Source organism: Lynx rufus, unplaced genomic scaffold (genome assembly GCF_022079265.1).
Source record: "Lynx rufus isolate CCGP_SWC_20201006 ecotype Redwood Valley unplaced genomic scaffold, mLynRuf1.p SCAF_8, whole genome shotgun sequence".
NCBI classification, from domain to species: Eukaryota; Metazoa; Chordata; class Mammalia; order Carnivora; family Felidae; genus Lynx; species Lynx rufus.
In genome coordinates, this window is record NW_025814896.1 from 66881160 (window position 1) to 67025338 (window position 144179).

At 42.4% G+C, this 144179-nt stretch overlaps 2 protein-coding genes across 2 annotated transcripts; both read right to left on the bottom strand.

Annotated features, from left to right (window-relative positions):
* Positions 1–1993: 1993 nt before the first annotated feature.
* Positions 1994–48123, bottom strand: STPG4 (sperm-tail PG-rich repeat containing 4). The gene is given in 8 exon segments (XM_047069728.1): positions 1994–2013; positions 2016–2115; positions 5522–5626; positions 30778–30832; positions 31046–31110; positions 44281–44538; positions 45913–45972; positions 47841–48123. Coding segments are annotated over 8 exon segments (726 nt in total). The 5' UTR covers positions 47904–48123.
* A 4656-nt stretch (positions 48124–52779) lies between these two features.
* On the bottom strand, positions 52780–67647 carry CALM2 (calmodulin 2). The gene is made up of 6 exons (XM_047068396.1): positions 67561–67647; positions 61896–61926; positions 54733–54876; positions 54529–54635; positions 54159–54294; positions 52780–53424 (listed from the first exon to the last, which is right to left on the bottom strand). The coding sequence occupies exons 1-6, from the start codon at positions 67561–67563 to the stop codon at positions 53396–53398; spliced, it is 450 nt and encodes a 149-aa protein (XP_046924352.1). The 5' UTR covers positions 67564–67647; the 3' UTR covers positions 52780–53395.
* Positions 67648–144179: the final 76532 nt, after the last annotated feature.

A 144179-nucleotide genomic window follows, 5' to 3' on the forward strand; every position in this document is an offset into this window, starting at 1 on the left:
TGATGCTGGAACCAAGAGGGGCTGCTTACATTCTTTTAGGGTGTTGGCTTAGGAAATGATGTGAGGAGAGCCTGAGGTAGCCACATTAGACCCTATACACGTGAAGAGGCAGTGAAGGTTGGCCTCTCGAGGGAGAAGAAGCAGGCCTGAGAGAGAAGCACTGGGGAGACACAGGGAAGCAGTTCCTGCCAGCCCCTGGTTCATGCTCTTGTCAGAGAGATACTCCTACGTACTTACAATCTCCCTTTCCTCTTGCTGGTAGGAGAGGTTCCTTTCACTTTCCACCTGTGAGTCCTAAGACAGATATGACCACCTCTTGCCTCTCTTGCTTTCTAGAACCAACAGCTTTCCCGAGCACCAATGGCAACCTGAGTCACTGCTTCCTTGAGAAAACCCCCTCTGTCATAACTGCCAGCCGTTACTTTCTGACCCCACAGGGGACTTTGACCCACTTGGAGAATAAAATTTGGAACTACCTGCCCTGAGGCTGTCTTCTGATCAAAGTGGGACAGGAGCCACTGCCCCTGAGACATGTCTGATTTTCCAAGTGGCCGTTTTCTGTTCTAAAAGAACGCATCACAGGGAGTTTCTTATACAAATGAGAAACTTGAATAAATTCAGTGAGATGATGACCTTCCCTTTCTTGCCTCCAACACCCCTTTTATAAGGGCTTCTAAGACTAAAGAAGAGAGGTGGGGGAGGGCAGGTTTCACCTTTTAAAATACAACAAAATATAAGCATTGATATTCGTTTTTATAAGTTCATGTTTTTAATTAAAAAAGAGATCCCTTCCATTTGTTAATGATTCTGGAATCTCTCCCACCTTTGAGAGATAACATGCTGTCATGCATGGGGTGTGTCTAGCTGGGGCTCCCTGAGCGGGTCTTCTGGGCATGCGTGACTGCATGTGGCCCTCGCCTTCTGACTGAGCCTCCCCCAACCCCCTCCCACCCTCACAGCACCCTCCACTCTAGTTGGACCAGGCTCCTGCTGTTCCCCTCCAGCAAATATATATTCCTGCCTTTCATCCAAACAAGGTCTTTGCCCCCAACCTTCTTCCCTCTCCTTTCTGTCTATCTCAGCCTCCAGGTCCCCTGCGTGGCAGCCAAGCTGTCCTACTGCATGTGGCCACCCTTCGCCGCTTGGGGCCATGCTGCCTTATCCCTGCTCTGCCTGCTTGTGGCCTTCACTGTACACCAGGTGCAGTGACTTCACAGCTTCCTGAGACCAGGGCCTGTCTTCCCCAAGGAACTGCCATCGTGCGAGGGCAGTCCCTGAGCTTCACACACAAGGCGACCAGAAAGAGCCACTTGGCACAGTTTGCAAAGCCTTCCTCGAGCCAGGGGCTACCCCAAACTCCCTTTCTGGCCTTGTCTCCTCTATAACCTTCCCCAAACTCAGTCACATACATGCCTTGTTTGTCTTTCCACTAGGCCCCCACTCCTCAACCCCAGCACACACCTGGTCCAGAGCAGATACTCAAATGTTTTCGTTGATTGAAATCACAAATACTCATTGGGCTGAATCAATATTGCTCTTTTCAGGGAGTTGAGAGAAAGAACCACCTGCTGGGATCCTGTCACGCTCAGCTTGCTCTTGGTTGAATGCCAACACTCGAGGAAGCCTCCATGAGCCTGTGAAGTATTACAGCTCTAATCCAGCTCAGACACAGCTGGAGAGCCCACAGCCATGCAGAGCACAGCCTGGGCATATCAGGACCTGTCCGAGCTGCCGCAGGAGCAGCCCAGGGGCAGTCTCTAGGAATATACCCTGTGACAATAAGCAGAGTGAGCACACAGTTTGTTATTCAAACCAGGACACTTTCGAGAGTGAACTGGAAACTGCGCTGGAACTATTCCAGATAAGTGGGCAGGATGGTCACCGGGGCAATCGATTATGTTCTGTAGTCAAACCCTCCTAAAGAACAGACAAAACAGAGTTTTCTGAACATAAGAATTTGCTAAACTCAAAGTAGCTGAGGGTCACAGAGGCTTTATTTTAAAAGCCAATTGTGTTGTTGAAGAAAAGGCTATGTTCTCGACCCATTTTGGCTATGGTCGGTGCCTGCTTGGGGGATTGTGCTGAAGATGTGTACGCTCCCGGGCCTGGGGTTTTCTGGAAACAGAACAAAAGACAAGGCTGATGAGAGAGTGACCCCAAAACTCTGGAGCCACCAGAGCCTGGCTGTGAGCTCAGATGTGGCTGGCAAATCCCCACTGGGGAAAACAAGGGCCACACGGGACTGCATGCAGGCCTGGGGCACCCTTGAAGTGGAGCGTCTCCTTGGCATCTGCTCCTATCAGCGGCCGCCCCTAGGGCTGCAGAGGTGCAGAGAGAAGGGTGGACAAGCAAGCACTGGCCTAGACCTGCAGGGCCGGCGGGCTCACATCCCACCTGCACCTCAAGGCACATTTTGTATCAGAGGGCACTCCACCCAGACTGCTCCTGTCCCTGGGAAAGCCACTGTCTTCCCCTCTAGTGACCTCAGTCTAGTGGTAAGGGGCTGGAGAAAATGGATTCTGAACCTGGGTGATTGACCTCAAAAGCCCAAACTCATGTTTCTGTACAAAGGTCTATGGACACCAGGGTCGGTGGACCCGAGTGTCCACAGTTTTGTCAAGGGATCTGTGAGTTCTAATTTTTAAAATCATATTTTCATTTGGATAAAATTCTTGAAAAGATTGTTTTGCCAATTATTTATTTTTTTTAAAATTTTTTTTCAACGTTTATTTATTTTTGGGACAGAGAGAGACAGAGCATGAACGGGGGAGGGGCAGAGAGAGAGGGAGACACAGAATTGGAAACAGGCTCCAGGCTCCGAGCCATCAGCCCAGAGCCTGACGCGGGGCTCGAACCCACGGACCGCGAGATCGTGACCTGGCTGAAGTCGGACGCTTAACCGACTGCGCCACCCAGGCGCCCCTGTTTTGCCAATTATTTAAATGAAGCTTCTCCTCCATGGTGATCAAATGCAAACGAATGTCATGTTCATAGACTAAAATAAAGACTTCGATTTCTTAGGTCAGCATTTCCCATGCGGTGCATGTACCTATTCTTGGAGCCCAAAGGAATTTTATCTTGGGTCTGTTGGAGAAGCACCAGTGTCTCTGTGTGTGACTAAGGGAAGGATTTAAAGGCTGGAATTCGAGTCCTAGTCCCACCACCAATGGTTCGGTGTGACCCTGGACCAGGTGCTTCCAGAGCCTCGCCCATCAGATGAGGTAATGAGGCTTGCTGGAGGCCCCCCAGGACAAGACAGCACCACACTAGGCAGGCAGCAAGAGCTCTACACATTAGCTGCCACCACTATTATTATTCTCTCTTACCATGTTCTTGTCATTTCCATCCTTCTTTGCAGTATGTTATCTCTTTAGGAGACAGGGAGGGTGGAAATAGGATTACTCTGAAAGTGGGACAGAGTGGTCAGCCCAGAGTGGATGAAGTCAGCTGCATGCAGAAGCCACTGTAATGACAGGATGTTTCCCCCGCCAAAAGCGGAGGAACAGCCTGAAAATCTAATCAAGTCCTGGCCAGACGTCAAAGGAAGCTGAAGCCTTTATTAGTGCTATTAATGAGGAAGTAACATGCATGTGGAGTCCTGGAGAGCCAGCCCACAGAACAGGAGGCTTGTGGGCCTCGGTCTCACAAGGCCATCCCTCAGGAGGCTACTGGTTGTGGTTCTCAGACCTTGAGAACATCCGGCTCCATCCCCCAGTCCTGATTTCACTGTCACCAAGCAAACTTCTGATTATCCTTGGCTTCTATGAAGAGTTTCCTATGTAGGGAGAAACCCCATAGACAAGTGGCCCCAGACATCAGCCCCCTTGCTGGACACTTGTAAATTAATACTACATCTTCCGGGGGCACCTGGGTGGCTCATTCGGTTAAGCGTCCAACTTGGGCTCAGGTCACGATCTCATGGTTCGTGAATTCGATCGAGCTCCACATCAGGCTCTGTGCTGACAGTGCAGAGCCTGCTTTGGACCCTCTGTCTCCCTCCCTCTCTGCCCCTCCCCAGCTCTCGGGAGCGCTCTCTTTCTTTCAATAATAAATATTTAAAAAAGGGATGCCTGGGTGGCTCAGTTGATTAAGTGTCTGACTTCCCCTCAGGTCATGATCTCACAGTTCTTGAGTTCAAGTCCCACATTGGGCTCTGTGCTGACAGCTCAGAGCCTGGAGCCTGCTACAGATTCTGAGTCTCCCTTTCTCTCCCCCCCTCCTCTCCCCTCTCTCTCAAAAGTAAAAATAAACATTAAAAAAATACTACCTTTTCTGGCTTCTCTATCAGCTTAACTGATAACTGATATGGTTAGCATAACTCCAATTTCCTGATGATGCTCAGCCCTACGAGCTCAGACAAAAATCTGGGTCTGGATCACGGTGATGCCACTAGAGTGTGAGGATCTACAGAAGGTATCCACCACCTCCTGCTGTTAGCCTGTTTTTAATATCACCAGCAGGGACTCCCCAGTATTCCTCCAGATAAAGACCACACTACCCCCCACCAGACTGGTAGCTCTGGAGCAAGATCCTGAAGACACTGGCCTGGGACACCAACCCTTCCTTGATTCCCCAAGCAGAATTTGAATTTCTGTCTCCACAACCATCTCAAATAAGGCTACATACAAGGAAGTTCTTGAACTTTCAAACTGGGATGCAGATTGGGAATAAGACCATGGGAATTAAAATTATCAGTACTTTAAAAAAAAATAGCTATCGTTCATAAGTGCATGTTATGCTTTTGCAATTTTCTTGGTCTTCTCTAGGCCTCTGAGGCTTGGATACTCCCCAAATGTACTTTCTTTGTGTCAGTGGACTTGAGCCTCTTCCCTGTCTCTCCTGAGTTCTTGGGGGCAGAATGATTGCTCATGCCTTAATGGCCCCCTTTGGTTCAATAATAACATTTCTGGGGGCCGCCTGGGTGGCTCAGTCGGTTGGGCGTCCGACTTCGGCCCAGGTCATGATCTCGCAGTTCGTGGGTTCGAGCCCTGCGTCAGGCTCTGCGCTGACAGCTCGGAGCCTGGGGCCTGCTTGGGATTCTGTGTCTCCCACTTTCTCTGCCCCTCCCCTGCTCACTCTCTCTCAAAAATAAATAAACATTAAAATAATAATAATAATATAATAATAGTAATAATAATGTTTCTGCTCTGAAGCCACACACACAGTCCCAGAAGCCACACACACAAAGAACAGCAGTTCTGGATGGCTGGGACCAGACACTGCCTACTGCTTGCCTCAGTTCATTAAACATGTTTTCCCACAGAGCATCCAGGTCAGATCATTGATGGCTAATTACTATGCTGGATGCTGTCGACTGGACCCATAATTCTGCCACAGTCTTTGGATCTGGACGCGCTCTGAGCCTGAAACAGGCTGAGGGCTTGCCAGATTTTTGAGCTCTGCCTTATCAAGAAATTAGATACATATATGTACACTAGAATTGTACATAACTATAACCTGGCCCCAATGACCCCCCACCCCAGCCACAAAACCTACAACCATAATCTTTTAGAGTACTTACAGAACGGGTGGACAGGAATCGAGGTACTCTAGACTGAAAACAAGAAGTCACAGAATTTGCTTGAGGTATTTTCAAGTCATAATGACCTGGTCCTGGGCCTTCGTGCTATAGAAGAAAAAAAAGAAAGAATGTTTTAGAATTACTAATATGTTATATTTTATCGCTTTACTTGCCTTCCACAAATAAACATATGAATCATTGCGATATGGTAGAAAAATCCCTAGATTGGGGCTTGGAGGATCTCATTAAGGTGTGTCCTGGCACAAGTCATTGTGAAAAGTGGGTGATACTGGCTTCACCTGCTTTACCTGCCTTGTGGATGACTGTGGAGACTAACGATTAAGTGACCTGTTCAAGTGTCCATGTGTCCTGCCTGGGCCCCCCCTCCCCACACTGGCACACCTCCCTCCATACCTGTCCTGACTGGTAATAAAGACTTCCTGCTTTCAGCTGCTAGGTTTATAAAACACTTATTCTTTCATACCAATATAATATGTATTATCTCAGTCCAAACAAGTATTCACAGTAGTTCACTGACAGAAGTACAATGCCATAGACATTAACATAAGGACTTCCTGCTTTCAGCTGCTAGGTTTATAAAACACTTATTCTTTCATACCAATATAATATGTATTATCTCAATCCAAACAAGTATTCACAGCAGTTCACTGACAGAAGTACAATGCCATAGACATTAACATAAGATGAACACAATTTGTGAAAGACAATCATCCTAATAGAAAAATTAGGAAAAGGCAATTCACAAAGAGGAAATACAATTGTTCAAGTGAGGAAATGGCAGGGGGTGGGGAGAGCTTTAATCTCATTACTAACTAAACAATGATGTGATTCCTGCTTGGGGGTCTAAAAAATTCACCAAGAAAGAAGAAAGGCAGAGGGGGATAGGAAAGAGGGAAGAAGAAAAGAAAGAAGAAAGACCCAAAACTTGCACGGACACTCCTATATGCTTCTGGTGCAAGTGTAAGCCTTTCTGATTAGCCTTTCTGGAGTGCAATTTGGCAAGACACAAAATGACTTGAAAACATTTATACCTATCCAGAGGGAGAGAAAGGAGACTGGTTACCATATTGTTGCAGGAATCCAAAGACAAACGAAGAGTCCTTAGCCCAGATATGGCAGGGAAAATGGAAAGAGCCCACACATCGCAGTGGATAAGGTGGACAAGATGTTAACCTCTTTTTTTTTTTTTTTCTGGCAATTCACTTTTTCTTTTTTCTCTCCCATTTTCAAATACCTGTACTATCTTACAGAAATGAGTCTTTCTGGCATGAAGTCTTGGATCTGTTCCTAAATAATGCAGGGACTAGAAGTGGGTGTGAGTATACATTGGCCAGGAGCTCTTAATTGTCATATGGGTGCCTGGGGGTTCGATGAAGTATTGTGTCTATGTAGTATATACTTCTAAAGTTTTTACAATATGAAGTTACAGACAATGTATATTTATAATTCAGACCCAGCAATTCCACTTTTAGGGATTCACCCTAAGAAAACAATTGAGAACGTATGCAAGTATTTGGCTACAAAGACATTCACTATAATGTTGTTTCTAAAAATAGAAAGTTGGAAATAAAACTAAATGACCAGCGATGTGTGCCTGGCTAAATACGTTGTGATTCTTCCATCCAGCTGTCTAGTGATGAATGTCAAGGACACAAAAGCTTCTCTCAAATATTGCTAAGTGCAAATGCAAGCTTAAAAAAAAAAATGTACATAAAAACACAGGGAATGGAATGTCCTGACTGGTAATAAGGACTTCCTGCTTTTCTCCAGGTGGCAGCATGTTACGTAAAAAGAATGTTATTTTTCTCATCTGCATTTTCTAATTTTCCCACAATAGACTTGAGTGCTCTTGAGGTATGAAAAAAAAATTATATCTAATGTATAGATAAATGAACATGAAAAATGGGCAAAGGAAACAAAGATAAGATTAACAATAACTCATGTCTTAGAGTAGAACAGAGAAATGTAGGGTGCCTGGGTGGCTCAGTTGGTTAGGTGTCCAACTCTTGGTTTTGGCTCAGGTCATGATCTCATGGTTTTTGAGTCTGAGCCCCACATCAGGCTCTGCACTGATGGTACAGAGCCTGCTTGGGATTCTCTCTCTCTCCCTCTTTCTCTGCCCCTTCAGCAAGTGCTCCCTCTCACTCTCAAAATGAATAAGTGAACTTAAAAAAAAAAAAAAAAAAAAGAACCGAGAAATGTGTCCTGTAAGATCTTTGTTGTAGGTAAGGCTGGGCCACCAATTAGCCCATCCTATTCAGCAGAACAAGTGCCCAAGTGCAGACCCTCAAAGATTTAGGAGCAAGGCTTTCCCTTGTTCACTCCCACGGGTGGCAGCTGCCATTCGCTTCTTTTTATCCATGAATGGAGTCTGTTATTAACAGTCAAGCACAAGTCTGATAACCAAGGGACGGATGTGCCTCTAAAATTTTACAACTCATGGCAGAGACATGAGAACAGCAATGTTTTGAAACTGGTGCCTACATGGGACAGAGATCACTACCAGGGTGAGGCTCTCAGTGTGTAGTGACCTCCACACTGCCACTGGAGAAATCTGAGCTGCCATAAAAACCAGAGCATAGAAAGCCAGGGACTCCAACAGGAACAGTCTGTGCCACCTCCGCTTGCTTTGGCCCTAATAAATACAGTACTTTGAAGCCAGAGTGGTAGCTGGGGCAAAAGATGCTAAGTGTGCTACCATTGACTCCATGCCTACAGCAGCCATCTGCAGGATGGCTAAGAAATGCTGCACATGCCCTCTTTCCCCCCAGCCTGATGAGGCTTCCATTTCTAAGCTCCAAATCATGTGCTCTTTGGGAATCCAAGTGCCAGGATTGACAAAGCACTGATGTGTGCCTGTGCCATCCAGCAGCCTCCTATATGGGCATGGTCATCTAAGCCAAAGGGCCTAAAAGTTGGGGAGAAAGAAATGACTGCATGCTATTTGCCCCACGTGTCAAATGGAATCTTTTAAGAGGGAACATTAGAGAAGTGGATACAGGCCCAAGTTCATATTCCAGAAGCCACAGGAATGGTGTTCTAAGTGAAAAGTAATGGTTGGGCCAAGACCCTGCAATGGGTGGGGAGCAGTTCCAGCACAGTCCCCACTTCTGAGGACAATGTGAGTCAGCAGAGCAGGAATGGAGGGAAGGGGACATGGTCCAGGATGGCTCAGAATGTGGGTTGAGAAAACGGATCCACTTCAACAGGATGGTATTTAAAACAAGAACACTTGAATGGCGCCCTACTCTTCCTTGAGGTTAGAGATGCTGCTCCCTCATTTACTGCAGATCGATGAGCATGACCCAGAGCTTTAATTCACATTATGTGGGATGCATGGGTGAAGGGCAGCACCCAGGTTCATGAAGCAGCACTAAGCAACTCTCACACAGATCAGATGAACTACCTCTTCAACTTTGTTTTTGCCAGGTCCATGGTTTGACAATTTTGGGTTTCCTGAAGCTACACCTTTCAAAGACCACTGACATTTGGTGTCAAAGGAGAACAGAACTGTCACCTTCCTAGAACCCCAGTACCTGCTGCCAAAATAAACTATAGGAAACCTTTCATAGTTACCCATTCTCCTGCTTTGAGGCATGATTACATTTCAACCCTCCTGACAAGATGATATCTTTCTCTTCCCTTTGAAAAAGTAATTGAGTTTCTACTCAAGGGCAACTTTAACCAATGGGAGCTATAGGGATACTATCTTCAACCTTAAAGGAGTTTATCCAGGGAGGGATTCCTTTTATCCCAAAAGGTAGTGAGGAGCTCAAATGGTGCTGAGTGAGGACTGAGCTAACTGCCTGGCTTCAAGACTCTACAACAGGCCATGTTGTATCCAGCCTGTGTTAGCTAAGTGTGATCTCAGTGGGCCAAGGGATGGTACCAAGGGCGGCTGCTTTCCATTTACTGTAAAGGGCTCAGAATGGATGGGCCCTACTGACTTTTCTGGAGTGCTCCTCGGACTGTCACACCATGAAGAGCTTCCTAATGGGCAGTAACTCTCAGTACCACTATAGGCTTTTGGTAGGCCCTGCCATGCCTCCTCTGAACATATTTTTCTGGGGCTGGGAGAGTGAGACTGGCTAATCTATGCCACACTGCTCTGGAATTAAAAGGTATTATCACTCTGGGACATGCCAGAGCAGCAAAATTCCAGGTATCTCTGAAAGACTGTGTGAAGGTAAATGAAATTATCCCAAATTAATATGTGTTGAATTGTGATCCTCTCAAAATTCACAAACCCTATAAATTTGTACCATGTTGAACTGGGTTGAACGGTATCCCCCCCTCAAAATTCATAGAACTATGAACCACTAGTACCTCAGAATGTGACCCTCTATGGAAATAGGGTCCTTGCAGATGTAATAATGAGGTCATCAGAATGGGCCCTAAACCTATATGAATGCTATCCTTTATTAAAAGGGGAATTTTGGGCACAGAGACATGGACACAGGTAAAACATACAACAATGAAGGTAGAGACCTACAAACCAAGGAAAGCCAAAGATTGCTGGAACACCACCAGAAGCTAGGAGAGAGGCTAGATTTTCCCTCACAGCACTCAGAAGGAGCCAACACTGCCACCACCTTGATCTTGGACTTCCTCTAGGACTGGGAGACAATACATTTCTGTTGTTTAAGTCACTCAGCTTGTAGTACTTTGTTATGGCAACCCTAGCAAATGAATATGTAAGTGTTCAGCTCATTTCTTCTTTCACAGTGCACCACACAGTGTGCTGGGAGTTGGGAATACAGTGGTATATGACTATCTCCCAATATCCATTCTAACCCTTAGTATTAGAACAATTTTTAACTGGTCACATTTCTACCCAGAATAAAGACTAAATTTCCCAGCTTCCCCTGAAGCTACATGTGACCATTAATTTCTAGTTAACAGGACAGAGGTAAGGAGATATGTACAAATTCCAGAGCATCCTTATGGAGAGGGAAGCTTGTCCAGCTTCCCTGCCTTCCTGCCTGCTAACAGGTCCCACTGAGAGTTCTTGGCTCTCTGGAACCATGGAAATGAAAGCCATGCTTAGCCAAGAAGCATGCAGAAATGTGATACTGCAGAACTGCCCTACCCCAGCCTTAAGCTGTCCACTGCAGGAAATTTACACAAGTCAGAAGTAGGTGCTTCTCTCATTTATAATATTGCTGTTGGGGGTCTCAATATTTCTGTTGGCAGCAGAACTCAGTCTTAATTGACAAAATGGACATGTGCCCTCAAAAACAAACACATAGACCAATGGAATAGAATAGAGACCCCAGAATTGGACCCACAAATGTGTGGCCAACTAATCTTTGACAAAGTAGGAAAGAGTATCCAGTGGAAAAAAGACAGTCTCTTTAACAAATGGTGCTGGGAGAACTGGACAGCATTCTTTCATGCAGAAGGATGAAACTGGACCACTTTCTTACACCATATACAAAAATAAACTCAAAATGGATGAAAGACCTGAATGTGAGACAGGGGGAGAGGGGAAAGTGGGTGATGGGCACGGAGGACGGCACTTGTAGGGATGAGCGCTGTGTGTTGTATGGAAACCAATTTGATAATCAATTATATTAAAAATAAAAGAAGATGGACATGTGCCCTACTCTCATGGGGCTTACATTCTAGCAGGGAATATATGCTGTACAAAAAAATATGACAAGTGTGTGGCATATGACACAAAGGGGCATACAGGATGCTATGGGAGAGCATGTAAGAAGGTAAACTGACCTGGCCTGAGGGGCCTGAAAAACCCTTAAGGAAGCACAAAGGAGCTAGGACCTAAAGAACAAGGAGGGGGTGAAGTCTGCAGGCAAAGAGGCTGGAAGAAGGATCTACACAGAAGCAATAATAGGAAAGGTTAGGGAAAGCCATCCAGTGAGGAAGATGCCATTCATTCTAATTCACTGCATCACAGAAATAAAATAAAATGTGCATACGCTCCTGTGGAAGAAAAATATATATAATATAATATAATATAATATAATATAATATAATATAATACATATCATGTATAATGTATCATACACACACACACACACACACACACACACAAAGTTAGGGACCTGAAATCCAACTTTCTCAAGACAGTTACCACTTTGGTGTTTTTCACACGTGTACAAACGCTAAGAATGGTTTTACAATTTAACTGCAGATGTTAGATGTTAAATGTCACCCTTGTATTTCCAATCTCTGCAAGTCGTCTGCAGCTGGTTTCCACGTTCCAGGGCACCTCTCCAGGTGGCTGTGCAGCAGGCTCCACTGCTGCCCACCGCGAGCTCCCCCAGACCCTCACCACTGCTCATCCCTGCACCATCTATAGCTCATGTACCCACTCTCATCCAATGCTCACAACAGCCTCGCAGGGGAAATGCCTTCCCCTCCGTGTAACAGATGAGAACGTGAGGCTGGGTAGGCCTAGAAACTAATGCTTCAGCAGCTTAGTTGTGGGAGCCAGAGCCCGTTTTCACTGCTGGGAGGTATCGGTGTTTAGTTCTAAACTATTTGTCTTTAAAATCACAAAGCTAGGGGGCACCTGGGTGGCTCAGTCAGTTGAGCATCTGACTTGTGATTTCTGCTCAGGTCATGATCCCAGGGTCATGGGATTGAGCCCCAGGTCAGGCTCTGTGCTGAGCATGGAGCCTGCTTGAGATTCTCTCTCTCTCTCTCTCTCTCTCTCTCTCTCTCTCCCCCTCTGTCCCTCTCCCCTGCTCATTCTAAGATAAAAAATAAAAATAAAATCACAAAGCTAAAGGGGACCTAGAAAGAGCACACAGTCTATTCCCACTGATCCTAGGCACAACTTTCAATGAATCATACTTGAAGAGAGAAAAGGTCAGAAATCAAATTTATGGCCCTAAATGTCTATCTATACACATGTGAAACACAAGTAATAAGCAACATAAACTGAAATTATTTGATGGGGTAGTAAAATTTGGTGACATGGGTATAATAGCTGGAATACATTGCTCAAAAAAGAAAACAGGAGTGCCTAGGTGCCTCAGCTGGTGAAGCATCTGACTCTTGATTTCTGCTCAGGTCATGAGCTCAGAGCTCTGTGTTGACAACATGGAGCCTGCTTGGGATCCTCCCTCTCCTTCTCTCTCTGCCCCACCCCTGCTCAAGAAGAAAGGAAGAAAAGGAAAGGGAGGAAAGGAAAGGAAAGGAAAGGAAAGGAAAGGAAGAAAGAAAAAGAAAGAAAGAAAGAAAGAAAGAAAGAAAGAAAGAAAGAAAGAAAGAAAGAAAGAAAGAAAACGAAAGAACAGGTGGCCCCGCAAGGAGAGTAGAATCCTGTGTGGAGACAGGCACAGAGAGAAGCTGGATTTGCCCCTCTGGGAACTCAGGAGGAGGCATGTGGCTGAGTGTATTCAACTCAGGAAATCCTAGAATTCTGTGTTGGTCTACAAGTTCACAGGAAAAGAAGGGAGACATGTTTGCTGTTGAGTACAGCAGAAGCCAAACTATCAGGGCCAAAAGTTATTCACATTTGCGAAATTCAGAACTGACCGCACCTCTGAAGTGTAGCTTGGTACTGTTTATTTCTGCAGAAAGAGAGGAACCGTGACAGTCTAGGTTTCCTGATGGGGGCCATGTGGGCAGGCAACGCAGAGTGATCACAAACCTGCCCACCACAAAAGTGCAACTTTTACAGGAAGGCACGTTCCAGGGACCACCAGGCAACTCAGCATTGCTGCAGGTGTTCACTGGCCCATCCTCCCTTTTCTAGATGACCCGGAGGGGGCCCCACCAACATTAGAAATCTAAGGCGGAGGGGAGGGGGTGCCTGGGTAGCTCAGTCAGTTAAGCATCCCCTAATTCGGCTCAGGTCATGATCCCCCAGTTCACCAGCTCGAGCCCTGCATCGGGCTCTGTGCTGACAGATCCAAGCCTGGAGCCTGCTTCGGATTCTGTGTCTCCCTCTCTCTCTCTCTCTGCTGCTCCTCCACTCATGCTTGCTCTCTCTCTCTTGCTCTCTCTCTCTCAAAAATAAACATTAAAAATTTTTTTTTTAATTTAAGAGAAAAAATCAAGGCATACTTACGCACAGGAACTTCGGGTCTAGCTGGCAACTCCTGGTCACAGCGATTGGTCCGGGGCAGACATGTGACTATCACCCAGCTAATCCAAAAAGCCTGCATTTTCACACTCAGGTGGTCAGGCAGGCAGGTGTGCACCTGAAAGTGCCCCTGGCCCCTCCTGCCCAGCCCGTAAACAGCATTCCCACAAGCCAGCGAAAGGTAAATCGGTGGCAAACGTCCCAGAGGCTGTGTGCGCCAATGAATTCCATCTCTCTTTTTATGTTTTAATTTCTGCTTACGCTCTTTCAGAATGGGTTTCTGTTACTTGCAAGTGAAAAAAAATCCTACTGATTATATACTTTTTCCTGTTCCCAGTCAAGATATTGTTATAAGAAAGAAGAGCAGGACATATCCCAAACAGGGATTTATGACTGCTGGAAAAGTTGCATAATTTTTTTAAAAAGAAAAACTGCCAGGCTATTGTTTAATAATAAAAAAAAAATCCTTGTACATCTATAGCTATATTTCAAAGGTTGTATTTCTCCAAAAATGTTACCTAGAAGTGAACTCATCTTTGAGGAGATTGAGCCTTTAATCATCTTTCAGATTCCATTCAAGCAGAAATCAATTTGTGTTTGGCTTGATTCAATCTGACTATGTTTACTAATTATTTTTCTGTTCCTTGTGGAGTTTTAAAGTATCAGCTTAGTTTTTAATTGAACTAATTTCGTAAATCAGAAACAGCTGGAATGATTCAGCATTCTGTTATAGCCCTAGTTTCAATGCACAGAGTATGCCACAGACCCACTATCCCCCTTTCAAACTGCTCTGAAATGTGACTACAGCAGACAAATCATATAACACTCATTCATATGTGCACACACTCTTTCCTGTTTACCTAATCCTTTCCTTATTCTTTATAGGCTTGTCAGGTTTTAAGAAATACAGAAACATCTTGAAATATTTGTGACATCAAATAAAAGTAACCCATTTTCGTTGACATTGTAAGATTTTATTTCCTACTGTCAGGAAAGGTGTGCATATCTCATTTTTCACTTTATATACAGCCGTGAGAATTAGTAACTTTAAAGAATCTGCTCAGCAAATTACTGGAAGCTCCAAATCGTATGAATGACTGAGTCCTAATTAAGTAGTCGTTAAGTGGCACTATTTTTATTTAAGCAACAAAATATTTTTGGGGCACCTGGGTGGCTCAGTCAATTGAGCGTCCGACTTGAGCTCAGATCGTGATCTCGCAGTTCGTGAGTTCAAGCCCCACATCAGGTTCTGTGCTGACAGCTCAGAGCCTGAAGCCTACTTCGGATTCTGTGTTCCATCTCTCTCTGCCTCTCCCTCTCTCTCCCTCTTTCTCAAAAAGAAACATTAAAAAAAATTTTAAGTAGCAAAATTATTTTTATATTGACCAATTTGATGGTTCTTTTCCTCAAACACTACTTCTTTTCTGACTTCTAAAAAATTACATTTTGAAAAATTATAAAAACAATGCAAAAGAAAGGAAGTAAACAACCACCCTAAATCATGGCACCTCAGCATAGCCAAAAAGCATTTTGGTGCATTTCCTTTTTTTTTTTTTTATACACATAATTTTTCTTCCATTATTTTAATCATAGTATACATACCGATTTATATATTGTATTTTCCCCCTACACATTAGATCATAAACACTTTTGATGCTATTTTATGATTTTAACAATAATTGTTTTAATGGCTATAAAATATTCCTTTGAGTAGGTATATAATATTCTTTTAAAATTATTTCCCTTCTGGGGCACCTGGGTGGCTCAGTTGGTTAGGCGTCTGACTTCACCTCAGGTCATGATCCATGAGTTGGAACTCCGTGTCAGACTCCGTGCTGACAGCTTAGAGCCTGGAGCCTGCTTCCAGTTCTGTGTCTCCCTCTCTCTGCTCCTCCCCTGCTTACACTCTCTCTCTCTCTCTCGCTCTCTCAAAAATAAATAAACATTAAAAAAATTATTTCCCTCCTGCTGGATGTTAAGTTGCTACTGTTATCTTGCTATTATAAGTAATCCCTTCATGGTATCTTTATACAGATGATATTTCTGTATATAAGACTATTACTTTAAGAGAACTTACTCAAGATGGAATCAACAGCCTACAAGATACATACTGCCAACCTGCCTTTCAAGGGGTTGTATTAGTCGATGCTACCACCAGCAATAAACAAGAGAAGCACTGGGTCTGTATGATCCACATGCCAAGTAGATACTAGGGAAAAAAGACTTAGAAAAATAATATCTTCCTTAGTCTTCTTTACCCCAATGGGCATATTAAATAAAGTCATCAGTGGCCCCTATATGTTCTAAGAAGTTGTGCAGAATCTCTGAAATCCAAATGTGGGAAGACAGCCCACATTTGGAAACACATTCAAGAGGGAACAAAACTCATGAAATTTTTTGGTGAACCAAGAGTTTTATTTGGGTCATTTATGAAAGCAATTAAATCAATTAAAGGGTAGGGTGAGGGGAGGAGAAACCACAAATGACAAGTTTTACTTTATCCAATTCGCTTGGATAAGAATGACAAAGATTTCTTGTAGTTTTCTCCTCTTCTTAAAAAAAACCACTATGAGGTGACTGTATCTTTAGGTCTTGGAATTTGTGAGGCTTGGTCATTATTATCAAGGTGCTCAAAGGCAGCAGAAGTTGCCAGTACAATTCTTTTTATGGTGCAAAAAGGCCCTTTTTCCTATGACAGACCATGTCTCCTGGCATTGATCCCAAAATGCTCACATAAATCTTCTTCTCATAGTCTTTACTATAGACAAAACAATTGTGCTGATCCATAAGCAATTATTATTTCAACAATAACAGAAATAGCCAATAAGTATACAACGTTACATTGGTGTTTGATCTAAAGATTAAAAACCGTTTTCCAACCCGACAAATCCCTTACCAACTGCTTCCCCTGAGAGCTACCTACACTTTGGGCACAAAATGTAAGTCACCAACCGAATCACTGACACAAACAAGAAGGCTGTGTTTTTTAACAAGTCAGAACAGCTCCTCCACACTGAGAGGCCTTCAGGGGCAAATGATCCTAGAGGATTTTCAAATCCAAGGTCAATGTACTTTCTACAACTAAAAAATCATGTAGTATTGGCTAGACATTCGCATGGTCATCTACTTGTCTTTTAATTGGCTGCTCCTGGAGATTTTAGGCATGAATGATGAACAAATTTCAGTGGGCTACTTTTCACAGATGATAGGAAGAAAGAGGAGGAGATGCACACCTGTATGTATCCATCTTTTATAACCTGCCTCATTCTCAAAAGGGTTTAGAGTGAACTCAGTGAATGTCTGTGGGTCATACTATATTGCACCAGGTCTACAGGTCAGATTTCTGGTGATAGTAGGTTTCAGATACACCAACAATGAGGCAACCTGTCCTAAGTCAACAGGGCTCAAATGACACCACAACCTTACTGTGCAACCATACACAAAACACATTTCAAAAAAATTAGAGTTGTAAGGTCTTTAAAAATTTTTTTAAGTTTATTTATTTATTTAGAGAGAGACAGAGATAGTGTGAGAAGGGAAGGGGCAGAGAGAGAGGGAGAGAGAGAATCCCAGGCAGGCTCCGAACTGCCCAAGCAGAGCCTGACCCAGTGCTTGATCTCACTAACCGTGAGATCATGACCTGAACCAAAATCAAGAATTGGACTCTTAACCGCCTGAGCCAACCAGGTGCCCTGAAGAGTTGTAAGCTTTTTTTTTTTTTTTTCAAGTCAAAATGACAAATACATGAAAGAAAACTAAAGTAAACATCATGTCCCTGGGGGGAATTAAAAAAATTTTTTTTAATGTTTATTTATTCTTGAGGGAGAGAGAGAGACACAGAGTGTGATTGGGGGAGGGCAGAGAGAGAGGGAGACACAGAATCTGAAGCAGGCACCAGGCTCTGAGCTGTCAGCACAGAGCCTGACACGGGGCTCAAACTCGCAAGCCGTGAGATCATGACCTGAGCCGAAGTCGGACGCTTAACTGACTGAGCCATCCAGGAGTTCCTCTGGAGGAAATTTTTTAAATGGTGGAAAAAATAAGAAAAGATGCATAGATTTCATTCATTCATTCATTCATTCATTCATTCAATACATTTTCTGAGCAATGTACTAGGCTCTGGGTATTGAAGAAGAAGACAGTCCCCCTTCCATGGAATCTACATACCAAAAGGTGATGACAAACTCTAATTTGACGATACTAACATTTTACATTTTGAACTTCTCTCTAGGGGCACCTCGTGGTTCAGTCGGTTGAACCTCCGTCTTCATCTCAGGCTGTGATCTCATGGTTTGTGAGTATGAGCAGAGCATTGGGCTCTCTGCTGTCAGTGTGGAGCCTGCTTCAAATCCTCTATCCCTTCTCTCTCTACACCTCCCCTGCTCACTCGCTCATGCTCTCTCTCTCTCCCTCAAAAATACATAAACATTTAAAATAATTAAATAAATAAACTCTCTATATAAAAACACAAAAGTAAAAGGCAAAATCCCTGAAAACCTTCAGCAAATACAAGTGCTAATATTTTTTCACTATGGAGTTTATACAAATCAACAAAAAAAGAATGTTAAAACGCTACCCACTAGATAACTGGGTAAAGACTATGACCAGAAAAGTATGTAGGAAGGACCACAAGTAACTGATTAATAATTAGAATGTGTAGTCTCACATGAATAGACACTTTTCCAAAGAAGACATCCAGATGGCCAACCGACACGTGAAAAAATGCTCAACATCACTCATCATCCGGGAAATACAAATCAAAACCACAATGAGATACCACCTCACATCTGTCAGAATGGCTAACATTAACAACTCAGGCAACAACAGATGTTGGCAAAGATGTGGAGAAAGAGGATCTCTTTTGCACTGCTGGTGGGAATGCAAACTGGTGCAGCCACTCTGGAAAACACTATGGAAGTTCCTCAAAAAATTAAAAATAGAACTACCGTATGACCCAACAATCGCACTACTAGGTATTTATCCAAGGGATACGAGTATGCTGTTTTGAAGGGGCACATGCACCCTAATGTTTATAGCAGCACTATCAACAATAGCCAAAGTATGAAAAGAGCCCAAATGTCCAACGATGGATGAATGGGTAAAGAAGATGTGGTATATATATACAATGGAGTATTACTCGGCAATCAAAAAGAATGAAATCTTGCTGTGTGCAACTACGTGGATGGAACTAGAGGATATTAAGCTAAGCGAAACTAGTCAGAGAAAGACAACTATCATATGACTTCACTCATATGAGGACTTTAAGAGACAAAACAGATGAACATAAGGGAATGGAAGCAAAAATAATATAAAAACAGGGAGGGGGACGAAAACATAAGAGACTCTTAAATATGGAGAACAGAGGGTTGCTGGAGGGATTATGGGAGGGAGGATGGGCTAAATGGGTAAGGCCATTAAGGAATCTACCTCTGAAATCATTGTTGCACTATATGCTAACTAATTTGGATGTAAATTAAAAAATAAATAAAAATTTTAAAAATTGTGTAGTCTCAGATCCTAAGATTAAATTAAAATAATGAGACACCATTCTTTTATTATCAAATTAACAAATATTTTTTAAAATAATGATAAACAAAATTTATACCAATTTTTTGAAATGGGCATCCCCTTGATTGCTGGTAAAGATATAAACGAATGTGATACTTTTAAAAAAGGCTCGGCAATCTCGATCAAGAAGCTGTATATAATCTCTACCCTAGTAAATACCATTTGTGATAATCCATAAAAAATGATGCTCAAATTTAGAAAAGACTTTGTGTATTCAGTCTTATGTTAGCATTAGTCTTTTGATCTGAGTATTCAGTACCAGAGTCTTTGTATAACAAAGTTGTGAATGTAAACAAAGTTGTCATAACACAGAAAAATTCTCCAATGAGCTGACCTCTTACAAAATTATATCCTATTCAAGGAGCTCCTGGGTGGCTCAGTTGGTTAGGCGTCTGACCTCTGCTCAGGTCATGATCTCAAGGCTCATGGATTAGAGCCCTGCTTCAAGCTCTATGCTGACAGCTCAGAACCTGGAGCCTCCTTCAGATTCTGTGTCTCCCTCTCTCTCTGCCCCTCCCCTGCTCATGCTCTGTCTTTCCCTCTCTCAAAAATAAATAAAAACATTTTTTAAGTTAAAAAAATTAAAAATTAAAAAATAAAAATTTAAAACAAATTAAAAATTATATCCTATTCAAATATCTCTCCCCACTTAACATTGGCATCCACCACTGCAGATAGGACAGTGTCTTTTTGAGTCAGTTTACCTGCACTATTCTTAAATGATATTTAACAATACATCACAAATAAAGTACAAATCCAATTCAAAGTGAAAATGCACATTTTACCCAAAAAATGCAAGATTTCATGAAGTCAAGGAAAGTGATGGAAAAGTACCCACATCACAGGAAAAGTCTTTGATGGACCAATGAGGACCCAGCAAAGTTAAGTTAGCTAACAAGAAGAAAGAGACGATGACAAAGATTGTGATGTACTGGCACTTCAATAAAGAATGATTTCAAATGTCAGAGGAGATGCCCCTGGGAAAACTGATGACACTTCAAACAATATTGTTTCTAAAATTTATCCTCTGTGATTTCATTAGAATGTCAAACATGAAGTGAAGGATGTCACTATACTATTATAAGACATTGTCATAAAAACTCAACACAGTCTCCTCTTTAACTTAGGAATGAGTATCTAGTTGCAATTATAGGATATTCTCCTAATTTTTAGTCCAATTTTTTAATTTTTTAACATTTATCTACTTGTTTTTGAGAGAGAGAGAGAGAGAGTGTGTGTGTGTGTGTGTGTGTGTGTGTGTGTGTGTGTGAGAGAGAGAGAGAGAGTGGGGCGGGGGGGGGGGTTGGGCAGAGAGGGAGACACAGAACTCAAGCAGGCTACAGACTCTGAGCTGCCAACACAGAGCCAGATGCAGGGCTCGAACTCACAAACTATGAGATCATGACCTGAGCTGAAGTCAGATACTTAACCAACTGAGCCACCCAGGCACCCCTAGTCCAATTTTTTTTTTAAAGGAAAGACCAAATCAAACTTTATTGACTACTTTGAGATTTTGATTCTACTTAAAGTGGGTTCACGTTAATAGGTCTTTTGGGTGGGTCAAGTTCTACTTGGATACTGAAGGCTCCTGTATATGGAATAATTGAAAACAAGATTGACCATCAAGAGGGGGATGGTTGAGTAAATTATGATGTGATAATTTGATTATTTACCTAGTAAAAATAAAGTTTAAAAGGATTTGTAATAATGAAACATATGCTAAGTAAAAAAAGGATATAAAATTATCATGCACCATGATCACACCTATGTTTCTATTTTTTTATTTTTTTCACAACTATGTTTTTAAAACTGCACAGGAAAAAGGAGAAAATTAACATTATTGGTTGCATATGAGCAATGACAAAAACTGTAAACAGAATTTTCTATATTTTCCAAATTATCTATAATTTATTTATTTTTACTCTAACTTTAAATTTTTATACATTTTTACTTAAATTTCAAGACATTTTATTAAATTTATAGAGAAGTGTGGCTTTAAAAATCAACTGGAACCAAAAGTCTTATAGTGAAAAACAGTCTGGTCTCACTCCTCTCCCAATTTCATTTCCTAAGACAACCGGTTTTGTGTTTTGTTTTTAAGAGTGTGTAACAGCACAGGATATGAATGTGAACATAGCATTTCACTGAAATAACACTATCCTCACTTCACACAACTAGCACTCTTAGAAACACCTTTTACACATATGTCTTAGGCATACGTGTCTCTGAGCAGGTTCTAAAGAGCCTAAGACAACGATTTTTAGCTCTTAACTGTTCTTACAGAATTGACCTTATCACTAAATAGTGTGTTCATACTGATATTTCTTAATTTGTACTTTAAAAATGATCTACTGATGGCCTCCTGGAATGAATGAAGATATGGCACTTGCCCCATCCACTATTCCTCTCTCCTCATCCACTCAAAGCAGCATTTTATTTGTTTTCAAAGTAGCATTTTAAATCACTAACCAATGTTTACTAAATAAATATTATTCCTTGCAGAGCCAAGTTACATATTATGATTCCTTTCCTTAGATTGTCTTTTGTTTTACCTGAGGTTAATTAGTATCTTGTTTTTTTCACTTGTGCATTTTGCTATACATATTTTCTTAATATTTCTCATCATATGGCTGTTCTTAAATCCTTTTCTCCTTAAAAACATTCTTTCTGGGGTTCTTTAGTTTCTTTCTCAATGTGGATTGGTTTCCCTCTCAGCCTGCTGCACAGTGGTCCACCTGGGACATCTTTTAAGTGCTCTCCCAGGCTGGACCCACTTTGTCCTAGATCCCACACCTCCCTCCTCCTGGATTCACTTCTTTTTCTGTATTTTATCACCAGTGGCATATTTAAAAAGAGTATTTGGGAGGCATTTTTTATGAGTTTTTGCATGCTGGAAAATGTCTTTATTTTATCTTCACAATTGATTGTGTGGCTGAACACAGAATTCTAAGTTGAAAATAATTTTCCCTTTTCTCTCTCCTGTGGATGCTAATTGAATTTTAAAAAAATCTTCCCTCAGGGTGCCTGGGTGGCTCAGTCAGTTAAGTCCAATTCTTGATTTCAACTTAGGTCATGATCTCATCGTTGGGGGATCAAGCCCTACGTCAGGCTCTGCACTGAGGGTGGAGCCTGCCTAGGATTCTCTCTCCCTCTTTCTCTGCCCCTCCGTCCTCTCAAAATAAATATATAAACACTTAAAAAGTGTATTAAAAATCTTCCTTCGATTCCCTGTGTTCTGTTTTCAACCAGGTTTCCATCCTTCTGTCTGTTTATATCCATCTCTCATTCGTGTTACAGGCTTTTCACATTTGGCTGGTGGAAGCTTGGGTATGTGGCTGGGATGTGTGGAGATCAGACAAATGAATGGGGAGCCAGTCTATTTCCTGGGGTTCCCTCAGTGTCAGGATGTGGTTCTCTTTCCTCTAGGCTCATTGAGTTTTTCCAGAGGATAAATTCTACTAAACTTTTGCTTGAGGGGCAAGGGTCCAAAGAGCAACATTTCACATTAGGAGAGGAAGGGAGCCTCCAGACTTAAATTACTCTTTGTATACAGTTTTGATTAATTCCCTGGTGTTCAACTAATTCCCTGTGTCACCTTACTTTCCCCCACCAAGTCCCAAGTCTCTCTGCAGTTCTACGAGACAAACAGGCTCCCGTCTCTTCTGCACCATCCCCTGCCTGCTTTTTAATCTGTAGCTTCCTCTACTTTCTATTATCTAAAAATTGTTGAAATCTCTTGTGTGCCAGTGTTTCCCTTTTTTTCTATTTATTCATGTGGATTTATGTATTCTTTTACTACCATTTTATTGGGATTTGAGAGTGAGAAGAGACTGTTATATGGCCAATTTGCCATACTGAGCAGGAAATCATATATTACTTTTAGAATAGAAAATATAAACTTTAAATTCAGGGGCACCTGGGTGGCTCAGTCGGTTAAGCGTCCAACATCAGCTCAAGTCATGATCTCACGACTTGCGAGTTCCAGCCCTGCATTGGGCTCTCTGCTGTCAGCACCAGCACTGAGCCTGCTTCAGATCCTCTGTCTCCCTCTCTCTCTGCCCCTCCCCCCCCTGCTCGCTTGCTCTCTTAAAAATAAACATTTAAAGAAGACACTTTAAACTCAAATAGCTATTATGACCATAATTACATAAAGTAAGATATGCAAATTGATATTCAAATTTTCTACATAAACAGGAACTCCCATCTATTTAGCATTCATTCTTGTAGATTTTCTCTGAAACTATGCTACTTCAGTTATGTCAAAATTGGATCCTCTCATAAGAATCAACAGACTTACTTATTTTATAAAGAAAATGTCTGTAAAACTTCTCAACATAGCAACTCTTTGTGATTTTTATTTTTCTTTATTTTGCAGATGCTTTTATGGAATTATCTTGAGGTTAATATCAAAAAGTGTAACATATTTTGTGTAGAGAACAAAGAGTAATGAGATAAATATCTAAAAACTGGAACCCCTCCTTCAGTTCCTTTCCTTTATCCCAGGTACTCTAATTTTGTTGTCTCATCTATATTCCTGGAGGATGAGGGGATGGGGAGGGAGAATCTAATTAGTCACTAATTCCTTAGTATGAATTGGATCAATATATTTCTCCTTCAAGAGCTTTTGCATTTAAAAGAGGGCATGTGAGAGACTCCTGGGTGGCTCAGTCAGTTGAGCGTCTGACTTCAGCTCGGGTCATGATCTCATGGTTCATGGGTTCGAGCCCCACATCAGGCTCTGTGCTGACAGCTCAGAGCCTGGAGCCAGCTTCAGATTCTGGGTCTCCCTCTCTCTCTCTCTGCCCCTCCTCAACTTGCTCTCTGTGTCTCTAAAATAAGTAAACATCAAAAAAATTTAAAAAAAAAAAGAATGGCACATGTCTCATGTCTCAGATCTTAGGCTTTCATATCAAAATTCTTACTATGGGGGCACCTGCCTGGCTCAGTCAGAAGAGCATGCAACTCTTGATCTCAGGGTTGTGAGTTTGACCCCCACCCTGGGTATAGAGATTACTGAAAAATAAAATCTTTTTTTTTTTTAAATCCCTACTATGGAGTTTCAGGCATGACTGCAGTGGGCAGTAATTTCCCTTCTTGACCCCTCAACTAATAAATGCCTCATGAAAAAGCCTTTGGATCCAAAGGCCGAGAAGACAACTAGCACTTTGGTTTCTTTGAGTTTGGCTTAGAATACAGGCTTTGAAGGGACAAGTATGGATGTCCCTTCCCTCATTCAAGCCTTTTCTTCACTCCTTATCTTTTTCTTCCACCTGGAATCAGCATTTGCTAAGAAGCTTACAAGTGAATGTATCAGAAAGTTCTGGAGATGGCTGGAAGGAAGAAGGTACATGTGCTTCTATCAACAGATAATATTAAACTTGTCACCAGTGTCTAATTTTGGATGTCATGTTTCAAGTCGTGTATGCTAAGCCATTTGGTCCCACACTAGTTCCTGTGTGCTTCTATGGGTACACTTTCTATAATTAATAAAATCACTGAGCAGACTTGCCTAGGTGTTTGGAAACAGAAGCTATGTTTTATTTTTACTTATTTATTTATTTTTATTTTTTTAATATATGAAATTTATTGTCAAATTAGTTTCCATACAACACCCAGTGCTCATCCCAAAAGATGCCCTCTTCAATGCCCATCACCTACCCTACCCTCCCTCCCACCCCCAATCAACCCTCCATTTGTTCTCAGTTTTTAAGAGTCTCTTATGCTTTGGCTCTCTCCCACTCTAACCTCTTTTATTTTTTTCTTACCCTCCCCCATGGGTTTCTGTCAAGTTTCTCAGGATCCACATAAGAGTGAAAACATATGGTATCTGTCTTTCTCTGTATGGCTTATTTCACTTAGCATCACACTCTCCAGTTCCATCCACGTTGCTACAAAGGGCCATATTTCATTCTTTCTCATTGCCACGTAGTACTCCATTGTGTATATAAACCACAATTTCTTTATCCATTCATCAGCTGATGGACATTTAGGCTTTTTCCACAATTTGGCTATTGTTGAGAGTGCCGCTATCAACATTGGGGTACAAGTGCCCCTATGCATCAGTACTCCTGTATCCCTTGGGTAAATCCCTAGCAGTGATACTGCTGGGTCACAGGGTAGGTCTATTTTTAATTTTTTTGAGGAACCTCCACACTGTTTCCCAGAGTGGCTGCACCAGTTTGCATTCCCACCAACAGTGCAAGAGGGTTCCCGTTTCTCCACATCCTCTCCAGCATCTACAGTCTCCTGATTTGTTCATTTTGGCAACTCTGACTGGCATGAGGTGATATCTGAGTGTGGTTTTGATTTGTATTTCCCTGATGAGGAGCGATGTTGAGCATCTTTTCATGTGCCTGTTGGCCATCTGGATGTCTTCTTTAGAGAAGTGTCCATTCATGTTCAGAAGCTCTGTTTTATATTCTTCTTATGTGTTTACCTACACCTACTACCATGCTTGAGGCAAGTAAATATTCAATAATATTAATAATTTGAATAATTTGGCCAAAAATCCTGTTGAAATTGAATGAAATCGTATGGTGTAGGTTGATTGGCTCTCGAAAGTTTGAGTTGATCACTACTGAGTCTGAGATGTCAATAAGAACTACGGTCATTCATAGGTGTGAAAAGGCAGTTTGAAGAATAAAACACTTTGGGTTATTGACTTTATTTTTTAATTTTGGGGGGGGTCGGTTATTGACTTTAGAGTGTCCTTGCCCTTTAAGAGGGAAGGGAGCACGCTGACAAGATGTCTCATCTGCATTGAATAGTCAACAATACCAACCTGGCATTGGGGCCTCACACACAGAGCCACCCAAAAGAGCTGTATAGAGTAGATGAAAGAATTTCTATTGAAGTCAGCTAGACTCAGTTGAGTCCGGCATTTTACAAAGAGACTTTGCTGAGAAAAGACTGGAAGTTCTAATATCCTAAAGGTGTCCCAGAGAAAAATATGGCCAATTAAGAAAAGCTAGTGTAGCAAGTCTCCCAGCTGGAGCCTAAGCTGCATCCATCCGTTGTTAAGAATCTTAGATGATCAGGGCCTAACAGGCAGGCTGGCAGATGGACCTCCCAGGACAGAGAAGCTCCCTGCATGTGAACTTATCCTACTGCAAAAAGGGTCCAACCTGGGCCCACAAACAAGCCTTAGTCATCAGTGAGGAATGGTGACGCCAGAGACAACACAATGTCTGCCACCTGGATTTGACCCCAGATGAGCTGTAAATGTCCAAAGGCACTAAGCAAGTCACTTGATCATGCTCACGCACTAGGCAGTAGAGCTTAGAGCCCAGGTTTTGAGGTCACTGTAAACAGGGTCTAAGTCACAGCTCCACTTCCTAAAAAACCGTGTGACCTCTGGAAACTAACTTCCATTTACTGACCTGTGAAACGGAGATGATAAATATTACCCCACCAAGTTGCTGCGAGGATTAAATGCACCTGCATCAGAAAACAGTCAATGAATGATGGTTATCACCATCAAAACCAACCCTAATAGAGTACAGTTGACCCTTGCACAGCATGGGGGTTAGGGACACTGGCCCCCAAGCAGTGGAAAATCCATGTATAACTTTGGACTCCCCCCAAACGTAACTGCTAATAGCTCACTGTTGACTGAAAGCCTTACCAATAACATATACAGTCAATTGGCATGTATTTTGTATGCTGTATGTATTATATATATTGTATTCTTACAATAAAGTAAGCTATAGAAACAAATGTTATGAAGAAGATCATAAGAAAGAGAAAATACACTTACAGTACTGTACTGTATTTACTTTAAAAAAATCCACATATAAGCGGACCCACACAGTTCGAATCTGTGTTGTTCAAGGGTCAGCTGTAGCTTATTTATAAAGTTTCTTCCAGTTCTAAGAGTCCTAAACAGTTCTGTGATCATAATGTTAATTTCTAGAACAATTAAACTGAAAGATGAAATCAATCAAATTGAGTTTTTCAGATAAAGGTTAAGTGGCATATTACAATGGCCTAAAGATTATTGCATTGGTTTAACATTTGAGAATGTTCTCCTGGTAGGCAGCATTTCTGTACCATACTCAACACAGCGCACCAACATCTCCCACTGTTGGGATCAAAGGAGTCTGCTTTCTGTAGTTTACAAATTTGTGGATCTAAACCAAACCCACATTCTGCTGTAGGAATGCATGTTTAGGACAGACATGAATCACAGCCCTGAGCTATTTCTTTGTGTTAGAACATTTTCCATGAAAGTATTCTTTTCACTTTGTTGAAGGACAGGATGTTCTAAATCAGTGAATCACATTTATTTATAAAATAGAATGGATGAGGTGACATCAATGAAAATGGCAGAATAAGGATCTCCAAAAATCTTCTCCTCCATAAAAGCGATGAGAACAAAGGCAAAGACTGTCAGAATCAACTGTCTTGTGCTATTTCATATACAGGGCTGCTTTTCCCTGCAGGACATATAGCCTGAACTAATATCAAACTATTTTTGATTTGAGCCTCTTTACTAATAGTAAACAAATTATTATTAGCTCACAGCATTCGTTTAAAGCATATATTTCAATCTGGGCGCCTGGATGGCTCAGTTGGTTGAGCATCCAACTTCAGCTCAGGTCATAATGTCACAGTTTGTGAGTTTGAGCCCTGCGTCGGGCTCTGTGCTGACAGCTGGGGGCCTAGAGCCTACTTCAGATTCTGTGTCTCCCTCTCTCTCTGCCCCTCCCCTGCTAGCGCACTCTCTGTCTGTCTCTCTCTCTCTCTCTCAAAAGTAAATAAACATTTAAAAAAAATTTTAACAATATATTTCAGGGGATATAGAGTATTACCTAGCGAAAAAAATCCATGTGTCTTGACTTCTTGCTGCCAAAGCCAGCCAGACACATTCAACTGTCTCTGTTCCACCTATCAAATAAAAAAGGCATAACTATCCACCCCCCATTCCACACACACACCCAAGAGAAAAGACAACAGCCAGCAGAGATAACATATCTGGGGTAGACATGAAGCAGTCTGGAGGAATGGTACCTGATATGGCTCAGTGGGGAGAGCTGAAGCCCACGCACCTGGAGAGGGCCTGCCAGAGGAGCAGACTGATTTGCTCCACAGAACCCAAAAGAAGGTCAGGAATTTCAGCCCTGAGGAGCCCCTGTGAGGTGGGAATGGGTGGTGGGGGCTGAACATAGGAGGGCCGGTAGACCTCTCCTCTCTAGGTCCCTCTGCCTCACGCCCTTCCTGCATCCCAGGGTGTGTGTGTGTGGGGGAGGGTTTCATTCCTGGGAAGACTGCACCAGAGAATTGGACTCAGGAGCCCCAGGCACTCTGAGGACAGGAGCCTTCACTAAAAACAGGAATTGAGTGAGCTCTTTACACACAAAACGGTGAGACCTCCCAGCCCCTTCCCCGTCTCAGCTCCCAGAACACCAGCAACTGGCCTATACCCAAGCAAGAGGCTGAGGAGTCATTTTGAAGCTACTGATATGTCCGGGAGAAAAGGCCTAGGGACACCCAAAGGAAAAACCACGCCCTCCTCCCATCAATCCACAGTGAAATCCACTGGACATAATCTCTACCTATGTTCGTGTCCTGTGCCTGCTGTGACAAATTTCTATAAATTTGGTGACTTAAAACAACCGAATTTTATTCTCTCATAGTTCCAGAGGCCAGAAGTCTGAAATCAGTGTCACTGGACTAAAATCAAAGTGTCATCAGGGATACCTCTGGAGGCTCTAGGAAAGGGTCTGTCCTCACCCCTTCCAGCTCCTGGTGATGGCCACCTTCCTAGGCTTGTGGCCGCATCACTCTAACCTCTGCCTCTGTGGCCACATTGCCTTCCCCCCTTCTCAATCTCCCCCTGCCTTTCTTATACAGACACCTGTGATTGCATATAAGGTCCACTGGAAATCCAGGATAATCTCCCCATCTCAAGATCCTTCACATAATCACACGGACAGTTTCTGCCACATGAGGTAACCTTCACAGGTTCTAAAAACTAGGACACAGACACAGCTTTGGCGCCATTATTCATCCAAGCACACCACCCACATACAGTTTTCAATTAACCTTTTAGCTTCTCACACTTCCTTTACCTATTTTACTTTTCTATTGATGTTTCTCCTATAGATTGTTTTTTCTTATTAAGTTTATTGATTTGGGGAGAGAAAAAGAGGGGGGAAGGGACAGAGAGAGAGAGAGAGAGAGAGAGAGAGAGACAGAGAATCCTAGGCAGCCTCCACACGGTCAGCATTGGTGGAGAGCCCAATGCGGGGCTCAAACTCATGAACCATGAGATCATGACCTGAGCCGAAGTTGGATGCTTAACCGACTGAGCCACCCAGGGGTCCCTCCTATAGAGTGTTAAGAGAAGTGTAGATAAGGCTGTCAGCCCTTTATCTGCCATGTATGTTGAAAATATTTTCCTAATTCCTGTTTACTTATTTACAGTTTGTTTTCTGATATACAAAAAAATTTAAATGTGGTGGAATCAAATCAAATACTTCTTTTCCTTTGCAGTTCATCCATTGCTATTACTCAGAAAATCTACCTTATCCTAAAATTAGATATATGCCAATACGTTTTCTTCTGGTTTTATGGTTTCAAAAGTATTTAATTCTTTAATCAATATGAATTCATTTTAATATGTGGTATGAGGAATCTAACTTAATTTTCTAAGTTATTTCATCAATTGTCTAGCATAAAATAGCTCTTCCTTTTTCCTACTAATTTGACACACCATCTTTATCAAATATAAAAATCTCACATAGTCTATGGTCTGTTTCTGAACTCTGTTATCTAAATTCCCCTTTTGGATGTTCACTGTATGTTTCTCTTCCCCTGAGTTTCTAGTTACAAATAGGTAATTCAAGTCCATCAAACCATCCCTAAATAATTTCATATTTCCTTAATCCTTCAAAATGTTTATATAATTATTTATTTTTTGGCATCCTACTAGTTAGTTATCTAAAGGAGTTCATTTTTATCATAACACATGTACATATATTTGGAAACTTGTAGAAACAGGTAGGCATTTTCACACTTTGGAAAGAAACCAGAGACAGATACTTTTCCTTCTTGCTGTTAATATAATGATCTATCAAATATCTCTGACTTTATCAATCAATTAAATCAATAAATGCCATGTGTCAGCTATTTTTCTACATGTTATGTAAACAGGACAAAAACAGACAAAAATCCTCACCTTTATGAAGCTTATATTCTAGTGAGGGAGACAGATAAAACAGGAGAAATTAATGTTTAAGTGTAATGTATCAGATAGTAATGAGCAATATGGAGAAAACAAAACAAAACAAAACAAAATAAGGAAGGGGCACAGAAAATTCTGAACAGGTGACCAAGGATGACTTCACTGAGAAGGTGATAGGAGTCAAGACTTACAGAAAGTAAAGAAGTCTTTACTTTTATTCTATAACTTGACACAAATGGACTACTTACACTGAAATCCCTAGTATATCTTCAGATATACTTTAAGTACATATTAAATCAATTACATTAATCATTCATTGCTTATCTACTACAGTGAACAGAAGGTTAATCTTGATATCTCAACATGAACCATTGCATGTTTTAAACATCAAATTCATCAGGAGTTATGTGTCTACAATATACTTACAGGAGTGAAGCAGCTTGTTGGAAATCTTTGAACTGCAGAACGAAATACGAAGCTCCTATATTAAAAAAAGAAAAGATGATATTCTAAATCTGTTTTTTAATGTGAGAACTTTATTAACTTATTCCCTATCTCTCACTAAATATTTAAAAATGCTAATCTGGATATGATGGGCATAAATGAGGTTTAAAAGCCATTAGTATTGGTTAAGTATGTAAATAAAAAGGCATGAGTGAAATTATTAAAAGCAACTTAATAAGTATATAATTACCTGGAAGCGTGCTTGGGAACTGGTGCAGGAAGTAGATCGTATTGCCCTGGTGAAAGCTTAACTGACTACACAGAATGGACAAGGACACCAAAAATAGATTAATACAGGTCTCAAGCTCACTTTATTTTATTACCTGTCATTCATAATCCTTTATTTTATGACCATACAGCATTATATAATTTATTCTCTGTCTTAATAATGGAAAAAATACATTTTCAAAGATGGAGCTTCAAAACATTCAACCAATGCTCACTTTTCATGGTAAATTTTTTTTTAATGTTTGTTTTTGGGAGAGAGAGAGAGAGAGTGAGTGAGCAGAACAGGGGAGGGGCAAAGAGAGAGGGAGACAGAGGATTCAAAGCAGGCTCCACAATGACAGCAGAGAGCCCAGTGCAGGACTCTAACTCATGAACCATGAGATCATGACCTGAGCTGAAGTCAGATGTTCAACCAACTGAACCACCCAGGGCCCCTTCTTCATAAATTTATATGACAGTATGCCTGAGATGATGCATAGAAAAATGCTGTAAAATTGATCATATTTTAAATGTACTAGATTCAACGAATCCATTTCAATTACCATTTAGTGAGCCTGCTCTGTAGGTAAAGAACTGTGCTGGGTGTAATGGGGAATACAATAGTCCCTGACCAGCAGGAGTGAGAAGGCACACACATAAACAATTCTAATATAAAATACTATAAATAAAATTATAAAAGATAGACTGAGGGTAGGAAGAGATTAAACCCAACTGAGTGACCCACAGTTAATATCACATACTCAATGGTGAAAAGCCAAAAGCTTTCCTCTAAGATCAGGATAGGAGAAGGCTGCCCACTCTCTCCATTCCTATTCAACATAGCATTGGAAGTGCCAGCCAGAGTAATTAGGCAAGAAAAAAAATAAAAAGCATCCAAATTGGAAAGAAAGAAGCAAAACTGTTCCCGTTCACAGATGACATGATCTTATACATAAAAAATCCTAAAGACTCCACCAAAAAACTGTTAGAATAAATAAAATCAGTAAATTTACAGGATACCAGAACAACTTACAAAAATCAGTTGAGTTTCCATGTACTAACAATGAACTACCATTTTTTTTAAATTTTTTAATGTTTATTTATTTTTTGAGAGAGACAGAGAGAGAGAGAGAGACAGAGAGCAAGCCAGGGACAGGCAGAAAGAGAGAGAGAGAGAGAGGGAGAGAGAGAGATATCCCAAGCAGGCTCCATGCTGTCAGCACAGAGCCCCCGATGCAGGGCTCAAATTCACCAACTGTGAGATCATGACCCCAGCCAAAACCAAAAGTTGGATGCTTAAATGATTGAGCCACCCAGGCACCCCTAACAATGAACTATCTGAAAAAGAAATTAAGAAAATAATCTTATTTACAATAGCATCAGAAACAGTAAACACTTAGGAATTAATTTAGCTAGGGAGGTGAATGATCTATAAACCGAAAACTGTAAGACACTGATAAAAGAAATTAAAGAAGGCACAAATAAATGCAAAGATATCCTGTGTTCATGGACTGGAAGAATTAATATTGTTAAAATACCTATACTACCCGAAGCAATCTACAGATCCAATGCAATCCCTATCAAAATTCCAACTGCATATTTCATACATATAGAAAAAACAATCCTAATATTGATATGGAATCATCTAAGACTGCCAACAGTCAAAGCAATCTTGATAAATAACAAAGCTGGAAGCATCACACCTCCTGATTTTAAACCATAGCTATAGTAATCAAAATAGTGTTGTACTAGAATAAAAACAGACATATAGACCAATAGAACAGAGTGGAGAGTCCAGAAATAAACCCACTAATATTGAACAAGAGCACCAAGAATACACAGTGGGTAGAGGATAGTCTCTTCAATAAATGGTAATGGGGAAACTGGATATCCACATGCAAAGAATGAAACTAGACCCCTATCTTACACTGCTCACAAAAATTAATTCAAAATGGACTGAATACTTAAATGTAAACCTGAAACCACAGACTTCTGGATGAAAATACAGGGAAAACCTCTTTGACATTGGTTTTAGCAATGATTGTTTTGGATTTTTTTTTATAAATTGTTAATATCCAAAATACATAAGGAACTCATACAACTCATGAGTTTTTGTAGCAAAACAAAAACAAATAATCTGATTAAAAATTAGCAAAAGACCTAAATTTTTCTAAAGAAGACATACAAGTGGCTAACATGTACATGAAATGGTGTTCAATGTCATTAATTGTCAGGGAAATGCAAATCAAACTAAAATGAGCTATCACCTCACACCTGTTAGGAAGGCTATTATCAAAAAGATAAGAGATAACAAGTGTTGGTCAGAATGTGGAGAAAAGGAAACCCTTGTGCACTATTGGTAAGAATGTAAAATTATACAGCCATTATAGGAAACAGTATGGAGGTTCCTCAAAAATTAAAAAATAGAACTACCATATGATCTAGTAATCCCATTTCTGGGTATATATCCAAAGGAAACAAAATCAAGATCTAGAAGAGATATCTGACTCCCATGTTCACTGCAGCATTATTGACAAATAGCCAAGCCAGGGAAACAACCCAAATATCCACTGATGGATGAATGGATAATGAATACATATGTGATATAAATTATGTGTGTGTGTGTGTGTGTGTGTGTGTATAAATGAGCATAATATCTGTCTATTTATCTATCTGCCTATTTACCTACCTACCATAGGAATATTATTCAACAATAAAAAAGGAAATCCTGCCATTTGCAACAACATGGATGAAACTGGAGCTCATTATGCTAAGTGAAGTAAGCCAGAGAAAGACAAATACTGTTTCATATCACTTATATGTGGGATATAAAAGGGTACTCATATAGGGGCACCTGGTGTGCTCAGTTGTTGGAGTGTGTGACTCTTGATCCCTGGGTTTTGAGTTTGAGCCACACATTAGGTGTAAAGATTGCTTTAAAAATAAAATCTTTAAAAAAAAAAAAAAAGAAAGAAAAGGGTACTCATAGAAACATAGGGTAGAATGGTGGTTGAGAGGGTCTGGGGGTGGGGAAATGGGGAGACGAATGTCAAAGGGTACAAACTTTCAGTTACTGGATGAATAAGTTCTGGGGATATAATGTACAGCACAGTGACTATAGTTAATACTGTATTGTATCCTTGACAACTGCTAAGAGACTAGATCTTATGGGTTCTCACCACACACACACACACAAAATACTATGTGAAGTGATGGATATGTTAATGAACTTGATGTGGTAATCATTTCATGAGGCATGCAAATATATGCAATTTTATTTGTCAGTTATACCTCAGTAAAGCCAGGGGAAAATAAATAAATAAATCCATCTGGGTGATCTAAAGATGGAGAAGACAGTGAGACTTGAGTGCGGTTTTAGGGAAGGCAGGACTTCCTCGAGGGGGCCAAGGAAGGGCATTTTAAGGAGGAATGTTGCAGAAGAGATTGTCTCTCTACCTACTGCCAAACTTACTGCAAACTACCTGGGTGACTCCATTGTCCCTGGATCTTCAGATAATAGCCCGGAAGTGTGTGACATAAAGGAGTGTCAGGAGCTGGTGCACACACAGAGTGGAATAGATAAGGAGAAGCCAGGGGAAGACTGACCAGACCTCCAGAACTGCCTATGTTGAAGGAGTTGGCAGGGAGGAGTTGTATTAAGAAATCCTGGGAAGAATCATTCCTTGAAATGAACAATCTCTTCCACCCCCTATTATTTTAAAATCAGATTTAAAAGTATAATACTGCCTTTGTTGAAAATGAGGCATCCATATCCTGGCATCACCTGCCACATGGAAGTTCAGCCATTCTATCTCACCCCACAGCTGTCTTTCACATCCTAATACAATTTTGATTGCAGAGGCAGCTTTTTGTGGATATAGTGATAATAACCGTAAATACAGATTTTATGATGAAATATATACATTGTCCTGATGCACCTGTGCCTTCTTCATTGCTCACTCGACATAATAAACACCAAGGAAACACGTGTTTGTTTGTTTATGACACCATGGAAGCACAGGAATGTATTTTAAGCAGGCAACTTTCTTGGGGGCCACAGCATTTTATTTCTTGATTTTGATGATGGTTGCATGTATATTTGCTTTCTATTTACTTTAAATTGTGCATATATGGTTTATGCTCATTGTTCTTGTGCTCTCTCTCCTTCATGCACATATACACACATACAGAGGAAGAGAAATGAGAAAGAGAACTGAAAAGTTAAGAAAAAAATCTTAAGCAGCTGTTTATTCTTCTATATTCAGCAATCACAAAAGATTTACATAATAAAGTACTCATGGAAAAACTCTTAGCATTAATCTAGAAAGGAATATTGGTTACCCATAGCTTCTATATTTATCCTATTTTATTTGGCATTGGCCATCCTTTGCTATTTGATATAGCTGAGAGAGGGCTGATTTTTTTCCATAAAATCTTAAATAGCTGCCTTACATAAGAGACTGTTTCTCTGTGTATTGCTGAACTTGTTGCAAACTATCTGTGTTGTTCCATTATCTTTGGGTCTAATAACTCAAAAAGAATGGATATGTGTGTATGTATGTATGTGTATGCATATGTGCACGCACACACGCACACACACAGACACACACACACACTTTCCTAATTCCAACATATGCTTCTGAATTCTTCATTTGTAAGATACGGCTCAGAGAATATAGACTATGTGCCCATAAAAAGACCTGAGTCTAGCTAATTGTTTCAATTCACATTGATTAGGCACTCAGAAATCTTACAATCTTGGGATCATAAAATAGGGCAGGATCTCAGTGTGGATACTTAATTCAGTTGGGTGGTACCAGCACCATCAATGTCAGAAACCTGGAATAAGTGAAAAAAAAATCCAACTCTACTTATTAGGTCCTTGGTGTGACAATATTTTGAAAACCCAGATCTATAAATAGGTGGGACAGAAAGAAACAGATTTTTCACTCCTTTAGAATCCCTACCAGAATAATCATAAGGTGAATGAAGTGAATGGGCTAGCAGGTGCAATATTTTTAAGCACTATTGGTGGAAATTTCACCAAATGTATCTCTGAGAAGTCAAGTCTCTTATGTCATATGAAAGTATCACTGATTCACTGCTCAGACTTGGGTCTGAGAAATAGACAACATAGGACTTTCTCAAAAAGAAGTCTGCCTCATGATAGCAATGATATTGTTCTTAATTATGCCAGTATCTTGTAGTTTTCATCAGCTCCAAAAGAACCCTAAGAACTACAAATGCGTCCCAGTCCCTGAGAGGGGTTCTCCATATCCATTTTTCAAAAATCATTTTCATTAGCTGTTTTCTTGACATATTTGCATATTTGGCAATTACTGCCTTGTCTTGCAGATACTCTCTGAGAACTTAACCTCAAAAAATATTTGCTAAATGAGCCAACTCTGAGGGCCACTTTTTAAATTTAAATGAACAATGAACTGTCTCATCTACATTTTGCTCTTCATTATCCCAACATTTACCTCTTGAGTTCCCTACAGTATTACTTGCCAGCCCCTCTTTGGGCGCAACGTTTCTCTCCGTTGATATTTTGCTCAATGCAAAACCATCCTATTGAAATTTCCATCAGACGTTTCTTTTACCATGGTACGCTTTTCATATTAACATGTTTTCAGAGATAGCATCAAAGCTATAAACACAGCTAAGAACTATCAATGTATCAACCAGATTTTTCTCAACCTCAGTCTCCCAATCAGCTGTTCAAGGATGTCTTTTGAACACATTAGAATGGATCCTTTGGCTAATTTTCTAAGTTAACAGGGGTGCCTTTCCAGCCTGGCCCCCTCCTTACGATATGGGGGTGGGGAAAGGCCGAATCACCAAGTTTGTTTCCTTTTACATGAGCGTCATCTTCTAAGGCTAAAGCTAACCTAGACAGAAGTTTCAAGCAATTTTAAATCTTGTTTGTGATTTTCACTGAAACGTTCCCAACCTAGAGGAAGTAAATAAGAGAAGATTTAAAATGGAAAATGTAATGTAACCCTCACTTCTCAAGAGGAAACCAGTTAATGATTGCTTAAGTACCTCTCAAGAAAAGGAAGGATGCATTTAACATTATATATATATGTATATTTGATTTTATTCATACAAATGGGATTATACTATAATATTTGTCTGTTCCTTGTGTGTTTTCATTTAATAATATATACCTTGGAGATACTTCCATATCAACACATATAGATTTACATCATTATCTTTAATGGTTGCACAATATACCACTGTATGGATGTACCATTATATAATTAGTCCTCTGATTAAATAAAATTATAAACAATGCTACAGTACTGTGTATAACATCTCATTGTACTTTTGTAAGACCATTTGTAAATTCCTGAGAGTGGAATCCCTTACTATGTGCATTTAAAACACTGCTAGAAACTGACAAATTACCCTCCAAAATACTTGCAATAATTTGTATTATACAGTGTATGAGAATATGCTTCTGTACCCTCTTTGCCAATAATGGGTATCATCAAACTTAAATTGTTGGTCATCTGACAGGCAAAGAATTGTGTCTAGCTGCTTTTGTTCCTTTGTAATTATTTCATTATTAGTTGAAGCCAAGCATCACTTTATGGTTTTGTGTGTGTGTGTGTGTGTGTGTGTGTGTGTGTGTTTAGTAACTGGTATGCCTGTGAATTGCTAGTTCACATCCTTTGTTCATTTTTAAAACAGACTATTTCAATTGGATTATAAGAGAATATGACTCATTTTTACCCTTTGATGCAAGAGTGTTGAAGCCACACAATTACTGACTCATTGGCTACACACTGGGTCAGAGTCACCATCTTCTCCCTGTCCTGTGCATTGTAGGGAAACTTGGGAACAGACTTTGCTGACTTCAGGATATTTGGAAGTTCCCATAGCATATTGATTTCAACCTTATACTTAAAAATTTTCTCATTCGAGTCATTTAATTCATGTTTCTAGTTGAAAACATAAACAGCAGATGTAAAATGGCACTGGACTTACAATATCCTGTAAGATGGAGCTGCAGAATAGCACAATTTTTCTTTTCATTTTTTTGAGAGAGAGAACATGAGCAGGGGAGGGGCAAAGGAGGAGAGAGAGAGAGAGAGAGAGAGAGAGAGAAAGAGAGAGACTCTTAAGCAGGCTCCACATCCAACTCCAAGCCAATGCAGGGCTCAATCTCATGACCCTGAGATCATGACCTGAGCCGAAATCAAGAGTCAGATGCTCCACCAGATGAGCCACCCAGGTGCCCCAGCACAATTTTTCTGTAAGAGAATTTTGGCAATGCATCTCCAAAGACTTAGATACATATATACCCTTTCCCCAACAATTCCACTCTATGACTAACAGCAGAAAATGGTTGAATATATTAGGATATGCCATATAGTAGACTACTATGCAGCTATTTAAAATGTTGTAGAGAGGGGCACCTGGGTGGCTCAGTTGGTTAAACATCCGACTCTTGATATTGCCTCAGGTCATGACCTCTCAGTTTGTGAGATGGAGCCTGCTTGGGATTCTCTCCCCTCTCTCTCTGCCCCTCCCCCCACTTGTGCATGCTCGCATGTGCACTCGTTCTCTCTGTCTCTCTCTCTCAAAATAAATAAATAAACATTTAAAAAATAAAATAAAATGATGTAGAGAATATATAATGGTGTGGAAAAGATTCAGTCTATTTCTAAGCGGAAAAAACAGATCTGGTTTCTATTTATAGCAAGCTAGGTTATTTGGATAATAAACTTTCCATTGCAGACGACTATGGAAATGAGGAATAAAATATTAAAAGCAAATAGAGTTTTTAAAACAATATGCAACTGCTAACAATACAATAAGGAATCATAAGAACCACAAGCCAAGACATAGCAAAAAGCCAGAGAGGCACTGTGGCCTAGTTTTGCCCAGAGAAAGTTTACTGGTCCAGACCAAACTCAGCAGAAGAACCGAGCTGTGTCTGAGGGACTGAGGGAACTTCAGAGTTCTACAAGGATCCAGAGGTCAAATCCTGGGCCCATCAATGATGGTGATCTAATGGGAGTCCTACCCACAGGACTTGGAGGCCCTAAAAGAGCACCTCATGAAAGTAAACTCTCCCACATCACCCAATGTTAAGGGTCTGTAGAAAGAGTTGCCATGGTGCTAAGCAGAATTGGAAGAGGGGAAAAAAATCCATAGTTGAGAAAGTGTAACCCTGGGGTGGTCCCTTTCACAGATTCCAGTCCAAATTCCCATCATTGGAACTATCCAAGAACATATAAGCAGTGCATTTCAAGTGGCACCATACTGGTAGCTCCCCAAAATATCAGCAGAACCAAAAGCTGAAGGAAAACACTTCCATCTTGGATCTTAGGATCCATGAAAACAAGTTTTGAGGAGCAATGAGCAAATACACATAGTCAAAGAAAATTGCACATCAAAGGAAACAAATAGAGTAAGTCCCAGTCAGAGTTCAGATATTTGGGTAATCATTCATTCATTCCACATTCAACAAATATTAACCATCAGACACTGTTCTAGAGGCAAAGATGTAACAGTGAACAAAACAGATAAATATTCATGTCCTCATGAAGCTTCGCTCTCATGGGAAAAAACAGACAATAAAAAAATAATAATAAATATAATAAATAATAAAATAATAATAAATACAAAGTGCAAGTAAATTATATAGTATATTGATTGCTATAGGTGCTAAAGAAAAAATAGTAAGGCCAGGGTAGAGAAGGTCAGGAGTGTCAGGTGGCCAATTAAAAAATTTTTTTTAAGTTTATTTATTTTTGACAGAGAGAGAGAGAGAGAGACAGAGACAGAGCATGAGTCAGGGAGGGGCAGAGAGAGAGGGAGACACAGAATCCGAAACAGGCTCCAGGCTCTGAGCTGTCAGCACAGAGCCTGATGTGGGGCTTGAACTCACAGACCGCGAGATCATGACCTGAGCCCAAGTTGGACGCTCAACTGACTGAGCCACCCAGGCATCCCATCAGGTGGCCAATTTAAATGGGGCTCATTGAGAAAGTGACACTTGAGGAAAGACCTGAAGAAGGAGATGAAGTGAGCCATGCAGATAACCTGGAATAAGAGCATTCCAGAAGAAGGAAGATCCAGTGCAAAGATACTTACTGGGGTAGAGGGCCCAGCTCAAGAAGCAGCCAGGAGGCCAGTGGGGCAGGAAGAAAGTGAGAGAGAATATAGTAAGATGAAGCCACTTCACAATAAACCTGTTGACCCTGAGGACAACCACTCAGAGATCACGCCCACTATCACAAAGGTTCTCAATCAGGAAGGAGGTGGATTAGTTTGCTGGTTGGTTGGCTGGTTTTATTACTTCCCCCTCACCCCCAGGGAACACTTGGAAATGTGTAGAGACAGTTTTGGTTGTTGCAACTGGGAGGGGGAGATCGATAATGGCATCTAACTAGCTAATGGAAACTAATTATCCAGGAATGCTGCTCAACATCCTACAAAGCTCAGAAGAGCCCCCACAACAAGGAATTATCCTGTCCAAAGAAACCCTGAATTAGACAACACAAGTGCAGAAATCAAAAAGGCAGTTCAATATATGAATCTGGAGTTTAAGAGAGAAGTCTGGGAAGAAGATATAAATTCGGAAATCTCAAAGCAATAGATGGTGTCCAAAGCCCCGGGACTGAATGAGATCACCAAGGGAGTGAGTGTAGATAGGGAAGATGTGTGAGTGCCAGAGACACTCCAACATGAAGAGGTGAGGGAAGAGGGGCTGAAGAGGTGAGAAGAGAGAACAAGGGTTGAGGAAGAGGAGTTGGGGCATGGAAAGAGGGGAGATGTGAGATAAAGCCACCCACAAGAGTGGCAGAGAACACACACTTAGGGAAGTCCATTCAGTGCCAGGTGAGGTGAAGAATTTAAAATGAGATGAGTCATTCGGCTACATGGATACAAGTACAAAGTTCCCAGAGACTTGGATTTAACCAGTGTTAAATCCCTGGCCTTGCCAGACAAATAAGATGAGCCACCATGGCAAGGGAACTGAGGGTGTACACAGGGAGAAACTCTAATGATTAACTTGGAACTGCAGCTTTGCAAAGACAGAAAACATCAGAAAGTCAGAGGCAGTGAAAAGGAGGATCCACGGATTACAGATCGGAAGGATGGAAAAACTGTTGGGGTTGGGGTGCTAGGGTGAGCGAGACAGAAGATTAGGAGAGGGTGATAAAAGTGGGTTGCACACAGTTGAGCTTGGGGAGAGTTGAAATGATGGATCTTGAAAAACTCTAAGGAGTCAGGAGCTGAGGCAGAGGAGAATTCAAGAAACCGAGAAGCCAGATTGTTGGAAGATCATGTACGGATGTCCTGAAATCATGACAGGAGACAGTGGTGGTGTGAAGGAGCTAAAATCATCCAGAAATGAGGGAAAGGAACCCAGGGGCTAGCAGAGGATGAGCAGTGACCAGGCAAAGGGTAGGTCATCACACTACAGATGGGGAGACACATGGCCCCACTTCTGTACATGTCCTACAATAATAATCTATTATTTCTCAAAAATAAACACAAAAAGAATTATTGTAAAAATTGAAGGGCCATCTCAAATACTCTTTGGAAAGAGCCAGACATAGATGAGTATACACACACATATGCATGCACATGTACACACACACACCCACGCACACATATATATGACAAGCATCTTTGATATAGACTCTCCAGTGAATTACATGCTTCAGAATAAAGGTGTTGAAAACTGTAAAAACGTTCTTACAAATAAAAAGCAGCACTAATGGGTATAAAGTGAATATACTATTAAAAATTGTGAAGCTGGAGAATGTTGTTCTGTCTTAATAAATAACAACAATGTATGTTCTATTTACCTCAAATTCAAATTATTATTATACTTAGTTCTGGTTTTTTAAAAGCCAGAGTTCTGGTTCATAAAATTATGAATTTTATTGGTGAGTAAACAATGTCACATCTCAACAGCTCTCCCCCTCAGAACATTATCGTATACCTTTCAAACAGAAAATTAGGAAACCATTGGATTCTTCCAGTTTCTATAGTACAATCCTTTGGGGGAGGTGGAGAGAGAGACAGAGGAAAAAGAAACAGCAAGAGTGTGTTTTCAGGTTTTATCCCTCCCTCTGGGTAAGCCAAATTCTTTTGGTCTTTTAAAGGTTTAAATGTTGCCTAATATCAACCTTCTATGTTTTCTCCTTTCAGTAGTGGGTCTTGATCTACCCTCAAAAACTCCTAAAAGCAAGAAGACAGGAAGTAGAAGGGAAGTGAATGGTGGTGGAGAATGAGGAAGAATGGTTTTCTAGTGGAGGTGGCCAGAATGGTTTCATATGTAGCACAGTTACTGATACCATGCCATAAAAGTCTAAGCATACTTTAGTGTTTGTATTCATCCACTGAAGCAAACAGGATAAGATTTACCCAATGAACACTTACCATTCTGTCCTGGTTCAAAGCTATAATTTGCAAAGCAACAAGAAGGGTTTACATATTGGCTATGATGTGTGCTCATCCTGCTGAAAATTTCTTGTCCATCTTCATAACCACAGCCCTTGTATTTAATTCAACCTCCAGTTACAATGCATTCCTTCTCAGGTTATCGCAATAATATTCCAAAAAAGTTGTAGAGACTGATACTATTACTGGCTTCTTTTTTAATTTTTTAAAAATGTTATTTATTTATTTTGAGAGAGAGAGAGTGGGGAGGGGCAGAGAGAGAGGGAGAGAGAGAATCCCAAGCAGGCTCCGGATTCTCAGCACAGAGGCCGACACAGGGCTCCATCTCACGAACCGTGGGATCATGACCTGAGCCCAAATCAAGAGTCGGACACTTAACCACCCGAGGCATCCAGGTGCCCCTCCCAGAAGCCCCAGGTGGCCTCTTTATAAATGGGAGGCCCAAAGTCCCAAGTCCCAAAGGCCGAGTCACAACTCTGCATTTGCCAGTCTGGAACAGGCTTTCAAGAATGCGGGGCGCCTGGGTGGCGCAGTCGGTTAAGCGTCCGACTTCAGCCAGGTCACGTTCTCGTGGTCCGTGAGTTCGAGCCCCGCGTCGGGCTCTGGGCTGATGGCTCAGAGCCTGGAGCCTGTTTCTGATTCTGTGTCTCCCTCTCTCTCTGCCCCTCCCCCGTTCATGCTCTGTCTCTCTCTGTCCCAAAAATAAATAAACGTTGAAAAAAAAAAAATTAAAAAAAAAAAAAAAAGAATGCTATGCCCCTCCCTTGAAACACCTACTCTGGATCCACCCATCCAAACCCTGCCCCTCATTCATGGCTGGAGACACACTGGAAAAAGCACCAAATTTGGGCTCAGAAACCCTCAGTTAAAATTAATGTGTCATCTACTTATCAGCTACATGCCTCTGAACAAATGACTTAGTCTCTATTCACCTCGGTTTTCACATATAAAATGGGGATAACATCTGTTCCACCTATTTCAGAATGTTGGGGAAGAACAACTGAGAGATTACATGTGGAAACTCACAATAAGCTATAAAGAGCCACATAAATGTCATGTATTATTCAAGGTCCAGCCTGGGTCCTACTTAATCCAGGGAGCCTTGCAGCTTTTGAACCCAGCCTACACTGAACTCCCCCTGGCATTTCTTGCCATGCTATTTATCTTAGCACTTGATATATTTGCTCTTGTATTGTTACTCAAATACTCCCCAGTCAGGAACATCTCCCCTGCACAGAACCTAGAACAGGGCTGTAAGCATAGGAGTACTCTGTCTACTACCAATGTTATGAATGAACTGGCGGGGCAGAGAGTAGACTCTGACCTTCTTGGTACCACAGTGCTCATTTCTACAAGAAAGTTTTGAAAAACGTTCGCTATGGGATCCAGGTCTATTCACACTCTAATTAAAGGGTACTACTCACTGGAAAACTTTTCTCGTTAAAAGAAGAGGGTACCCGGCATCAACTGCTTGAGAGAACAGAAGTATGGCCCAATCACAGATAAGATCTCAGAAGCCCCCCAAGTCCCCCAAGTCGGGGGAATCCTGCCAACAATACCCAGAGAGGGAATAACTTGTCCCCATGTATTCTCCTTGGGTGAAGGAGACATCACAGGGAAAAATCTTGCTGGACATACTTGCATATTAGGCAGCCCTCATTTGATTTCTGTAGAAAATAAAGCATCATAAAGGTTTGCAATTTCTCCTGGGGAAGATGCGCTCTAAGTACATAGAATATTTTCCTCAGGGGTTCTGAGTAGCTTTCCCACAAAAAAGTAGCACTTTACCTGATCTTTGTAAACCAGCATGCTGGGGCTTGGCCGTGGTTTGTCTTTAAATGAGTAAGTGGCTCCTTGCTTCTTTAACAAGTCCAAGAAGTCAGGAGGTACATACAGGGGAAGGTCATTTAGTACTGGATCATTTCTTTGCACAAGAGATGGTTTTTTTCTTCCTTCGTTTTTAAAATTGTAGGTTGCTATCACTGGATTTAATAGGGATTCTTCAATAAAAGTTTTCAAGTGGTAAGTGCCAGGGATAGGTGTATTCTGTGGAAAATTGACATCATTTTTTCAGATCAGTATGTGAATGGGTAACATCCCCTAAAGCATCATTCTTAGAAGGGTCACTCTTAGTATTTAAAAAAAAATTTTTTTTGTTAACATTTATTTATTTTTGAGAGAGAGAGAGAGAGAGCATGTGCAGGGGAGGGGCAGAGAGAGAGGGAGACAAAGAATCCAGAGCAGGCTCCAGGCTCTGATCTGTCAGCACAGAGCCCAACACAGGGCTTGAACTCACGAACCATGAGATCATGACCTGAGCCAAAATCAGACGCTTAACCAACTGAGCCACCAGGCACCCCAGAAGGGTCACTCTTAAGGAGCATTTCTCTGTTTTAAAGTTTAATAAAATTTTATCAAATACAGTAGACACCCTCAACAGAACAATATTTCCAGAGAATCATGATTGTTTCCTTGGTGAGACAATTGCTGAATTATATAGCAAATGGGTCATGGCCATAGTCAAAGTTTTAACTTTTTAAAAAGTAACCTCAGAGATACTAACACTTGAGATGCAGTTGGACTAGAAGTGTCAGATCTCTCGTGAAACCATTCAGGACAGTTTCTTGACAAAAAAAAAAGTTAGCCTATTTCTGTTTGATAGATAACGACAGGTTTCTTTCTAGCTCTCAAGTGAGAAGCTAAAAAATAAGAACATGAGGCTGAGGATGAATGGGAAGATCATGTGATCTGATGGGTCCCATAAGAGGTTTGGTACTTTCAAATCCCAACCACAGTGTGGCTGAATGGCCAGACCTGAAAGTTTAGTCACTTTTGTTTTGTAACCGACTTTGCACTTGGTTCCACCCTTAAAATCAATTTCAAGAAGGCTTTGACCTATGGGTCCCTCTGTTATTGAAGGGTATGGATAGAAAATATTTCTACAATACAGAAATGATGTCTCTTGAAAGGGGGAATTTCCTGGTTATTTTTCTTTGATATATTATCACCTTGCTTTCCTACATTGACCATGTTAAGTTCTCATAGGCTCTTTGCCATCTAGCTAAGATAAAAACTGAAACCAAAAAACAACAACAACAACAACAAACTGAAACCCACACCCTTTTTTAGAATGGAGGCTTTTTCTTGTGTAATCTCACCACCATCATAAACTACATTGACCTTATCTAGATATCCTGTAAAGCACCTAGATTCCCAGTTTACTTTTTACTGCATCCAAAATTTAAATTAAATTTAATTAAATTTGGTTTGTCAGTCATATGCTGATACTAAAATTATAAATATGAGATGAGGTCCACTGTTTTCTAACAATTGTTAGCGACCTAAAGGGTAAGGACTGGTTAAAATATCAATAGGAATAAGAATCACTTGAATAGAAAGAATGAAAATATACATACGTACTCGTAATGCTATTCTCCACCATCCTTCTCTTTGAAAAGATGATGTCTTCCGGGTTCGTTTCTATTAACAAACATAAAATGTGCTTAATCATTTGAGAGGTGATCCCTGGAAGTTAAATATATTTTATAAAACATTTGCTTGAAGAAATCAACACCTGTACCAAATTGGTCAGCCTGAATTAAAATGAAAGCTACATAATGATAAATTTTGCCTATAATATTTCCTCAAATTGCTATTTTATGATTTGAAGTGGTTTTAATCATCTAAATTCCCTTGGGAAAAATGAGAGTAATAAATAATCTCATCTTCCAGAGATGTCATAAGGCAAATCAGATGTTACTAAATGTGGTGTTCTTAGGAAGGAAAGAGTTATGTAGATCTAAAACTGTATTATTATAATATGCTTATGGTTCAGGTGATGGTGCTGGGAGTTCAAGGTAGAAGGGTATAGTCACCAAATTAATCTGATATTGGGATACAAATTCCTGGCTATGTGGCAAATGTTGAAAACTGCCGTTTCCTGGATTTACAAAGACTACCAAACATGTATCATATAAATATGATACAGCCAGTTCTCTCAGCTTGTCCAGCTAGCTGTGACACTTAAAGAGGCAGAATGATAGAGAAGCCAGACAGACTTGGGCTTGAACTCCAACTCTGCCACTTACTAGCTAGGAGGACTAGGCACGTTACTTAACCCTTAGCCTTAACTCCCTCTTAGGAGTATATAAATAAGGCATACCAAGGTTGGCACGAGAATAAGGCATTATACATTTAAAGACCTGTACCCACACGCAGTACTCAAAAATAGTAGCTTTTATTTTTAACATCTCACCTGCCAAGTTAAAAAACAAATTATTTTTGATATTCCTTAGTTTCCAAGGACGTTCTTGTCTTCCATAGTAAGTATTCTATACCCATTTATTATTATTCCACATTCGTTTCTGCCTCACCATCAACAGAACACAGTTGTTTATTTTTTTCCTTTTGTGCTATTTCCACAAGGTATAGTCATTAAAATACTGAATTGTACTTTCATTTATAATGCTTTTGTTATAACGACAAAATGTAAGTTATTTCAAGCAACGATGCATTAGAAATAATAAACAATCTAATCAGTAAACTGATATAAATATAATTCATTCTTTCTATTTAGCAACTTATATTCACTCTACTTATGAGTACCCCTGAGCTAGTTTCAACATACACTGCTGTCTGAATTTCTTCCTATATGTTCCCTTTATACGATTTCTGTTGAATCTTCTCTGTTGCACATTTAAAGTCACAGAAATCTAACTTTCTCAGGCAGGTCAAGACAGGTCTCCCACCTCTACCTAGAACCAGGAAAATAAGCAGGAAGAAGGGAGAAGTAAACATGGTACTTCTTAAGGAAGGTACTCAGCAGACACTGCTTTGTTTTGCCCCAGGCGTGATCTAAACTCCACCCATCTATCACTTCAAATTCATTTAGGGGTGAATCACTTTTACAAAACATAGGCTAACCATCCCTCCCCCAGACACTAAACGCAGGTAGTTTCAAGTATTTTATAAATACTAAAATAGGAGGCAGAGGCAAAAACGTGTGCATCAGACTAAGTAAGGAAAAACCAATCCTCTCTAGGCAGAGGGGGAAATTAAGAAAATTAAAGCAGCTGTCCAGCGCAGTTAGTAGTAGGGAAGGAAAGAAAATACAGAAAACAAAGGGCGAATGGAAGGATGAGAGAGAGCAAAGGAAGAGGAAATAGAGCGAAGTAGACCTCAGATAAAGATCAGGAAGACAGGACTACGGGTAGGTATGAGCGAAGGGAAAGATAGGAAGAACAGAGGGGTGCAAGGGCCCAGCATTAGAGAGACATGGGAGTCGGTGCAGAGGACTTCAGCAGGAGATACTAGTGGGTACTGGGGGGCCTGGGGGAGGATTTCTGTACCGAGGTGACCACCGAACTGCCAGGTCCCAGGCCTTCCCTTAGGGTATTGGAGGTGAAGGCCATAACTGGCTGGTGCACGGCAACCTCCTTGCTCCCTCCGCCGTGGTTGGCGTCCGGTTGCCCGGAGGCGCCTGGGGTCCGCGAGCTCCTGAGCCTGCGCAGGGGACCCACCAGCAAACCGCCAGCTTCGCGTCGCGTGGTGAGACGAGAGGCGGACACACCGAGGCCCGGCCCCAAGCCTCGCGCACAGGAAATCCGTTCGAGGCTGTCACGCACGTGTGCAGTAAGAAAGTCTACAGGGCTCTGAAGGCGCCACAGAGCCCTGGGGTGGGTAGCTGCGCCAAGAAAGGCTTACAAAAGACTGTTTGTGGGAGTTTGAGCATACCTTAATCCCCACCGGCCTTTTCCCAGATTACCCCCACCCCACACCCCCAGGCAGGGAGACGGTATGCTTGGTAGGCATACTCAGCTTTAGAGCGAAAATCAGCCTTAGCACCCACTTTTTAAGGTTGTTTCTAAACTCCTCTGGATTGAAATTCTGGGGGTGTCTCTCCTGCCTCTTGATTTGAGGAGCGAGCACTAGAGACAGTGGACTTCCCTAGCTGTGACACCAAGAACCACCCTTTCTTCTGACAGATTCTTTTCGCTTTCAACCTCTACCTGTAGCTTCTCAACCTATAAACATCCTCATCTTTACAAACTCTCCCCTCAACCTTAATAATTTCATTTTATAGAGAACCTCTGGTGTTCTAAGTACTTCACACATTACTCTAATTCAATCTTCATAACAACCCTGTTTAACAAATACTAACTCCATTTTATGGGTGAGGAAACCGAGGCTTCCTTGGGCAGGTTAGCATATATAGTTGACTGGGCATCGCATACAAGTGGCAGCGGCAGAGTTCATATCCGGGTCTTGCTCCAGCACCCCACTGACCACTGTACCAGAAAGTTTCTCCTTAACTTTCACAGATTTCAAGAGTAGGCTTTCACCTCCCATACTTTCCTAAAACCATCTTAATCTGACACGTGTACACATCTATTAAAACTGGATTTGCTGAACTAGCCAGTGATCCAATTACCAAATCCAATGGGGGATTTTTCAACTATCAAACTTGACCTCCACTTGCCATTGCTGTATTGATTACTCCACTACCTCCTTCTTGAATCCCTCTCCTCCCAGGACTATCAGGATTTGACCACTCTCCGCATCTGCTGTGATTTATCGTCTATAAAGGTGATTAAATAAATCGGAACCTGCCCACACCAGGTTGTTGTGGAGACTAATCTGAGCAAAATGTTCAGAACCATGTCTAGCATAATGCATTCAGTAAATACAGACTATCATTATCATTGCCTTTGGGACAAAAGCAAAATTCACAATCCAGCCTCATCTCCTTTCCCTCATTAAAATGTCACGCTCAGATACATACTTGGAAATCCCAAATATGCCATCTTCACGCTGTCTCCCCTTACGCTATTTATTCCTTTTTGACAACTTGACAAACCTCAAGAGTCAACTCCTCTGGGAAGTCCCCCTTAGCCTAATCCCTTATACCCCAAAGCATCATGTGCCTATCTTCACTGGCGAATTCATTCTGACAAATCGTTGCTCCCCTAATTTTTAAACATGTCCCAAACACAGGTTTTTGTCTGAATTCTGAGTCTTCTGAACACAGGAGGGATTAAAATACTTGAATATATATGGCTGACCAGTTTCCCTGCCTATTAAATAAAACCAGAGGATGGACTAGCACAGTGCTTTTCCAATAATAATGTGCATACAAAACGTTTGGGGATCTTCTGAAAATACAGATTCAGATTCTGAGGCAGGGCCTAAGATTCTATAGGTGACTTTTTGTGAGAGACTAGTAGACTCCATCTCTCAAAATACTGAGACTCTATGGGGCGCCTGGGTGGCTTAGTTAAGCGTCTGATCTCAATCTTGCAGTTCATGGGCTTGCGCCCCACATTGGGCTCTCTGCTGCCAGTGCAGAACCTGCTTGGGATCCTGACTCCCTCCTTCCCTGCCCCTCCCCCACTCACGCAAGCGCGTGCACGCACACACACACATACTCTCTCTCTTGAAAATAAACAGGCACACTCTCTCTCAAAAATAAACAAACATTACCAAAAATACTGGGATTCTAAACTCAACAGAGCCTTAAAAAAAAAAAAAAAAAAAAAAAACTAAAAGCAAGGGGGGGGTTGTTGGGGGGGAACAACCAGGCATCAAGTTTGAAATCAAGAACTGAAATTATAAGGCCAAAAGGCTAATAACCAGAGTTTTCACAAATGTTAAGAGATTAAATCAAGTCTATCACTGTTCCTCATTTCACTTTCTTATTTTGGCTGAGCCTGTAAAACTGGCTCAGCAGACTAGGGACTGGTACTCTAGAGACTAAAGGAATATGATGAAAGGTACAGAGAAGTCTAGAAACCCATACAAGGTGTGAAATAGAAAAGAACATCTAGATGAGAAAATAGTTTTGCGTATCTCAAAAATAGAAACAGCATAGGTCAATGACTTCCAGGACTTCACCAGTAAGACAGATTAAGTATGTAGGATAAACAAAATGTCCTCTTAAGAAAACATAGTCTTGTACAGTATCACTGAGAAAATTTTAAGATTTATTTTCAAGTTATCCTAACAGCAGTTTTAAAAGGGAGGATGCATTTGAGAATTCAAGAATACACTAAGTAGAGGTCAACAGTGCCTGTTAGGCATCAGATCTTTAATAAAAATTCTGTAAAATACATCCTGAAGTATGGATCACTTTTATTAACTGCAGTAGTGATGATTTATGTTAGAATTATCTGAGAGCATGGGGCGCCTGGGTGGCTCAGTTGGTTGGGCGTCCAACTTCGGCTCAGGTCATGATCTCACGGTTTATGAGTTAGAACCCCCACATCAGGCTCTGTGCGGACAGCTCAGAGCCTGGAGCCTGCTTCCGATTCTGTGTCTCTCCACTCTGTGCCTCTCCCCTGTTCATGCTCGGTCTCTATCAATCATGAATAAATGTTCAAAAAAAAAATTATCTGAGAGCAAACATGTTACAGATAGTACTAGGGTAAGAATTATCAATTACCATAATCCTGCGATACTAAAAGAGGCAATATGGTTAAGATTTGAACATAGGACTAAAGCTTTCAAAAATAGTCCTGAGTTCCATAAGATTGTTGTAGGAAGTGGAATGGAGATTTGCATCCAGCTCAGTACGTGCCAAACATGACCCACTAAATTATATAAAACTGCTCACTTCAATTTCCTATAAAAACAAAATGCCAATTTTGTGACTTTTGTGAAGATTAGAACATAAAAATCAGTATGATATACCAAAGTACCCCTAAATAGTGTCCCCTTCCACCCTGTTAACCTAGGTAAACTTCAAAATGTAGGGATTGGAAAAACTGTTGGAACTGCGAAAGATTAACTTTTACCAACTCCCTCATTTTAGAGTCATAACTGGTTTAAGAGCGTAGTAACATCAACTGAACACTTACTGCAAACGCCAAGAACTATGCTAAGTACTTTACCTTCGTTATTGTAAAAGTCAAGTTAAAAACCAGTTGGCTCAACTATACCCATTTTTCAGGCAAAATAACTGAGGCTTAGAAAACACTGACCTCTTCAAGTTTTACACACAGCAGTGATATGAACACTGTTGAGATAAAACTCCAAAGCCCATGTTTAATACACTGGAGACTACTGTGACTCAACACCCAGGCATGTTAATCTTTGCCCCAAATACTTTGCTGGCCTTCCTTTTCACTTAATTATTACATGTAATGAAGGTCTCTCTATTTAATTGATTGCCTGCCTAGCATGTAATAATGTAACACCCCATTAGGATTATCAATGCCTGTAACTTCGCTCTAAAACCTACTTAGTTTCCTTTTCCTTCAGTAACCATCCACTTTTCTATTTTCTGGTAGAATAAAGGTATTGAAATAGTCCAAGATGGGCAATAGCCTGCCAAATGAATTAACCCCCTGGGAAGATAAACCTTGTGGCTACAATAATCAGAAAACAATTATACTTAATGTTTTAATCTCAGCTCTGGTTTACTATGGAATTTTGCATTAAGTATTTAAAAGGTAGCTAAAACAAACAAACAAACAAACAAACCCTGATAACCACTTTTTGAGCTTAAGATTATAGAGAAAGCAATGGTTTAGAAGCAAGCAAAAACTAAAACCAGAAGTGCCAATCCACTCCTAAAGATAACTTTTTTGAGGGGCGCCTGGGTGGCGCAGTCGGTTAAGCGTCCGACTTCAGCCAGGACACGATCTCGCGGTCCGGGAGTTCAAGCCCCGCATCGGGCTCTGGGCTGATGGCTCAGAGCCTGGAGCCTGTTTCCGATTCTGTGTCTCCCTCTCTCTCTGCCCCTCCCCCGTTCATGCTCTGTCTCTCTCTGTCCCAAAAATAAATAAACGTTGAAAAAAAAATTTTTTTTAAATAAAAAATAAAAAAAAAGATAACTTTTTTGTAAAACATGTTGCAGATAGGCAGGACAACCCAAAGTTCTCTTTTGCCTTATGAAGAAGAAAAAGCACTATGAATAAAACATTAGCAAATAGAAGTAAAAGCATAATGACACCCTCCCCTTCTTTTGGATTGTTTTTTGTAACAAATATTTTAAAAAAATCATTGCATGGGTGAAGTTAATACGGACAAGTGGATATGCCAAAGTTGAAAAGTAAGGAAACACTAAACACCTACGTTATGCCAGTTTCCATGTTACATACACTTACAAAAAGTTTTTTAATCTTTCACTTAAACCTTTTGAAGGAAGTGTCATAATTGCAAAACTAAACACAATCTAGAGAGTAAAAACAAGCAAATAAAAACATCTAAATTATACTAAGTAAAAACCACCCCACTTGATTCTCAAAATTGACCTCAAGTTAATTAAATGACTCAGATTCAGAGCAACAGTTGGGTAAATTGTAATTTTTTTATTGGAAAACAAATATACAACTTGGAATGGATTTGAGGCAAATTGTGCCATAAGCAGATTTTCTTTAAGTGGCTAAACAAAGTTTAAAAAGCAAGTTAACAATAAAAGAAAATGTTTCTGGTACAGGACCAGCAGTACAAAAAAATAGTGTACGAGTACCTGGATAATACACCCGTTTTGCAATAGTGCAACTTTTTAAGTACATATTGTTGACTGTCCATAGTCCACGCAGAGTTACAACTCCACACTTCAACAACAACATGCTGACAATTCCTAAAGAAAACTACTTAAAAAAAAGGCATAACCCAGATGTTCCCTCGTTTGACCAACTCCATCTAAGTTTAGATGTGCAGAAGGGCTTAGATATATCCAGAGTAAGCCACATGCAACATGTTACTTGTTCATTTTTCTAAAATAAGGTTTCAGGACAATGACAGTAAGATAAGGGAAGAAAACATGGAGGAATAAGTCCTAATTACTATACATGCATATTTTTTGACAGCAGGGGGAAACCTTTTACAGATAAGTTACAAACAAAGAAAAGGCAAATAAACAATTTTGTACAAGAAATTTAACACATTCTGTACAATGTCTTCACTTTGCTGTCATCATTTGTACAAACTCTGAAAAAGAAGAAGCACACAAAAAGTGTCAATGGCAAAAGACTGACAAAACCAATCTTATTACTCAATATCTGAACAGTCTCCATTTCCCCTTTCTTTCCTCAAAAATACCGTATGGTACAGAGGAAAGCTAGTTTACTTAGACTGTCAAGGCTGGAACTCCATAAACTAAAATTACTAAGGATCATTAACCAATAAACCAAATTAATGCTTTTAATAAGCTATTGTAAATAGAAGCATTCTTGCTCTTAAGTTTGGTATAACATGGTAATTTTGAATGGAAGCATAAGTAAACAGTTTTATACTAAAGCGAATTAGAGGAAAAATAAATCCAATGAAGGAAAGTCACCTTAATTTCATTTTGAGGATCCTGAAATAATTTTAAAGATTTTCAAACTGTTCTACAATCATTATACAAAGATCTATTCAGCAGTCTGCAGTACAGTGCTTCTCAAACTTTAATGTGCATATGAAATTGCCCAGCAATCTTGTTAAAATGTAGAGATACTAGGTATATGGATAGGACCAATAGTAAACCGTTCTAAAAAAGTTCTCAGGTGACAATTTTTGCCTAATCTATAGAAAACACTCTGAAAAGCTAAAGGTTTATAAATATAAAAACCCATTTTATCATCTTTATGAGGGGGGGAGGTCCCTAATTTTGACCTATCAGATACCTAACAAACATCAGTAACTTAAAATCAAAGTGCAGAAGGAGGTAGTGAAAGACTTACCTTCATAGTTTACTTGACCATCACCATCAATATCTGCTTCCCTGATCATTTCATCAACCTCCTCATCTGTTAACTTCTCTCCCAGGTTTGTCATCACATGGCGAAGCTCTGCTGCACTAATATAGCCGTTGCCATCCTAGAAAAAATTTAGTAAAATAAGTAAAATTACAGACTCATAGGGAAAAAAATACACTTTAGAAATATATACCAACTAAAAACAATCTATAGTTGAACTATAAATTAAAGGTCACGGAGGACAAAGCAGGATAGCCTACACTGAAATCACCATTTCTTAGTTCCAAAGTCAAGTGATGCCTTCTTGCCAAGAGTCATCCTCAAAATTTAACAAATCCAATCCTTGAATACCTACCTTATCAAACACACGGAATGCTTCTCTAATTTCTTCTTCACTGTCTGTATCTTTCATTTTTCTTGCCATCATTGTCAGAAATTCCGGGAAGTCAATTGTGCCATTTCCTGAAATGGTTTGTTTAGTTGAAATATTACAATAGGATTTAAATAACCATCTTTGACTCCCCCTCCCCAAATAAACCCCCAATTAAAAAAAATTTACCATCAGCATCTACTTCATTAATCATGTCCTGTAACTCTGCTTCTGTGGGATTCTGCCCAAGAGATCTCATTACAGTTCCCAATTCCTTTGTTGTTATAGTTCCATCACCATCCTTGTCAAATAGTGAAAAAGCTTCTTTGAATTCTGTTTTAAAGAGAGACCAATCCAAATGTACAAATTAACAACAATAAAAAGTAACCTCCTAAATGAAATCAATTAATCAATTCTTAAAAGCAAAGATATATATGGAGGTAGCACCTGAAATCAGCTTTTGATTCCTAAAGAATTAGGTGGGAAGACCCTGTGATATTTCAAACATCTTTAGCTAATCATACCAATATGTTGTTCATATTGACCTATCAGCAATTTTTTTCACCTAAAATCTTACAGAGAGAGCTCCAATATCGAGAACATTTAAGAGTCAAAATTATTCTGGATTGAAAGAATCAAAGCTTCTCTATTTTCTACTGAAGCTCCAAATAGAAAAATAAGACTATGGTAGCTAGCATGTGTTTCCATAGAGCAACTATATGCATTCTGTCTGAAGTAATCCTCAAAAGTTAAAATTAAGCCTATTTAAGAACCTACTAATTTAAGAACAAAAAAAACTTTAAACTTCAGAACAATATGCAATAGGCTAGTTTCCTTTTCTGAGATCTAAGGAACTATCACCAAATAATCTATAATGATACTAACAATAGGATGATCAAGATATGAATGGTTAGTTTTAGCTAAGTATTGTATTACTAAAAACAAAGATAATTTAGACCTTTATTTAGAATATAAAATCCCAAGGGTGCCTGGTTGGCTCAGTCAATTAGATTGTCTCACGGATTCATGAGTTCGGGCCCATCAGGCTGTCTGCTATCAGGGCAGAGCCTGCTTCGGAAAACTGTCTCCCTCTCTCTCAAAAATAAACATTAAAAAAAAAAATTTATATATGTATATATAATATCCCAAACTTTTAATATAGTGAAATATATTATCTTAGATCTTTAAGATGTCTTGTGAAATTATGTTCCTTTTAACTCACCACTGGATTACATAGAAAGCTGTTGGAACAACAGTCCAGAATACCTGGCTTCATCATTTATTTTATAAACTAAAGCAGAGATTAAATTTGGTAATGCAAGATCATATAAATGAGCTAGTAACAAAACCAGTATTTTCCGGTAGGGTACTTTTTAAAAAGGTATCAGACCCCATCAGCACGCAAATCCAAAAGCAGTTTCAAATTTCACAGCGCTAAGTTCCCGCAAAATATGTATCCATTTGAAAATGTGTACCTAACATGTTTTAAGAAATAGTGTGCTTCCCTCTTATATAATCCCATGTCCTACTCCTCCCAGTTTCAATCCATCATAATCTCTTCACTGGTCTCAACTACTCTTCCACTGATATCACCATTAACATATATCATGTGTCTTAAGCTTAAAACTAAATTCAGGGGCACCTGGGTGGCTCAGTCGGTTGAGCGTCCGACTTTGGTTCAGGTCATGCATGATCTCGCAGTCCGTGGGTTCGAGCCCCGCATCGGGCTCTGTGCTGACTGCTCAGAGCCTGGAGCCTGTTTCAGATTCTGTGTCTCCCACTCTCTCTGACCCTCCCCCGTTCATGCTCTGTCTCTCTCTGTCTCAAAAATAAATAAACATTAAAAAATAAATAAATAAAACTAAATTCAAACCCTGTATTTTCTCTTAGGTGCCTGCCCTTATCTTCCCCCAATCTTGGGAAGCACCATCACTCACATTTCTTCTATGAATCCACTATTACAATTACTTCCAGCTCCACTCATCAGTTGAAAATGCCAAGTCTACCAGTAACGATCTAGTTGCCCAATCGAACAACTGTGCTTAAGTATGTGAGGCCATATAGCATAGAAACTAAAAAGCAGACTTTGGAACTCAACCACTTGGGTTAAATATCAGCTCTGCTACTTACTAGTAATGTAACCTTAGGCAAGTTAAGTTACTACCTCAGCTTCCTCCTTTTTGTTAAACAGGAATAAGTGAACCTACTTACTAAGTTTATGAATTTAATTGATAAGCATAAAGCACTCAGAGCTATGTCTGACAAGTGTCAAGAAAAAGATGATCTCATTTTCCTGCAGCATCCAAAACACTGAAAAAATTCTAAACTTCTCTTGGCTTTCACAACAGTACTTCAGTTTACTTCCTCCTTACACTGTCAAAGGCTCTTGCTCCCATTTATCTCTCTCACATGTAGATATGACCAATCTTCTTATCCCTTTTCTTCTCTCTGGCCATTTCATTGATGCCCACTTATAATGAAGACTTCTTTAGCCTACTGGTCTCTCTCCTTAACATAATACAGTAGTTCCCCCACCCACAGTTTCACTGTTGTTTCAGTTACCAACAGGAACTGCAGTCCAGAAACAGGTGATCTTTTTGGCATACTGTCAAGTCAATAGCAGCCTAACACACTACATCACAATGCCTACCTCATTCACTACACTTCATATCATCACACAATAATTTTATTATCTTACATCATCATAAGAAGGGTGAATACGCTATATGAGAGACCACACTCATGTTAACTTATATTACAGCACATTGTTATTATTGTTACTGTTGTTCATCTTTTATTGCACCTAATTTATAAATTAAACTGTATCATAGGTATGTGTGCATAGGAAAAACTAGAGTTTGGTACTGTCAGTGGTTTCAGGCATCCACTTGGTTCTTAGAATGTATCCCTCCCCACCCTATAGTACCTTTATTTTGGACTTCCTAAAAGACATGGCCCCTGGCTGACCCCAAGTAAGACTTACAAAAAAGAATTCTATATTCCCCAGCAACCCTAGGAATGCAAGCAGAAGACATTTTTAACTCTTTCCCTCTGAACACTGCTTCATTCCTTTTACATCTCTACAAGACATTATCTTGTTTCATGGCCCTGTCATCTTTTGCTTAGACCATACAACAGCCTTCTAACTGGATTCTTTATTTAAAATTACCCACAGAGGCACCTGGGTGGCTCAGTGGGTTAAGCATCAAACTTGGGCTCAGGTCATGGTCTCACAGATCAGGAGTTCTAGCCCCCCCATTAGGCTCTGCGCTGACAGCTCAGAGCCTGGAGCCTGCTTCAGATTATGTGTCTCCCTCTCTCTATGCCCCTCCCCCGCTGTGTTCACTCTCTCTCTCTCAAAAATAAATACTAAAAAAAAAATAAAATAAAATTACCCACACAACTATCTGGTGCTATTACTACTTTTTTAGATTACCACATTACCTTCTTCTGCTTAAAATCTCTTAACTGTTTAGCTTTAGACCAAGTTATCACTGACTAGTTGGGTAATTTACTACATTCAGTAACAAGACAATTCCATTCCATTTAATATTGTTTGTTTTCAGACAAACTCCCCTTGTTTCAGAAGCTTAGTGGCAAAGAATTGATTTTTACAAAATTAGCATACAATAGATTAACTAGATTGACTCAATGACAAAAAACAGATCAATAAATCCCACAAGTAGTAGAATTTGAAGACATTTCCATTTTACTCAGGTTGTCCCCCCTGCCCCAAGCAGGACATAGAAATACTGACTAGAAATGCATAAACTACTAGGGTCTGAACACATGGCATCTATCATCTAATAACTTAAGTCACAAGAAAATTATCTTTATGTATAGATGTACACCATTCTAAACAGAAATTCCCATGAATGACTTAAATCAAATGCCTGTTTACCAACTTCCAAGTATTTAGAAAATTCTGAACTTAATAATCTCACAAAGGGCATGTATCAGACTTTTGTTGGCACTACGTAAACTAAGATTATTATTTTTATCAAGTAAGTTTTACCCCTACACTGGAACTTCAAAAAAGAAAAATTCTTGTTAGGTTTTTCTTATTAGTCCCCTAAATGTCAAACACCAACAACTGACATCACGGCAGGGTCATTCAACAAAATTAACTTGTTAGTAAGGTCACACTGGACTCTTCTGGATTGCCTTTTAAGACTAGGTAATGTGAACAATTCCAGTAACTTCACCTAAACAAACGTGCTTTTTCTACATTAAGTTATTTGCTGTTAGAATTTCTAAACAAATCTGAAGTAGTAATGGTTATCATATGGAGATAAAAATAGCTTAAAAAGTACCTTAGTATATTCAATGTTGATTTATTTATTAAGCTTGTTAACATTTCATTTTTTGATAAGGACTCTAAAATGTTACTAGCTCCCAGTGATTACAATTTATCAGGATAAAGAAAATAATTTGCCTCCACCTCAAAGGTGGACATTAAAACAATCAAATTAGGAGGAAGGGATTTTCGAAGGAAGCAGAATAACTCTTAGGATACAGTAGATGGTGTTCTGGAACATGTTTAAAGTGTATCCATTCTTCAGTCCTTACTATGTGGGAGGCACAGGGGATATAAGAGGCAACAAAAAGGTCCGTGATCTCACAGGGTTTTATTTTAGTAGAATAAAAGCATTGGCTTCTCTAAAGGTTCACTAAACCTGGGGTCCAAGGAATGGTTTTAAAAGCCTAGGAAGGGGCACCTGGGTGGCTGAGCTGGTTAAGCGCCTGACTCTTGATTTCAGCTCAGGTCATGATCTCGTGGTTTAGGAGTTCAACCCCCACATCGGGCTCTGTGCTGTCATGATAGTGTGGAGCCTGACTGGGATTCTCTCCCTCCCTCCCTGCCCATCCCCTGCTTGTTTTCTCTCTCTCTCAAAATAAACAAACAAACAGAACAATAAAAATAAATAAAAGCCTAGGAAAATGCAGGGTAGGAACAGAATCTAAAATATAAAATAGATTTTCTCCCATCCCCACTGGAAATTTAATTATATGATGAAAGTCAATGAAAAGATCACATTTATCCTAAAGTGAATGCTCCAGTGAACTACTGCTAGAATTCTTTATGAAAATGCTATCAGTCTTTGAAGACTGATCCTCATCTATTTAATAGAAACAAAGTATTTTGTTTTGATAATTAGTTGTATGTGTGGTTGGGAGGGCAATAATGAGCCCACAGGTATGTGACAGATACCTTAAATGATACATTTTATTTATTTATTTTTTTTTTAATTTTTTTTTCAACGTTTATTTATTTTTGGGACAGAGAGAGACAGAGCATGAACGGGGGAGGGGCAGAGAGAGAGGGAGACACAGAATTGGAAACAGGCTCCAGGCTCTGAGCCATCAGCCCAGAGCCCGACGCGGGGCTCGAACTCACGGACCGCGAGATCGTGACCTGGCTGAAGTCGGACGCTTAACCGACTGCGCCACCCAGGCGCCCCAATGATACATTTTAAAGTGAACATGCTGTGTTATATACAGCAGGAATAACTATCTGACTAGGAATACCAAGAAATGAAAGGCAGACAGGGAGGTAAATGTATTAGAGAAGAATTTAAGACCGGAAATATTAATTAGCCCTTCAGATCCTAAAGGAGACATTATTAAAAACAACAACACTACTTTAGAGTAATTTACATTTCACGGACACATTTAAAATAATATAAATGAACAAAGAAACTATTTCCAAAGCTCTGCTTGACTGCTTCAGCACTCAGTACATGCAATTTATCAATCCCAGAAAGCAATTCTCAGATTTAAGTCAAATTCACAAAAATAAGTAAAAATAAAACTTACTTATATATTTGGTCCTTAATGCTAAGGAGCTTTCTACTCTACACAGTCCTATGAAATAGTATTTGTGATGAATGTTTGAGGAGACTAGTGATTTCTGGGTCCTCCAAATTTGTGTTTACATTGGTGGGGGCTTACTTTAAATGGGATATATAGTGGAGTTCCAACTGGGCTTCTCAGTTTTCTCTAGCATTAAAAAAAAAAAAAATGCTTTAGCGATTTGGAACACTTCAAACTTCTTGCCTACCAGGAAAACTGGTAGTTAAAACTGCTTGATACTTGTGTTAATAAAGTCTGAAGAAAGTAAAGGAAGAGTTTGAAAAGCAGTTTAACACTACAATGAATTAAAAAGAAAAAAAAATCTTTTGCTAGTTTCTCCAACATTTTGATGTTAACCAGCCATCACAAAGTGTTAGAATAAAATCAAAAGTACCAATATTTAATGTTACCACATAAAGACAACATGACAAGTTTCACGTAACAATTTCACTTATTGCCATAGCAAGATTTAAAAGCTCATTTCAATAGCTGTTACTGTTCTTTAAGAGAAAATTCAACTTATTACACATTTGTAAAACAGAATGATTAACTTTTGGATTTAAGTCTTTCTCTAGAGATAATGGTTATCTCCGATTGATCCCATGTGCAATTCTAAGGTTAAAATATTAGCTACTTTAAATTGGGGTAAATTCAATGTTCCCATCCTGATTCAATATTTCAAATTACCTATTAATTACTACTTGGCTCTTTTCTTCTTGTGAAGAGTAGTTTGGAGTTGGCAGTGTTAAAAACTACCCAGAATTCATGTCTGAAAGATAATCTTCAAGAAAAACAAAGACCACCACCACCAAGCTCCAAAGTATATACCCACATAGCCAAAAAACTTGCCTTAAAAAAATTTTTTTTAATGTTTATTTTTGAGCGAGAAAGCACTAGGTGGAGAAGGAGCGGAAAGAGATGGGGGACAGAGGACCCAAAGTGGGCTGACCCAAAGTGAGCCTGATGCAGGGCTCGAATTTACCAGCTGTGAGGTCATGACCAGAGTCCAAGTCTCAGACTCAGCCGATTAAGCCAACCAGGTGCCCCAAAAACCTGCCTTTATTTAAGGTTAGCCCCATACATCTTTCACAGGCAAACGTACCTTCTCATTTGACAAAGCAGATTCAATTACTATGTTACGTTACACTCATTTTTACTATCTACTGCATAGAGCAAAGCAAAGTGAGTGTGTGTGTGTGATAATTTTTTTTAACGTTTTACTTCATTTTTGAGAGAGAGGAGAAAGAATGCGAGCGGGGCAGGGGCAGACACAGAGAGGGACTGAAGATCCAAAGCGCACTCTGTGCTAAGAGTGGACAGCCCGATGAGGGGCTTGAACTCACGAACTGTGAGATCATGACCTGGGCCGAAATCATACATTTAACCGACTGAGCCACCCAGGCACCCCCAAAGTGAATTCTTTCATACAAGTAACTTATTTTGAGGTTGGCTATTCACTTTATAATGAAATCTAATGGGTACAATTTATTATTTCTTACCTGCAATCTGCTCTTCAGTCAGTTGGTCAGCCTACAAAGAGATCACAGAGATAGGTAAGTGACTTCAGAGTATACAGATTAGCAGTTAAATTAAGAAACAAGTTTTAAAACTTTCAAGTTTCACCTTGTACCATAAACTGCATTTAGTCTAACATTCCTTAGTATGAGCAAGAGAGAAAATGCATGTGAAAAATGAAAGTGTCTTGACCAAGTTTAATATTTAAACCAAGCTATTATTTCAGAATACATATTGAAGTCCAAATTTCACAAAAACTGAGGGGGAAAAAAAGCAATTTGGCATACTAGAATACTAGAGAGTTTAAATGGAGTTGTTATTCTTCTAAAGCAAGGATAGAATCCAACAAAAACATTATTTCTTTTCTCAAAATTAGGATACCTAAACTTAAGCTCACCTCCTCTGTTAGATGAAAACCACTATTAGAAGAAATGTCCACTGAACCAAAAATAATGTCCAAGGACTACATTCAAAGTTATCCCTATAAAAGGTTAAACACATCATTTGGACATGAAAAGGATTTTCCAAACCTTAAAAAAAAAAAAAAAAAAAAAAAAAACTAAGTGAAAATCCCATCTATTATAAAGATAAAACTCCAAGCTGTCCTAGTTGAGGCAACAGGAACGCTACCAGTTTTTACTTCTCCTCACCTGCCAGGCAACTGCAGGGAATCCAGGATTCTAACCACTCGAACTACATTATTTACTAAATGTTAAATCCAGCTATCCATTTTCTCTTGACTTTTAAAACCCCAAAGTGAACCTAAGGTTTGTGATTTTTTTTTTTTTAACACTGAGAGGAGTTACTTATTTTTGCTTAAAAAAAAAAAAATGCCCAGGCATTTGCTAAAGTCCATTATATACATGGTTTTTATTCAATCTTCATAATAACTCTGTATTGGTATCATTCTTTATCATACAGATAGGGAAAGAGGTTCAGGTTAAATTTCTGGGAGGAGTACAAAATTAGTACCTAGTAAAGTCAGAATTAAACAAAAGGTGTTAGACATACTCAATACCTCTAAGTTTTAAATGCAGAGTACCATAATTTATAAACATATCTAAAAAATACCAAGGCTTCTTGTGCTTCATGTGGCCTTCATCCTCGAACATTTCACCACTTACTAGTACATAAACCCATGAAACAACCCATGTGGTACTGAGAAGCCAGAACAAGAAACTACCTTCTAATATCCTTACCCATATGAAATCAAACATTCTGTGATTAATCCATTCTTTTACTGGTATGAAAGAATAAACACTGCCTGGTTTCACTCTTTTAAAGGAACACAGCTCTGGAAAAAAAATAACTTGATATAGAATAATAGCATCACATTTTTTCTAGTGGACAGCATGACAAAATGTGGGAAGGACCCAGAAAGCTTGCAAGTTTCTCTCCCTGCTCAACAGTTTTCATTTGACCTCAAAGCAAACTCAACTGGTTTCTATTTAAAAAAAGAAAAAAAGCCAAAGGTCTGGTATCTTAAAATTGAAGAGGCAATAATTAAGCTCAAATGCATAAGTTGAAAAAAACCCCAACTTTTATCCTTCCAAATCCCAATCTTCCACCAAGTATCTGATATAAAATCAGTCCTATGTTGTTTTCCCTATGGATTAAGACTTAAAACACAGTAAATCCACTGACTTGGTGTTTACTTTGTTAGAGACTATAAAGGATTTACTTCTAATCCGATCCCATTTTGCAGGATTTCTATCATTTATGAAGAAAGGGCAGAGTAGACAAAAAAGGATGGCGTTTTGAGTCATTGGACTAATATCCTAGAGCTTTGCCACTTAATAGCCATGTGACCTTGGACAGGTTACTCAACTGCTCATAGTCAATTTCATCTGTACAATACCTACCTTACAAGGTTATGGTGCACAGTAAGAAACTATGTGAAGGGCCAGCCCCAAGAATTCAATGATAATTATTTTATTTATGTTAACTTATCGAAAAACCTACAATGTTAAATATGAACCTGACTACAGTCAACTTCCACAGACAGACATGCATGGCATCATCATCTCGTTACAGACAGTAGCAGGGCCTTCATTAAAGATCTCACAGACTGTATCATATGCAGGTATTTTGAAGTCTATTTTCGTCCGGCTATACTTTGTCTTTTATACCAGTCATCTTAACTCCAGTCTATATTACCAGATTACTTCTTATGAAATACTTTGGAGGATCAAAATATACATAAGCACGTGTGCTTCTCTTGTCATGTAATATGGAGATACCTATTTAAAATTTATCCTTTCTACAAAGTTAAGTTCAAAATGTATTATTGCCACATGGAAGTTTTTTTCTTAATTTTACTTTTCCCATCCATTTACAATTAAAAGCACTATATTGTAACTCGGCATTCTGTTTGATAGTTTATTCCTTAAAGCTTATTTGTGAATTTTTCTAAGAATGTGTTTTCTTAGAGGTAGAAAGATGACAAGATGGCATGGGGCCATTACATTTTGTTACTCAGCCTTCAAAGTGCTCCTGGATTTTGCTTGCATTGTTTCATGAAACTTAAAGAAATTTTCGTATTTACTACTAAACCAGAGTTCAAGCTTTTAAAATAAACTTTATCAGCAACATTCAGATTAAGGCCTACTAAAAGCAAAAATACACGACTCCCTAGCACTCTAATTTGTAAGCCTTTTCCAACTACATGCAAATAAATCTGGTTCTTATTTCTGTCTATGGAGAATGCCATTTTCTTAGAAGAACGAGAAGAATTATACTTTTGGGAAAACTCAAGTTCATTAACATGTGTGTTTATCTCAGTAAAGTGAAGAACAATCCACTAGAGAGATGACTAGTTCTTACTCCTTTATTTCTACAGTTGATAGAATTTCTACTGTTCTGGTCACTACAGAGAAAGCTTCCAGGCATAGCACGCTCTCAGGTTCCACATCAGACCTACTGAAGTACAATCTGCATTTTGAAGAACCACAGGTGATTTGTAAACATTGAGAAACACTAATCTAGACTAATGTGTGACCTGAAAAGTGAATGTTTTATGTACCTACTAAACATTTCCTAAGTGGCATTCAAAAGTAGACATGGATACTCTTGGAACTTATCTAGTGAATGGCAGTTTAAAAATAATCCAAAACTCTTATTTGAATAAATAGACGAATCCATAGGCTTAAAACGGAACATAAACTTCTAGCTTTCATTCATTCCTCTTAATTCCAAGTTTTACTTAGATACAACAAAGGCTTACTAAGTTTTTTCTACATTTCAGAAGTCAGGGTATTTATTTTACCTGTATCAAAACAGTCTTTAAATTATTTTAGTAAACATATAATTCTGACAGAACAGTACTATGTAGCATCATATAAAGAAACCACTAGAACAAATTATTTCACAGAAATTAGGGTCTTTACTAAAGGTCTAATTTGATCATTATAACTAAATCTAGAAACTTCTATATATTTTAACAAGGCCATAGTGGATTTCCTCAGTTTAACAGAGATGCCCTTGCATATTGATGCAATAATGATTATTTAAACAAGCACAAAAACTTTCTACCTCTTCACATCTTTTACTTATCAGTTGGGCCCCAAGTCTTCTTAAAGCAATCCCCCGCCCTTTCAATGAGCATGTATCAACTACATATAAACCCAAGAACTATGGGAGCAATCTTACTCCGCTTCCACACAAATTTTTATTCTATAAGTTGATGAGTCCTAATTTTAAATCTCCAGGTTTTAAAATTATGAAGTTACCTTAAGACAACTTCCTAATTAATTAACAATGACGGTCAATAGAACGCACCAATAGTGTAAACAGGAACTACAAAAGCTTATCCCTGGCATAGGACCATGAAAGCGTACATACATAACAAACTGCATGCATTACCAAGAAAATCTATTCGAGCTCCCGATTCAATGATTAGACTGATTAGGAAAAAACTTTACCATTCATTTGAAAACATTTTTAAAAATTTACCCCACAATTTAGAATCTTGATTACATGCATATAATGTACACCTTGTTTCACCTAAAAGAGTAAATTCAACTAGTATATTCAAATCCGGAATAATTTAAAATAATCACAACAGAACCAGTGCATCAAACTTAAATAATCACTCGTTTATCCAAGGTGAACTCCTCGCCCCACACCCATACAGGCTGGAGGTTTCAGTTGGCAAGAATTCCCAACTCCTGCTTAAGATGTCACCTTGCCTTCTGGACACACCCATCGCTGTAACCACTTGGCAGACGTTAACACAAAATAGGTATTGCAAATTACCGCCCTCATTAGATTTTTTTTTTTTTAACAGGAAAAAACCAGGAGTTCCGGTCTCAAGTGACAGGAAAATACTTTTAAACTTCCCTGCTCCCCCCGCCCTCGGTATATTCTTGTTATCACTACCGTATTTGATACCCATTACTGAATAAACGAATTGAGCTGCACGTTAAGATGGTCTGGCAATTTCTGTAAGGAAATACGACTCATTTTCAAGGGGGTGGGAGCGGGGGCAATTCTGTGCATGTGGTTCTTTGACATTAGGAGTGCACGTGAGTACTCAAGAATAGGATATAGACACTGGCTCTTTCCAACTACTGCGGGAGGATAAAAGCGACTTTCAACAGAACCGCAGTCACCCCAAAGCTTGCTTTCCGTAGGTGAACAGGAAACGCCTTTCAGATCCAAGCTGGAGCTGATGACTTTCTCTAACAAGAAGACGCGCACTGTAAGGATGCGACAGACTTCAGGTATGCAGCTCATTTCAATGACAAAGCCACTTAGAAAAAAAATTTGCTTTCAATTGTCCAGCCAGGGGTGGTGGAAAAGGCCCAGAGCCCAAATGGAGCGGAAAGAGCAGGATTCAACGAGCTTCCTTCTCGCCACCAGAGGGGGATGGGAAACTGACGAGGCCGCCCTCCCCCACCCGTCCCCAACCGGCGGGCCCCGCAGCGCCGCGGGCCGATACCTCCGCAGCCCTGCAGGTGCCAGCGCAGCAGCTGGGGCGCAAGCCGAGTCAAGCGGGCGGCGGCCGCGGCCCCGCCGCCCCGCCCCCCGGCCGCTCCCCGCGCGGCTCCGGCTCAGCCCACACAGCGCGCCGCGCCCACTCGCGCGGCCCCCGGCACCCCCCCTCCACCGGCACGCGGGGGATGCGGGCTAACGGCGGCGCTGGCGCTCACCCCGGGCCTCGCGCTCCCTCCCGCCCCCTCGGCGCATGGCGGCCGCAAGCGGACAAAGGCGCTTCCTGGCGCCAGCACTAACCGTCCGTTGGGCTTTTGAATCCAACCCCAGGACTGACCTTTCGGGATGCCAGACCCGAGGCTTTTGCCCCCCACCCCCTGCCCTTCCACTCTCTCGCCTCCACCATGTGCTGGGCTACCCCTCAACCCGGATCTATGATCCTCACCCAGCCAAGCCCCTGAGGAGCCTCGCTGCCTCGTAGGCAATGCTCCCAGCCCCCAATTCGCCGGGGGACACCTCCCTAAGGAGGATAAGGATGGGGGAGCACCTGCGACGCAACCGCCGCGGTGCCCCCAGTCTCTTTCGCGCCATCTCTCTGGCAAAGACCACTCCTGATGGGTGTGGGGGAGCAGAGTTCCCTTTCTTTCACAAATTCGCTTCAATCTCGCCCCCCCCCCCACCTCAGGCCAAGCGTCGGCAGCTTAGCGACGCACTCACCATGCTGCAAGCGCTACCGGTCTCCGAGAAGCGACCACACAACCAGTCAGCTCGCTCGCCCTACTCGGACTAATTCTCCTCCTCCGCCCCCAGCGCCTCATAAACACCTCCCTCCGCCAGATCCCTCCGCCGCATGCCAGATAACGGAACATCGCAAACGAGTCCCGGCCAACCCCCTCCTCTCTAACTCTTTTCAAGACTGCTTTATCCATTGTTATTTACTCGACGAGGCAAGAGATAAAGGGAAGCGGGCGAACGAATGACGTGAGTGGGTTTCACTCCCCAGCCAGCCCGTTAAAAGGCCAGTGGAGTCGCGCTCGAAGGGCCCTACTTTGCGGCGCGGAGGAGCATCGTGGTGGCGATTTGTAGCCCGACGATCGTTGAGCCGGCCTCCGATTGGCTGGTTCGTACCTGCAATGCGTCACTCGAGCTCGCAGCCGCCGCCGGGACGCGGTGCGGCTTCTGCCGTTGCTGGTCTGGCCGCGCTGTCCTGGCAACTGCGCCAGGCGGCAGAGTCGCTTCCCTTGCGCTTGGCTGGAGAACCTTCCTCCTCCACCCATCCTTCTCTCCCACACTCACACACACACTTTCCCGCCCCTTGTGCAGGGGTAGGCGAAAACACCTTAGGCAGATAAAGAATGACGCTGAAAGACCCCAGGAAACCTGTACCCCGCGCTCAGCTTCTCGGCCTCGTGGAGGTCACACGTTTTCCATTTTACTCCACGAAACCAATAAAAATCTAGGTAAGGATAAATGCAGCTGCTTAGCTGCGAGACTAATCCGAAAGGGTCTTCCGTTTAGACTTGCCATGCGCCTTTCTTACCAGGGGGTCCTTTCCCAGAAAAGTCACTCAGAAACCACCTCTCCGAGATTCTGTCGGATTAGTCACCCCCAAAGCCCCTTGATAGTGTGGAATAAAGGGTCCTCGTTTGGAGTCAGACCTGGGTGCAAGTGTTGGTTGGTCCAGTTTGTTAGATGTGTGACCTTGGAGGAGTCATTTAATCTTTAGCCTCATTTGTAAAATGGAGGTAATAGTTATCTCAAAAGTTTATCGTAAGGATTAGAATAATATGAAAATTAGATTAATGTAAAATGTTAAAGTTTCTGGCACAGGATAAGCACCCAAGTGGTCACTGTAATATACCTTACCCTCATTACAAATTTGCCCATTTGTGTCTCCAACCTCTCAGATTTAAACGGACGTTTAAAAAAACTTGTCAGAGTTCACTCCTTGAAATGGGAACCCTTGTGTACTGTTGATGGGAACCTAAAATGGTACAGCCACTGTGGAAAAACAGTATGGCAGTCTCTTTAAAAATTGAAAGAGAATTCCCATATGATCCAACAATTCCACTTCTAGGTATGTACCCAGAAGAACTGAAAGTAAGATCTTGAAGAGCTATTGGTATGCCCATATTCAAGGCAGCGTTATTCGCTATAGCTAAAACTTGGAAGCAACACAAGAATGGATAAGCAAAATGTGGTATATACATACAATGGAATGTTATTCAGCCTTGAAAAGGAAGAAAATTCTACAACGTGCCACCACATGAATGAACCTTGAGGACATTATGTGGTAAGTGAGAAATAAGCTAGTCACAAAAAGAGAGATACTATATGATTCCATTTTTTTTAAATGTTTATTTATTTTTGAGAGAGAGAAAGAACAGGGAGGGGCAGAGAGGGAGGGAGACAGAATCCCAAGCAGGCTCCAGCTGTCAGCACAGAGCCCGATGTGGGGTCGAACTCTTGGACTGCAAGATCATGACCTGAGCCGAAGTTGGATGCTTAACCGACCTAGCCACCCCTGATTCCATTTATATGAGGAACTTAGAGTAGTCAAAATCACAGAGACAGATAGTAATCTACTAGGGGCTTACCACTAGATTATTAGATAGTGATTACCAGGGTCTGGGGCAGGGGGACTGGAGAGTTACTGTTTAATGGGTATGGAGTTTCATATCTACAAATGAAAAGAGTTATAAGGATGGATGGTGGAGATATTTGTACAACATTATGAATGTATGTAATATCACTGAACTGTACACTTAAAAATGGTTAAGGTGGTCAATTTTATGTGTATTTTATCACACACATTTTTTTTTAATTAGCTCCTTAGTCCCACCCCAAATAAGTAAGCATATTCATAACCTGGAACATTTAATAATCGGATAGTGAACACCTGTGTGAGTTCAATTTGACTGCATTGTAGTTGTTACCATAGAAGGGGTTTACAAGGCACAGAGGAGAAGACCTTAGCACACCACAGAGGTTCCAAAAGGGATTTCTAAAGAAGATAACTCCTAAATTGAGTCTGTTATGATAAATGGCCTAGGAAACAGGCAAAAGGCAGGGAGGAAAAGAGAAGTAAGTTCCAGATGAAAGAAAACAGAGCAAAGGGCAAGAGGCATGCAATTTGATTGCATGGCCTGGTGGAGGAGCTGCCAGTGATTAGGCATTACTAGAACCCGCCAGGCACAGGAGAGGGTTGCTGGGAAGTTAGGAAGGAACTAGGGTTTAATGCTCAGACTGCATTTCCTCAAGAAGGTTGTTGGTAGAGCTGCTGTCCAGAAGAATCATCTTAGGCCACATTAAACCCTTAAAATTTCCCAGTAAAAAGCACAGGCATGTGGACCCTTGAAACCTAAGCAAGCAGCATTTTTAGCAGGCCAAGGTGAAATCTTGCCTACTGAGAAGAAGTTTGCCCAGCAAGACCAAGATGTTCTGTAACTGCTATCTGCACATACTTGGAAAGCTTCAGTGGAATTTAACCTCCTTTAGCCTATTTAGACATTTCTTCATACCATCAAAAGTATTTACTAGGCCAGGGATGGATCCTCTTTCTTTCAGTCATGTAAACCAGACATAAAGTAAGTGCTCTTTCAATTAGTATTGGCAGCACTGTGACCTTCCTTTCAGATGAATGGCTATTTAATGAAAACTCAGGATCCTATGCTTCTACTGTCCTTGCCAATGTAGTGATGTGATGAGGCGGGGGTGGGGGAGGTAATTAACTTTATCCCACAAATGAAATACCATTGAGAATGTTAGTTAAAAGTGGGTACCTCTGCTTCAGAATCTAAGCTGGAGACACAGACCTAAGGCCATGGTTCCTGTACTGTTCATTCTGGTAGCTCTCACGTCTTTCAAGGTATTCCTCAGAAATTTGTCTCTGATTCTTCCTCAGATGGAAAAGCCATCAACAATATTTTCTCTCAGCTTAGTCACTAAAAATATTCTCTCTTCACACAGTACCCCGTCAGTATGCATGATTTTACATATGAAATTTTTAATGATAGGAAATTGAATGACAAAATGAATAATCACCTCTTCTAGAAAATGAATTTTTAAAAGGATTCATGTATAACGTATAACAAGCAAAAGCTTAAGTGTAATATATAGGTGCATGCTTAGAGTTGTAGGTATTGAATCAATAAGCTTTTAAACAAATATTTGGTAATGAAGCATGTGTGAAAGAGACTACAGGAAAGTTCTTGGTTTCTTAGGTTGAATTTCAGTAAGGCCTCTCTTGCAGAAACTTCCTTGCTGACCTCTCCAAGATGAGAAAGAAAATGAGAAAAAAGTCAAGACTTACATTTAAAGCCATTGTGGTTTATGTGTATTTGAGACTGTTCCAAGTCAATTTATTTATAGAGCATTTGTCTTCCACAAGATGACATACAGTGCAGCCTGACTTTGGCAATTGCCAACTGAGAAGCAAAGTTGATGACAACTGTCACGTCAAGGCCTAGGAGGCGGTTGGTTGTCTTTCTTTTTCCCCTCCCTGATTGGTGAGATCTCACAGCTTTCTACCTTTGTCCATCTTGGGAAAATGAGAATGTACTTCCTCTCCAGGCCCCAGTTCCTCAGTTTGCAGAACACAGATAACATAAGCCCCATCCTTTGTTATTTCCTTCCCATAGTTTCTCTCCTCCAGCCAACTGTGCTAACCAACAAGCGCAGAGGCCAATCTGAGCAGCATTCTTGATTGTAGGGCCTATGTGATTCTTGACAGGTGAAAGAATTAAGCCCTAATTGCCCTAAGGCATCAAGGTAAGCATCAGCTTCTCTCCTATGCATCTAGAATGGCACGTGTTGTTTGTCAATTTTGAGAGAATTGAGAAAATAGTACTCAAATCATTTCTTGTTCTGTGGATCGGATAAGGAGCTCTGGTTGAGAAAGTGAAGCTATCCTTTTCCAGGATTATGGGGCGAAACAGAGCTGGGACAGGAATCCAAACAGGTCATGAGAATGTCTTACCCACAGCATCCTCAGTTCGATAAACTGAGGTGAAGAGGGTATGGAAAAAACATCCTGCATGGGCTTATGCTCATATACATAGGAAAAATTGAGAGTCATTAGCTTTGATATTGACATACCGCCTTTTATTTATTTGCTCATTCAAAAAAATTGAGATGTCATTTTCGTGTGACCAGCTAGGGTTTGCCTAAAACTGAAGGTTTTCCCGGGACATAGAACTTTCAGCACTAAAGCCAGACAGTCTCATGCAAACCAGTGTGATTGGGCACCCTAGAAACTGTGACCACTCAATCAATAAAAACCAGTAGCCTATTACTTGCAGACTGTGCAATGATAAGAATGAGCATAGGAGACCATGAGAGCATGTAGGAGGACAACCTAATGGGCAAGGGGATGACATCCTAGAGAATGTGATAAATAGCAATTTGAGTAGAGATGGACAAAGAGGAGAAAGTGTTTGAGGCAGGAAGAAGACACATAGAGGAATAGAGATATCATTACCACCTCCATCATTGACATCATCATTAGTACATTCACTAATGTACATCAGCCACTGATGATTGGGTGCTTACCATGGGCCAGCCACTGTGCTGACCACATTACATACATTGTCCATATTGTTGACCATTTCATTCCTCATGAAATACTCTTCTCTCTTGGCTTCGGGAATGACCCCTTCATAATACGTCTATTTCTCTGGCAATTTGTCTCAAGCTCCTTGGCTGGCTCCTGCACCTGTTGCTTAAAGGGTAATGTGCCTCCAGATTTAAGCCATGGCTCTCTTCCTTATGACTTTGACACCTGCCCTGAGCAAACTTCCCACTCCCATAGCATTCGCTAGGTGCCAATGACCTCCAAATATGGCCAGAGGTAAAGTCTTCCCTAAACTCCTGATTGTATTTCAGGCTGGCCCTAACATTTGTGGACTCAGTCAAGAGTACAAACATGCTTATATAGCATATGTTAAATATGTTGAAGTTGTAAGTCAAGTTAACAAACGAATATGTTCTATTCTTCTACCTTGAGAGATAAACTTTCATAATCACCTGGACAGCCATGGCCAATTTTAGAATCTTGAACCTACCGACCAAATTGTGGAAGTATAAGGAAGCCATCCTCTAACCCACAGCCTACCCATTTCTTTTCTCACTGCCAGCTCCATCCACACTGTGAGAGGTCTTGCGTATTCACTTGTGTGGACACTGTGGTCCTGAGTAGGCTCCATATACAGCCCCACAAATAGTTGCTTCTTGTCCATCCTTCAAGGCCTAGAGACATGCACCCTAGAGATACAGTTTGCTCTTTGGAGAGTGGACCTGAGGAGGAAGCCTACATGGGAAGCAGGGTCAGTGCTATTTGATCAAGGAATCCCGTAATCCTAGGGACAGAGAATAGTCTTAAGGGGTGGGGGAATGTGGGTTCTAGGTAGGATGTCCTCTTGGCCCTTTATGTAGAGGTGTATTTGAAGGAGGGACACAACCAGGTTCTCTGAAGTGAGGCTAGGCCAGGGCCCTCTCTTGCACTCCTGAAAATGCCTACTGGCGACTCTTCTGGAGGCCCTCAGGCCCTAAAACCACATCCAAACTGAACCTCTCATATTTTCACCCCAACCTACTCTCCTCTATTCTAGCTTCATTGAAGAGCACCTCCCTGTCACCCAAGCCACACTGAACCACTTGCAGATATCTGCATACACTACACTGTTTTCCATTTTGTCTTTCCTCATGCTGCTCCCTCTGCCTAGAACATCCTTCCACACTTTCCCACTGCCTGCTACACATGTGCTCATCCTTGGCACAAGCATCATATCCCCTGTGCTGTCTTCCTAACCCACCAGCCGTCTCCCTTTGGCCCAAAGATAAATAATCACTCTCTCTCAAAATATCCTTATAACACCTTATGGTACTGTTACCTTATAGGTTGGTGATACCAGCTGAGTCCCTTGAGGGACCGTAATTGTGTTTGCACCCTTACCACCTTGCTTCATGCTGGGACACAGTTGATGCCAAGTAATTTTGTCGAATGAGTAAGTGGACGAATGGACAAAGATATTATCATTTTGCACTTGCCTTTTCCACATGGCTTTGAAAAATAACTCAGAAGATTATTACAAAGTGTGAGTTGTCTTATAAATAACAAAACAAAGGGCACCTAGGTGGCACAGTCAGTTAAGTGTCTGACTCCTGATTTTGGCTCAGGTCATGATCTCACCATTCATGAGATCAAACCCTGCATTGGGCTCTGTGCTCACAGCATGAAGCCTGCTTGGGATCGTGTCTCTCTCTCTCTCTCTCTCTCTCTCTGTCTCTGCGCCCCTCCCTTGCTTTTGCACACTCTGTCTCAGAATAAATAAACTTTAAATAAATAAACAAACAAACAAGTAACATAGAAAGTAGCCAGCAAGACAATCTCGTCTTCTAATCTATTATTTAAATAAATTTGAAAATTCTAAATACATATTTAATCAAATGTAATTTTCATTTTCCTTGAGATTTTTTATGTCATTGTATAATTGTTTATACAATTTTCAAATTGTATTTTTTCTCATCTTAGAAAATTTAAGGTTCAGACTGCATTAGCTTGATGAAGTAAGAATTAAAGCAATTAACCACCACATAATTAAGCTAAAAAAAAATGTGCTTTCAACAGTGCCTGGTTTCACAGAAAAAAGGTGATTTATGTCGTGGTTGGTATTCTATTGGCAGCATGGGGGCCTACATGGAAGTGTGAATTCTCTGCAACCTCGACTTTTAACCTCAAATCTATACGTCAAATTTTTAATTTCATTTTCTCCCTACTAGCTTGGTTTGTTATTATCCTTTGGTTTAAACAATCAGGATTCCCATTTTCATGGCTCTAAAGTTGATGCTATTGGGGTCCTCCTTCCCTTCACATTTTTTTTCTAGTCCCCATTTAACTATGTATCCCGTATTTCTAGGTTCTCCTCATGGAACTTGTAGTAAATCATCATCTGCTTTGAAAAAAGATTTTAAATTGTTCTAAACTTAACTACTTACTTGCCTTTTCTCTTTCGTACATTTTCCATATTTCAATTTTCTTTACTGTGTGGTATGAATTATACTATCTACTATATCTTCCACGAAACTCTCAGTAACAATTTCAGTTTGGAAGCCCATCTGCCATTTTGCCAGTTTGAGATTCACTGACCTCTCTTCTATAGAGAAACCAGGAACCAGGGGCCAGTCTGTAAAGAAGGCTCACAGTTTGACTTGGCTATGGGATCAGATGCATCCTAGTAGAGCTTGATTAGAAAGCTATGGGCTAGTGTCTGGACTTACTAAATTCTTCATGTTGTTTTTGTTTTTGATGCCATGAAATCATATTAACAAAAGAATGTATACTTGCTGGGGAATTATCACTTCTTGTGATTTTCCATGGTCTTTCCTGGAAGGAGGGAGCTTGGTTTCCCTGCTCCATGAGAAAAATGGGAGTCACTTAGAGAAAACATCTTCTTTATTTTACCGCCACATTCTTGCTTTCATTGGTTCCAAAGTGAAAAGAGTCACGGCCCCTGCCATTCATGTGGGGGCTGAGGGAGACATAGATGTGCCCCTATTACAATAACAGGATTGATTAGGAATGAAAGAGCTTCTCTTTTTCTTTTTCTAGATTAAGCATTTTTTTAACTGTCAAATATTTTCTCAGAAATTTAGTTCTCTATTTTGAAAATTTTCAAATGTATGGAAAAATTGAAAGAATGATACAATAAACCATTCATATACTATCCACTTTGATTCAGCAATGGCTAGCATTTGCTACATTTGCTTTCTCTTTCTCTGTCTGTCTCTCTCTGTACACATACACTGATTGACAAATTTTTTTTGGATGAAACATTTGAAAGAAAGATAGTCATCATACTTCACCTGTGAATTTCAGCATATTCTCCTGCGAATAAAGATATTCTCCTACAAAACAAAACCACAACACTGTTATCACAGTTTAAAAAAAAATTCTATAATGGGGCACCTGCATGACTCATTTGGTTGAGCTCAGGTCATGATCTCGTGGTCCAGTTTGTGAGTTCTAGCCCTTCATCACCCTGACAGCATGGAGCCTGCTTGGGATTCTCTCTCTCCCTCTCTGCCCCAACCCAGCTCGCATGCACATGTGTGCACTCTCTCTTTCTCCAAATAAGTAAACAAACTTAAAAAAAAAATCCCTTTAAAAATTCTATAATACTATTTTATACTATCTATATATGTACATATATATATATGTGTATACATATATATATATATATTATCCAATCTATACTTAAATTTTCCTAATTGTCTCCAAAATGATTTTATAGCTGTTTTCCTTTTTTCTAACTAGGATTTGACAAGGGTTGTACTTTACATCTCTTTAGGTTTCTAATTTCAATCCAGATAATTCCCCTTCCTCTGATTTTCACCTCGTTTATATTTTAAAGGATCCAGAACAGTTTTCTTTTACAATGTCCACATTCTACATTCGTCTGATTGCTTTCTCATAGTATTACTTAATGTGTTTCTCTATCCTATAAACTAGAATTTAGGACTAAAGCCTTGACAAGATTCTAGTTGAAGACTTTTGGCAAAACTACTTCACAGGCAGTATTGTGTGTTTTATACTGCCATCATCCTAAGAGCACATAAGAGCCAATGTTACATTCTTAGTGATGATAATTTGATCATGTAGTTAAGATGGCATCTACCGGGCCTCACCATCATAAGGGTGTGTTTTCCACATTTAATTGATAAGTAACCTGTGGGGTGATATTCTGCTAACATGTAAATATCCTTTCCCCAGCAGTTCTCCACCTAGTGATTTTATCATGCATCATCTGTTAACTTAGTTACATTGAGGGTTATAAATGGCTTTTCTAATTCTGTGATCCCTCCCATATGTATTAGCTTATATTCTTTTTGCAAAAAATATTCTTTCCTCCCTTATTCTTTCCTTTTCCGAGCATTACTGTTAATTGTTTTTTTTTAATTCAGTGTATTATAATCAATTACATTTATTTTAGGTTTTGGTGCTCAAGTTGTCCCAATTTTGGCCAATATTTAGAAGCCTCAGTCGCCTGACGGATAAGGCATTGGCCTCCCAAATTTGGCCAATATTTGCTGTTCAGGCCAGTTCCTATGTTTTTTTGACCTATCTCTATCAATTTTTGAGTAGTTTGTTGTTTTCGGACACAAAATATTCCAGGCTAACCTTCTACTTTCTCTGCTTGGATCTAGAATCAGCCATTTTATTCAAGGATCCTCAGAGATGTCCAATGTATTTAATTCCAAACATGTAAAAAGTCATCATTCTATATTTGTTGTACTCAGCCTATCCATAAACACTTCAGTGGCTTTCCTTTGATCCTCAGAAGTTTTTCTTCTCAGTGCAGACTTTATTCTGGACCCTTGCTCTCAGTGCTTGGTTCTTTGTGTTCTCTCTGTGTAGCTCTTAGCATCTCCTTCAGTCCTTTCCCAATGTGTCATATTTATGAGTGTAAATTGTGAATACTGGGTCAAACTGGAAAATGGATAATATCACAAAGCCCATGTGGAAGCTGCAGGTGAAAAGGCCTAGATAGGCAGGGCCAGGACAAGAGAAAAGGAAGACCCTCAGCCAGAAGGATGCAGCTGCAACCTCCTTTGGCAAAGAGACCATGTCTTCCCATAGTCCCCCCTCTCATCCTCATACCTGCTTACTTCCCCAAAGGCAGAGAGAACTTGGGGATACCAGGAACTTTGCTTTAATCTCATAGTTCAGTGTTTGGGGTAGGGTGATTCCAAGGTCAGATGAGAAAAAGGGAGGGTGGCTATTACTCTAGGTCCCCAAAGACCTTTCCAATATTATATGGACCCATAAGACTATTATTTTGGCCATTTGTTTAGGAAGCTCCCATGTTAATTTCTCTCTCATGTTCATGTTTAAGTTTCTTTATTTGAATATATTGTCTAGATTTACTATGTCTTTTTTTAAATGTTTATTTATTTATTTTGAGAGAGACAGAGAACAAGCAGGGAAGAGACAGAGAGAGAGAGGGAGACAGAGAATCCCAAGCAGGCCCCACACTGCCAGTGCAGAGCCTGATGCAGGGCTTGAAATCATGAACCATGAGATCATGACCTGAGCCAAAATCAAGAGTCAGACACTTAATTGACTGAGCCATTCAGGCACCCCTATATCATTTAATAATAAGTGAAATTGGAATAATTTTACTTGCCAGTGATTTCTAGTTATCTTTATCATATTAAAACTCTTAGTTGTGGACCAAAGGTCTTTTTCAGCAGTGTCCCTCTGTATCTGGTGATAGTATCTCCCAACAAGCCCTGCATTGTATTTCCCCCACCCCAGCAACTGTCTCTTGGGCTATACCTTCTCCTGTCTCCCAGTTGTACATCATATAGAGGACACATCACTGCACAGGGACTCAGAGGTAGGGATTTGTATAAAGTCACCACCAACTGCTCTGTGATCTTGGGGTAAGTTTCATAGCCTCTCTGGACCTCAGATTTTAAATCAGTCACATGATCTCTTGATCTTAAGGTCCCTTTTAGTAAGGGGGTAGGGAGAAATACCCTTAGAATGTTTTTCCTCAAGTTACAGATTGGTTTGAGTGGGAAGAGATTTCAGAGGTCATTTAATGTACTCCTTTAATGAGGAAATTTAGTCCCTAAAGATGAGGGGATTGCCCAAGGTCTTCTATGTATATGAAGAAAGATCCAGGTTTAGAACCCAGTTTCCCTGACTACCAAATTAGTCCCTTCTATACTATAAATATACTATATATATAAGTATATATATATATATAAATATATATAATAATATAATATATTATATTATATATAATTTATATAATATAATATAAATATACTATATATAAGTATATATATATGTGTATATATATATATAAGTATATATATACTATATATATAAGTATACTATACTATACTATACTGACTTCCACTCCCACCCTCTTTAAAATTCTGCTAACCCTCTAGTCCAGCCATAGTAACTCCAGTAACACCCATCTCCTACCCTTCTCTCTTCCTTGTATGTTTTTATCGCTTCTATTTTTTAATGTTTTATTTATTTTTGAGAGAGAGGGAGGCGGGTAGAAAGAGAGGAACAGAGGGCCCGAAGCAGGCTCTACACTGACAGTAGAGTGCCTGATGCAGGGCTCCAACTCATGAACCGTGAGATCGTGACCTGAGCCAAAGTCAAACATTCAACTGAGCCACCCAAGTGCCCCAGTTTTTATCACTTCTGATAATAATAATAGTAGCTAACATTTTTCAAATACTAAATTCTAGTTTCTCTTCCAGCCATTTTACATTTAGTATCACATTTAATCCTCATGGCAAACTTATAGAGTCACTTGTACAATCATCCAAGTTTACAGATGGAATAGATGGAATAGCTGAGGGTTAAAGGATTTGCATAATTTGCCCAGTTACACAGCTAATAGCTCTCAGAATTAGATTTCTAACTCATCTCTATCTGACATCCACACCTATCCACAGCACTTTTCTGTCTGTGAATACAGGAGACAGTTATTCATCCATCCATTGCTTACTAAGTACCTACTAGTGCCCAGCACTGTTCTAGGTACTATGTGAAATAAAAAGAAATAGAAGACTATTCTAACTGGAGATGCAAAATCTATAAACATGAAACAACTAGAATACAATTTAAGGCAACATGTATGATACAGGAATTCCAAGTAGTTCTTTTTTATGTCAATAGACTAAAAACTTTCCGAAGACAGGGTTTCCATCTGTGTTTTCTAGGATACATTGGACTACAGATAGATAATGGAAATAATCTGCTGTCAGAAAACAAAACAGTGATTGGAATTGAGAAAGCAGGTTTACTGAGAGCCAAACCAAAGTCATAAATTTATATCAAATTTGCAGGTCACATTAAGATTGTGTTAACTGTCAGCAGCAAGAAAAGTTGAGTACCTACTATATGCTAGGTGCAGTGATGGACACCTGAAAGAATCAAAGATAAGGGAGACAACTGGGACATTCAGACCAATCAAAGATAAGATTAGGCTGGATTGGAGGCCATATAGTGCCTTATTGCTGGTGTGATCAGAAGAGGCTGGACTTTAGGATTATTTAAAGCGTCTTGGGAAAATAGAATTATCTTCCAAAATGGGAAGTGGAAAATGGCAAACTTGGATGTTTGGGAGTTTAATAAGAGGAGAGGAAGTTTGGGGTTTAAGCAAGAACTTAGAAAGTAGACCAGCGGTCTTCCAGTCTCTCACCACCCTCCACATCAAGGGGCAGGCTGCCTCGAGATAGGAATTTGACTTTGTTTTATTATACTGCTTTTTCTAGACTGACTCACTCTTGAGGTTGCTACATATTTATGAGTGAATAGTTTATTTATATATCTTTGCTAGACTTCAGAATTACTGAGTCAACTTCAAATCTTAAAGACAATAAATTTAAAATCAGTTTGGTCTGTGACCCAATTTAGTTTGATCTGAGATACTCAAGTCTTTTTATTGGAGACTGCTTAAAAGTTGCTGAATTATGGTATGAACATATTACTGTTATTAACAGTGGAATCATTTCTTTCAAAAATGACATTGGATAATGACTTCCTCTCCACTAGAGCTCTGTATCCTTCTACCTGGAGTTTTATGATATAGTAAAATAACAACAACAACAAAACACAGGGTTTCCTGGAGAGAGATAGAATCTTCTTTCTTGGGGTGCCTGGGTGGCTCAGTCGGTTGACTATCCAGCCTTGATTTGGACTCAGGTCATGATCCCAGGGTTGTGGGATGGAGCCCTGCATCAATTCTCTCTCTCTCTCTAAGACTCTCTCTCTCCCTCTGACCCTCCCCCCTGCTCGTGCTCGCTCTCTCTCTCTCTCTCTCTCACAACCAAAAAAAAAAAAAAAAGAGAGAGAGAGAGAGAATCCTCTCTCTTTAGGCAATTAGTTTTTCTATCTCTTTAGACAGTAGGTTTAATATATGAAAATATGCAAACTGGCTTGAGACAGTGAAAACAAATGGCCTCCCAAGATCCTACCCAGCTTCAGCATCCTGAGATACTTCACGTGGATACTAATTCCCTTTACAGTGTTTTCATTTGTGCAGTGCATTATTCCAGTAGGCACTGGGCCATAAAAGTTACAATCCTTTTGTGAAAGGATTGAAATTGTTCAATTTCAGTTGTTGAAATTGTAAAAGTCTGTTCAGACTTTTACAATATGGCAGGCTCTGGAGGGCCATCTTCACAGAGGCTCCAGCTCTACTGACAGGCTGCCCTTCTACAAGGGTCTGCTATATCTAGTTTCCTAATCGCAAATGTAAAATTTTCCCCTTTGAGGGCAGTGTGTTGGTAGTTCTGTGGTATGCAATGATCTAATACCCAGAGAGTCTGTTACCATGCAACAAAAACTAAGGTCAATTATGATTCCTCATCAGTGACCCACAGCATCCCTCATGTCTCTCACAGCAGTCTATTTTGAAGAGCAGACACTTTAACATTTTTAAAGGAAACCAGAATTATCATTCAAATGATAAACTGCCACACAGACAGACATTCTCTTATGATTCATTGAAGTGCAGGTCTTAAGAGGTTATGCATTTGGTCTCAGTGTTTATTAAAGAAAGTGAAGACAAATAGATCAGAGAACAAATCAAACGTTGCACATCATAGATGCCAAGCTCAACAGAATGATGTTCCAATATTAATATATGGGCTACATAACCCCACTGGGCAAAAACATGTTTTATTCAGGAAAACAACAAATCGAGTAATCTCTCTATAGAAAGCCATTTACAACTCATTTGGAAATTGAATTCATAATCTTTAATAAAGCCTGTTTATACCAACCATGAAGGAGTTTCAAATAAATAAAACTGAAAGCAATGATAAATTAGCTTCCTAGCCTTTATATGTTTAGTACATTGTAATCATTCAAATCCACTGAAGTCAAATTTGTTTTTCCAGTTTCCTAAATTCAATCCAGTGAGCTCCTGGTTCTTACACGAAACCAATTCGTATTGTCAGTGACAGCAAGAAAATTAATATTATGTTGGTTCTTACTATCCAAAGGGACTTACTAAGTGTAAATAATAATACAGGCTCTTACCATCCAAAAGTCTATTATTTAAGGTAAACTCTAGCCACATACTCTGATAGCTTTATGAAGGCAATGAAATAAAAAGCTGACCCTGGGGATTATGTCATATCCAGCATGTTAAAATGGATCCCCTAGGGCCTTGGTCAGGAAGTAAAGAGCTCTGCTAGAATTTTATTGAAAAATCATGATGACAAAGCCCTTTCCATTTAAAAATCAGTTTATCAACATCATGGAATCAGTGGCCGGTCATGAATGGAGAGGTGGTCTCATTTTGTTCTCTGCTTGGCACTCAGCTTTAGGTAATGCATTCACATCACTAGTTACAAATCAGGTCAGGAGACTGCTCAGAAAATTCCCTAGGATGACAGGGTTCCTCCTCGGCAGAGGCCCAAACGGGGCTGAAGCTTTCCTGCTGCTGCCCGCTGCAGAACTACTTCTCACTGATCCACTGTCAGTCTCTGGGACAGGTTCTGTGTAATCCAGGCACTTCACTCATTCCACTCTGCGTTTGTTTTCAGTTGAGGGAAGGGAGGGATGATGATCCCTCATGGGAGAATGTGGGAAGAAAAGTAAACAGTGCACTAGAACTGCCTAGAGCATTCCCTCCTTCCCATTCATGGAGCAAATATTTACCGAGCCTGGATTCTGCGCATAGTGTTGTACGCAGCTGATAATGGCTTCACAGGCCTCAGAGTGAGGGCTATGAAGGCCTCCCATTTCACCTAGCCAGCCTGGATGGGGAATGAGGAGAAAGGATTTCAGAGACAGCAGACCTGGTTTGAATGCCCTGGCACCACTTTGCAGCTGTTGCCTCTGAGTCAATCACTACCTCTCTGAGCTTCGGTTTCCTCATCGTAGGATAAAGAATTAGAGCATGTACCCTGGAGTGTGATGTGAGAGTGAGACCCAGTGCACGTCAGGTGCCTGGCATTGCCTAAACGTTCTTTCCACCATCCTGCCCTCGTGCCCCCTCCCTTCTGAACTCCATATTGAACAGGACATTCTGCATCCAGCAGTGTGGTCCTTCCACTCTCCTTTCTGGGGCTTGTCTTATTTCATGTCAAAGTTGTGCAGTCTTTGAGAGCAGAAGCTGTATCTTGCCAAGCTCTGCATGTCCCCCAGGACCAGCCCCAGCTTCACTGTGGGCTCCTAAATAACAAGCAGACTGCCTGCTCAGAAACTGAGAAGAAGAGAGACTGCCTCCCCCACCCGCCTCTTTCTCTTCTCTGCTGCAGTCAGGCCTGTGGCCAGAAAAAGCCCAGGATCTCCCCCATCATTTCCTGCAGCCTCCACACTCCTGAGCAGCAATAGAGGGGAGAAGACCGGGAGCTGCTCCAGACCCAGGCTGATACACAGGGTCCCTCCCCAGCCTTCTGAGCTGAACCCAGCCCACATTCCTTTAGGGGAGCCTTATAGGTAATGAGGGAGGGGGAGAGGAACCACATATCCACAGAATTCATGGAGAGCTCCCAGCCACTCCTCAGTCTGTCCCCTCCCACAGCATTAAATTCACAGCACCCCTCCTCCTTGTGGGTGAGATCAGGGGAATGAGCTACCTTTACTGAGCATTACTATGGCCCAGGAACTATACCTAATTAACAAACGTTGGCTCAGTTCTTCCTCAGAACATGGCATATAGGATACATCTCATTGGTCTCATTTTACAAATGAAGAAACTGAGGCAAAGAGAGGTCAAGTGGGTCCCCAAATCACAGAAAGTGCCTGGGCCAGGATTTGAGGCCCAGGCTATCTGACTTCCAACTCAATCCCTTAGCTTCCAGCAGGCTGCTTTGCTGGCAGGTGGTGGGGAGGGAGCTGACTCATGGCTTTTGATTCATTCAGTCCTCTTTTCTGCATTAGCATTGCTGCAGCCTAATGAACAAATACTGCATTTTGCATTTCTTACTTTGCAAACGTCCACATGAGGCTGCTTGCCTGCAATCCTGAAGAGTCACAGCATTTCCGGGTGACATATTGACACACTGGCTTGTGGGTAAGTTAAAAAGATGTTAGAGTCCTTAGATATCATCTAAACTGTAGATTCTTAAACTGGAGTTCAAGGGAGACTTCTGGGAGCCTGTAATACCCTGAATTTACATACATTTTCCTAGACCAAGGGTCTAGAACTCTCACCAGGTTCTCAAAGAGATTCTAAGCCCCAAAAGGTTAAGAACTGTGCCCACTCTGGCCAAACCAAACTTCACATTCCCAGGCTTGCTCCTGCCATTGCTCCATTAGGCAGCACAATTTGTGATAGAGAAAACCCAGAACTAAACACCAGTAGCAGAATCTGAGCTCTGATTCTTCTGGCAAACATTTTAAAGACTCATGAATTATTAAAATGGCTAATTAAGTCAACCTTCACCAGAGAATATTTGCTTTTCCATCATAACAGAGCTCACTGTGAAACCTGACTTCACTCCGTCATTTGCTTAAACATAAGGTCAGCTCCCTTTGTTCTGTCTTTGCTGGTCTAGGAAGAACTTGAAGCGGCTTGCCATGTTAAATAGTAGCAGCCTCTCTGTGTACCTCAGTGTACACGGCTATCAGGCTTAAACCCATTTACTTCTTCTTACTTCCTCAGTTCTCTCCTCCATCATCCATGTCAAACATGCCTGTTCTCACCTCTTCCCCTCATACCAAGATGGTCCTCCCCCTAGAATGCTGTGAGTGGCCTTGAACTAAAAACATACGAGGATCATCATGTCAGGGTACATTGTAAGGTTGCACTAGCCTCTCTACATTTTGTAGCACATTTACCAAGGATCCTCCTCCCTCACCTCCAGATTTAAATACTACTTTCAGGACCCCTCTATAGTTCCATGACCTTTATGGAACCTTGTTATTTTATCTGTATCAATTTCATCTATTTCCAACAAGATGATAAGCCCCTTGAGGGTAGGAACTTACTTTTTTTCTTCTTGTAATGTATTTATCAACAGGTTTTATACCAAGTTAGATGCCAAATAAAAGTTATATTAAGAACTAGGCTTCTCCCTACCCCCACAGTCTTTGAAGTTGACCGCTTGCCAACAGGGTCCATTGCAAAATGAAAATGTAGGACCCTGACTGGGAGTGAGGAAGAAATTAATCTCCCCCTTCCCATGGCCCTCTGCACTAACCCATGGTCAGTAGGTGACTCCCTGAGAGATTATAACCTCCGTGCTGGCTGTACTCGGTACCTGGATCAGAGGATGCTCCTAATTTGCTGACCAAATGCACTTTGGCACTACCAGCCCAGAGCAGGAATTGCTACCACCTTGCCCTACCATGAGATGCCATGGAATGCACACCCAACCTGACCCTCCTCACACCTGTGCCCAGGCCATTGTCATGAACAGAGGACAACAGTGGCACACAGGCCTCCCCCCACTGATACAAACTGGTCACCATCCCTACCTGATGGTGGCAGCAATCACAAATCAGGGGTGGGGAAGGGGAGGCCAGGTGAGGCTCAGGTCCCTAGGGGACAGGGAACAAGAATCCATGCCAAGGAGTCAGAAAGGTATAGGAAGAAACTACTGCAGGAGAGTCAAGGCTCTAAGCCCCTGGGCACATGCTCCATTGTTCCTTTAGACTTCACTTAACACAAATTCAAAATTAAATTACTACCAGTTTTAAGATGGCAAATGCTGAGCATCAAACCCCAGGTATGGGGCCCTTGTGAGTGAGAGGCCCGGGGTAACACATGAACCCAGTCCTGTTGCTTCCTAAAATCTTTGACATAACTTGACTTGAAAAAAATACAGAGGAACAATGGGTAATTCACTTAGGGATTCATAGAGTTACCCTAATGGCTATGAATACCACCACTTACCTCATCTGTTCCGTATGTACACAAGGATTCATAAGTTGAAAATATATCTATCTGTAGGAGGATAAGTAAAATTGGCCAATAAAGCATTTATTATTTAGCAACCAGATACACAGCTTTAGTAGAAAATTCTGTTGTTTGGCGGGCACTTGAGTGGCTCAGTCAGTTAAGCATCCAACTCTTGATTTTAGCTCCGGTCATGATCTTATGGTTCCTGGGTTTGAGCCCCACATAGGGCTCTGCACTGACAGCACAGAGCCTGCTTGGGATTCCCTCTCTCTCCCCCTCTCTGTCTGCCCCTCCCCTGCTCGTGTTCTTTCTCTCTCTCTCAAAATAAGTAAACATGAAAAAAATAAATTTTAAAAGAAAATTCTGTTGTTTGGAGGTTGATTTAGCCATGACCTGTCTCCCCTTTCCCTATGGAAGTCATTCACCTCCTTACTTTCCACAAAATTCAAGAATCCTTAATTTTATCAGAACAGAGATGGTTAAAGCAAATTTTACTCAATTCCTATGAAGCCTCAACAAGAAGATTCATGCAACATCACACTTTGGTTTTAAACCCAGTGTTAACCACTGTAAGCTGTATACTATTGTTCTCTCCCTCACATCTTTAATTCATGACTGTAGCTGAATATTTATCCTAAAAAGATTTTTAAAAGGTTGATTGATCCAACTGGCATTGGCCTGGGTCAGATCACATGATGGATAATGCTATTTTTTTTTTTTAAACACAAGCAAGCAGTCTCTTTCCAGCTAAAGACTTGATAAAGTGAGGTGGCCTTTGAGAGCTGAATTTCTGAACTGGGCTAGGGCAGGGTCTGCTGGGTATTTGCACTGATGACATCTGGGGAAGGAAACTGGGTGCTTCTGTTGACTCTTGAATTTCTGTTTCTTCTTTTAAGCATCCTCAGACTTTGACTGGATGTGTGTGCCTCATCCAGCACCCAGCTGCTAGGGTAACATCTGTGAGCTGCTAATTAGTTGGGGAGTTTTGTAGCCCACAGGAGTGAACTGTGTTGCCTAATAATTGTAACATAACAAGAATCTCAGAATGGAAATGAATTGTGGGATACTGGACAGTTTTGCATATTGGTGTCTGAATCCTGGGAACAAGTTCTTCTGTGGTTGCTAGTTCCTACTCATCTGCAAGCATTTCCAGAAACAGAGAAGGCTTAATTTTTCTCTTGGTGTCTACTACATAGTTAATATTCAATAAATGCTTATTGAATTGATACTGCCCCAACCTCCCTTCCTTTTGTCCATTTTCACCTGCAAATTCTTCCCCTAGGAACTCATATTTCTATCACTAGCTACATCTTTGCTAGAGATTTTCCCTGTAAGAAAATCTTATTCACTGCTTCACTGATCTGGTGAAGCAGTGGCACTTAAACACACTTTCCAGGGCAATGTGAGTTCAATGGATTACTTCTTTTCTGGGCTTCCATACCACAGAAGCAACTTCTAATCCTAGGAGCCCCAGGAGAAATGGCAGGTGACCCATTTCCTCACTAGCTCAGGAGATCACTACTAGGATCCATTGACCTTTTGTTTGTGGATTGTTTTCTCTAAGCTGAGACAAGAATTACATTATAGGCCCAAATCCCCATTAAGCCAATTTTCATTTTCCCTCTGCTTTCATGGAAAGCAGTAATAAATCTTGCTTTGTAGGGCCTCTGCCTCCTTATTCAGTCCCTAAGCTAATAAGATCAAGACTGTTCCTGAAATTAGATTAAATAATTGGCTCTTTTCTTTCTAGAAGTTTTGGAGCTCTACTGGCCTTTCTTAAAGAGGCAGAAACGGTCTTGTTTTTTTCTCTCTCAGTGGCCTTTGAATATCCTGTCATTCAAAAAGCAAAAGTAAAAAGAAGGCATGGGATAGAGAAGGGAAGAAAACTGGGAGACAGATTTCACTAACTAGTTGTGTGCCTCAAATTCCTTCAGGCCTCAATTTCCTTTCTGTGATTTTCAGGACTCAGATGAAAAAGTTATCTTTAGAGGTCCCTTTTAGATACCTAAAAATCTAAGTATCTCAGAAAGTTGAAGTCTTCATGGATAGACTGTAATTTTCTAGGCCTAAGGAAATAGTTTTCTTTGTGATGAGAACAATTTTTTTTCTCTTCTTTCTTAAAAAAAAAAAAAGAACAGAACAAAATGATCATAAGTTAAGCTGATTTCTTTCTAAACCACAGGATTCATTTTCTGTAATTGTTGTCTTTTCCTTCAAAAGCCTCAGCAGTCCTCAGACTTGTAGTCAGCTCCATCACTTTTATATTAGGTCTTGAAATAAGGAGCCTTTTAAAGTAGACTTGGAATGAGCATTGACAGGATACGGGCATGGCTGAAGTGACTATCTGCACAAACCTCCCCCAGGAGGCTAAATCGGCTCACCTCCCATCCTCTCCTAAACCCTAGCCAGAATCTGGGTGAATAAAATGCCATTTGTCAATCAATCTATTGATAATTATTTCTCAAGTGACTGTTATGTGCATTAAACTATTGATGTCTCATATTTACAACACCAACAGTCATACAGTCCTTAGTTTTTAAAATCAGGGAAAGCTGTGTTACTGGGACATAAGCATATTTCCATAAAAGGAGATAACCTCAGAAGACTTCAGGGATTAAAACACGGACTCTGCACTGGTCAGAATAGTCTCAAATTCGGATCCCACCATCTACTAGCTGTGTCAGCTTTAACTTCCCTAAGTGTCTATGTTCTCATATGTACAAGAGAGATAATGAATAATACCTATTTATTTAGGACAAGGAATAATTTAAATCAATTATGGAAAGGTCTTAGCATAGTGTCTGGCATACAGTAAATGCTCAATAGATTCACTTATTATTAATAGTGATACTCCATTAATAATACATAAGTAAAGTGACCCTTGTTTGCCCTAATCTAGAGAAGCAACTGTAGCCTCGGGCATCACAAACCTTTCTGGACTTCTCTTGGGTTACTGAAGCAAGGTAAAGTGGAGAAAATGTCATTATATTTCAGTCATTGAAAGTAATGGTAAATTTCTTTGGAATACCTCAAATTCTATTTTAATGTAAAAATTGCTTTCTTCAGAGAGAAAGTAAAGAATTGAAACAACTAAGATAATTAAGAAGTTAAGAGAATTGAGAGAGAGAGTGATTTTTGGCCCTCTGTTGATGACACAGGTGAGTTTGAACTCTCACCCTTGATTAGAATTGATATTCTGGCTCTAGCCAGTTGGGGAAGTAGTGAACCACAAGAAAGAGAGAGAAATGAGGGCCATCACAGGCTCTGGCAGCATATGGACTAAAACAGATCAGGACTCAGTAATACTTGTTTGACTGAAAGCATCCATTCTTCTGTCATGCCCACACACTGGAATCAGATGGTGTTATAAACCCTGAGGGCCAAGGCAGATAAAAGACAGTGACTCATCCCGAGTGGGGATGATGCCCTAGTGAAACAGCAGTCATAGCTTTTATTTAGAATTCAGATCCACGTTGAGATGAAACTCATTTACTCCTCTGGGTCAGGGTGTGGCTCAGAAAGCCTGTGGAAATTTGTCTTCAGGTTTGAATCTGCTCTAGCTCCTTACAAAAGCTGATGTGGTGTTGGCCGTCACCATCAGAGAGTCCCTAACAGAGTTTGCTTATGTTACAGAATCAACAGATCCAACCTGGCCTCCAGTCAGGAAGTGAGAAGTGCACAATTTCTGGGGTGCCTGGGTGGCTCAGTCAGTTAAGCGTCAGACTCTTGGTTTCAGCTCAGGTCATCATCTCATGGTTTGTGAGATTGAGCCCCACATAGGACTCTGCGCTGACAGCACGGAGTCTACTTGAGATTCTCTTCTTTCCTTCTCTGCCCCTCTCCCACTCTCTTGCATGTGCTCTCTGAATGAATGAATGAATGAATGAATGAATAAACAAATAACTTTTTAAAAAGTGCACAATTGCTTTACCAAATCTGACTCCAAATTATGAAATATCTCAGTCTGAGGTGTAGCCCAAGCACCCATGACAACAAGTTCACTGAGCTGGCTGGCTAGATCCAGAAGATGGAGATAATGTAACTGGAAAGAGGGAAATTTTATCCATCCAGAAGTGAAGACAGACAGCAGGTAGACAGACCTAGCCAGCTACTCAGGGACAGTGAAAGACCATTTGAATTGGGGGGGGGGGGGGAAGAAAAAGGTATCATGCAAATTATAACTAATTTATTGGAGGAAAACACAGCAGAACAGGAAACATGCCTGTGGATAAGTGAAGCCTCTATTAATGGCTTCATTGCATTTATCAGAAAGGATTTCAGTTAACCTGATGAAGTTCAAGGCAATCACGGTAGGAGGAAGAGATGGATTTAGGATTAATCCCTTGTTGTTTCCTACAGCAATTTATAAAGGAAATGTTTCAGGTGAGAGCCTAGCTAGGAATTAATCCCCAAATGATTAGAATTGGATTTTTTACAAAAGAAGAATCCTAAAGGCAGTAGATCCCAAACTTGGCTATACAATTTGAATCATTTGGGGATCTTTCAAATGATTTTTTAATATTTTTTTAAATTTATTTTTGAGACAGAGAGAGAGAGAACGAGTGGGAGAGGGACAGACAGAGAATCCCAAGCAGGGTCTGTGTCCAGCAAGGAGCCCAACATGGGACTCTATCTCATGACTGTGAGATCATGACCCAAGCAAAATCCAAGAGCCAAGATGCTCAACTGACTAGCCACCCAGGCACCCCTCATTTAGGGGTCTTTTAAAATTCCAAAGCTTCAGGCCATGCTACAGGTGAATTGCATCACAATTTCTAAGGTGGGACATAGGCATTAATAATATTCAGTGTTCCTCATTGATTTCAAGATGCAGGTAAGTTTGGGAATCACTGTGTAATGGGCAGTATGCACGGTGGACACATATTAGGCAGTGGCGTATTACATTAAAGGAAAATAAATACAGTCATTAAGAAATGAGAAATGGCAAGAAATTAGCCTGCCTTAGAACAGGATGCAGCTCTCGTTTCCTTTATTTGTAATATTAAAAAGTGTTTATTAGTGTTCAAGAGAAATAGATGAAGATACAAAGCCACATTTTAAGAAGAAAATAAGCAGTTAGAGTTAAATTCAAGTAGTTACTGAATAAGGACTTTGAACTTGGTGTCTGGGAGTGGGATAAAAATCAAGTGAGTTCATTACATATTGGATACAGCAATTTATATATCTTTGCCTCATAAAATGTTCACATCCGTGACCTAATTTTAGCTTGCATCTCTGTGAAGTAGGCAGAGAAAGTATTATTTTTCTCTCCCACTTCCACAGATGGGAAAACAGATCAAGAGAGTCTCATGATTTACTCAGCATTACAGAGCAAAGCTAGTGGCAGGACTAGGATTTTGTTCTTCAAAACTCCCAGTTGAATGTCCTTTCCTCCACACCATGTTGCCTTCCTGCCCTTGAAAAACTAAGAGTGGGAAAAGTTACAGTGATAACTAAAACATCAAAACATGACACTTGGAGAGCTGAAAGAGTTCTGCCATTAGGAGAAAAAAATCTAGAACAGATGCCAAAAGACACATCAAGGTGGTAGCAAAGTGCTGGACACCCTGCCCTTGAAGATGCCTCATGAATATTTGATGATACTACTACACTGGATTTGCCTCCAAATTTATATTGGGTTGGGGGGCAGGGGTAAGTAAGGTCATTCAGGTCACAAGAAATGATTTTTGAGACACAGAAAATGAAAGTAGCCTTACAGCTATTTTGGGCTACAGTTTGAGAGCCCCTCTTAGGTCAAGTAGATTGTGAGGGAGCCAGTGAGTGGTTGTTGCCCTGGATGCTATTGCTTGCAAGAAATAGAAATTCACTGGCATTGGCTTACCCACAATAATAGTAAGGATAACTTGTAGGCCCTAAGGGCAGGAATCTCGTTGACTTCAGGAAAGACTAGAACTGGGAACTTGCAGACTGTCTGCAACTCAGAGGAGATATGTTCTCTCCATTTTTCATTTGTTTCTGAGTATTTGTGCCCATTTTTGTTTCTAAAGAGTTTCCTTTGCTGCTCTGTCCACATTTGGGATCAAAGACAGACACCCACAACTCCCAAGTTCACATTCCAGCCATATGAACCAAGTGTCTCTCCCCCTATTCCTCTCTTTCAAACACAAACTCCCATGGAAAGAGTCCTTTTGGCTCAAATTGGCTCAGGAATCCATCCCTGATCCAATCAACTATGACCAGGGGTCAGGGTCACATTAGGCATAAGCAGCTGTTGAAAACCACCCTCTACAGATGGCAATAAAGCATTTATAGATAGAAATCATTTAAGCTGAGCATATACCTCAAAATATATCTACCACTCACACCCACTAGGATGGCTACACTAAAAAAAAAACAAATGGAAAGTAACAAATGTTGGCAAGAATGTAGAGAAATTGGAACCCTCATGTAATGTAAATGGTAATATAAATATAAATGTGAAATGGTACGGTTGCTATGGAAAACAGTTTGGTAGTTCCTCAATAAATTAAGCATAGAATTACCATATGACCCAACAATTCTACTCCTGGGTATATACCCAACAGAATTGAAAACAGGTGTTCAAACAAAAACTGGTACATAAATCTTCATAGCAGCACTATCTGTCATAGCCAAGAGATGAAAACAATCCAGATGTACATCAGTTGATGAGTGGATAAACACAATGTGGTAAAGCCATACAATGGAATATTATTTAATCACAAAAAGGAATGAAGTGCTGATACGTGTTAGAACTCTATAAATGTGAAAGAACTTTAAAAACCTTATGCTAAGTGAAAGAAGCCAGACACAAAAGATGCCATATTTTATACTGATATGATATATTCAGACTAGGCAAATCCTTAGAAACAGAAAGCAGATTAGTGGTTTCCAGGAGCTAGGGGGACATAAGAATGAAGAATGACTGCTTGATAGGTACAGGAACTTTTTTGGGGCATGATAAAAATGTTCTGGAACTAGAAGGTGGTGATGGTTGCACAACATTTGAAGATACTAAATGTCACTAAATTGCATGCTTTAAATGTTTATGTTATATGTATTTTACCACAACTGCATCTATACATGATATATGTGTGTGTGTGTGTACACACACACAGATGTATATAATGTTGTATATATACATATATATGTATGTATGTATATATATATACATATATCAATTGCTAACTAATACGTGAACTTATTTACTCATTCAGCAAGCATAAATGAGTATTCATTATATGCCATGCTGTGCCAGGCATCAAGAATATGGGGGCTAAGGGGCGCCTGGGTGGCGCAGTCGGTTAAGCGTCCGACTTCAGCCAGGTCACGATCTCGCGGTCTGGGAGTTCGAGCCCCGCGTCGGGCTCTGGGCTGATGGCTCAGAGCCTGGAGCCTGTTTCCGATTCTGTGTCTCCCTCTCTCTCTGCCCCTCCCCCGTTCATGCTCTGTCTCTCTCTGTCCCAAAAATAAATAAACGTTGGAAAAAAAAAAAAGATTTAAAAAATAAAAAAAAATAAAAAAGAATATGGGGGCTAAGAAGGTCCAGTCCCCAGCCTCGAGGGACGGACAGATTTGTGGAGCAGACACAGATAGATCATTTCAATGTATTGTAATAAGTGCGAAGCCTAAGACATGCTCAGGGTGTTCTGGAAATTTAGATGAGGCATGATCGTGAAAGACTGACAGGGATGAGGCAACACCTAGCTGGTCCCTAAAAGACAAACAGGTGAGGAAGCAAGAAAGGAGGAAAAAAATGCAGTAAAAGTACAGAGATGAGAGAATGTGGTCAGTGGAGGAGGGGACAAATTGTGTGAGAGGGAGAGGAAGGGGGAGCCAAATGGCTAAGGCCTTTGGCTGCCGTCCAGAGGAACCTGAGTTTCATCCCAGAGACCATGGCCAGCGCCTGAAGGATCATCTGCAGGAGAGCACTAGGGAGAAGAAGCAGAGTCTAACAAGATTGGAATGGGATCAGGGGGAGCAGGGGAACAGAGTGTTAGCACAGAGGTGACAATCCAGAGAAGGGAGAGAAACAAGAAGAGTAGAGGGGTCAGTAGTGTCATAGCTTCAGCAAGGTCAAGTAAGATGAGCTGCAAAAATGGCCATGCACTTGACAATGAGAAGGTCACTCATGTCCTTTGCACATGTTTATGATCATGTTGGGCTATGGCCTGAATGAGCATACTTTTCTGTGGACTTTGGCTGGGAAGGAAAAGAATCTCAGCATGCTGGAGAAGGAACATGTTTGTGTGCTCAGGTGAAAGATAGGATGAGTTAGGGACAGAAGGCAGAGGAGAGATGGGGGAGCTGAAAACGCCAAAGTGGTACCTAGGCAGCAGGGCACTCGGGAGGGCTTCCCTTTGCCCAGATAAGGAGATTCCACAGCCTCCAAGACTAGGGGAGGCAAGGATGATGAAGGAGGGGATGATATTTTTCCTGGTGGGGCAGAGGTGTGGGTATGTGAACATGAGGAATTCCTACCTGATAGCCTCTATTTTCTCAGCAAAGCTCAAGGAGTGGGAGATGCTTAGAAAAGCCACTCTGAGGAAAGGGCCAGTTTGCTGATGGGGATGCTATGAAGGGTTTCCAGGCGGCTCAGCAGCCTGCTGAGGCTGCAGATGACTTTGTAGTAGTGCCAATCTGCGTGGGCTGTGATTTTCTCCAGCGGAGCTCAGGAGCCCAGATGTCAGAGAAGGAAGAGCTAGCCTGATCAGGCTGAGGTACGGCCAGACAGGAACAACAGCAGGACTGGGGCAGACAGGAGGGAGGATTTAGGCAAAGGAGGGTGATGAGATGGTTCATGAAGCTTGGGCTTAAGTGGGGAAGGAAACAAAGAAAGGTGATTTGATGCAGTGACAGAAAATGGCAAGGGAGAGAATAGGTTTTGAGGAGGTTGAAAACCCAGCATACTGGGAGGTAGGAATGGGCGGGCTGGGAGGTGGGAGACTCTGATCAGAGTGGGCTGGAGAACAATTCAAGGCAATATGTAATCAAGTGCTAAATAGGATGGTATGAAATGTAAGTGGGCATAAGTGCTGGGAGGAGGGGGGCACTCCAGGAATGGACAGCTCAGTGTGGATTAGGGAGAAATCCAATGTAATTTGCTGCCTGCACAGCACCCCCAGTGGGGAATTCCAGGTGACAGTGTAGCAACTGGTACTGTATCTTGAAGCTTAAAAAATACTGGGTGGATCAAACCTTCTAGAGGACAGATTCTTTGGACTTAATGAAGGCAGAAAGTGAACAGTACAAGAGAATGTTAAGATTCTCTTAATTCTGCCTATGAAATGCTGTTGCACTCTCTGTGTGCCCTGTAGTTTATGTTCTTCCTCATACTTTGCCTGCCTCATTCACTCCCCACTTCCAGCCTCTCTCTGACATTGCGTCTGCATTCCCCATCCTCAGCTGGTCTCAAAATTTTAAGAAGCGTAAAGCACATTGTACATTGTACAGAATAAGGCTATGAATTAATGTGGGATTTGGAGAGAGGGGGTAGTAGAAGAAATCATCTAAGTGGTCCTTTGTAAAGATGAGGTTTACAGCCTTTGCTGATGATGTCCATGAGGCTGTGCCCATGGACACTAGCCTGAAGAAGCAAGCTAGGACACAGCAGATCCCAGACCAGGTCAGCCCTCTTTCCACAACACAACTCAGAGGAAGTCACATGATCCTTCCCTGCCCACTTCCTGGTCAGTCAAATCCTGAACCTCCATTCCTTTCACCTCATGAACTCTATGCTGGAATTAGGTGTAAGCATCTGTGGTTTTTCCCCATTGAACATTCATTTTCCCTTATTTCTTTTGATCTCAGCACCCAATTTGTCTCTAGTGAAGTATCTACCCCCACCATCATTCTGGGTGACTCTGTCAACTGATGACCGTGTGGCCCAAGATAGGCCTACTCATTGCTGTGTCACTGAAATTTGAGTCCTGGGTTGAGACCCCTGGAGCTCCTTACCCATGAATGGGGCCTCACCTGAAGGGTAGTTTCTTATACTGAGATCTAGCCCCATGCTTTCAAAACCCTACAGCTGTTCCTTCTGGTCTGCACATCCTTCCAGAACAATACCCATTTGTAACTTTGTGTGTGTGGGATTTGGTGCTTGCTGCCCAAAAACCTAGAGGTCCAATATCCACCATTCAATGAAAACACAGTTCACTACAAGTCAGGACCTGGTAGCACCAGACATTCCATCTGCCAACAGATCTTACCACCACTACCTTCAACACATGTCCAAACTGGAACAACACTTCATACCTGTCCACCACCACCACTCTGGTCCAGCCAGCACTGTTTTCGGCCCAGACTCCTGTAACAGCCTCCTTGCTGGAAGGATTGCTCCTGTTCATACACCTGAAGTCTGTTCCCCACACAGCACCCAGGGGCAGTCTGTTACAAGGTAGGATGGACCGAGTCACTCCACTGCTCACATCCTCCCAGTGATTCCTACACCTCACTCAGAGTAAAGCCAAGCCCCGACAGTGACCTTTCAGGCCCACATGTTCTGGCCCCATTACCCTTCAACAACTCCCACAGACACCCCCGCCCCCAGCCACACAGGCATCCTCACAGTTGCTGCAACACCCAAGGCACATTCCCGCTTCAGGGCCTCTGTGCATGCTGTCTCCCTCACTAGAAAATAAGCTCTATGAGGACAGGAATTTCTGTTTTACTCATTGCTGCATCCCCAGCACCTGGTAGAGTGCATACCACAAAATAGGTCCTCACTAAGGATTTGGTGAATCAAGGAATGAATAAATGAGGGCAGGAGGGAGAAAGGGAAGGAAGGAGCCATTAAATATGAACTGGGAAGCTTGGTGCTTTTTCTCCTTGTCACCACCACCCCCATCCTGCAGATGTTCTGGCAACCTGTGGAACTTTGGGCAGATGGCTTTAACACTGAAATGGTCTGTCTTGTGGTTTTTTTTTTTTTTTTTTTTTTTTTTTTTTATTGCAGCCATGAAGACCAGACTCACTTCTTTTTAAAAGACTTTATATCTTAGAGCAGTTTCAGGTTCACAGCAAAACTGAGAGGAAGATGCAGAGATTTTCTGTATAAACCCTACTTCCAAACCTGCATGGCCTCTCCCATTATCAATGTCTCCCAACATTTATTGGGTACATTTATTATAGTTGATGAACCTACATTGATATATTATAATAACCCAAAGTCCGTAGTTTTCTTTAGGGTGCTTTCCTGGTGCTGTATGTTCCAGGGGTTTGGACAAATGTATAATGACATGTAGCCACCATTAGGGTAAAATACAGAGTAGTTTTACTGCCAGAAACATGCTCTGTGCTATACCCATTCATTCATTCCTCCTTCTCTCTAACCCCTGGAAATCACTGATCTTTTTACTTTTAACTATTTTGTCTTCATCGTTTTATCTCTTCCCAAATGTCATATAGTTGGAATCATGCAGTACATAGCTTTTTCAGATTGGCTTCTTTCACTCAATAATTTGTATTTAAGCTTCTTCTACATCTTGTCATGGTTTCATGCTGAATTTAAGTCCTGAATAATATTCCATTCTCTGGAGGTGCCACAATCTACTTACCCATTCTCCTACCAAAGGAAATCTTGGTTGCTTCCATGTTTTGGCAATTATGAACAAAATTACTTCATGAACAAAATTACTATAAACAAGCATGTCAGGTTTTTGTGAATGTAAATTTTCACCTCTTTTGGATAAATATCAAGGAGTGCAATTGTTGAAATATATGTTAAGAGTATGTTTGGGGCACCTGGGTGGCTCAGTTGGTTGAACGTTGGACTCTAGGTTTCTGCTCAGGTCATGATCCCAGGGTTGTGGGATCAAGCTCTGCTGAGCATGGAGCCTGCTTGGGATTCTCTCTCTCTGCCCCCTCCCCCACTTGTGCACTCTCTTCCTCTCTCAAATAAAAAGAAAGAGTATGTTTAATTTTGGGGGCTCCTTCCTTCCTTCCTTCCCTCTCTCTCTCCCTCTCTCTCTCCCTCTTCCTTTCTCTCTTTCCTTCCTTCCTTCCTTCCTTCCTTCCTTCCTTCCTTCCTTCCTTCCTTTCTCTTTAAAGTAGGCTCCAGGGGCGCCTGGGTGGCTCAGTCGGTTGGGCGGCCGACTTCGGCTCAGGTCATGATCTCGCGGTCCGTGAGTTCGAGCCCTGCGTCGGGCTCTGTGCTGCCAGCTCAGAGCCTGGAGCCTGTTTCAGATTCTGTGTCTCCCTCTCTCTGACCCTCCCCCGTTCATGCTCTGTCTCTCTCTGTCTCAAAAATAAATAAACGTTAAAAAAAAAAATTTAAAGTAGGCTCCATGCCCAATGTAGGGCTTGAACTCACGACCCTGAGATCAAGAGTTGCATGCTGTACCAACTGAGCCAGCTGGGTATCCCAAGAATATGTTTAGCTGTTTGTTTGGGTTTTTTTTTACTTTTTTTTTTTTTTTTGAGAGAGAGAGTGTGGGTGGGAGAGGGGCAGAGGGAAAGAGAGAGAGAGAGAGAGAGAGAATATCTCAAGCAGTCTCCATGCCCCCACCCCTCATGGAGCCCCACATGGGTCTCAATCCCACAGCCACGAGATCATGACCTGAGCCCAAATCAATAGTTGGATGCCCAACTGACTGAGCCACCCAGGCACCCCTGTTTACTTTTTTAAGAAATTGCCAAACTGTCTTCCAAAGTGGCTATGCATTTAATGGCTATACATTTTAGATTCCCACCAGCAATGAATGAGAATTTCTATTGTTCCATATCCTTGTCAGCATTTGATATTGTCAGTGTTCTGGATTTTGACCATTTAATAGATGTGTAAAGAATGACTATATTCATTTCTAGAAGTGAAACTAAGAGTCTATTGAGATATATAGAAAAAACAGTACTTTTAAAATCAAAGAGAAGCAGACAAATCAAAATAAAAATGCATAAACATATGATGTCTTCCTAAAGTGATAAAAGCCCAAAGGTTATGACCTTTGTGGGTCTGGTTTCTTAGGGGTGCAGGCTGGCAGGAAGAGGTTGTTGTTGTTGTTTTAATATAAGATCTTTGGAAATGCATTACACAAACTTCCCAGAACCCTTTCTCAAAAGTGTTTGACTTTTCCTCAATACTGCCTTACATTGGAGAATTCTACAAGCCTTCTATAATTGCCCTCAAAGATGTTTGCTTCCTGGAAGAAGCTGTTAGAAGTTATGAAAACAGACAACCACAATACTTTTATGAGAAGCCCAGCCTTTGGGGCCTGTGGCAAACACCTGAGGGACAGCCTACCCACTTGCAAACCCTTCCAAACGTCTTCAGGACTCCACTAGTGGATGATTCGGTTTCAGTGCCTCCCAACCCTGGAGTCCCCAAGGGTGGAAGGATGTGAGTCTGGACTGAAATGGCCAGAGACATCTCTCTGAGATTTGTTTTGCTCATTGCTCCAGCAGCCCCTACAGAAGCTCACTTGGATCCAGGGACTTCCAGCTCCCTCAGCCCAGGTGCTCCTCAAAATTTAATGACACAGAATTCTCCTGGGCTCTCTGTGACACCCCCTTCCATCCCCACTCAACCACACTTAAAAAAACAAATGTACAGAAAGTCCCCTATTGGCCCGTGAAAACTCACTTTGAATCTCCCCAACTGCATTGCAGGGGGGTGATTTAGGCAGGGCCAGGAAAGTTTATCTTATTTACCCACTTCTTCCCCCTTCACCCTTCCTCACATCCTTCCCCCTTCCTCTCAGGAAAGTCTCCATCATCAGTCATTTATGCTTTGAAATTCATTTCAATGCCAGTGTTCCCTTTTTTCCAGAGACGATTATGTTTTCAGTCACATTTCTCAGTGTAGGCATCAACAGTCTGAGGAGGAGGGGAGTAAGAGGAGCAATAGGTCCTTCCTTGTATCACTGAAATAATGCAGTAGCAGCAACTCTCATTTCCTGAGTATCTACTATGTAGTTTACACTGTACTGGGCACTTTGCAAACATTATACCATTTAAATAATGAGTTCAGATTAAATGGTTTAATACATGTAAAGTGTTTAACCCAGTAGCTGGCACATAATAAATAATCTTTTAAGAGTAGCTATTATTTTTAAAAAAAAATAATCCTTGTAACAATCCAATGAGATAGGTCTTATTCTATTTTATAGATGGATAAACAAAGGCAAATGACTTCTCAAACTCACTCAAATGATAGCTGCAAGGCTAAGATTTAAATCCAGGTATATCTAACTTAAAGATATGCTCTTCCCGTAACACCATTTAGATTTCAAACCACAAAAGCTTCTGCTTAACCTGCCTACCAGTAAGTCTGGCCAGAAACTTGGGTGCATGGGAAGTATGTCCTAAAAGTCTTCATTTTTAATAAGGCTTTATTTACCATGAGAAACGTTTCTGTTTTCTCACCCTCATCATTTTCCAGAGGAGCAGAGGTTATTTCTTCCACATGGTGCTCACAGCATCTTATGTCAGGGAAGTGACAGCCTGAGAAGACATGAAAGTCCCCAAAGTCCTGCAGTGTCAGAGTTGAGTGTCTACATAAGCCTTTTTGGTTTGCCTCTGTTCCCAAGCAGACCTGGGAAAGGAACACGTCTTGGTCTACTTTCTTCTAGGACAAATACCATGTCCAAGTGGCTAATGAGTCTGTGATGATGCTAATATATGCCTCCTCCTTCCATATATATCCCCAACCATTACATCCATGCACTCCGTCCACTTGACACAGCCCTCAAGGGAGGGCTGACAGTGTGCATTTCCGGGAAAGTGGGTGTGTGACTTCCTGCCAGGGGAGGTCCCTACCACTTTTGTTAGCCCTCGGTGTTTTTAGGGTCATCCCTGAATGAACTGAGTAGAGCAACCCTAAAATAACACTCTCTGCCCCCATGTCTGACCACCTCCCACACTGGCGCTGTTGGCTCACAAAGGCAAGGGCCTAAGTGTGCCTAGTGGCTGGAAAAACAACGCAGAGCCCAGTGCCCATGTAAGACAACCTGCACATTCATGGTGCCTGCCCTTTCAGTCTCTTGGAAGGATATGTGTGCTAGGAGCAGCCTCTCTCAGGTGCTCCCCTGAGCATGTGCTGAGTACAGGGATTCTTTATTACTTGTGGAAAATGTTTTTGCTACATTATGATGCTTTACCTTTGATTTGAATGTTCTGTGCAGTAACCCCTTTCAACTGAATTAAAAATAAAATGTTCCCAAAAGATACTCCCCTCAAACAGGTTACTTTGAGGCTCTAACATGAACCAGTCTGGGAGGCAAGCTGTGTAGTCCCTGCTGAGATCAACATTTTCTGGGTCCACTCTGTTAGGTACAGAGTGATGTCTCCCAGCAAGCTTTTGAGCCATTCTCCCACCATCCAGTTTGGTAGAAAAGTCCACACAATGTAAGGAAGTCATTCCAAGTCCTCTCCCAGGTTTTGTTAATCAGATATTATGACTGATTAGACAGGGATCACCCATTCTGGTCCTTCTGCCTCTAAGTCATATAAGGATACATGGATTCCATAATACTATCCTTAAAAGGATTTTCTTTCCTTGTGAAAGAACTGGTTTTCAAGGCTCTGCATTTCCCTTGTTCAGTTTTATCCATCAATATTTTTTCTGCCAAATTTCATTTCTGATCTAACTAGGGTTCAAAACTGGGTGGATACCAGTGATCAGTGAGGCCTTGAGAAGATCTGGTAGCTATGTCATTGCTGTGAAGGCTGCATTTCTGGTCTGCCATGTGAGAGTTTCCTTAGTAACTGGCTGGGAAATCGTATGTGCTAGAACAGGACCCATCTGCAGCTCTTGCCCTCCAGAACTCTGACAGTATCAGGACTGTGGACAGCAGCAGGTTGCAGGTCCTGGGCACAGAACCCAGATAAGGAGGGCAGGAGCAAGGCTGAGTGCACATTAGGAGATAGGCAAGGGATTAGGTCAGACCTGGAAAATGCCACTAGAAATCTGTCAACCAGCAAGGAGGGAAGGTCAGGATCCAGATCAGTGCAGAGTGACCAGTGGGGGAGTCTATCCAGGAAGACAGTATGTGAAAATCAGAAGGCAACCTGTCAAGAGTTAAGAGTTGAAAGCAAATCAGGAAAATAGTCAAAACACAACCAACTGACTTTTTACAAAAGTGTCAATGTAACTCAATGGGAAAAGGATAATTTTTCTCAACAACTGGTGCAGAAACAAATTTTTAACCATATGTAAAAATGAACCTTGACTATTCCATAACAAAATTTGACCTGAAATTGATCTGCAAAGGCTGAAACTATAAAACTTTTAACAGAAAATATAGGAGAAAATCTTAGTGATCTTGAGTTTGCCAAAAATCACTTAAAAGGATTCAAAACATATGAACTCTAACAGTGTGGATATACTTAATGCAACTGAACCTGAAAGTAGTCAAAATGGTAACTTTATGTTATGTATATTTTACCACAATAATGGGAAGGGGAGGGGGAGGGAGAAGTGAGGGAGAGGGAGAGGGAGATGGGAGAGGGAGAGGGAGATGGGAGGCAAAGGGAGAGAAACTTCCCTCCAGGCAATTGCCAGTGAAAAACACACCCACAAACTATAAAGAAAATTCAAAATTTAGAACTTCTGTACTTTAAAAGACACTGTTATAAAAATGAAAAGGTGAGACATGAAAAGTTGCAAAACGTTATCTGACAAAGGACATGTTCTAGATTATATAAAGAAGTCTTACAACTCAATAATAAGACAAACAACCCAATCTTTTTTTTTTTAATGGGCAAAAAATTTGAACAGACAATTCACCATAGTAGATAGATGGCAAATAAGGACATGAAAAGATGCCTAACATGATTAGTCATTAGGGAAATGCAAATTAAAACTACAATGAAGGGTGCCTAGGTGGCTTAGTCTGTTAAGCATACAACTCTTGAGTTCAAGCCCTGCATTGGGCTTTGCACTGGGTGTAAAGCCTATTTAAAACACACACACACACACACACACACACACACACACACACACAATGAAAACTACTATATGCCTATGAGAATGACTAAAATTAAAAAGACTAATTATACCAAATGTTGGCAAGAAAGAGTAGAAACTAGAATTCCTCATATACTGCTGGCAGGGATGTGAAATAGCACAACCATTTTGGAAATGGCTTGATCATTTGTTGTAATATTAAATATACACCTACTACGTGATCTAGTCATTCCACACCTAGGTATTTACACTAAGGAAATGGAAACCTATGTCCACAAAAAGACTTGTACTTGATAGGCACCTGGGAGGCTGAGTCTGAGCATCGACTACAGCTCAGGTCATGATCTCAGGGTTCGTGAGTTTGAGCCCTGTATCGAGCTCGCTGCTGTCAGCATGGAGCCTGTTGTGGGTCCTCTGTAGCCCTCTCTGTCTGCCCCTCCCTCCCCCACTCATGCTCTCTCTCTCTCAAAAATAAACATTTTTTTTAAAAAAAGGACTTGTACTTGAATGCTCATAGTAGTTTTATTTGTAATAGCCGAAAACTGGAAATAATTCAAATGTCCATCAAGAGGTAAATGGATAAACAAATTTTAGTGCATCTATACAATGAAATACTGCTCAGCAGTAAAAAGGAATGAACTATTGTTACATACAAAAACATGGACGAACCTCAAAATAATTATGCTGAATGAAGACAGGCCAAAAAAAGACTACATGCTCTCTGTTCCCATATATAAAATTCTGGAAAATGCAAATTAATCTATAGGGACAGAAAGCAGATCATTGGTTGCCTAGGAGCAGGTAGCAGTGGAGGAAATGAGGGATGCACAAGGAAGCTTTGAGGAGTGATAGACTTATTCATTATCTTGATTTCAGCAACAGTTTCATGGCTGTACACATATGTCAGAACTCATCAAATTGTATTCTTAAATATATATCAGTTATAATTCAACAAAGCCTTTTTTGGAAAAGGATAAGAAAAAAGGGAAAACCCACTCTGCCATCAATAGGCAATACCTGCTCATGGCAACAATGTGGGCTCTGGAGACTTCACCTGTTTGAACTCAGGCTCTGTATGACTTACTAGCTGGGTGACTTTGGCCAAATCATGTAATCACTCTAAGCCTTGCTTTCTTTATCTGTGCAATGAGGATAATAATAAACTACTTGGAACGGTAGCTAAGAATGGGAAATGTAGGCTATCGTGGTCATAATCATCATTTATAAAGGTGATGATTGAAATCCTAGGCAGAAATAAGGGAGATCAGCATCCAGGTGGGTGGATGAAGGGGTGTAGGTGAGAAGTCATGAATTCAAGTCTGACTGTAATACCCAGAAGACCCACTGCCCCAAGGAATGGTGTTTTGAGGCAAACTTGTGACCAGCCTGAGCCCAGACCCCAGGTTTGGCTTCAGGGGAGAGACAGGTGGATAAACCTGGATGAAAATATGTGGATGGAAAATACACAGGTTGACAGACTACATAAGGACTGTTCCAGAAATTCCCAAGTTTCTAATCAACACCTTGCTGGTGCCACCTTAGACTCATTGGAAGATAAACTCTTCCCTGTCCCTGTCTCCCTGAAGGTTGTTTCCTGACTTAGCACAGGAGCCACCTTTCAGCCTTCCAGCGCTTTCCAGTCAACCACCCCTCAAGGCTTAACCACAGCTCACACCAGATCTGCATGCCACCTGAGAGAATCAGCACAGCCCCTCTTTCTGGTCTGAGCAATCAGAGCACTCACTTCCACCCAGAAAAATGGTGTCAGGGTAATGGCAATGCTACCAAAGGCTGACTTCTCATGGCAAGGGCAGCAAAATCTGTAGAGAATAATGCAAAAGACAAAAAGAGAATAATGCAGAAATGCTGAACTGGTAGGGGCAGAGGATGGGGAGGGGAGATGGCTGGTCAGAAATTGAAGGAGACTTCTCTAGCAACCATTGCTGGGCCAGGTGAGCACAAACCCAAAAAAACAAAGATCTAATCAGCAGTCAGGGTTGTGGTGGATCCAGTTGGCCAGAAGCCTGGGTTCAGGCAATTTCATTCTCTGGGAGAGTTTCCTACAGGAACAGAAACAGGAAAGAAGTGAGAAAATGATCATTCAAATTAATAAATAGGTGAGGCAGGCCAGTGCCTCAGTCTCTGAGGGGGCTTGTGCCAGAGTCGAGGGTGCTGCATGGTGAAAAGGCATCTCAGCTAGAAAGAACCACAGCAAGGATAAGAGCTCTTAAGAATCCATGGTTCACAATCCAGCTCCACTGCTATGCCGCCTGTGCGTCATTTGCGCCCCACTCCCTGCCCACCAACACGTCCATCCCCTCTTTTCTATCTTGCTCTGTGCCCAGGTGACCTCTTTAGAGTGCGTCACCTGGGTTTTGGATGGGTTCAGCCAGTGGGAGACATGGAAAGGATGGGAAAGTGGGAAAGAAGAGAGATCAGGGTATTCCCTATTGCCTCTTGCTTGGAAGTCTGGTCCTGGCAGTGGCTGTGTCCTTCGGTGACTCTCGCTCTACCCCCAGGGGTTCAGTTCTCACCCATCTCTGGTCTCACTCTTTCCACTCCTTAATCTTTTAGGTTTGTGGGTAGTCAGAGCTTCCTGCTGTTGCTCATCTCTGGGTGCCTCACCAGCTTTTGTTTGTCCCTGAATCCTGTCCTCAGCTCTCTAAATGAAGCCCTTCATTTGAAGCAGATTCATCAGATCCTATTCCCTACCAGGACCTGCCTGATAAAGCCACTTGTTAGCTGCATAAAAAAAACAATGCAGTCAATCTCTGGGCTCCACTTCATCATGGGGGTGGGGGGGAGTGGGTACTAGAAATTGTGAGTATTAGACAATGTAATGCATACAGTTCCCACCCCACCCCCCCCCACACCCCACCATTATCCCAGGTGATGCTCCAGCCAAAGGCTGGCAGGACAAAGACTCATGGATTCTGTAGGTCTCCCTGTCCCTCCTCCCTGAGACTTTCTTTCCCTCAGATAAACCCTGCTTGTTCTGACTGAAGGAGAGAGGAAGAATATTCCTCTGGCTCCTCATCATGCAGTCCTGGGAAAGCAGGAAGGGCATTCTGCCAGCCCAGCACATCAACCTCCCCTCCCTCCAACCCCCACCCTACAAAGGTCAGCCTGCCCGGAATAAGGAAGTACCCGCAGCCAGGAAAGGTAAATCCAAATCCGAAAATACAGGAACTGAGTATTTCAACCAACATGGGCCTGCAGCGTCCTTACAGAGCACTGTTTATGAAGCAATAAACCATTTAAATGACTCTATTTTGGAACCCACAAAGTCTCCTTGAATGGCTTATAGGAAGATACAGCTAATAAGAGTCTAGGACGACTGGAGGACTGGAGCATGAGGCTGGGGCATCTTTGCCTCAAAGCTGCAGGTTTCCTTTGGAGGAGGTGGAAACCTCTGTGAGAAGTAATAACCCCTGGAAAGATTGCCATGAGGTGTGTGCCCCTGGGGAAGACCCTAGGGTTCAGGCAGGGCAGCCTGAATCATGGATATTAAAGACCAGTTTTGTAAGGAAGAGTTATATGGAAAAGATACATAATTTTTTGTAGTGGGCAGGAAAGGGAGGGCTATAGTGGTGGTCAAAAGCATGGCATGGAGTCCTGAGTTTAAATCCAGGCTCTGCCATTTATTTGGTGTCTGACCTTGGCAAATGTCCTTACCCTCTCTGGCTCAGTTTGGTCATCTGTAAGATGGGGATAACAGTAATAATATGCCTGTCTTATAGAGTTTGGGAGAGGATTAAATGAGATCATATATGTTATGTGCTTAGCATGGGGCCTGGCATGGTAAATGTTCAAGAAATTAGCCATTATCAAGAATGTTACCACCACACTCATCTCTTTCCACCTAGCCATTGTTTTTCCCAGCTCCAAAGAGAACAAGGGTCCCTGGGGAATTAACAGTGATAACTGACACCAACTTCTGGGAGGGTGATATAGTAACAAATTCCAGACCCAGATCAACTCTCACAGCCCAGCAGAGTTTAGAGGCTGTTGGAGGGAAAGGGCAGAAGCTAGGAGAGCTGCATGGCTGGCAACAAGTGAACTGCATGCAAATGGTCGACGGAAGCATGCCAGAGGCTAGTGGTCTCCTCAGGGCAATGTCTTAGGTACTCTGACACAGGACTGCCAAAGCTGGACATGATTACACACCCCTTTGCAGAGGCATAATACTTGGGGGAGGGTCTCAGTTTTGAAAACACCATCATTTATAGGAAATACAATCAGTTGATGTTAGAAAGATGAGTAGCAAGAGACAGGACGGTTCCAAGGGAAGATCCAAGGCCATAGTCTACCTTGATAAATTTTCCAAGGTCTGGGGCTGTCCCTCATCAGGCTCCCAAACTTGATGTGATCAATAGGCTGAGGGTGGATTTATCTTTTAGGAATAGACTGACGTCAACCAAAGTAATAAAACACTGATATATATATATTAGAATACTAATTCTCTCTGTCTCTGCCTCTTTCTTTCTTCCTAATATTTAACGAATGCCTACTATGTGTCAGGCAGCTATAAATAAAGCAGTCTCCAATCTCATAGAGCATGCATTCTAGTTGGGAGATACATAAACATCTTTCAAGAGAATCAAAAGACAAGCCACAGACTGGAGAAAATATTTACAAAAGATCTATCTGAAAAGGAATGTTAAGCTAGGATATGCAAAAAATTGTTAAAACCCAACATTAAGGAACAAGCAACACAAAAACTGGGCACAAGATCTAAACAGATACCTCACCACAGAAAATACAAATGGCAAAATAAGCATATGAGGAAATGCCCAACACCATGTGTCATGAAGGAATTTCAAATTAAAACAATGAGCTTATACTCCACACCTATTAGAATGGCCAAATTCCAGAACACAACAACACTAAATGTTGGCAAGGATGTGGAGCAAAAGGAATTCTCATTCATTGCTGGTGAGAATGCAAAATGGTATAGCTATTTTGGAAGACAGATTGGCAGGGTTTTTTTTTTATTTTTTTTTAATGTTTATTTATTTTTGAGACAGAGAGAGACAGAGCATGAATGAGGGAGGGTCAGAGAGAGAGGGAGACACAGAATCCGAAGCAGGCTTCAGGCTCTGAGCTGTCAGCATAGAGCCCGACGCGGGGCTCAAACTCACGGACCTCTTATTCATAACTGCCCAAACTTACGGGGCAACCAAGATGTCCTTCAGCAGGTGAATGGATAGAAATAAACTGTGGTCCATCCATATAATGGAATATTATTCAGTAGTAAAAAGTAATGAGCTATTAAGCCATGGAAAAACATGGAGGAAACTTCAATGTATATTATTCAGTACAAGAAGCCAATCTGAAAAGGCTCCATATTGTATGATTCTAACTACTTGACGTTCTGGGAAGGGCAAAACTATGAAGACAGTAAAAAGATCAGTGGTTTCCAGGTGTTAGTGGGGAGAGAGGGATGAACAGCAGAGCACAGAGGATTTTGAGGGCACTGAAACTCTGCATGATACCATAATGGTGGGTACATGTCATTAGAAATTTGTCCTGACCCATAAAATGTACAACAAAAAGTAATGGCTCACACATACTGTGGACCTTGATTGGTGGTAGTGCATGGGGGGGGGGGGTGGAGGTCTTATGAGGGAACTCTGTACAGCCAGCTCCATTTTTCTAGAAACCTAAAGCTGCTCTAAAAGTCTATTAATTTTAAAAATCTACATAAATAATTAAGAGCAGAGAATGATAGGCACCAGAAGAGATACTTAGGGTTAGGTGTGGGAACATGAGGAAGGGGGGGCACTTAGCCAAGTTAAAGCCATCTCCACAGAGCCAAGGTGAGGGGGTAGGGGAGGCATTCCAGGACAAGAGAACAGCAAGTGGGTGCAGTCCTGAGTAACGACCGCCCAGAAGACTGGGATCCCTGCCTCTGCAGGCCTGCACACCTTTTCCCTGCAGGTACACAGTACACAAGGGGATGACCTATGGTCAGAAGACTGCATGGCATGCAAGAAGCCAGAGCAAGGGAGGAAGTGATCCCGGGTAGCGAGCTGACAGAAGGCCTCGGTGGCCTCCTGCCAGTCCAGGCCTCACCCTGTCCAGGGCCGGGATGCTTTTGGATGGAGGCTGATCCCCAGAGGTAGTGCTGGAGAGTCTGCCCCATTGCCCCTGTCATCCATAAGTCCTTTCCGCAGGTTGGTTGATGCAATTCAGTTGGCTACTGTTAATCTTGCTTGGGCAAATTATTCAAATTGTTCAACCTCTCTGTATGTATTTACTCATCTACAAAACAGGGATAATAAAAACTACCTTTCAGAGCTCAATGGTGAAGATGAAGAATCTGTGAGGTAGTGAAGCTATGTGAAGCCCCTCTCCCAAAAATAGTAGCTGTTCAATAGATGGTTAATTTTAATTGCCGTTGTTTGTATTGTTTTGATTATTCCTCACCAGCCTGTGAGCCTCGTCAATTCTTTAAGGGACAGAGGTAGAGCAGAGGAGTGGCCTATAAAGTGGTCTAGGGCACACAAACAATCTGTGTAATCCCAGGCAAGTACTGTGAGAACCAGAGAGGAAATTCCAGGAGGAGAAAAAGCTTTTTAAATGACTTACTAAGGTGAACTGAGCACATGTGGAGCTGGCGGTGGTTTTACGAGTTCAAGAGAATGGGCAAGAGACAACTGAGATGAGTGAGGACAGGGAAGTCAAGGGGTCTGGACATATGGGAGGTCTCCTATATTGAACTCCACACCTCCCAAAACACTGAGTTGCCCACCTTCTGACCCAAAGCACTGGCTATACAAGGAAGGAAGTTGCCTCTAGGAAGGGACCTCTGTTCCTAGAGCAGCCATGACCTTGATGAGCAAGACGAAATGACTCCATCTGTCCCAGAAACAGAGAGTGCAGACCAGAGGAGGGGAAGAGCATTCTGTATTTTCTCCTTTATTCCCTTTCTTCCAGCCTTCCCATATTTGACAGCCTCCATTTTCTTACTAGTGGAGGGGAAAAAAGACAACTAAGATTTTTCTTGACTCTTGGCAACAGAGCTCAGACTTTTATTAGTGTGCAGTAAAAATGGCACTGACCTCAGTAACAAATAAATTAAATCCTGGTTGGCTTGGAGTTTAACATCTTGGCCTTTCTAAGTTCACTTACCAAGTGATTTACTTCCTTAGCTCCTTTAACCCAATATCCCCAGCAGCTGACCTTCCAGTGGTTATCATTTATCTTGCCTCAGGGATACAGATCAAAGACAAAGCTGAAAATGGGTCTTAGAAATATTCATGAAGATTAGGGGCGCCTGGGTGGCTCAGTCCACTCAGGTGATGATCTCATGGCTTGTGAGTTTAAGTCCTGCATCAGGCTCTGAACTGGCAGTGTGGAGCCTGCTTGGGATTCTCTCCCCCTTTCTCACTGCTGTTCCCCCTGCTTGCAAGCTCTCTCTCTCTCTCATGCTCTCTCTCTTTCAAAGTAAATAAACATTAAAAAAAGAAATATTCATGAGGATTGAATGTGTTTTAGACATGCATACCATGGAGGAGTGAGAGCTAGCTCCCTGTCTCTAGCTAAAAAAGAATTCACTTAAGGGATGGGCTATACAGAAGGAGATTTAAGTTGGGAAGTGGGGACCTGGGACCCAATTCCTGAACCTGTTCCTCATCAATAGAGTGACCTTGAGCAAGTCACATTACTTCTCTGAGCCTAAGTTCCCTCTCTGTGAAACAGAGGTTGGAGGGCTGGCTCAGGACACCCAGCCAGCTTGCCATTTATTTACCATGTCGCCAAATATTTATTCAGGTCTTGTCCTTCCAATCTCCTCAATGCCTTCAGTAGTCTAAGGATACCTGTTTTGATCATTTCACCATAGATAGTAACTGTCTCAGAACTGTTCAGTCTCCTCATCTGCAGCAGGAGTGGAGTAATGACCTAAGGTTCAGTGACGCCTCTAGTTACTGGCTCAGGGCTCTGCAGAGCAGCTGGCGGTGATGTTCCTGGGAAACGAGCTGGAGGCTGCTACAGTTTGGCTATTTCCCTGAACAGCTGGTGTGGAGAGTAGAGAGAGCAGGACAACCTCTGAGACTCTGGCCAACTTCAGTATGTATTAAGGGCAACCCAGATGGCTGCTAGCCAACAACCCAGGCCTGTGTAATTTGCACACTGTAGTTTCTCCTTCTGAAGGTCTCTCTCTTCGGTATATAGTGACAGAAGTTTGTTTCATTCCCCTTCTGCACCTGCCCACCTGAATGAGGCCTCAACTTGAGTCTCTATCTCCACATGGATCCTCATGAGTCTCTTCCTTCCCCAGGGCCAATCTGTGACCCCTCACACAGGCTCCAAGACGATCGTGCTTTCTTGAGCAGGCTGTAGGGGAGGAGGTCTAAGGGAAGATCACATTCCCTTGCCCCACTGTGTTGCAAGTGTGGCTGTAGCTTCTTATTTTGCTAAAGCTGTAAGTTAATAAAACTGCTGAAAGCTGGGGATTGGCAAAAGAGAGTTACAATCACAGAATAAAGACAATTAAGTTGGGGGTGCCTGCATGGCACAGTTGGTTAAGCATCTGATTTTGTCTTGATTTCAGCTCAGGTCATGATCTTGCAGTGGTTTGTGAGATCAAGCCCCACATTGGGCTATGCACTGACAACGTGGAACCTGCTTGAGATTCTGTCTCTTCCTCTCTCTGCCCTCCTCTCTCTCTCTCAATCTCTGTCAAAATAAGTAAATAATCATTAAAAAAAAAAAAGTTGGAGGAGGCTGCCTATAAACTCTCCTAGAGCCCACTGACCCATGGCCTGGGTCCCCTGCCTGCCTTCTCCCTCCACAGCCTTCAGGCCTGCCATCTGACTACAGAGCTAACCTAACTCCCAGACAGGGGGGCCCTTGGCCAGACTCCCCTACCTGGAGTCCAGCCCCCACCTCTTTGTTTTTTTCCTAGAGAAAGGAAAGCTCCTCCTCCACAAAGTGAACCCTAGAAGAACTTCTGCAGTGAGTGTGGTAGCTATGTCTGCCCATTGGAAAGACAGCCTTCTATATTAGTATGCGCAGCCATTTATTTCTTCTTGTCTCCATTTGTCCATTCTAGAATCAGCTCTGAGTTTTCCTCTGCATAACCAAAAAGCCCAGTGTTTTTCCCAAAACAAAAAACGGTCTTTTCTGGTAGGTAGATTTTCCTCTTCCTTTGCTAAACAGAAAATAGCTGAGGCTTTGGAATTACTGCGTTCCCTGCTTCAAGCCCTCCAAGTTGCAGTGGTATCAGGGTCTGATAAAGAGATCACCCCATCATATAAGTAATGATCAGACATGAATAACCATATTTGGACCAGTCATAGTTGAAGGCAGAAGGTGCCAGGCAGCCTAGCACATGGCTTCATCAGCCAGCAGGACCAAATTATCCCTGTGTTTACTTTTTTTTAAAAAGGCACTGACCTATGAATAAATAGCACTTGACATTGAAAATTGCCACATAAATACCCTGCTCCTCTCCCCAATTATAGCAGCCTCCGGAGCTCTTCCAAATTGTCACCTAGGATGAATATGACAGCAAACAATGCTTTAAAAGTAAGTAATCTGCTCTATAATTATTTTAGCGGCTGCAACTGCCAACCAGCAGGATCACTTATGAAAAAGGATGCAGTCGTTCCTTATTAAAAATGCATGAATATAGTCTCTTGATTGTGGAAATAATCAGCAGACTATCTAATGTAACAAGACTTAGCCACAGAAGAATTAATTAGGATGAAATTGATTAAGGAAAAGAGGGTAAAAATCTATCTGTGATGATTCAGGCTCCGATTAAACTCAAGCATTAATTCTCACATTCTTTTCAAATTAAGAGCCTCATCTAAATGCTCTGCATTAATATTCCAGTGTACACCACCCTCCCTTAAAACCAAAGAGAAATGCAAGACATTTCTAATGAAAGCTAAAGATGATGTTCTTGTTGACTATAAAGCCTCTGTCTTAAGGATTTCAGGAGATTGGAGTTTTAATTATTATTTTAAATAAAGGGGCAAGGAGTTGGAGTGGGTGTAGTGAAATCCCCAAATTCATTCTGGTTTTGAACACTTAGCACTTCTGTCAGGAAGCATGCAACACAAAAAATTATGTGGCAGCCTCCTGAATTCTCTTTGTTTTGCAGTGACCTGCTCTGGTACAGATAAGGGGAGCTTGAAGGGGTCATATGTATTCCATCCTTCACCCTGAGGCAGAGCTCTATCAAACCAGAGACCCATCCATAATTATCTACCATCTCCTGAGAGGCCTGCGGGCGCTCCACAACTCCCTTGGTAACACCGGCAGCTAATATATTCCCAGCTCCAGAATATGTCCTTCCCCCTCCCCCTGCAGCCATTAAAGGATGCTAGTGAGGAGAAGCTTCCCGCATCACTGATTTTTCTCTTTTCATTTTTCCTCCCTTAGGAGCCAGCTCTGTGGTTCCCGGCTCTCCCCAGCCAAACTGTGCTTATGTTTCATAGGGTCACTGACCTTTCTTTCCTTGCTGCTCCAACAACTGCTATCTTTGCAGCTCTTCTTCCATCTGCTGCCTTGTTTTTTGTTCCATGGCCATTGTGGTTGAGTACGTCCTTTGTCTGAGCTGGGACAGACAACTCCTGGCTGAGAAGCATCCTGGAAGGCTCAGAGCCGTCCCTCTGTGCAGTATGCAACCACTCAACACCAACTGGGGGACCCACTAGCCAAGATGCTCTGAGGTTGGGCACTCAGGGTTGCCAGCCTTATCAGTGAAATATGGAAAGACAGAAATAAAGAAGCAATTTCAAGACCTTTGGCCTGAATATGATCTTCTTTTCTCTTTGCCACCCTAGAAGGTAATCATGGTCAGAGTGGGAGATAGAGCTGTTCAAGAGGCCTCCAAGCAGAATCTATTTCCACTTTGGGTAGTCTAGCCAGGTCTCCCTGAGGAGTTTGTCAAGCAGTGTGGCCTGGGAGAGGGCATTCCAGACGGAGGGGACGGTGTAAGGGGATCTGGAAACAGCATGAATATGGCAGGCTTCACTTTCCTGGGCCTACAAGGGAAATCTCATTTATATTTATTATAAAATATCCATGATGCTTTTCTCCCCCACAGACCTGCTTGCTAGTCTCAACTGCTTCAAGCATACCTGGGCAGATGTCATTGGAGGAATCTGGGGTAGGCCACAAAAGAGCTATAGGGAGCTACCACTGAGAGCCTCAGGGAAAAGTCCACATACTACCTCGGGAACACAGTCATACTCTCCTAGAGCCTGGCTCCACTGCCCATACCTCCAGCCCAACGCTCACCGTACGTGACTTTGAATGACAAACGAGGAATATGGCAAGGTGGCAAGGCCCTGTCTCCCCTCTCAGGATGTTCCTTCCCTTCTATGTAAATTTGTGGTTGCAAATTGTCATGAGGAGGCAGGGACCCCAAAGCAGTCCAGCCCTAAATGCAAATATTAATGGGGGAAGGGAAGGATGGTCATCCTAACAACACCCATCCACAGAGCCAGCATCTCAGACTCAACCAAAAGGTCCTGTGCCCTACACAAAGGCCATAACCATGGCCATAACCAATCCTCTTCCTCTTCTCTCTTCCCTCTCTTTTACACTATTCTTCTCCCATCTTTCCCTCAATTTGGTTATTAGCAACCTGATTCTAAGGACCTACCCAAGACTTAGACTTTATCCTTGGTACTGAGGAGGATACAAGAGAAAAAGATGTGAACCCTGCTCTCCAGGATTTCACAGGTGGTCAGGAGAATGACATGAACACACAGCAAGTGACAAATCATAATAGAGGAGCCACCAATTTAACATTGATGTCAGAAAGGAGCAACCCTTGGAACATGGGCTGGGGTAATCAGGAAGACTCTGGGGAATAGGTGGGACTTCAATTAAGTCTTGAGGCTCAGTTGGCATCACATAGATTGAAGGGAGAAAGGAAAGATTCTAAGGAAGGGTGGGACAGCAAAAGCCCAGGCTGGAGAGCAGGTTAGAGGACCCTTCAGTCTGACTGCAAGGGAAGATAATGCTGGGGAGTAAGGAAGCCAAGCTTCGCAAAGCCTTGAATGCCAGCTATGGAGGTTTGGATTTTAAGCTAAGTTGTTGATTATCAAACTTTAGTGTGCTGCAGCATTCCCTGGGGTACTGGCTAAAATGAAAGATTCCCAGGCCCCAGACTCAGTAGGCATGGCATTTTAAAGTTTATTTATTTATTTTGAAAGGGGGGGGGGGGAGTGGGAGGGGCAGAGGGGGAGGGGCAGAGGGAGAGGGAGAGAGAGAATCCCAAGCAGACTCTACACTGTCAGCAAAGAGCTCAACCCAGGGCTCAATCTCATGAACTGTTGAGATCATGACCTGAGCCAAAACCGAGAATCGTATGCTTAACCGACTGAGCCACCCAGGAATGGGAGGGCATTTTAAATAAGCACCTCAGGTGACTCTGATGGTGACCCACAGGCATGTTTGCTGAAGGTTCTTTTCTCACCATTTTTGTCCTGTGGGTTTTGTTTGCATCATGGAAACCACAGCACCAAAGAGGGTTCCCAGTTTCTGCAAGGATGTTGAGCCTTGTCTTCTAGGAACCTGGAGGCTGGGGCAAGGAACAATTTTGACTACACTAAAGCCAAAGGGAAAGTAGCTCTATTGAACAACTCACAACTAGAGTCATTCCTGAACAAGAGTGGAGACGCTGCCTCCGACCCTGGAACTGTGTGGGGCCCCCTCTTGAGTGACCCAGTGATTAAAAATGGAGCCAATGAAGAAATACCTTTGCTGGAGATATTGTAAAAGTGTTCAGCTCTAGGTTCCTTTAAGTAGCTATCTCCCGGGGCACCTGGGTTGCTCAGTCAGTTGAGGGTCCGACTTCGGCTCAGGTCATGATCACACGGGGTTTGAGCCCTGCATCGGGTTCAGTGCTGACAGCTCAGAGCCTGGAGCCTGCTTCAGATTCTGTGTCTCCCTCTCTCTCTGCCCCTCCCTGCTCATGCTCTGTCTCTCTCTCTCTCTCTCTCAAAAATAAACATTAAAAAAAACCTGTCATTAAAAAAATAATAAGGAAGGGAGGAAGGAAGGAAGGAAGGAAGGAAGGAAGGAAGGAAGGAAGGAAGGAAAAGCTATCTCCCTTTAGCACTGTGACATACATTGAACCCTGGGTCCGCCATTTAATACATGCGTTTAATGGCAAGTTACTTGCCCTCTCTATTAAACCTGTTTGCTCAAGTCTCAATGTTTACTGGGAAATTTTCAAACCTAGAGAAAAGTAGAAAGGATCATGCAGGAAAATCTATAAATCTTTATCTAGATTTACCAAGTGTTAACATTTTGCCATTTGTTTCCCTTTTTTCACTTTATATAAACATGTTAAGCATACATAGGTTTATATATTATATATACACACTTATTGTCTATCTATCTATCTATCTACTCTTTGTTTTTGCAAAAGCATTTGAAAGTCACAGATATCATTACATTTCACTCCAAATACTTAGGAACCAGGACATTCCTCCTATAATTCCTCCCATAACCACAACATCATTATCACACCTAAGAAAGTTAACATTGATGCAGTAATATTAGCTAGTTTATAAAACATACTGAAATTTCTCTGATTCTCCCAAAATATTCTTTATGGCTTAAAAAAAACACAGGATACAATCAAGATTCACAAAGTATATTTAATTGTCATGTCTCTTTATTTTCCTTTAACTTAGTATGGGTCTCTCCCGGTCTCTGTTTTGTTTATGACATTGGCATTTTTGAAGAGTCCAGGAAAATTGTCTTGTAAAATGTTCCACAATCTGGATTTGTCTGATTGGATTCCAGCTATTTGGGGGCAAGAATATACTATGAAGGTGATGCTGTGTCCTCCCCGTGGCACCCTGTCATGTCATGTCAGGAGGCATGCCCTGTCCGTTTGTCCCATTCATGATGCCACATTGAATTACGTAGTTAAGGTGTACACCATATGTTTTGACACTTGGTTAGATTTACCTAAGCACTGTATTGATCAACTCAGTCAGATTGTAAAGTGCTTGAGGGCAAAAACTGAGTCTTTGGAAAATAATACTTTGCAGTTTACAAGATTTTTTCATAGAGCTTATCTTGTTTCTTCCTCAGATACCTCTAAGGGAGATATTTTTATTCCCATTTTACAGGAATGCAAAATTTCAGTGTTTAGGAACCCTGACACTGAATCCCAGTTCTACCCTTTCATAAATGTGTCTTATGGCAAATTACTTTAACCACTCTCTTAAAATTCTGTTTGCTCAACAGTAAAATGGGAATAATAGTATCTTCCTCCCATAGTTGTTATAAGGGCTAAATGGGGGCATTGAAAATAAAATGCTTGACATAGTGTTTAGCACGTAAAGAATGCTCAAAAAATGAAAGTGTTCTATCTGTAGAGCTAAACATATTATGTGCACTCACACATAAACACATACATACATATACATATATACATAGACATATATGCATATATATACATATATACATAGACATATATACGTGTGTGTGTGTATATATATATATATATATATATATATATGAATGCTCAGGAAAGTTAAGTGTCTGGTCTGTGGTCCTCAACAAAACAGCAAGCAGAACCCAATTCAAGCCCCATCTGCCTGACTCCAAACCCAAATCCTATGCCCATTATTCACACACCATCCTGCAGGCATTGGGCCAACCCTTATCACATTATAGGAAACATTTGATCAAAATCATTTGAATAACGTTATAAAAATTAGTCTTCAAATATCTTATTCACACCTAATTTCAAGATGCACAAAGCAGGACCCTACTGCTCTGATCATACAGGTTGGCCATGGGTCCCCATATCAATGCCCTTTCTTCCCAGAATCTGCTAGTACGCTGCCTTCAGCTCACTGCTGTGTTGGCAATCTCACAACATCCCAAGCTCTCCACATTAAACAGCAGTCACCATGCACCCAGAAGCAACATATTGTAGCCAGAGATCATTCTGTCTTTGACCTTAAATGTTCCCCTGTGCTGCCCTGCAGAATAATTGCTCTGGAGTAGGAACAAGACCAGAGAATGAGCCTTGGTTGAAGTGGGGAAGCTTTAGGAGGCCAGGCCAGGCAGAAGTCCCTGAAAGCTCCCATAGGCTTTCATTAGAAATTCCCATTCCTGCTTTCTACTAAGTACCCCAGCCCCTGCCCCAGTCTATAGAAGGGAATCCACAGAAACAGCAAACCATCATTTTGAGTCAAGGGTCTTTATCCCATGTGAACTAGGATGGGTCCACCCAAGAACTAATCCCAGGGGTGCTTGACTGGCTAAGTCAGTGGAGCATTCCACTCTTGATCTCAGGATTGTGAGTTCGAGCCCCACATTGGGTGTGGAGATGACTTAAAAAATACAGTCTAAAAAACCCCAAAAAACCTAATCCCACCTGTCTATGATTTTGAAATGTGGGTTTGCTGTTCAGACACATGTCTGGGATCCACAGCAAGGAAAGATCACTGCTAATGAAGAGTTCACAGAGGTGGTGGGCCTTGGAAAAGGGTGGATTGGAGTTGGATAAGGAGGAGGAGAAAGGGAAGTCCTGATTTTGCGAGCATGGGGGCACAGAACATTAGTAAAAGCACAGAGGTAGGATAACAAAGGCCCGATTCAGGGATGGAGGGGACAGTATGTGCCCAGGAGGAGCACAGAGAGGGAAGAACTCCTCCCTTCCAGACCCAGAGCAGGTTGTGGCTGTGGAGCAGCTGAATATTTTATTGATGGAAAATTGGATGTGGCTATGGTGCTTGGGATGTGGATTCTGATTTCATGGCTGGGTGTACTAGATGGCCGATTAGGCCACAGAAGGGAGACCCACACCCCCACCCCCAGGTTTCCCAGGCCAGCAGGACCCAGATAATGACCTTTCTTCCAGGCAGCATCAGTGTGTGTACATGCTCTGGCATGAGCCAGATGAACAACCCATTGCCTCACAGGTTCTCGGTTCCAGTTATTCAGCGGACATACATGTAGCACATACTGCTGTACCAAGTATCGTGTTAAATACAAATGAGATATAGATGTCTCTGCCCAGGGGACAGCTTGGAGACACAGACCCCCTAACAGGCCTCTAACTGTAGGAAGAACAAAGTACTATGGCCTGAGGCAGCACAGAAGAGGGGTCCCCCTGTGCTGATGCATTCCCCAGACAAAGAGGAAAGAGAGGGATGCTACCCAGAGTTTACTGAGGACTCTGTTTGGGGTAAAGCATGAGCTGGGAGCTTGTTCTATACTCTAACCCTTAATCTTCATAGTCACTGTAAAAAGTAGGTATCACAGTTCCTAACTACGTAGACAAAAGGCATTCCAGGTGGGCACATGGGAAAGAACCCTGGAATGTGGAGACACTTAGCAGTTTGGAGAAGCTGAAGCATCAGAGGCTTACCAGGGTTGGGGCTGGCAAGAAATGAGCCGAGGAAGATGGATTGGGAAGACAGATGACAAACTTGGACTTTACCCATCTAGCCCATGAAGGGTTGTAAAAAGGATGGTGCCAAATGTCTCTTTCACTCCTTCTACCCTGATGGCCTCTCTGGTCCTGGCCTCCTCTCCACATACTAACCATTCTCATCATATCAACACATAATGATCGCACACCTTTACTGGGAGCCAGACCCTCTCCTGGGCACTGGGGATGTGACAATGAACAAGACAAGGGCCTACTCTCATGAAGTAATGAACGAGAGAGTAGTAGAAGGAGACAGACAGTATCTAGGACACAAACACACAAAATAAAGGCAAGATTGTGATAGGTTCTGTGACAAAAATCAAACACATACATGGGACAGAAAGAAATGGGGAGGGGCAGGGGGCTGCTTTAGTTAATTGTTTCTTCTTCTTTCCATGGAACTCTGGTTGCTATGGAGTACAGGGGTCTCAGGACACAGAGTTGGGAAGCTGTTTAGTTCCCCCCATTTCAAATCCTTTTCTTGAAAGTAAGTTAACTTCCTAGAAAAACATATCCCATGCTTCCAACATTCCTGGGCCTCTGATGCTGCTCCTTGCCAAGACTGGGGGAAAGGCCCCTAACTTCAGACACAGCCTAACCTGATTCTTGTGGGGATTAAGCTAGCAAGAAGCATGGCATGAGACATCCTGTGCCCTCCCCACCAGTATCAGGAGCCCAAAGTGCAGAGCCCACTTTGAATCCCAGAGCTGGAAAGGAGAAAATGGTGAGGCCATGCAGGACAGACAGTAGATGTTTGCAGAACATTTTCAGGGATGGGTTCCTTTCCCTTCATCCATGAGCCATCGCAGAATATCATCCTCTTGGCACCAACAGTGTCCTTCTTTCTCTGGAATTACCCCTCTGCTTCAGTGCCCTATCTTGGCCTGTGGACAGGGAGAAGACATATTTAATCCCAGGCCCAACAGTCCTCAGAGACCAAGTCAGCCTGAGTAGGCTTCTCCCAGTTCACACAATCTTGGGCCCTTTGGACGTCTCTCCGTGGCCAGGGTGTTTGTCCTGGGAGTGAGGGGAGCACATGGGATGCTGGCAGGGTGGCTTGTCATACCTCAGTTTCTGGACCATGGAGCTGGATAGGCAAGGAAGGCTGTGGTGTGGAGCTAGAAGCCCAATGAGTGGCCTCCTCAGATATGAGCCAACCTGCTGGAGCTCAGACATAACACACCCAAAGGGAATGGTGAGCAAGTCAAACTGGTGGGGCTGGATCCCAAGCTGTGCCATCCTGGAAGGATTCTTGGAAAACCAGACAGATGCTAAGAAGGGTTGGAGTAAGAACCCAGCTCATGCCTGCACCAACCTGGAAGGAGAGGGGTGGGGGGAATGTGAGGGTGGGCCTGGACCACCTGCAGGCCAGAGGCCACATTGGGATCTGGGCTAATGTCAAGATGTATTCCCAAGTTCAGAGAAAGAGGCAATCCATGCTGGACTGCTTATCAGTGCCTTCCATCCCGCAAAGGAACCATGGCTGGGTCTGGTTTTATTACAGCACTTTTGACCTCTTGCTTCCCTCAGGGAGGCATGGAAACAACTGGGGACCCTGGAGAATAATTTGGCAGCCACCTCCCTCACTTAGAGGATTTTTTCCACCTTTCCGCCCTCCTATAGGCATTTCCTAAAGCCCAGCCTTCTGAGAGGTAACAAGAAAGAAGCGTGTTAAATTTCACAGAGCAGAGCATTATTATTATTCCCAGCCAGAGCTCAATATGATGCAGAATTTGAGACCATGCATGTGAAAAAGTGCAAATCCATCCTCACAATTTTTCCAAGATTCCATCTCAAGCATCCTAAAGCTGAATAATGGGGAATTCAGCATTCTTCTCCTCCATTCTCTCTGCTTCTCTGTCTCTGTCTCTCTCTCCCCGCACCCCCCCCACCCACGCACACAAGCATGCATATATGCACCATCCCCCTTACCCATTTCAGAATCTTCTCTTTTCTGCCAGTCTCTGCCTCCTCCTCCCCACCCCCACCTCCCTTCTTAGAAGGAGCACACCAGGACAAGAAAATGTCCCAACCACAGAACTGATTTCTCAGAAGGAGTTGTTAATGCAGATATAGCCCCAGAATCATTGCTTCCCAGAGCCCATTTCTCAGACCCACCATGTCTAATGTAACCCAAGAAATGATGCAATTGCATGAAGTGGCCTTCACCAGACAGTGCCCAGGGTTGCCCCGGAGAGCCATATCTGCTGTTGTTTTAGGAAAAGGCTAGCTCACTTTCTGTGGCAGGAGGCTGCTGATATGGTCCCTTCCCAGGGATTGGCAGCTCTGAGGGGCTTGGGAAGAGCACTTATAAAACACAGATTCACAAATGGGCTGCCAAGGGTCTGGGAAGGCCCTGAAACTGAATGCACTAGTGTGAGTATGTGTGTTTTCCTTGGGATGAGAATCTGTTTGTTCTGTCTGATTCTCAAAGGAGTCAGAGACCCCGCCCATATGGTTACTAGTTTGGGGCGATAGGTAAAACAAAAAGATGAAATGTTCCTTCTCTCATTTTTCCCATTGATGAGTGTGTTTTATGCAATTCCTCGTGTAAAATAGAAGCCTGAGCCCATAGAAATCAGGGGTTGAACATCCTGAATATGCAGTTCCGTGGATAGTCACCAAGAGAAGATCTGAGCAGGAGACATGATGTCACCTTTGGGGAGGAGACTCTTCAGCTGTCTGGAGTGAGGGGAGGAGGTAGGAGAAGAATCAGTAGCCTTGGACCCCCAGGGAGAGCCAGATCACCTTTCTGGGACACAGTCCAGGCTCTGCATTGAACATGCAGCTCTAAAGGAGATGCTGTGCGGATTCCAAGCTGCCAAATCCTGGAGGCCCTAAGGGAGAACCCAGCTCCAGTCAGCCCAGATGGTGTCTGGGCATCCTGTGCCATACCTACCAGGATCAGGAGCCCAAAGTACAGAGCCCACTGCAAGTCAGAACTAAGACAGCTCAACACCAAGACCAGCTTCCCTGACCTCCCACAGGAGGGAGAAGAGAGAATGAGGGCCTCCACCCACCAGCCTCTGAGTCTCTTTAGCCCTTGGCATGGTAATTAATGGCCGGGAAGTTATACATCAGCCTCAGCAAGCTAACATGGCAGGAGCTCCTTCCTGACAGCAGAGCTAATAAGAAATTTGCTAATGCAATTTATCACTTTAAAAAGCCATATGTCAGTGAGTATGAGCACTTCTCTGCAGCAGCCAGTCTAATTGTCAGAGCAGAGCAGCAAGCAGCTCTCTGAATGAGGTGAGGATGATGTCTTCACTGAATCCGTGGCGCAATGCAGCAGACGGGGACTGGGAGGAGGGGTGCTGGGCCCCAGGCCCTCAGCCCTTTCTGCTCTCAAAAAGCTAGTCTCTGCAACACTCTTCTAAGGACCTATTAAGAACCAGATGTGCCCTGAGTTCCAGCCCCTGCTGGAAGCTGAACTTACAGCCACTTGGTTTATGCCGCAGCATTAAAATAACAAAACAGGTCTGTCTGCAGTGACAGCTGATCTAAGTCTCAGCCAGTGAATGTCAACACACCAGACCCCATTCGGGCTCCTGGCAAATTTGCTTTTTCTCTCTCAGACCTCTGCGATGACTCCGTTCGGGACAAGGACCACTAGTCCTGCGTCAGATGCAGAGAAAGAAGATTAGAAATCCACCTCTGGCTCAACAAGATCTCTGTTCCCAGTTTAGACAAAAAGCAACTTGCTTTGCATGCCCAGTGTTTGGCAAAAACAAACATTGGTTTCCAGAAGGGGGATAAACTGCCGTCATGGGATGTTGTTTCACTCACTCCAAACCATTTGCCCCCAAAGAAAATTCATAGAGAAGCAAGTGAAGCAAGTGTCCCTCGTGGGAACAGAGCCCAAGGCTACCAGGAGGGACTGAGTGCCCACATATCTGGATCCCCACTGCTTTCTGGAATAGTCCTCTTAGTTATCACTGGGACTGAAGGGGGATGGGAAGAGTGATGAAGGAAGGCAAGCCACCGACACTCAGAGACACATCACACCCAATTTTAATCAGTTCAACTTTCCTCTACACCAGATGTTGATCCTAATTTTTCCCTGTCCTTTAATTAATTCTTCGAATTTTGGGTGCCAACACTCAAGGAAGACAAAGCACAAGGACCCAGGTAACAGCCAGTGGAAAGAAGCAATGCTATGCCAGAGCTCTGGACAGCTCAGCGTGTGTATACCACCCCTGATAACTGAGAGGAGCCTAGCGTGCATCAGCCAGTGCCTAGAACAGTAGGCTGCCTTCTTGTTTAAAACTTCTCTTCAGGTTGGGTGTCCAACTTCGGCTCAGGTCATGATCTCACGGTCCGTGAGTTTGAGCCCCGTGTCGGGCTCTGTGCTGACAGCTCAGAGCCTGGAGCCTGCTTCAGATTCTGTGTCTCCATCTCTCTCTGACTCTTCCCTACTTGCACGCACTCTCTCACGCGCGCTCTCAAAAATAAATAAACATTAAAAAAAAAAACCCACTTCTCTTGACCTGATGACCCCCTTACCCTCAGGAGTGACAAGTGAGGCCAGGCACCTGGAACTGGTGCAGATTTCTTTATGAGTCTAACCTGCAGGAGAAGGCTTTTGCAGCAAGGCCCCTCAAGGAGTTGAAGCCACCTGTGTGTGTGCAACCTGGAGGCAATGGGCAGTGGGCGGGTCCCCTAGCTTCCTGTTGTGCCTGATAAGCACCTAGGCAGAGCAGTCCAAGTGGCCTGGGATCTGAGGAACACAACCTTCAAGACTTGGCCCAGGGTTCAGCAGTCAAGGGCTACAGGAGCAGAGAGGAACATCCACTGGACCTGCTTGAGCAGAAGAGAGTCCCACGGGCCCTTTTATGTGCTCTTGAAAATGTATTTTAATGTCTGAGCTCCTATCCTCCTGTTTTAGTTTTGTAAAAAAATTTTCCTGGTTCTCCTCCCATGCTTATTTTTCCAAATCAATCTTAATACCATTTTTCCAAGTTTAAAACAAAGATTATCCTGTTGAGATTTGATTGGGCCAACATTGAATTAACAGATTCATTTAGGGAAAAATTTTCACTTTTACAAAATTGAGTCCTTCTGTTCAAGTTAGAATATATTTTTCCATTTAAATAAAGCCCTACTGTTCAAGTACTTTTAAAAATCTCCATATTGGCTCTGAATTACCTTCTTTGAAGGCTCATTTGCCAAAATGTTGTAAACTCTTACTCACTAAGGGAGTAATGTGTTCCCTCTTTCTTGGTAGTGAAGTGAATTATATTCTAAAGTGGACTTCTTAGGTGCCTTAATTTAAACCAAATGGCACTGGGACTAATAGCCACCTTGAGTTTTCTTAGCCTTGTGACCTCCAACCTAGGCTCCAGGTCCTGAAGCCTCCCTCATTCTGGAACCACACCAACACACAGGAAGGCAGTCTCTACCCCAAGACCAACTAAACTACAACTTTTACCCAGTCAGTGGTGAGCGCCTCTGGGTCCCAGGGAAGAGACCCAAGGAAGATAAAGTCCCTGACTTCAAGACACACAGTTAGTAGGTTAACTTGAGAGCAGTCGCTAATACAGTCCTGGTTATAGCCCCACTCGCACACTTTTCTCAAGTAACCCCTCTGCAGCACCAGCTTCACAGAGGCAATCGGTATAGTCACACACATCCTAGTGCATAGATGGATACTCTGCTTGCTTTAATGCTCTCTTGTCATCATCTTAGAATTCTTAAAACTTTTGAACAAGGGAACCCACTGTTTCCTTGTGCACTGGACCCCACAAGTTACATAGCTGATCCTGTTTCTCCATAACACTCAGAGGCTCAGAGACAGGAGCAGTCCAAGTCACTTTCAGAGTCTACTGACATTCAAGCACAGGCAAATCTGAGTATAACGCTGGGCCCTTTGTCAGTCTCTGTGTCCAGCAGCAGGCATGGCCTCACTTCCATCTGCAAATAGGCCTGGCTGATCAGTTTTTAAGGGGACACATCACAGGAGACTCAGTTCTTCCTTCCTCTTCTCTTCCTCTTAGACTGCCTCCTGGGGTCTGGGCTATAAAGTCCACTTAGAGAATCCTCAGCACAACTTGCTGGCTGTCATCTGGGCTACCTCAGGCATAGACCTGCTCAGTGTTTCCCAACTTCTCCAGACTTCTGCCTTTCTCAAGACCTCCTGGGAGTCCAGGCTAACAGGAGAGAGCACTTCCAGACCATTAGCAGGAGCACATCCAGTCTCCCGGGCCAGAGGAAGTCACCAGAGTAGGAGAAGAGAAGGGCCTGAGTTCCTGGGCCTTAATCCATAAGAGTTACTTAGCCACCAAGCAGTATAGTCAGGGAGGAAGGAGTGGTAGGGCTCCAGACTGGAAAGTTCAGGATCACATGTGCCTTGGAACCTTTGGGATCTCCCCTCCTTCAGTCCCCTCAGCCAGGAGGGTGAAGCCAGCTTTGGCAATAAAGGGATCAGGGCATAGCTGGGAAGGTAAAAGCTCAGGAAATTCCCCATGGACACTCATCTTTTTAGGAAGACTTTCCTCCTGAGGCCTGCCTGCAAGGATGCTGGCAACAAGCAAAGGATTCACTCATAATTTCCCAACTGGAAAGGTAGAAGGAAAATATTTATTTATTTAATGCTATCCATCCATGGGGGCGCCTGGGTGGCGCAGTCAGTTAAGCGTCCGACTTCAGCCAGGTCACGATCTCGCAGTCCGTGAGTTCGAGCCCCGCGTCAGGCTCTGGGCTGATGGCTCAGAGCCTGGAGCCTGTTTCTGATTCTGTGTCTCCCTCTCTCTCTGCCCCTCCCCCGTTCATGCTCTGTCTCTCTCTGTCCCAAAAATAAATAAACGTTGAAAAAAAAAATTTAATGCTATCCATCCATTTACACATTCATCCCTTCATTAACTGAGCACTTTTTGAATGCTTATTTAGGGGATCCACTAGGTTAGGGGTGATGAAGACTGCTGAGAAATGTAAGACATAGTCTGGCCTCCAGGAACTTGGAATCTAGATGTAGAGTCAAAATTAGCACATGTGAAACAATTGCTGGAATACAATGCAGTTGAGTGGAATATAATATGATCATTGCTAGACTGTAAGTAAGTGCTAAAGTGCAGCTCAGTAAATGTTTCCTGAGGGAATGCTGTGTGCCAGGCTTTAGTAAGTTCTCAGGTACAGAAATGGATGAGACATGTTCCCTACACTGGACATGCTCGGTTCTAGTTAGGGGAAGACATGTCAGTAGACAACTTCAATATGCACAGAGCACTGTGGAAGCACAGAAGGGACCACTGAATCCAATCCAGGTGATACAATGCCCCAGCTGAGTCAGGGCAATCACCCAAAGGAAGGTTGGAAGAATGCTGTAGGCACAAAGAACAGTATAGAAATATCCAATGGTCTGGTATGATTGAAAACTTGGGAGAGCCAGAAAATAAGGCTAGAGAGACAAATAGAAATCAGATCATACAGAGCCTTATTAAAGAAATTGGCCTTGGGGTGCCTGGGTGGCTCAGTCAGTTGAGCATCTGATTTTGGCTCAGGTCATGATCTCATGGTTTGTAGGTTCAAGCCCCACATCTGTGCTGACAGCTCAGAGCCCGGAGCCTGCTTCAGATTCTGTGTCTCCCATTCTCTCTGTTCCTCCCCTGCTCGTACTCTGTCTCTCTCTCAAAAATAAATAAACATTAAAAAAAATTTTTTTAAAGAAATTGGCCTTGTCTTGGTATATGGTGGAGGCCACCAAAGGGTTTTTAATAACTAACTCTCATGGCTGGGAGGAAGATGCACTTGAAAGAAACACAATTGCAAGCTGGGAACCCAGTTAGGAAGCAACAATAATCCACATGAAGAGCGATGGGGGCCTGCATCAGGTCAGTGGTAGTAGGGATGGAGCAGAGAGGACAGGTCTTACTGTTTTCACAACCTGGAATGCATTTCCCCGTTTAGTTTTTACCCAGTTTGCTCCCTGGATCCTTCAGATCTCAATTTCTCTGAGTCACCTTCCCTACCCCCAGGCTAGTGCATGTCCCCCTACTATACCGCAGCATAGCTCTGGGTCGTTCCATTCATTAATCTTCCCAGCTATCATTCTAGATTTATTCCTGAGGTTATTTGATTAACATCCAGGTTGTCCAATAAAACTGTGTCTTAGCCCATTCAGGCTGCTATAACAAAAATACCATAGATTGGATGGCTTAAACAACAAATACTTATTTCTCATAGTTCTGAAGTCTGAGAAGTCCAAGATCGAAGTACCAAAAGATTCAGTGTCTGGTGAGGACCTGCTAACTGGTTCATAGGTGGCCATCTTCTGTGTCCTCACATGGTAGCAAAAGAGCCCTCCAGGATCCCTTTTATGAGAGCACTAATTCCATTCGAGAGGGCTACACTCCCAAAGACCCCATCTCCAAATACATACCACACATTGGGGGTTAGGATTTCAACATATGGATTGGGGTGGGGTGGGGGGAGGACACAAACATTCTGTCCATAATAGACTGTAAGCTCTATAGGGGTGGAGACCATGTCTTGTTCCCTACTGTATCCTCAGCTCTTGCCCAGAGTCTGGCACATAATAGGGGCTTAATAAATATTCTGGAATGAATGGATGACAGATTTGGCTGCTATTTGGAATCTCTATAAAAATTCAGAGAACATCTATGTGGGCTGGAAGAGCTGGTGTAGTCTTCACCGACAAGATATAAACACAGAAAAAGTTAAATAACAACACAAGACAACAACACAAAAGAAGTGATAAGGCAATTGATGTGATACGTGTCAGACAAACAGTACAAATACTGTATGTTAAAGAAGGGAGAATGTATCAGCTATGAGGTTTTTGTCAGCAATAACAAAAAAATGTCAACTCAAATTGGCATTAACTGCAAGGGAGTTTATTATCTCTCATAACAGAGGCTCAGAGGAAGGCAGGCTCGTGATGCTTGGTACAGCAGCTCAAGAAGTCCTTTTCCTACTTCTCTGCCCCCTTGAGTAGTGGGTGACAGGATGCCCACAGCAATTCCAGGCATGGAAATATCCTACTGAAGAGGGAGAGACTGTCTCTTTCCAAGGAGCTCCCCTGCGATCTCTCCCATCATCTCACCAGCCAGAACTGGGTCACATGCCCCTTCCTAGGCTGACCACTGGTGAGGGAGTAGCATTTCTGTGACTGGCTTAAACCAACTGCAGTTCCCTCCTGGGCTGGAGATGGGTCACTGTCCACTGAGTGAAAAAGGAATAAATATCCTATAGAAATCAGGATCTGTTAGACAAGAATAAATGGGAAAATGGAGGTTGGCTAAAAATCAATAGTGTCCACTGCAGCCCACCCCTTTGTATACTTAACATCCACTCACATCATTCATCCATACAAAGCAGTCACTCTGGAAAATCTATCTAGAAAAAGCTTGGTGGTGGTAGTAGGATTTAAGTGAGGTCTCTTTTAAGAGGGTAAGACTTACACATGTGGAGAACAGGCAGTGAGAAATGAAAACATGGAGGTGGGAATTAGCCAGGCTTGCTCCCAGAAAATGCCCCTCCAAGAGCTACTATTTAAGGCCAGGCAATTCTATATAATGGAAGGTGCTAGATTTGAATGGCAAAAAGGCCTCAGTTTACATCTTGACTCTACTACTCAAGTTGTTTAACCTCTTGGAATCTCAGTTTCCTCCTCAGTGAAGTGGGACCAGAGGATCTGCCTTCCTGGTATGTGAGCAGGATCACACCAGACTGTTTGGGACAGAACCTTGCACATAGAAAGTGCCCAACACATGTTTGTCTCCTACCTTTCTTCCTTGGAAAGGAAGCCTGTTCTGGAGAACACTTTGAATTGCCAACACAAACTTCAGTCCTACCGTGAAAGAGAGGCACCAGGCTGTGCTTGGATGCCAAGACTTGAAGCATGAGTGTTCGTTCTCACTTGAGTCGTAGATGAATGTTGGGCCTCTTCTCACCTTCTTTATTTCTAGCCCGTGGCCCCCTTTGACATAAACTTTGACTACAGCAATCCAGGTGAGATACAGAGGGCCTCATCTAGAGCCATAGATGCAGAGATGGAATGAAAGATCCATCTAAATACCTCTGCTACCTAAGGACCTAACTGCCCAAGGAGGTTAGGGCTGGATTTTAAGATTATTGAGGTTCATGGGATTCAGGACCCATGAGACAACAGGAAAATGTTGTAGACATTCTTATCAGAGAAATGCACATATGTACAAAGAGTATTGCATACAATTTCCAGGGGTTCTGCAGCACTCTGAAGCATCTTCTTAGAGAAACCCCAGAATGAGAAGCCCTGAATTAGAGGGTTTCTTTGGGATGGTAAAGGACTGGTTTTTGCAGGCAAGTGGGAAAAGAGCTGGCTTTGCACCAGTATAAAACCACGTAGTGACCTGCAGCTTTAGGATCTGGATGCCTGCTGCTGGCCCCTTTGTTCCCAGCGCCACACTTAGCCCCTGGCCTTGGCACAGTTTCGGGGACAGACTGTTGTGCATGTGCAGACGCTTACAGAGGGCTTTGGGTGATGCTGATGCTGACTTGAGAGAAACCAGCTGAACATGTTTAGGATGACAGGCTCTTTGTCCTGAAAGAGAGGATTACCTCCCTCCCTAAGGGACAGCGACAAAAAGACTGAGATGCAGATGCAAAGAGAAAGATGAGATGGAGATTTAAAACAATCAGGAAAGCTGCTCCAGGAACTTCAGCCAGTGGTGGAGGTGGGGGAGGGGCTGCTAATCTGAGAGGTCGGGAAGGAGCAGGGCAGGGGGGGCGGATTTAAGGCAGCAATCTTGAAAAAGTGTGTAGCACTTACATAAGATTGAGAAAACATCAATTGTCCAGATCAAAGAATGGGGGAGGAGTGCTTTCCAGAGTTTATGGGAAGGCTGAGGCCGTCCCAGCCTCCTGTCCATTGGCGCTGCCTCTGCGGCCACAGCTCCGAAGCCCAGCAGTCTGCAGAGGCCCAAGGACGCTCACTGCCCTGCCCAGAGTGTTAGCTGATGCGAAGAGGAGGATAGCAGCAGTGGCTCCTTAATGGAGCTCCCCAGGAGCCCAGCTCCATTGGCTGCCTGCATTATTAATGCATTATGTCATCTTCCCTTGCACTTGCTCTCAGCTGCTGAAATTTTATAGAGCAGTATTATTAATTGAAGCAATTAGTGCTGGGGATATCAGCACAGCCACATCAGGGGGCAGGAGATGTGCAAGGCAAGGATCTCTCCCTCTCTCTCTGTGCCCTGCTTTCCCTCTCTCCCACCCTCTTCCCTGTGTTTTCCCACCCCCACTATTCTCATTGCTATTGTGCATTCCCCCCCCCCACTTCTGTGCCTTTCTCTTCCAGTTCTGTCTCAAAATCCACCTTCCCACCCCCAAAACTCCCGAATACCCACTACCCTTCCCAGGCAGAAATCATTCACAGTCTCCAACACTCTCCCAGATGGACACACAAAGTGTCACTGTGGCTGACTCCTACGTGGAGTTGCTGGCCTAAATTAGGACAGAAGACCATCCCTCACAGTTCTTATTCAGAGTCCCTGGCAAGGGCAAAGGGTGGCAGGTAGAAACAGGTGGGGTTCACTGCCTGTCAGACCCATTCATTCATTCATTCATTCATCCTCTGGCGCTGTGGGAAATCAATAGGAGATAACAGCTCAGCCCTCTGGGGCTGGCATTGTAGCCAGAGAGACCACATTGCCCCTGAAACAATTCAAGCAAAATAGGGTACAGCAGAGGGTCCTAAAGAAGAGATCCCCCGGGGATTGCCCAGCTCCTCAGAGCAGACCCTGTGGCCCAGGTGGTGGGAAGAAGGGCCTAGGGAAGCCAAAGAGTCCTGAGGGATGAGAGAAGTGAAGTACTAGCAGACTGCAGGAGACTGGGAGGAAAAGCTCCAGCCAGGAGGAAGGAAAGAAGGTACAGGCTGGGCAGGTAGAAAACAGAGGGCCCAGGAGGGACTGGATGGCTCCCCAGCCCATGAGATGGACGCTCTCAGCCCAGTCCAGCTGAGGCTGAGACCTAGAAACAACTGGAAAACCTGGCTAGAGGCCAGGACAGCAGGACACTATGACCCTCACCTCAGATCCTTTCATCAGGAATCAGAACCGACACCTGAGAGGCCACAGGCTCAGGTTCCCTATAAAATAAACAGATACCAGGATGGAAACATTCACCCTGCCCCTCCCCACACTCTCTGCTCCCCAACCCCCACCCAGTTATACTACCAGCTACAACAGGGCTTCCCAGTAGACATTCTGCAACCACCAGATGTTCTATTCTGTGCTGTCCAGCATGGCAGCCATAAGCCACATGCAGTTAGTAAGCACTTGAAATGTGGCTCTATGTGGAAGGCCTTGAGTGCCAGGTAAAGAAGGTAGGACTTTGTCCTATGTGTGGTAGAAAATTATGGGAGGTGTCTGAGCAAAGGGATGTTTGATAAGAGCAGGGAGGCTTTATAGTTTTATTTGCTTATTGGTTTGGTTGCTACCATTGACTGATCACGGCCTTCCGGGTGATGGGCCCTGGTCTAAGCTCATGCACAATCTCATTTAATTCTCATGTACAGCCCTATGAGCTTGATGTTTTACAGATGGAGAAACTAAAGCTCAGTGTTGGTGGGTGTCATGCAGTTAGTGAGTGGCAGAGGAATTTAAACCCATGTCTGTCTTACTCCAAAGCCTTGAAACATGAAATGCTGGCTTTAAGAAAATTCAGCTACTAGGGCACCTGGGTGGCTCCATCGATTAAGCATCTGACTCTTGGTTTTGGTTCAGGTCATGATCTCTGGGTTCATGGGATTGGACTGACAGCACAGAGCTTGCTTGGGATTCTCTCTCTCCCCCCGACCTCTCTCTGCCCTTCCCCTGCCTGCACACTCTTGCTCTCTCTCTCTCTCTCTCTCTTTCTCAAAATAAATAAACACAAACTGTAAAAATTAAAAAAAAAAAGAAAGAAAAGTTAAAAAAAAAAGAAGGCAAAAAATTGAGCTACTAGCAGATGTAAAAAAGGATTGGAATAGGAGAAGAGTTAGTGGAATCTCCTACACTGGTCTCCAGAAACTGTGCTGGCACTCAGAGAGGCTAAGTAAATCCTTGCTCATTTAAATTGAATTGAGTAAAGGTTCTGGAAAGTCCTTAATCCCAACCATGCTGCCAGAAACTAAGTCTGGTATGGGCCTCTAAGAAACCTGTTTTCACCAGGCAGCCTGGGAATCCAAAGCTCTTACAAGCTTGCACAAAGTTTACTGTCCATTAGAGCTACTAACATGCCAAGCTGCTTGGCAGGACTATTTCAAGGGGCGATGGCCAGGCATAGGACTGCTGGAAGGGGACAGGTGTGAAGCTTTGCTTTGTGAAGCTGGCATTTCTGCTGGCTCTATACTAGGGCCCTGCCTGTCCCCAAGTTCTCCCCAGGGGTATCTGAGCTAACCTCCCCAGCTGGGAAGAAGGACCTGGACCAGGGGACTGTAGGGCCCAAAGACAAGGTCAAACCCAGAGATACAGAGTTCAAGGAAGGAGGATCAAGAGGCTCTGATTTCTGGAAAACCAGTTTAAGTAGAATTTGTCTTCATACCCTGCTGTGCCAGATTTGTCCCACTGTCCTCTCCCAACCTACCCTCAATCAGAACTTTACTTTCTCATACTCCCCACATTCTCTTAGAAAACTTTCGGAAAAACTCATGGATCCTGAAATATTAGGACTTTAAATTCAATTCCTTATAGTCTTCTGTCCCCCTTCTAGGAAAACTACATTCTATGGTGGAATTCCAGGCCCTCCAGGTCTGAGCTAAGAGCAAACATGTCCGTGGGCAAGGCCATCCTGGCTGATATTAAAGCAATTCGGAGTCCATGAGAGAACAGCTCCAACAAGGCATATCAAGTGAGGCGAGGTAAGTCCTTTGGTTTGCAAGGGTTTCCTGAGCACCTCCTGTGCCCCGTCATACACCAGGAGCTGAGAAGCAAACAGAACAGTGAAAGAGGCAGCCTAAGAGTACCAGCAACAGGTGAAGGGACTCTGGACTTGGTGACAGAATACCTACCTGAGTTTCAATTCGAGTTCCACCACTGAACTGTGTGATCTTAGGCAAGTTATTGGTTTCTCTGAGCCTCCCTCCCTTCTAGCTTTCTTTGATTTGGAAACAGAGTTGAGTGGTTAAAAGCGTAAGCTGTGGCAACAGACAGACGTAGGTTTGAATCCTGGTTTTGTCACCCACTTTTGCTGGGCCTTGAAGAAATTCCTCAGTCTCTCTGTGCCTCAGTTTTCTCAGCCAGCAAATGGGGATGGCATGGTGGTTGTAAGAATCCAATATGATAATACATGCGCAGCACTTAGTACACGGCCTCGGACAAAATCTCAATATGTAAATTATTATTATATTAATCACTTGTTTCTCCAGGCTTAGATGTGAGACAAGGAGGGAGAGGAAATGCTGAGGAACTGGAGGATAGGTATCAGAAAGGAAGCCAGATCAGTGGGAGGATGAGGCCAAACAACGACGGCTGGGCTCAGGAGCCAGGGAACCTATTCAGAGTCATTGTGCAGTTGTGCACAAAAGCTGCACAAAGATGGCCAGTGGGAGCCAAAATCCCACCTAAACCCCACTCCCTGGACAAATTTTACCTGTGTTGGCAGCATCATGCACAGGGCTGGGCACACAACAGGATAAGGCCTATCCTAAGGGGTTAGGGCAGGTCAGCCTCTGGGAAAGGCAGAGGTGGAAGAAGGAAGAAATTCCTGCAGCTCAAGGACTCTGGCGGCAGCAGCGGGTGTTCTAGGGACCTTGCCTAGGAAGGCAGGGCAGAACTTAGTCCCCAGAGCAATGCAGGGCTGGTAGGAAGCCAAGGCAGGCACTCAGGTGAGGGGCAGCCCCAGACTCTGTGATCAGCTGGTACAGAGCAAAGGGCCCTTAATAATGGGACCGGCTGCAAGGTCAGGCTGGGCTCAGGCACAAAGGTGACTCTATCCTGGGTCACAGAGGATGAGCAATCGGGGCCTGAACTCACTGGTGATGAGGATGAAATGGTCAACTACTGATGCTGGAGGGGGCAGGCTGTGGGGGCAGGGAGCTGGCAGATCTTTATGAACTTTTTTCCAAATCCTTTGGCAGTCTACATGCTCCACACAAGGCTGTGTAGCAGCATTCACTTCTCCCAGGAAGGGTGGCTCCCAAATGGAATGATGTTAAGAACAAGGAGATGCTCCTCTGCCCAGAAATATTGCCGTCATGGTTCTCTGTGCTCCTATTACTGTGTAATTTCTTTGGATGAAGTCAAAGGTCACAAGCTCAGATGCTACAGGAGCCAGGCAGTGGCATAACTGGAAGGAGGAGGCCAGAGATAATGACAGGGAGCAATAAGGACTGGTAGGGCCTGCAGCAAACCAGCGAACAAAGGTTTCTTTTAAAGAGGGCGATAACACTTAACCAGTTCTTAGTAGGAATGTGCGGCCAGTACTTTTCAGTTCTTCCATTTTCTAAAATAAGCCAGAAATCTAAATTTTTATGTAAAATCTTCTTTTTTTTTTTTCTTACAAAACTCTTGAGGTTACCATGATGTTGACCAAAACCAAAAACATCTGCGGGTCACACGTGGCCTCTGGCTTGGGAATTCCTCTCTCCAAGATTCCCTGGAGATGTAGCCCCCTCTGAGAGAGGCCTCACATTCGGTCACCACCACCTCCAGGAGAGAGTGCTACTCCAATACACTCTTTCTTTCTTGTCCCTGGATTCTCCTTCTTCCTTGTCCCACAGGCTCTGGGCATCTGAAGATGGGAAAATGAGAGGGAACAGAGAAAGCAAAGGAGTAATATTGAGGACAAACCTTGCTGACTTCATTATTTTGTCCCCCAGGACATGCTGGGTCTACACCAGTCACAATCCGTAGACATAAGCTCTAAGAGATGGGAAGACGACTCTGAGGTCAAGCAGGTCCATGGCTTTGTTTCATGTGCTGTGGGCTGGTCACAGCCCAGAGGGTCCATGGCTTCCCTCTATGAACCACCTCTTTTTTTTCCCCTCCCTTCTAAAACAGTTCTTCTGGCCTCTGTCACTCTGTGGTCATTTTTATAAGACTCATCTTACTGTGTGGGTTTTACTAGCAAGCTATTGCTTCTCACAGCTCAACTCTGAACCTTTCAGTTGTGGTTTCTACCCTGGGCAAGTGGACTCTGTAGAAACAATTAATATATCCCTCCACCCTCCCACACTGGGGAGAGCACAATACCTCAGGGCAAGAGGGAGGGGTCTAGGTATAAAGCCTGACTTCAAAATAATAAACAAATCATAAGCAGTATTACCTTGCTGAGAAATTTAAGGCTCAGAGGGCCTGAAGTCCCCTGTCAGAGACCATGGAGGCAGTAAAGGAGGTGGGACTCACACGCAGGGTTTTGGACCCCACCCCGCCATGCCCTGATCTTTCAATTAGGGAAAGGGTTTGAGGTCAGACTGCAGGCCCTGTGCTAGAAGCTCTCTGGAGAATGCTCAAGAAGTGTAAAAGTAAGGCCTTTCCATCTGGCTGTTGAGAAGAGATACACATGGAACACCACAGAAGAGAACAAGAGAGTGTCCGATGTTCCTTCCCTCATTGCACAGGCACTGATTGGGCTCCTATTGGGTGGTCTACACACAAACTGCCTGCAAGGGCCTATAACTCACTGGGGAGAAAAGACTTTGCCTCTACCTTGTTAGAGCTGTAAGAGGTTTTTTGGATCATCTAATTATGGATAATCTGGAGTTTTCAATCCCTCTTTCTCTCTCTGTGCAGCATTTCAGAACCCAGGTCCATTAATCATATCAAAGTGGGTTCTCCGGTTGGAGAGGATAGAAGAAATCCTGAAGTTCCTATCCACTTGGCTCCCCTCCATCCCCTGCTTCTATGTAGCAAAGCAGTCTCTGAGGAACCCTCCTAGGGAAAACAGTTCAAAAAATCTAATCTGGTCTAACTAGTCTGGACCACTAATCTCGTACAACCCCTGAAAAATCCCAGTTTTAGAAATGGAGATTCCACGAGGTCAAAGTACTTGCCTAAGGCCATATAACCTGCACCTCCTGATTGCAGGCAGGTCTCTTTCCTCAGCCATAATCAAACAGTAGTATAAACATGCAGTCAACCAGAGAAAGGGAAAGTAAGCGGTAGGAAAGACCGAGGGGGCAGACAGAGTTCAGTGTGGGGTTGCTCAGGGAGGCAGGAAACTTGAGTGGGAGCCCTGATAGGTGGCTGAGAGAGGCAGAGGCGGTCATTCAGAAACAGGGCATGGGTCAAGCAGGTGTTAAATTCCAGAATCCAGTAGATAAGCAGTGCCGATGGAAAACGGGGATGGGACTAAGATCAGGTTCCATGTAGACAGAAGGCCTAGGGAGCAGTCTTGGGCTGGTGGTAGTTGGAAGGTTGAATTCTTTTCCTTCCAGTTCACCCAGATGCATCTGCTGATAGACCCCAAGTGTGCTCAACTCTGGAAGAACTAAGTTTCCAGGCAGGCAGGCAGTGGAAGTGGTATATTAAGTAAGGCTTAGAACAGCAGCTGGCTTGCATTAAAAATGAATCAAGGTGATGTTTGAATGAAAACAAGAATGGAGTGCTGGGGAAGAAGCATTCTGAAGGCTGTGAGTGCCAGCAGCTAGGGCAGGGCAAGGTTCCTCCACGAGGGCCACGTCAACACCCCAGATGTAAGCCGGGCTTCCAGTGTCTATTCAAATGAGACAAGAAAGGTGGAGCTGGCTTTGGAGAATGGCCCTTCCAGGTGCTTCTGGGAACCTTCGTTCTCTTACCCATAAAATGGGCATAACAGACTCAACTCTACCTCTATCCTGGGGCTGCTGTAAGGAGCAAATGAAATAAAGTTGAGAATCATTGAAGGCTTTTACCGAGGCTGGGCGCAGCTAAACTCCTTCAGAGGTGGCAAAATGTGTGACTTGGCCCTGGAGTAAAACCAGGAGAAATGGAGGCTGGAGATGCCTGCTTGGCTGAAGACATTTGAATTAAAGATTCCAAAGCCTCATACTGGCCAAATGAAATGCATTGGCCTGACATCCTTATGCCTAGCTTGCACTCCCTGAACTAAAGTTTTGGCAAAGAAATGCTTAAGGCCTGAGCCTCCCAGAGGATGTATATTCCCAAGGAGGCCTCAAGAACCACCCTGACCATTATGATAGCCACTAACCACATGTGGCATTTAACTGTAGATCTAAATTGGGGTGCCTGGGTGGCTCAGTCAGTTAGGTATCCAACTTCAGCTCAGGACATGATCTCATGGTTCGTGAGTTCAGGCCCTGCATGGGGCTCTGTGCTGACAGCTCAGAGCCTGGAACCTGCTTCAGATTCTGTGTTCCCCTCTCTCTCTGCCCCTCCCCCACTCATGCTCTGTCTCTCTCTGCCTCTCAAAAATAAAGAAAACTAATTAAAAAAATTTTTAATAAATAAATAAAATAAAATAAAATAAAATAATTAGTTCTTCAGTTATACTAGCCAAATTTCAAGTGCTCAATAGCCACATGTGCCTAGGGGCTACCAAATTGGACAGCACAAATATAGGAAATTTTCATTGTCATAGCAAGTTCTGTGGGTCAGCACTGATCTAGACCTATAATGATGGAATGATAGGTATTGGGGTGGAGGGTTTCTTCCCTGAGGCTTCTCAGTACAATACACCATGTATGGGTTTCTTTCTTTGCCTGAGTTCAAGGTTAACCCTGGATCTCTTCACCACTTTTGCCACTTCCTTTAACCACCAGGCTTTGATAACTAACTCCTAAGAGTGAAGTCACCATGCTTATTGCCCATCTGCTTAGGACCAAAGGTCTAATGGGAGAGGGCAAAGGGCTCTCCTGAGGTTACCATATCTTCCACTATATTAGTGACTAAGAGCAGGAATTTCTGAACCAGAGGGGAGAGGGCAAGCATGATAGAACTGAGGGAACATTCTGGGGTATTTAGGACCAAATGGTACCTCTCAAACAGCATAGTGGAGTTGGCCACCTGCTTCTATCAGGGAGGCAGCATGGCAAAGTCATTAAAAACACATGCTTCTCAGGTTGGAATCCCAGCTCTTCCACTTATTAGCTGTATAACCTTGGCTCCACATAATCTCTCTGAGTCTTAGTTTCTACGTAGGTAAGATGGGAATGGTACTTACTCAGAGGGCATTATAAGGATTAGAGGAGTTAACAGATGGAAGGTGCTTAGAACAGTGTCTGGCATGGAATATGTGTTAGCTAGGAGTGGGAGAAGGAGTAGTGGTAGTGATGGTAGTAGTAATCATAGTCATAGTCACAGTATTTGAGTATAAGCGTCAAGGCCTTGGTCAAGGTTGTGAATAAGGCAAGTCCACCATACACACCAACCTTACTACATACTGTGCACCTGCTCTTCCCCAACCCTCCCCACACACCGCCTAGATTTTCTCCATCGTGGTGACTGTTGAGCACTTGTTTCTTCAGTTTTAAGAGCCACTGCTAGGCTTTATCACCAAGGTCTTGTCTTGCCTTTGCCGCCCCATAGAGATCCCTCAGTCTTTCCAACACTGCATCTCCAGCATGGTGAATACTGCTCAAGCCAGGCAGTGGGATGCCCACCAGGCCCCAGAGCTCCCTCAGGCAAGCGACAGGCTCATTCTTATGCTGAGTGCACAAGGATTGGCCCTGAAGCTCCCCCCTGACCCAAGACCAGTGCATCCAAAAACTGGCACCCCAAAGGGAGAACATCTGGAGCCAAAGGGAAGTTGAGTCATCACATTCCCTCTCCAGAATTTGAGTAAGTAAGACCCAAAGAATGGGCAACTGGTTAGCAACAGAGGCTGAAGTTGAAAGGTGAGGGAACCAGAGAAGTCTATGATGGTCAAGTGAGAGCTGAAGAAAAGAGGCAACACAAGTTCAGTGTGTAATGAGAGGGCTGCACTGAGCCAGATGTCCTGGGACTCAGCTGGGAAATGAAGATCTCTGGCTCAGGGAGTAGAGCAGCACCTTTTACCCTGCACTCCACTTGCCCTTCCTTGGAGCTTTTCTGGAAATGCTTCTTCTTCTGTCCTCACTAGAAGCATGGAAGGGACTTGAAGTAAGTATAAACACCTTTATGATGAGCTTGAATCTCAATGTGGGTTGAAAATATTAGCGTAAACACAGCACAGAACAATGCTCAGCTGCCCAGCATCTCCTTCTTGATGGGCATATGAGTGTCTAGTCCAGAGCAGACCAGGTGATCTGGCCGGCAGAAGGACGACCCATTTCTCCTCCTTGCTCCACGGTATTACTCCGACAAAGAGAACTGCCTTCCTAGATAATGAGGCCACACTTCCATCAGGAGTCTGCCAATGTGATTTGGTGAACTAATAGAGCAGCTCTCACCAAAATAAACTCTGGACTAAAAACAGGAGAGCCAACCCAAGCGTCAAAGCTAACTCCTTAAGCAAGTCTGTTTACCTCTGTGGGCCTCAGGTAACTTGTCTGAAGAAAAGGAGGCTAGAATTTAGAGTAGATCATCTCTTGGGCTTCTTGCACTTTTCTCCTTGTACTCATTGATCCCAGGAACCCTCCCTTAAGACACATCATCTTTAGCCTGTCAGCCTGTGGCCTTTCTAGCAAGCTAGTCTTCTAGTAAACGAACCACAGAAATCCTTCCCTTTCTTATTTTTCTCCCCTTTCCTTCCTCTGACATAACTAGCATCTGTATTGGGGCGGGGGGCTCCTCTTCTGGGGTGTGGAGTAAGAATAGTTAACTAGCAGAAGCAGTGACAGGGCCCAGTACCATGCAGGGAGGGCTGGCATCAAAGGATTTGCTGTGTTCTTGGTTGTTATTTTTGACACCCCACTTATATGGAAGCTGGGTGAGGCAGCCTGGCACATCAAATGTACCTCTGTGAAATCTGAAAAAGGAATATTTAAAACACACACACACACACACACACACACAAGCACACACACATACACATACACATAACAACCACTTCCTTGTAAGCCAACACCTCTCCTTGTGAAAAGGAGCCTGGCCCTGTTTTAGGGGGTGGAGGTGGGGAAAGGGGAGAGCATTAGGCCCTACCTACCTGGGCCCTGAGGCACTGTGAATGCAGAGGCCATTTTCATCCAGCCTTCAGAAGTTTCCTTTTGTGGCATCACAGTGTTAAAAATATTCCTCCCTGAAGGTGCAACCGCGGCAGAGCAGATGTCCCTGACTGAGCACTTGGGAAGGAGCTATTAAAAGGAACATAATTAGGTTGTCATCCTGGGGCCTCCGAGCCAGGCTTCTGAACGCCATCTTTGTTGAAAGTTTTCCAGACGTCAAATATTTGCAGAACCCGATTTACCAAAAAGGCTGTTAATACCCAGCAGGACCAGGCTGCGTGCAGCAAAGGCAAAATGACACTGTGGGTCAAGGTTGGCATCAGGCCCTAAGACTCCTTTTTCTGTGTCCTTTCCCCATTTGGGGACCTAGCCTAGCTCCCTAACTTCCTCTCCCCTCCTGCATACACCACGTCCCATCACAATTTGCTCTTAGGAAAGACTCTATTAGTCATTTACCCCTTAGCATGAATGTAAGTAAGCCACCAAGTACCTCTCTCCTCTCCAGGAATGTGTGATTCATGCCTGAGCTCTATACACTGTAAGGAACAAAGGCTTTGTCTCCTTTTGTAAAAGGGATATCAGGCACTGGAGTGCAGGTCCAGGAGGGCTGTCCTAGTGACCCTGAAATTGCACCTACTCCTCTAAGTATAGAGCTAGCCCATCCTGCCCTGGAGACATCTGCTGTAATCATTCTGTTCCTGCTGGTTAGATCCTGCAGCCTCATCTGTCCATCTCTTTGTCATTCATCTATCTATGCATCCAGCATCTGCTGAGAACCTGTGGAAGAATCATGCTGAGTGAGAGAGAGGGTGGAGAGTATCTGTGGCCACCATCTTTGTTGCCATAGAGGGAGACAACATAGATGGAGGACACTCACCATGTAATGACAATAAATGTAAACAAAGGAGAAGGAAGTACATGGTGCTGTGAGGATGTATCAGAGAGGAAACGGACCTGCTAGGGAAGTCAAGGCAAGGAAGATGGCCCAGATGAATTGAAGTGATGACTGAGCTGAGATCTGGGGGCAGTGTGTGTGTGTGTGTGTGTGTGTGTGTGTGTGTGTAGGGGGATATGTGCTCTGTGATGAGCTCCTTCAGTTGGAACAGCTTGTGCAAAGGCCCTGGCTGAGCCTGAGAGGAAATAACATGATTTTCGTGTGATCTTTCTCCTACTGGACTTTAGGTTACATCAAGGATTAAGGTTACAAAATAAAAAGGTAGGGTGAAGGAAGGAGAATCTGAAACTGATTTCTGAAACCCTCTATAGAAGATGGACTTCTTATAGGTTGTTGAGACGTGCCTCTACAAACAAACAAATCAGGCCAGGCTTTCTTTGGTGTCAAAGAGAGCTGGACCTGGCCTCCTCTTCCTGGAGGATCTCCCTGATATTCTGGTCTGCTTTTTACCTTTTAGAAATATATCATGATGGGGCATCTAGGTGGCTCAATCAGTTAAGTGTCTGGCTTTGGCTCAGGTCATGATCTTGTGGCTTGTGGATTCAAGCCCCAAATCAGGTTCTGCACTGACTGTTTGGATCCTGCTTGGGATTCTCTCTCCCTCTCTCTTGCTGTCCCTACCCCGACCCCCCAAAATAAATAAACTTAAAAAAAAGAAATATATCATGGTTATTTCCCCAGGTCAGGAAATATATTTTGTAGTAAAATTGTTCATGGCTACCTAACATTCCAGAGTAGAGAAAGCCACAGTTTCACTCAATGAGTCCCCTGTTGTTGGACTTAATGCCAATGTGTTGCAATCCTGAGTAGCTCTTCCATGAATGAAGAAGCTTGTATATCATCTTTGCCCACTCTTTTGACTTTTGCTTAAGCTAAGTTTTGCTGCACATTAATAAATTTGAGAACCAGCTTTACTAAACACAAGTTTTCTTACCTACTTATCCTGTACACCCAATCAACTCTTGGTGCTTTTCTTACTCTGCACAGGAATCCTGCTGGATCCTCATGCATCAACTCAGTGAGTTTGGAAGAAGGGATGGGAGGAGTCTCAGCAGAAAAGAACCAAAGTGGGCTAGGTGCTAGGTGGGCTGGGGTGGGGGGAGGGTGCTCCATCACCATTTACCTCTTTCTCCATATGTTCTTCTCTATCATAATGGACCAATCTGTCTGTGCTGGTGGAGGACTCTGCCCTAATGCCGTCATGCTCAGCACTCTATTTCACCCATGTAGATAGAGCCTGAGGGTGGGAGGGGCTAGAACCTCCAACAGTGAGCTCTCTGCAGGTACTTTCTGAGGAAAGCTCACAGCCACCACCACCCGTCTGCCCCCCTCACCAAAGATATAAGTCTGCCTGGAATGCTAAAAGAGAAAATTCCTAAAGGAGAGCATGCTAGGAACAGGAGACCAATCTGTGATTAAGCTTTTGTTACAGATGTATTGTGTAAATCATCTAATTTTTCTAGGCCTCTGTTTCTCCATCCATTCCATGGAATTAATCCTCTTTTATCCCCATTTGACCAAGATGATGCAAAGATGAAGTAAGTAAATATATCTACTTAAAATGAGCTAATCAACATGAAACTGAATGGAAATATACAGGTAGAAAAGAAGAAACCAAGATTCAGTAAGCCATAGCAAGTAAGTGGGCTTTGTGTTTTGTTCACTCTTTTATTGTTAGTGCCTAGAACTGTGCCTGGCACTCAGCAAATATTTATAAAACGAATGAATAAACACCTAAGCACTTACTCTGTCCTAAACACCATGCTAAGTATTTCATAAGTATTATTCTACTTAACCCTCAAAAATAGCTCTTTACCAATAGGGTATAAAACACTACCATTCAGCAGATATGAAAACTGAAGCTCAGACTTCAGTTTTCTGGAAGTTACTTGGAAGTTAAGTAACTTCCAAGCATCATTCAGCTAGCACTGGGCAGGATTTACACTTGAATGTAAGTTCTTCTGATGCCATTCCCCTAGCTCTCCCCACCCCTGTTATATGTTTCAGGGGAAAAGTTACTGTGATGTGTTGCTATGCATTAAATGAGCTACTCTTTATTAAAAGCTACAGCACCTGGCATGCAGTGAGTGTTCTACGAATGTGATCTATTATTACAGTACTCTTATTTATTAGTTCATTTTTTTTATATAACCACGTTGTAAACACCTTAAGGGCAGGGGCCATTCTCTACAAGGCCAGGCAAAGTAGTTGCCTGAAATACCAATTAACTAAATAACATTATTTTATGGTGACCATAAAGTGGAAGCAGAGGTGCTTCCTATAAGGCAGGGCTTGGTGCTTTGGGGACAAAACTAGTCTGACCTTGACTTTAATGGGAAGCAAGAGTAGGCCATGATTCTCCAGTGACTTGGAATCCTGGTGGTCAACAGGGAAACGGGTAGAGTCAGACACCAAGGAAAAGACAACAACTAACACAGAGAACTCCTGAAGCCTGGGATCTGACCCACGGCTGACAGCAAGCTACCATTCTAACAGCCTCTGGCCCCGCCCCCAAAGCCTACGATCTGATAGGCTCAGCATAGCGGGAGTGGGCGGAGCCTTGGAGAGAATCTGGCCCAATCCCCTTACTCCACACTTGCGGCCTGGGACTAGTGGAGGCGACTTGACTCAGGAACAGATGTCAGAGTTACTGGAAAACTTCCCTCCCCTGCTCCGCCCAAAGGCAATGCAGGAAAAGGATTTAGCATTTAAGTCTCTGGCTTTGCCCTTTACTAGCGCTGAGCCTCAGTTCCTTCATCTATAAAATGGAATAAGAGTTCCTTTTCCATAGGTTGTAGCAATTAAACAAAATATGACATGGAAAAGTAGGTAACACAGGTACCTAACACATGGCCAGTGCTCCAAAAAATCAGTTACCTCTAAATAGCAATCTGCCTGAGGGCAGGAACTGTATCTGAATCACAGCTTGCCAGGGTGCTCTGGCACATTCAATTGTTAGTATAATACTTGTTGAATGGCTGGAATCCCTCCATTCATGCTTCACCTCTTCTGTTAAGCCTAGCCTGGTTTTAGGCCTCTCTCAAATATTTATAAAACCAGTAGCACCCTATTTCTTTCCCCCCTCTTCCAGAAAGGCCTGGGGACAACATGAAGGCCTGGGTACCTGGGGAGAAAAACTGGCTGCTTTCATAACGAAAACAAATTCATGGTGTTACCAGTCCCTC

Bases quoted from the DNA above. Each gene is read 5' to 3' on its own strand.
- CALM2 (XM_047068396.1), bottom strand. The intron at 54,877-61,895 runs GTAAGAAATAAT...TCTTTAAAACAG, and splicing joins GACTGAAGAGCAGATTGCAG to AATTCAAAGAAGCTTTTTCA. The intron at 53,425-54,158 runs GTAAGTCTTTCA...CTTCTTTTTCAG, and splicing joins TGGTCAAGTAAACTATGAAG to AGTTTGTACAAATGATGACA.